This window comes from Phodopus roborovskii, unplaced genomic scaffold (genome assembly GCF_943737965.1).
Source record: "Phodopus roborovskii unplaced genomic scaffold, PHOROB, whole genome shotgun sequence".
Lineage (NCBI taxonomy): Eukaryota > Metazoa > Chordata > Mammalia > Rodentia > Cricetidae > Phodopus > Phodopus roborovskii.
Genome location: NW_026126418.1, coordinates 20,464,664 through 20,603,129, shown reverse-complemented (window position 1 = coordinate 20,603,129; position 138,466 = coordinate 20,464,664). Strand labels below are relative to the sequence as shown.

The 138,466-nt window shown below is 45.4% G+C and overlaps 5 protein-coding genes across 5 annotated transcripts; 4 read left to right on the top strand and 1 right to left on the bottom strand.

Moving 5' to 3' along the window:
• The first annotated feature begins 24,888 nt into the window (after positions 1–24,888).
• Prg2 (proteoglycan 2, pro eosinophil major basic protein) lies at positions 24,889–27,972 on the top strand. The gene is made up of 6 exons (XM_051183985.1): positions 24,889–24,923; positions 25,668–25,737; positions 26,296–26,600; positions 26,960–27,091; positions 27,506–27,617; positions 27,804–27,972. Exons 2-6 carry the CDS (start codon positions 25,680–25,682, stop codon positions 27,860–27,862), a joined length of 666 nt encoding a protein of 221 aa, XP_051039942.1. The 5' UTR covers positions 24,889–24,923; positions 25,668–25,679; the 3' UTR covers positions 27,863–27,972.
• Positions 27,973–33,675: 5,703 nt separating this feature from the next.
• On the top strand, positions 33,676–39,359 carry Prg3 (proteoglycan 3, pro eosinophil major basic protein 2). The gene is made up of 5 exons (XM_051183984.1): positions 33,676–33,876; positions 34,349–34,653; positions 36,835–36,966; positions 38,480–38,591; positions 39,160–39,359. Exons 1-5 carry the CDS (start codon positions 33,816–33,818, stop codon positions 39,216–39,218), a joined length of 669 nt encoding a protein of 222 aa, XP_051039941.1. The 5' UTR covers positions 33,676–33,815; the 3' UTR covers positions 39,219–39,359.
• Positions 39,360–43,886: 4,527 nt separating this feature from the next.
• On the bottom strand, positions 43,887–75,596 carry P2rx3 (purinergic receptor P2X 3). The gene is made up of 12 exons (XM_051184309.1): positions 74,951–75,596; positions 67,734–67,869; positions 67,285–67,356; positions 67,003–67,066; positions 66,353–66,446; positions 66,037–66,114; positions 65,216–65,357; positions 64,562–64,698; positions 45,615–45,708; positions 45,271–45,336; positions 44,552–44,629; positions 43,887–44,033 (listed from the first exon to the last, which is right to left on the bottom strand). The coding sequence occupies exons 1-12, from the start codon at positions 75,067–75,069 to the stop codon at positions 43,920–43,922; spliced, it is 1,194 nt and encodes a 397-aa protein (XP_051040266.1). The 5' UTR covers positions 75,070–75,596; the 3' UTR covers positions 43,887–43,919.
• A 1,432-nt stretch (positions 75,597–77,028) lies between these two features.
• Ssrp1 (structure specific recognition protein 1) lies at positions 77,029–87,546 on the top strand. The gene is made up of 17 exons (XM_051184305.1): positions 77,029–77,160; positions 77,644–77,818; positions 78,222–78,407; positions 80,050–80,155; positions 80,417–80,607; positions 80,713–80,943; positions 81,070–81,173; positions 81,259–81,387; positions 81,588–81,809; positions 82,480–82,552; positions 82,944–83,082; positions 83,209–83,254; positions 84,780–84,909; positions 85,846–86,016; positions 86,135–86,223; positions 86,719–86,905; positions 87,074–87,546. The coding sequence occupies exons 2-17, from the start codon at positions 77,765–77,767 to the stop codon at positions 87,143–87,145; spliced, it is 2,130 nt and encodes a 709-aa protein (XP_051040262.1). The 5' UTR covers positions 77,029–77,160; positions 77,644–77,764; the 3' UTR covers positions 87,146–87,546.
• A 1,063-nt stretch (positions 87,547–88,609) lies between these two features.
• Positions 88,610–113,492, top strand: Tnks1bp1 (tankyrase 1 binding protein 1). Its single transcript, XM_051184332.1, has 12 exons — positions 88,610–88,792; positions 91,324–91,410; positions 92,420–93,047; positions 94,439–94,508; positions 98,295–99,611; positions 101,682–103,783; positions 108,308–108,313; positions 110,308–110,668; positions 110,918–111,068; positions 111,178–111,314; positions 112,157–112,314; positions 112,553–113,492. Exons 1-12 carry the CDS (start codon positions 88,615–88,617, stop codon positions 112,611–112,613), a joined length of 5,256 nt encoding a protein of 1,751 aa, XP_051040289.1. The 5' UTR covers positions 88,610–88,614; the 3' UTR covers positions 112,614–113,492.
• Positions 113,493–138,466: the final 24,974 nt, after the last annotated feature.

Here is a 138,466-nt window from a genome sequence, read left to right as displayed (position 1 = left end):
TAGCTTAAAACTGTAAGCCCAAATAAATCTTTCTTCCTTAAGTTGCCTCTTGTGTATTTGGTCACAGAAATAAGAAAATACGGAAAATTGGTGCTGAGAATTCAGGCTATTGATATGATAAACATGACCACTTGGTTCTTGGGCCTTTGGAACTCTTATAGAAGGAATGTGGGAAAGTATGGAGCTCTGGGCTAGAGCTCCCTAGAATGCTAGGTAAACTAAGTGTATTTGTCCATTCTAATGGGAATATAGAGGGCTAGAATGCTGAGAGAGAAACATGTGCTGAGGGGAGTAAGACTCTATTAGGGAACTATGTTAGAGACCATTTAACCTTGTACTGTGGCAAAGAATCTGAGTTTTAACCATGACTTGAAAACGTGAGTGAGGCTGAATTAGAAAGTAATGAGCTAAGCAGTGGGGTGTGATTCAATTAGTGGAGTACTTGCTTACTGTGCATAAAGATTTGGGTTGGGTCCCTAGCACTGCATAAACTATGCATGGTTGCACATGCCTTTAATCCCAGCACTCAGGAGGCTGAGGTAGGGGGAATCTCTGTGAGTTTCAGGCCAGCCTGGTCTACAGAGTGAGTTCCAGGATAGCCAAGGTAACTGACCCCTTGCCAATTTGATACAAACACATCACTGTTAAGCCACAACTTTTCCTTTCTTGTTCATCCCAAGATCACACATTAATAAAGACATCACAATGTAAAACATTTTTACAAACTCCAGTAATGAGTGGTGGAAGGTTATGACTTAAAGTGATGTGTTTTGGTACCAGGTTGATAAACAGTAATTTGTAAGTAATTTCATTGTCACCGTGATTGGACTCAGAATTACCTTGGTAATCTACCCATGATCACATCTGTGAGGATATTTCTACAAAGACTTAACTGAGAAGGAAAGCCCACTCTGAATGTGGGTGGTGTTATCCCTAGGCCTGGAGCCTTAGGCTGAATAAAAAGGAAAAAGTGATAAGCATAAGAATTCATCTCGTAGAAGACTACAGATAGACCCATGTCTATCGCCATGCACAAAACTCAAGTCCAAATGGTTCAAAGACCTCAACATAAATCCAGCCACACTGAACCTCTTAGAAGAGAAAGTGGGAGGTACCCTTGAACAAATTGGTAAAGGAGACCTCTTCCTGAGCATAACTCCAGTAGCACAGACACTGAGATCGACAATTAATAAATGGGACCTCCTTTAACTGAGAAGCTTCTGTAAGGCAAAAGACACAGTTGACAAGACCAAACAGCAGTCCACAGACTGGGATAAGATTTTCACCAATCTTACATCTGAGAGAGGACTGATCTTCAAAATATACAAAGAACGCAGGAAACTAGACACCAAAATACCAAATAACCCTATTAAAATATGGGGTACAGAACTGAAGAAAGAATTCTCAATAGAGGAAATCAAAAAGGCTGAATGACACTTAAGAAAGTACTCAACATCCTTAGCTATCAGGGAAATGCAAATCAAAACAACTTACTCCTGCCAGAATGGCTAAAATTAGGAACACCAATGACAACTTATGCTGGAGAGGATGTGGAGAAAGGGGAACACTCCTCCACTGCTGGTGGGAGTGCAAACTTGTACAGCCATTTTGGAGATCAGTATGGTGATTCCTCTGGAAAATGGGAATCAGTCTACCACAGGACCCGGCAACCCTACTCTTAGGCATATACCCAAACAATCCACATCCATGCAACAAAGACATCTATTCAACTATGTTTGTAGCAGCATTATTTGTAATAGCAAGAACCTGGAAGCAACCTAGATGCCCCTCAACTGAAGAATGGATAAAGAAGATGTGGCACATTTACATAATAGAATACTACTCTGTGGAAAAAAAATGGAATCTTGAAATTTGCAGGCAAATGGATAAAACTTGAATAAACCATCCTAAATGAGGTAACCCAGTCACAAAAAGAGGAACATGGTATGTACTCACTCAAATATGGATTTTAGACATAGAGCAAGGGATCTCCAGCCTATAATTCACACTGTCAGAGAAACTAGGATACAAGGAGGATTCTAAGAGATTCATACAATGTCCCTCACAGAAGGGGAGAGGAACAAGATCTCCTGAGCATATTGGGAGTGGGGAGGCAGTGAGTGGAGAGGGAGCTAGGGGAAAGAGAAGGGGGAGGAGAGGAAATCATGTAGGACTAGGAAGATTGAGTCAGGGGGCAGAGAAAGAGAGAGAGAGAGACAGAGAGAGAGAGACACAGAGAGAGAGAGACAGAGAGAGAACATAAAAACAGAGCCATTATAGGTTTGAAGAGGAAACTGACTCTAGAGAAATGTCCAGAGACCTACAAGACTGACCCCGACTAACAATTAGAACAACAGTGGAAAGGCTGCCATAAATGCCCTTCCCTGATAATGAGATTGATGACTAACTTAACTTATCCACCATCATAGAGCCCTCATCTAGTAGCTGATGGAAACAGAAGCAGACACCCACAGCTAAACACTGAGCCAAACTCCTGGAATCCAGATGCAGAGAGGGAGGACAAGACCAGGCTACAGAAACCCAAAGAGGCAGCTGACCTGAACAAGGAGGAGCTAAAGGGCCCCCAGACTGATAGCTGGGAATCCAGCATTGGACCAACTCAGACCCCTTGAACATGGGTCTCAGTTAGAACCCTTAGGCAATCTAAGGGACCTCTGACAGTGGAACCAGGATGTATCCCTGGTGCACAAAAGGACTTTGGGAGCATGTTCTCCATGAAGGGATACTCCCTTAGCCTAGAGGCAGGAGGGAGGGCCTAGTACCTACTCCAAATTACTTGACAGATTTAGATGACCCCTCCAGGAATGGGATGCGAGGGTGGTCTGGGGGCATGGGATGTTCAATATGATTGGAATGCTTTCTCCCCCTTGCCCTCTCCTCCCCCATGTGTGTGGTGTATATGTGAAGGCATCAAGATTGCAGAACAGTGACTCACAATCAGGCATGATGTTGGCCCCCAAAGAACATTTGGTGATGTCTGATCACATTTCTGATTGCCATACTTGGGAGGAGAAGTTAGTGTGTAAGGAGTACAGTTTTTCCTCCCGCCGCCTAGTCCTGTCCTGCCGCCACGCCAGCCCCAAATAATACACAGCGACTCTGTATTTGATACAATGCTGTTGGCCTGGTTACTTGCTTCTTATCCGCTAGCTCTGTCTTAATTATTAGCCCATTTCTATGTATTTCCACGTGGTCTCCTTACCGGGGAGTGGGGCAGGCATCTGGTCTCCCCAGTCTCTCCATCTTGACCCCCATTACTACTTCCTATTTCCTCCTTGTCTCCTAGTCCCTCCTGTCTTCCTTTCCTATTGGCCAACAGTCCTTTATTCATTAACCAGTATGAGAAACATATATACATAATGGCATCTCCCATCATTAGTGCTAGCATTGTTTTTGATAGAGGATAAGGATGCTGTTGAACACCCAATGGTGCACCGAGCACCCCACAGTAAAGTAGTATTTAGTCCAAATGTCACCTGACCAAAAGCTGTCATGAGGAAGGACCCAAATGAGCATTAAGGAGGCTATTTTCTTCTCACTAACTGAGAAGAGCTGTTGTGACTAGCTCCGGGTTTTAGAAGATTAAGGAGGTAGAATTAAGGAGGGGGAAATGTGAGACTGGAGCCTAAAAAGTAGTTAGGGAGTCATTGAGATGATACAAGTAGAAAACAGGAGTGTAGCAGAGGGAGAGGGGATGGATGGGTGGTGGGATGATAAAGAAAGTGTTGTGACTTATTGGACAATAGAAAAAACTACTGAACTGAATCAGCCTGTGTATTTTAAAGATGTGTTGACCTCTAAATGGAAACCCAGGATATATGTTACATTAAAGAAGGGGTTTCACAGGAGAACAAAATCTATGGATTCTATCAAAATTAATAAAGATTTGATTTGAACTGACAGACCTTTTAATAAGGAGAAGTGATAGTTCATCAGCTGATATGACAATTCAACATGTCAAAAAGAAAACTCTTTCTGTAAGGGTCAGGTCAGGGTTCTGTTTTTGTTTTTATAGAAAAATAGGAAAACACTTCTTCAATGAAGTCTAAAGACCTTGGATATCTAGATGTCTAAAGAAGAAGAGAAAACAATCTGGAAACAATCTGGAAAAATTACTAAGCAAAGAAAAAGATCTGGACTAATGGTACAAATATTCTCTATAGGATAAGATCTTACTACCTAAAAGGAAAATCTCTCTACTTCTCTAAATATATGTAGTCCTGACTCAATAAAAAATTAAAGATGGCTTTGTAGTTAGAGTGTGGCTCTCTCCTTCTCTAAATCCAAACATGTTGTTAGAAGAAAAATTCAGAGTCTCTGTCACATCTCAGAAGAGTCACCTGGCATGGGACAGAAGAAAACTAAAGCCTAGGAACTATTGTTGACACAAATCTGTTTTAGTTCATACTTAATTCTGACTCTTTAGAACCTCTCTTTTGATATAATACTATCTTAAGACTTAAACTTTTCATTTTGGTATTAATAATGTTTTTTCCCACAGTGAACAATAAATTTTTCCTAACAGTTATCTCTGAAGAAGGATGATGGGGTCCCATAACAATGATTTTACCTGGTCCATAATAATGCCATTGAGGTGATAAAGACCACTGAAAGATTGGCTTGAACTACAAACTGTTCTGGACAATTCCAAGGTGGCTAGCTGAGATGGTCCACCTTCTTATACCACTCTAGCCAGAACTTTTACAGGATCCCAAAGAGATACTACAGGATCCCATAGAGATACCATCAACACCACCCCCTCCCAAGACAGGAAGAAGTAATTCTAAGAAAATAATAAAACGATGCCGCCTTCTTCCAGTAGGTAGGGAGGATGGTCTTCAGTTTTCTCAGGGTTGGATAACTGTAAGGGGTTGGTAATAAGTTGTTATAAGTTTGGGGCAGAAAATAGAGATTAGACTTAGGATCATGTATGGAATAGAAACAAAAGGATGGATATGATAGGATAATAAGGTAGATTATTATATTTACTTGTAAACTAAAAAAGCAACTATCAGTTTTAAATAATTTGCATTGGCATGGATTCTTGTATATTGATACAAATTAAAAATTATTTTTGTTACATTGTATGTATGTTCCTACTTCTGCTTAAAATTTTTTGTATGTTGAAATAAATGTAAAATTATTTTTGTTATATGTATATATGTTTTAATTTCTGTTTAAAATTATTTTGCATATTAAAACAAATGTAAAATTATTTTGCTATATTGCATTTATGTTCCTATTTCTGTTTAAAATTTTTTATATATTGAAACAAATGAAAAATTATTTTTGTCATACTGTATATATGTTTTGTATATGTTTAAAATATCTTTATATATTAATACAAATTAAGGTTATTTTTGTTATATTGCATTATACATTTCTACCTCTGGTTAAGATAGTTTTACATGTTGTCATAATTTCAAAGTCATTGTCCTGATACTATACATCTCTTTACAGATTGTTTTATAATGAGAAGCTTTAGTCTTTAAGGTGTACATGTTATTAAGAAGTACAGGTCAATAGTCACCCATAGCTGTCAAACTTATAGTCAGTTAGGTTTTCTAGGTGTGCAGAGATATATTCCATAAAGGTAATCTTCAGACACTTCAAAGACCTACAGAATATGGCATTAAAATAACTTAGAGTTCTGTTGACATGAGACACAACTGCTCCTGGCAGCAGTGATCTACTCCTGAGAGAATTATGGACACTGAAGACATTCTATATGGAGCTCGTTTTCTTTTTGGCAAAACAGGCCTATTGGGTAAAGAACTGCCCTTGCCTTGGCTGCTGACAATAAACATGTTGTCCAATCTGAACAAGCAGGATACCAGGAAAAGTGACTTCCAAACCTTGCCGAGACAGGGTAGGACAGTTCTTCAAGTTTTCCTGCTTCTGAAATTGGTCTGTCAGATATTCTAGGTCTATAGCCAAATTTGAATGCCCCAACATTGCCAGGCTGCTGGGTGTTTCTGTCATTTCTTGAATTTTTTGGAAGTCACTTTCTTTCACTTCCTGCTTAGTCAGGTAATATTTTCCCTTTTAGGTCTTTGATGGGACTGAAAACTAGATAGTTACAGCTACAATTCTCTCAAATCTTAGCTAAGAGCATATTAGGTAGAAGGCAAACTTTTCAGGAAAGGACAACTATTGGAGTAATCTCTGTAATTTGCTAGTTACCTATGGTCTGTACATCTAGAATGTGTTTCTTGCTTAATGTTGTTGTTGGTTGTAGTTTGATTTTCATTTATGTTATTATCTTTTCTTTCTTCTGAACAATTTTTGATAATTTCTCTTATTGTACATAGTTTTATGTTAGGATTAGAACGTTCTTAATTAGACAAAAAAGGGGAAATGTGGAAATTTGGCCATTTGATCTAATGAAAATGGAATGAAGTAGGTTGGCCTGATGGGAGTGGTTTTCTCTGAGGATATGTGACCCCTTAAGAAACAAGGGAGGATGGTCATATGCCCATTTTGTATGTGGAAGATTTCCTGACACCATGGCTTGGTGACCTGGTCTGGAGCTTCCCCATCCTTCCCTGGTGGACAAAGCGATTCCCTTAAAGTGTTGACCCAAAAAGTGACTGTCCTGCTCATTTGGTGGTCTCTCAATTGCTGTCAATCTTTCTCTGACTCCTAAAAAGAAATCAGCTTTATTACAACAGACACCTTGTCTGTTATATTCACTACCTACATCTCTGTCCTAAATCATGCATATTTTTTCAATGATATGCTGACTTCCAAAGTGTACAAGTTTGTACTCCTACCAACAATGGAGGAGTGTCCCCCTTGCTCCAAATCCTCACTTGCATGAGCTGTTGTTTGTGCTTTGATTTTAGCCATTCTGACAGGTATAAGATGGAATCTCAGAGTCATTTTGATTGCTTAGGATGTTGGCTTAGGATGTTGAACATCTCCTTAAGTGTTTCTTGGCCATTTGTGATTCTTCTGTTGAGAATTCTCTGCTTAGGGCTGTACCCCACTTTTTAAAAAAGATTTGTTTATTAATTATGCATACAGTGTTCTGCTTGCATGCCTGAAGGCCAGAAGAGGGCACCAGATCTTATTATGGATGGTTGCAAGCCAACATGTGGTTTCTGGGAATTGAGCTCAGGACCTCTGGAAGAGCAGCCAGTGTTAACTGCTGAGCCATCTCTCCAGCCACCTGTGTGTCATTTTTTAATTGGATTATTTGATTTGTTGAAGTATAGTTTCTTGAGTTATTTATATATTTTGGAAATCAGCCCTTTGTTGGATGTGGGGTTGGTGAAGATCTTTCCTCATTCTGTAGACTGCTGTTTTGTTCTATTGACACTGAATTGAAGACCCAGACTTAAATCTGGACACCTAAGAACACCTGATTTTTGACAAAGAAGCCAAAATTATACAATGGCAATAAGAAAGCATCTTCAAGCATTTCATTATTTATTTATCTGCTCCAACTTTTATTCTGTCTCTCTGTCTTTTTTAAATCATTTATGGCTAGCCTTTCCCTCATCCACCCCCCCCACACACACACATACATACACTCAGGTACAAACTTGGGGCTGCTCTGCTGGTTCTGATTCCAATCCCACAAAGACAGCTTCTGACATATGGCACCCGAACAGGGGCTGAGTATGGAGGACATAAGTGATGGACATATGGCACAACAACATGAGGCCATACAGACAGTGCGGACATATGGTGCCAAATGCAGAACTGAGTACGGGGGACAGAAGTGATGGACACCGCAGAGGAATAGACACTGTGGGTGTTCAAGTGTGAAGAGAAAACTTGGATAAAAGAAGTAAAGTGCGGTGAGTGAACGTCAGGAGTAAAACTGTATATAATTGCCAATATGAAACAGGAAAATATTAGTCAGATGATAAAGAAATGCAGTATGGTTAGTTAACCTTGAGAATGAAAACGTGTATAATAGTAGATATGAAACAGAAAAGTATTAGTCAGATGGTAAAGAAGTGAAATGTGGTGAATTAGCCTCCGGAGTAAAAAATGCATATAATTGTAGATGTGAAACAGAAATATCAGTCAGATGATAAAGACGTGAGTTAGTTAACCTCGAGGGTAAAAATGTATATAATTGGAGATATGAGACAGAGAAATATTAGTCAGATGATTGTATATTTAATTGTATATTTTAATAGCCAAGAGAGCTGGAGTAAAGCAGGAACAAGTATAGAAAGGTTTAGAATTTCTAAGTTTTGTAAGGATCCTTCCCCCTTGCAGAAGTCACTGCTACTGTAGCTGTCTGCAACCATCTCAAAGCAGTGCCTGGACTTGGAGAAGCAAAGGTGCAGCCCTGCATAAACACAAGGTCAGCAAGACTTGCGGGTGCTAAGAGCTCAGAGTTGCTACAATAGTGGTTGTTGACTTGTCAAGAAGCTGCAGTCACAGATGAGCTGCAGTGGGCCAGCCCAGGCCCAGAAAGCAAAGGCAAGATAAGGCCAGGCCTAGTCTAGAAGCCCACAGCTTTGGGAGCTGCTTGCCTTGACCAGCCAAGTGTATGCAAAAATTAATGCAGCCTTAATGTTTTAAGACCTTATAGAAAAAAAAAAAAAGGTGACATAGATGAATTTATTGGGATTTGTTCAGATTTTGGATAATTCAAGGGTTAGCTATAGCAGCTTCATTACAAGAGATTTCAATTAAGGATGTTTCATTTCAACAAACTAATCATGGCCTAGGGAAAAGGAAGACTTAAAGATATATGCATGTATGTATATTCTATATGTATGGTGTAGACACACGTGTGTGAAGTGTGATTGTGAATGTGTGAATCCTAACAAAAGGTACTAGTTGAATTGCTTGGGATATAGTAAAACAAACAAACAAAAAAGACATCAGGTCAGTGTTAAGGGTTGGTGATCTGTGTGTGTAGGCAGGAACTGGCCAAATTCAGCATGACCTGAGAGCCAAAGGAGCCTCTATGGATGGTTCAATAGAGTTTAGCAGAGGAGAGGATACAGAAATGCTCTTATTTTTGTGGTTAAATAAATTGAGAGAATGGAGGTTAATATAAGATTTGAGAAAAGCTATTGAGAAAAAGCCTCAGGGAACTGCAGCCTTGTTAGGCCCCACCTAGGAAGGTGTCAGTGAAGATGCAAATGAGGCCATGCCAGCTAATGAAGACTTTACAGCTTGGATTAGAAAAGACTACTTACAAACTATAAATAATTCAAAAATTATTGGGAATTATGACCCTATTGAAAAGTGTTTACAGGGGATCTTGACCCCCCTGAGTGAGATTCTTAAGGGCAGTTGTGACTCTAGTTCATCTAGACAGCTCACAGAAGCTGCTAGACAAACCCTAACTCAAATAGAGCATGCAATTGATGTGCCATGGAGTTCTGAAAACATAAATTCAAAAAATAAGGAGAGGGGAGTCGCCCCCAGTCTCCACATGATGCTTTAAATCATACACTCTTCCTTTTACATTTTTTGAATGTGGATGCAGGTAAGCAAGCAATCTGCCATGGACAGATTCTGGAGACTTTTGCTCAAGTCAAATGGAAAGATCCATCCATGTACCAGGTAATGGAAAGGACCCGATCCTGTCCTAATATGGGGTCAAGGGGAAGCATGTGCTTTCTTGCAGGAAGAAAGTGAGGCCTGGTGGCTGCCAGACTGTTTGGTGAGATGTTTGGAACAGAGAAAAACCAGACTTGAGACCGAGAGAACCTGTCCAAGTTAGCTCAAGTAAGACCCGCTGAACCTGTGTTCCTGATCCCCTGACGTAATTGACTCTACAGTCCAAAAAAGAAAGAAAACAATTGGTTCAAGATTTTCAGAAGGAAAGAAGATTGGAGATTTGCTGTTTGGTTTGAGATTTCCAGTTTCTCAATAAGCCTGCTGCATTGATTTCCCAGACCCATGAGTTTTCATCTTGGGATCCAGCCAAGGACTGAAGCTTTAACAGTTAGATACACCACATCTTGGGACAATTGAAAGCTATTATGCCACACGTGATGTGTGGCAAAAGCCCCTCTTCAGTATTTGTGCAGGCAATGGACAAAAGTTTTTCAGTTAATATTTAGTACTCAAGGACTGTGGTATCTCAAGCTTATCTTTGGAATTTATAAGCAGCAGTGCATTGGACTTCAGAGACAGAAAAAGAAAAAGTTCAGAATTGTGGAGTTATTCATACTTCATTCACCATGAGAACATTTCATTGTCCTTTGATTGAATTGGAATTATGAAATTTGTTATTTAGTCAATTATATGTCAGTTGTTAATAATCATACTGGAATCATTAATGTTTACAACCTTTGCTATACTAGGTTAACTGTTTATGGATGAAAAAGTCAGAGCTCATTCTGTTAAGAATTAGACATGACACTTATGAATTGTTAGATACAATGTAATTGAATAGGCAGATAGAATTTTTGATATAGCTAAAGCCTGACCAATTTTTAAAGAGGCCATTTTAGGTCATTTTATCTTGATTCATCTTCTCCTTTTGCAGGTGATGCTGTAGCCACAAAAGCATATGCATTATTGAGCTTGCTTGTGAACTCTCAATGAAAAGTTGGCTCAGAGGTGTGTGGCATCAATCTATGCACTATCCCCTAATGTTCTTTATTATAGAGGCTGGTAGTCAGGGGCCTGGTAAAGTCTTTTTACCTCCAGGCAACCTAAGACAGGACACAAATGATGGAATGTGTGTTTCCCATGATGGGTAATGCTGGAAAGGGGAAGAAGACAACCTAAGACAGACACAGCCATCTGTCCTGTAGCACAGGTATTATTTAATTATATTAAAAAGGAGGAATTTGTCAGTGGCCATAAAGATGGCTGCACTCCATCTTGGCACAAGAACAGAGAGTTCAAAACTGTCCTCAGCAAGTCATAAGACCTAAAGGTCAAAGGTGTGGCTACAGTAGGGTGTTTAGTTTAGTATTCTAAATAACAACAGACCTGAATCTGAGGTGTGGCTACTCCTGAACCTCAAGGCTAAGGGACAAGACGTTGAAGCTAAGGAGTGGTTATTAAACCCTTAGAATAAGTGAGGAAGAAAAGTCTGTTTGTTCTGTATACATGATACCATGCTTCCTTTTTTGGTTAAGGTATATAGGAGTGGTGAAAAATAAACTCATGGCATTTCAGTAACTGACTGATCTGCCCTCCTGACTTAAAAAAGAAAGGAAGGAAGGAAGGAAGGAAGGAAGGAAGGAAGGAAGGAAGGAAGGAGGAAGCATCTTCAACTAATGGTGCTGGTCTAACTGGAAGTTACCATATAGAAAAATGCAAATAGATTCCATAGATATCACTCTGCACAAAACTGAATCCAAGTGGATAAAATACCTCAACATAAATTCAGTTACACTGAACATGATAGAAGAGAAAGTACGGAATAGCCTCGAATGGGCACAGGAGACAACTTCCTGAACAGGACACCAATAGTGAAGACCTTAAGATCAATAATTAATAAATGTGACCTCGTAAAACTGAAAAGTTTCTGTAGGCAAACAAGGTCACCCATGTTTGTAAAAGAAACTTTAATAAAGCTTAGCTCACATGTCCACCTTCCAACATTGATAGTGGAAGACTTCAACACCCAGTTCTTACCAATGGACAGGTCATCCAAATAAAAATTAAACAGAAATAATGGAGCTACTAGATGTTATGAACCAAATGGACCTAACATATCTACAGAACATTTCACCTAAACACAAAGAAATACACCTTCTTCTTAGCACCTCACAGAACTTTCTCCAAAATTGACCACATACTCTGTCACAAAGCAACTCTCAACAGATACGAGAATATTTAAATAATCCCCTGTATACTATCAGACTACCACAGAATAAAGCTGTGTTTCACCAACAACAGAAATAAAAATAAGCCTACAAACTCATGGAAACTGAACAACTCTCTACTGAATGACTTCTGGGACAAGGCAGAAATAAAGAAAAAAATTAAAGACATCCTAGAATTCAATTAAAATGAGTGCACAAACTTCTGGAACACAGTGAAAGTATTGCTAAGAGGAAAGTTCACAGCACTAAGTGCCTTCATAAAGAATTTGGAGAGATCTCATACTAGCAACTTAATAGCACATCCAAAAGCTCTAGAAAAATAAGAAGCAAGCACACTCAGGAGGAGTGGATGTCAAGAAATAATCAAACAGACCTGAAATCAGTAAAAATAGAATAAAAGGGAACAATACAAAAAATAAATAGACAAACCCTTATCCAAGCTAACTAAAAAATGGAGAAAGACTATCCAAATAAACAAAATCAGAAATTAAAAAGAAGATATAATCAAGGAAATCAAAAGAATCATTAGGTCATACTTTAAAAATCTGTACTCAACAAAATTTTAAAAATCTAAAAGAAATGGATAATTTTCTCAATAGATACTACTTATGAAAGTCAAATCAAGATCAGATAAACAATTTAAATAGACATATAACCTCCAAGTAAATAGAAGCAGTTACTAAAAGTCTCCTAACCATACACAAAAAAAGCAAAAACCAACCAACCAACCAGCCAAACAAACAAACAAACAAACAAAACAAAACAAAAAACCAAACCAAATCAAACCAAACAAAACCCAGGGACAGACAGTTTGAGTGCAGAATTTTACTAATGCAAAATTTTTACCAGACTTCCAAAGAAGAGCTAATATCAATACTCCTCAAATTATTCCACACAATAGAAATAAAAGGAGCACTGCCAAATTTATTTTATGAGTTCACAATCACTCTGACTCCAAAACCATACGAAGGTTCAACAAAGAAATTGCAGACCAATTTCCCTCATGAACACAGATGCAAAAAAGTCAATGAAATACACAATAACACATCAAAAAGATAATCCACCATGATCATCCCAGAGATGTAGGGATTGTACAACATATGAAAACTAGACAATGTAATCCACCATATAAATAAACAGAGAAACAAAACAAAGCACATGATCATTTCATTAGATGTTGAAAAGAATCCAACATCCCTTCATGATAAAAGTCTTGGAGACAATAGGGATACACAGGACATATTTAAACCCAATAAAGGCAATTTACAGCAAGCCTATAGCCAACACCAAATTAAATGGAGAGAAACTCAAAGCAATTCCACTAAAATCAGAACAAGACAGGGCTGTATAGATAGTGCTTGAAGTTCTAGCTCAAGCAATAAGACAATTGAAGGATAGGAAACAACACCCTTCACAGTAGCAACAAATAATATAAAATATCTTGGGGGTAACTCCAATCAAGTAAGTGAAAGACTTATTTGACAAAAACGTCAAGTCTGAAAAAAGAAATTGAAGAAAATATCAAAAGTTGGAACCATCTCTCATGCTTGTGAATCAGTAGAATTAACATAGTAAAAGTGGCCACATTACCCAAAGCAATCTATGGATTTAATAAAATCCTCATTAAAATCCCAACACATTTTTTTTTCTATATGACAGGGTTTGACACATTTTATTTTATATTTTTTTCATTTCTTTTTAAATTTTTTTATTTTACATATCGATTCCAGTTCCCTCTCCTTTCCTCCTTCCTTCCCCCCTCCCTCCATTTCTCCCACCCTCCCATATCACCCACCACTTTTCCATCGTATCCCTCCCCCACTCCACATGTAGGGTGATGCCTTCCTTCCAGGAGGGGTCATCTAAATCTGTCAAGTCATTTGGAGTAGGTACTAGGCCCTCCCTCCTGCCTCTAGGTTAAGGGAGTATCCCTCCATGGGGAACATGCTTCCAAAGTCCTTTTGTGCACCCAAGGATACATCCTGGTTCCACTGTCAGAGGTCCCTTAGACTGCCCAGGTCTTCTAACTGAGACCCATGTCCAGGGAGTCTTGAGTCGGTCCAACGCTGGATTCCCAGCTATCAGTATGGGGGTCCATTAGCTCCTCCTTGTTCAAGTCAGCTGTCTCTGTAGCCTGGTCTTGTCCTCTCTGCCTGCATTTGGATTTCAGGAGTTTGGCTCAGTGTTTAGCTGTGGATGTCTGCCTCTGCTTCCATCAGCTTAGAAGAGAACTCTATGATGGTGAATAAGTTAGTCATCAATGTTATTATCAGGGAAGGGCATTTATGGTAGCCTTTCCACTGTTGCTCAAATTGTTAGTTGGGGTCAGTCTTGTAGGTCTCTGGACATCTCTCTAGAGTCAGTTTTCTCTTCAAATCTATAATGACTCCCTCTTTTATGGTATCTCTCTCTCTCTCCCTCTCTCTCTTTCATCTATTCCTCCCCTGACTCAATCTTCCTAGTACCACATGCTTTCCTCTCCTCCCCTTTTCTTTCCCCTAGCTCCCTGTCAACTCAACTGGCTCCCCACTCCCAATATGTTCAGGAGATTTTGTACCTTTTTCCTTCTGTGAGGGACCTTGTATGAATCTCTTAGATTCCTCCTTGTATCCTAGTTTCTCTGGCAGTGTGAATTATAGGCTGGTGATCCTTTGCTCTATGTCTAAAATCCATATATGAGTGAGAACATACCATGTTCCTCTTTTTGTGACTGGGTTACCTCATTTAGGATGGTTTATTCAAGTTTTATCCATTTGCCTGCGGATTTCAAGATTCCATTGTGTAAATGCTCAACACAATTCTTTACAGACCTTGAAAGAACAATACTCAATTTTATATGGAAAAACAAAAACAATAACTGAAACAATCCTGTACAATAAAAGAACTTCTGGAAGTATCACTATCCCTGATTTCAAGCTGTACTACAGAGCTATAGTAATAAAAACCACATGGTATTGGAATAAAGACAGACAGGTTGAGCAACAGAATCAAATCAAATCCACACACATAATGGAAAAAAAAGAAAGAATCTTCAATAAATGATTCTAGTCTAACTGGGTGTCTACATGCAGAAGAATGCAAACAGACCCACAATGCATACCACTCAAGTCCAAGTGGATCATAGACCTCAACATAAATCCAGATACACTGAACTTGATAGAAGGGAAAATGGGGAATAGCCTTAAACATATTGTCACAGGAGACAACTTCCTGAACAAACACCAATAGCTCAGGTTCTAAGATCAATAATTAATAAATAGGATGTCATGAAACTGAAAAGCTTCTGTAAGGCAATGCACTGTCAATAGGACAAAATGATAGCCTACAGAATGGGAAAAGATTTCCACTAACCTCACATCTGACAGTTGAGGATTTTATTGCTGTGAAGATACACCATTGTCACATCAACTCTTATAAAGAAAAACATTTAATTGAGAGTGGCTCTCTTACAGTTTCTGAGGTTCCGTCCATTATCATCATGGTGGGGAGCACGGTGGCCTGCAGGCAGACATGGTGCTGAAGCTAAGCTTCCTATATATTCCAGGCAAAGGAAGTTGAACTGAGACACTAGACACTATTCTGAGTATAGGAAACCTAAAAGCCTGCACCCACAGTGACACACTTCCTCCATCAATGGCATACCTGCTAATAGTGTCACCCCTTGAGATTATGCAGGTCAATTATATTCCAACTACCAAAGAGGGCTAATAATCAAAATGCAAAAAGAACTCAAGAAACTATATATCAGTAAAACAAATAATCCAATTAAAAATGGGTTACAGCTCTGAACAGAATGAAAATTAAAGGAATCTCAGATGGCTGAGAAACACTCAAAGAATTGTTCAACATCTTTTGCCATCAGGGAAGGAAATGCAAATCAAAACTACTTTGAGATTCCCATCTTACCTGTCAGAATGGCTAAGACCAAAAATACAAGTGACAGCTCCTGCTGGAGACAATGTGGAACAAGGACTACACTCCTCCACTGCTGGTGGGAAATTGGTATGGTAGATTCTCAGGAAATTGGGAATGATCTAATTCAAGACCCTGCTATACTACTTACTCTTGGGCATATACCCAAAGGATGCTCTAGCCTACCACATGGACACTTGCTTAACTATGCTCATATCAGCTTTAGTAATAATAGCCAGGACCTGGAAACAGCCTAAGTGTCCCTCAACCAAATGAATGGATAAAGAAAATGTGGTATATTTACACAATGGCGTATTACTCAGTTGTTAAAAAATGGCATCATGATCTGGGTGGTGTTGGTGCCCATCTTTAACCCCAGCACTTTGGAGGCAGAGACATGCTGATCTTTCAGTTGGATGCCAGCCTGGTCTACAAGGTAGAGTTCCAGGACAGCTAAGTCTATATAGAGAAACCCTGTCTTGAAAACCAAAAACCAAAACCAAAACCAACCAACCAAACAAACAAACAAAAATCATGAAATTTGCAGGCAAATGGATGGAACTAGAAAAAATCATCCCAAGTAACCCAGACCCATAAAGACAAACATGGTATGTACTCACTTATAAGTTGATATTAGCTGTTAAGTAAATGACAACTATGCTATAATTTACAGACCCAGAGAGTCTAAGTAACAAGGAAGAACCCAAGAGGAGTTCGTGGATCTCATTGGGATGGGGAATCAGAATAGAATAGACGGAAGAAAAGAGTATTAGGAGAAATGACTGGAACTAGGGGGCATTTGGGGGTGGTGGGGAAACCTAGTGCAGTGGAATCTATGAGGGTGACCATAGAAAAGATTTCTAGTAATGGGGAATGTGTAATCTGAGCTGGCCACCTTCTGTAGCTAGGTAAGTCTTCAATGGTGGGACTGGGACTAGTTACAAAACCCACAATCTGCAATTTGTCCTGCCTGGAATATGTGCTGGGATAATGGTATCACAGAACTTGTGGGAGTGGTTAACTAATGACTGGTCTAACTTGAGGCACTCACTGTGAGAGGGAGCCTACATTTGACTCTGTCTGGATGGCCAGGAACCAGAATCTGAATAGTCCAGAGACCTAGGATAGACCCAAACAAAACTGGCCAAAACAGAAAAAGTCAATGAAATGATTCTTAATGATATTCTGCTATACTCATCGATTGAAGCCTCAACCAATTACCATCAGAAATGCTTCATCTAGCAACTGATGGCAGCAGATGCAGAGAGCCACAGCCAACATTAGGTGGATCTCAGGGAACCCCATAGAAGAGAGAGAGGAAAGATTGTAGGAACCAGAGGGGTTGAGGATATCAGGAGAACATAGCCCACAGATCCAACTAAGCAGGGCTCATAGGGACTCACAGAGACTGAAGTGACAGTCACAGAGCCTTTATGGTTCTGAGATAGGTCCTCTGCAAATAACCAAAAAGACATTAGCTACAATCCTAAAAATAATACATACATACATACATACATACATACATACATATATATGTATATGTATGTATGTATGTATATATATATAAATTCTGAGCCACCCAATTTCATTAAAAATGATTACTGGATTTAAACATAGATTCACAACAATCCATTACAAATAAGTGATTTCAATATCCCACTTTTTCCAGTAGACAGGTCATTTGGACAAAAACAACAACAACAAAAACAAACAAAACCAGGGAAATATCAAGATGAATTGCCATCATACAAAATATACTTAATAGATAAGAACAGAATAGTCTATACAAACTCCAAAGAACACACATTCCACTCAGCAGCACATGGAAGTTTTCTAAAATAAACCACATCCTGGGGCACAAAATAATTCTTTCCAAATTAAAAAAGATTGAAGTCATTCCTTGTATCCTATCAGACCACAATGCACTACAACTTAAAAATGACAGCAAATAAACCTCCAATAAACATGCAAACTCATGGAAATTAAATAAATTACTATTGAATGATGAATGGGTCAAAGAAGAAATCAAGAAAGAAATAAAACAAAAAACTTTCTGGAGCTAAATGAAACACAACACAACAAAACCTCTGGGACACATTGAAAGTGATCTTACAAGGGGAATTTATAGCTTTAAGTGCCTACATTAAAACCAGAAAGAGCACAATAATGGCTTAGTGATGCAACTCAAATAGTTGGAAAAAGAAGAACAAACCAAATCTAAACCAGTAGATGGCAAGAAATAATAAGAATCAGAGCAGAAACCAATGAAACAGAAAAAGAATAATACAAATAGTCAACAAATCTAAGACCCTTGTTTATCTTTAAGAAGATAGACAAGATTAAGAGACTCTTGACCCAATTAACTCTAAGAAAGGAAAAGGGGACCCAAATTAACAGAATCAGAAACGAACGTGAAAATATTATGACAGACACCAAAGAAATATGGAATATTATAAGGGAATGCCTGAACTCCATTAAGACGGACCCTAAAAAAAGTGGATAGATTTCTAGAGTCAACCAAATCACCAAAATGAAACCCAGAAGTCAACAATCTAAACAGATCCATAACAAATGACAAAATTGAAATAATAATAAAAAGACTTTTAGCAAGAAAAAAAAAGTTCAGGACTGGATGGATTCACTGTAGAATTCTACCAGATATTCATATATCTAGTCCTTTAAAAAGGAGGGAGGGAAGGGAAGGGCAGGAGAAGCAACTCACACAAATCAATAGCTTTTCTATATACCACCAATAAACATGCAGAGAAGGAGATCATGGAGGCGTTCTCATTCATAATAGCCTCAAAGAAAATAAAACATCTAGAAATAAACTGAACCAAGGCTGTGAAGGACCTCTATGATGGAACGTCAGATTTCTGAAGAAAGAGATAGAGAAAAACACTAGACAATGGAAATGACATCCCATGCTTGTGGAGAATTAATATTGTGAAATGGCTATTCTACCAAAATCCATTTACATATTCAATGAAATCTCACCTCATTCTTCACAGAATTAGGAAACAATAGCAAAAAAAAAAAAAAAAAAAAAAAAAACCTAAACCAGAAAACTATCCTAAAATTCAAGTGAAATAACAAAAGATCCTGACAGCTGGAAAAATGTTGGAGGAACTACAATACCAGTTCTTAAGACATATTACAGAGTCATGGTAATAAAACCAATATTGTACTTGCATGAAAACAGACTTGGAGACTAATGGAACAAAATTAAAGAGCCAAAGATGAATACATTTAACTTCAGCACTTAATATTTGACAAAGGAGAAAGGAAGGTTCTTCAACAAATGGTGCTGGGAAAACTGGACGGCCACATGCAGAAGAATAAAATTAGACCTGTATCTAACACCTTACACAAACACTACCTCCAAATTGATCAAAACCTGCACATTAAATGTGAAACACTGAAACAGATAGAAGAAAACATAGGTGGTACCCTACATGATATAGATATAGGTTAGGACTTTCTGAATAGGACTCAATTTGCCCAAGAATTAAGGTAAAAAATTAGCAAGTGGGACTTCGTGAAATTAAAATAAAAGAAATAATCAATTAGGTGAAGAGGAAATCCAAAGAATGAAAGATAATCATTTCCAGTTGTACATCTGACAGAGAATTATTATACAGAATATACAGAGAGCTCAAAATACTAATAGTAAATAAATAAATGTCCCATTAAAAATGGGTCTGAAATATGAGCAGAGAGTAATGAAAAATAAAAAGAATAGCTAAGAAATATCTTAAAAATTTTCACCATCCCTAGTAATTAGGAAAATACAAATCAAAACAACTTTGAGATTTCATCTTGCCTGGTTGGAATGGCAAAGATCAACAGAACCAAAAACAAATGCTGGGGGATGTAGGGAAAATGAAAACCTCATTCATTCACTTTGGTAGGATTGCAAACTGATGCAGCCACTGTGGAAATCAGTATGGAGAATCCTCAAAAAGCTAAAAATAAACCTACTGTATGCCCAGCTATACCACTCCTCTGCATATGCCCAAAGAACTCAACAGTCTACTCCAGACACTTGCTCAGCCATGTTCACTGATGCTCTGTTCACAATAGCTAGGAAATGGAAATAACCTAAGTGTCCTACAACTGATAAACTGAATGGAAATGTGGTACATGTATATAGTATGGAACTCTTACTATGCTGTTGTAAAGAAAAATGAAATCACAAACTTTGCAAGTAAATGGATGGAACCAGAAAAGATCCTTTCAAGTAAGGTAAGCCAGACTCAGAAACACAAATGCAACACATTCTCTCTCACTGAAGGCTCCTAACTTCAAATCTTCAGAACTGAGTCTTTAGGAACTGCAAAACCCAGGAAAACAAAACATTATCATTGCCAGGATGGGGGTTTAGGAACAACAGAAAGGGGAATAGCAGGGTACAAGTGATCTGAACAGAGAAATGGGAAATGGGAAGATCTTCAGGGAGGGAGGAGAGTTAATACAGAAGAAGGAGAGAGGATGGTAAAATAACAACAAGGATGGATGGAAAGCCACAAGGAATGATACTACTATTTACCTAAAAGAACCCTATAATACACACACACACACACACACACACACACACACGCATGCATGCACACACACACATGCAATAAGTTCTTTTTTGAAGCCCATGAATTTGAAGGAGAGCAGGGAGAGGATTTGGAGAGAGGAAATGGCAAGGAAAAATGTAATTATATTATCTCAAAAGTGAAGCTGAAATACAAAAAGAAATAGAATAGTATGGAGCAAAGTAACTGGCTATGATGGTGGGGTGTGTTTGCTTGTCTGGATGCTTCTTAGAGAAGGCTTGTACGTGGATGACCATTAGCTGGGGTCTATCAGGTGAGACAGAGTAGGCACAGAGGCTTTAGCTTAGTCAGAAAAGCTGGGATCAATATGATGAGAGTCTATCACTCTAGTGAAGTTGGATCTGTAACTAGGACCCTGTTAGTGCACAGCTTTGCAACAGCAGCAATGACATCAAGTTACTTGCTTGTGAGCAGAGAGACTTTTAAGGGAAAGTGTGGGGATGATGGGTTTTGTATATCAGCAGTCGTGGTGGCTTGGGCCTGTGAGGCTGCAGCTGAGAAGGAGAGGGAACAGGAAAGGATCGGTATACATGTCTTTCCACATCGGACACTTGCAGGCTGGACTGGCTCATCTCTCATGGATCTTCTAGCTCTGGAATGTGGGGCATCTTAATCTATAACAACTGTTGGGACATATAATGAGGAAGTGCCAGGGAAGCTGTTGTCAAGATTGGTTTCACAGAGAAACGGCTTCATCCCTATCTCTTGCCCCTGGGATTGCCCCTGGGCCTTTCACCACCTTTTATCTGACCCACAAGAATGTTGACCAAGCCCAGCCAGCAGGTGGTTGGTCAAATTCAGACTCCATCTTTTTTTTTTTTTTTTTTTTTTTTTTTTTTTTTTTTTTTATGAGACTGGGGTGTTCAGATGAGCAGAACTTGAGTCTATAAGAGGTTACCTATGGTCTTTTTATGGTCTGAAGGGACTCTCCCTCTGCCTGTTGCCTGCCCCTCTGTCCTTGCATTTTTTTCTAGCAGGTCCTCAGGCCCATTTCTTGGGACAATTGTCTATGCCACTCTCTCCACTAAGTGCACCAACTGACAGGGAGATGGGCCAGAGGCTGTTAGTCATCCATGACACAGGACATATTGCTACACATTTAGCAATGTCAGGCCACAGCATTTATCAGCACAGTCCAGTAGATCAGAGATATGAGCATGGTATAGCTGGGGTTTCTCTTTGGAGACTCTTAAGGCTGAAATCAAAATGTTGCTTGACCACATTTCTGAGCTAATGAGGTTGTAGCAGAATTCTGTTTCTTGAGGTTGTAACAGAATTCTGTTTCTTGTGGGTATGGCACTGAGGTTCCTGATTCTACTGGCTGCAAAAAGGAGCCTCTGTTTGGTTCTCAATACTGCTCACATTCTTTGTCATGGTGTCCTCCATTCTAAAAGCCAGCAATAGGTCTTCTGGGTTGAATATCCTAACCCTTGGGTTCTGTGACTTCAGGAAGAACCCAGTTGCTTTTAAGGCTTCATTTGATTAGGCAGATTCCCTCCCCACCCCCATATAACTATCTCCATCTTCCTGCTCTTCCTTACCTATCTCCTTTCCTTTTTCCTCTGTTTTCTCTCTCCTCCCATCTGGTTTTTCTCCTTTCATCTTCATGTCTCCTCTCCTCTCCAAGTCCCTTTCCTGCTCTTCCCTCCCTTCCTCCCTCTTATCCTTTCTTCCATGTGGGGCATTGAACCCAGGGCCTCATAAATGCTTGGCACCATTGAACCACAATCCCATTCCCTATCCCAATCTTAAAATTAATTGTGCTGTGCAATTTATAACAGGATCACAGGAAGAAAGTACACATCAATATTCCTGAGGATTACATAGAATATACACATTAGGAGGTAGGAATGATGAAGATTTTTAGAGAGAATCATAGGATTCCTTCCATCATGGGAGCCTGGAAAGTCATTTCTTGTTCTTGAAGAACAAATCATTCAATGAAGTTAGTTGTTTTTTTTTGTTTTGTTTTGTTTTGTTTGTTTTTTTTGTTTTTTAGACTTCTGATAGGTCATAAAAGAACCTCACTAGTGATTTGGATCCTTGCTCTAGGAACATCACACACAAATTATCTACAACTGTACACTTCATGGCTCCTTGGACATTTATTCAGTTTCCAGGTTAAAAAACAAACAAACGAAAAACAAAACAACAACAGAAAACTCTGGTGCTGGGACTGCAGAGGCATGCTGTTGATGCTGATTAAGACACAATATGAGCTAGACTCTGGAGCTGCAGTTTCTACTTTTAAGCTGCTATGTGGCCGGGGGATGAGTGTGAAAAGGAGATAGACCAATTGCTTGCTGTTGACCACAGTGGCTAAGGTGACTTATATTCAGTGTCTGGTACTCATATGTACACCTAGGGCAATGGCCCACAATATATCAGATCAGAGCCTTCACTACCAGGTCTGCTTTGTGACACTGGGGGTGCTAATGCTAAGCCTGAAGGAATGCTGTTCTCTAGAGGACATTATGAGGCTAAATGCAAGGGTTATTTTTAAAGGTTCTACATGGGAGTACTGACGTCCATATGGGGACTGGGTATGCTTTGGGACATTTAGTTCTTCCCAGTGTCTTCTAAGTTCTAAGGTAACTTTGAGGCCTGAAATGGCATCTCCCTAGTCTCAGGTCTCTAGAAGTATCTACCACTTCTTGGGGAAGGAGGCAAGTCTAAGTTTTATGATGGTCATCAAGCCCTGCTGCTGGAAGACACTGGCCTCCAAGCTTTCATGTTCTGTGTGTGCTCTTACAAATCACAAGGCAGCTGATTATATTGTAACTTGTGATTCAGGAAGAGAATGTCCTCCTCAAGGGGGGTGGGTATCAGCCAGTCTAATTTATGCCCACGGCACTAATGTAGACGTTGTTTTCTTCCACACCCATTTTGGTATGTCTGAGTGCATATATGTGTGTATGTGTACATGTATGGATATGTGAATGTATAGATGAAGGGATAATCATTAGCTCTTTTCCTCTTTATTAATGGGTTAGGGCTGGGATGATGACTCCATGGGTAGGGTGCACATCTATGAGAACCTATGTTTGAACTGAGTTTAGAAAAAAAGCAAAACAACACACATATATAACCCCAATGCGGTGCTGGAGAGAGGAATGTGGAATCAGTTCCTGAGAGCTTGCTGGCCTACCAGTCTAGTGTACAGTGAGTGCCAGGCTTAGTTAGTAACCTTGACTCAAAAAATAAGTTGGAGCACACATGAACATACATGTAAACACACATGAACAATATACATGCATATACTGCACACAAAAATTAAATGAAGCCATATTTTCACACACAGTATTGAAGTATGTACAGTCAACTTTATGTTTATGAAGGTGGCAGATTGGCCAAGTGCTCCATTCTGAGGGTGCATGAGGATACTTTCTGTTCATAGAGCTCCTCAGCTCAGGGATTTCCAGGCCCATTTTCATCCGCAGAACCTGGACACAGTAAACACAGGTATCTGCTTTATACTCTAGAAAAACTGGCCAATCAGAATTTCCCAGAGAAGGTCTTACATGTTTTAAAAACATCTTTAATAAAGTGTCTCTTCAAATTATAGATTTTTGCACACATAGATTGCAATCCCTGAAGACATGTAGAATAAGAAAAGAAGAAACAGCTACTTCCCTTCTCACTCATGGAGGCCACCAAGGTCATCAGGCTGGTGTGAACTCTTTACACATCTAAATATGGTCTCCACGAAAACTCACAGGAAGAAGCTGCCCAAGGTTTCTTCTTGTAAAATTGTGCTTTCACACTGAATATTTTCTTTTTTTGCTAGGTGTGGTGGTAGCACATGCCTGCAGTTTCAGCACTAGAGAAGCTGAGACAGGAGGATTGCCACAAGTTTGAGGACATATAGTGAGAGCCATATAGTGAGTATCAGGCAAGCCAGGACCACATGGCAAGACCCTGTCTTTAAAAAAAAAAAAAAAAAAAAAGTAAAAAAGTAAAGAGGCAAACAGAGCCAATGAAGAGACAGACAAACACAACCAAAACCTCTCCAATATTTTCCTGCCTGTCTTGCTTTGTTCCCTTCCTGGTGTGGTACACACACAGTTCCTCAGGATCAGAGACACAGGTGTAGCTACAGGACATTCTCTAGAAGAGATGCGACACATTTTAACCACTGTCCTATGGGTAGTAGCCCAGTTGTTTTGATGGTACAATCAATCAACAAATAAGCAATTTTGTAAAAAGTTTTTCTACATATGGGTGCTTTTCTGTCCGAAACAACAATCTACAACAATCTAAGAGGGAAACTGGTCAGAAGTGAATAACAGATAATGAATATGCTTCCTCCAATGCCTTAGGTAAAGTAGGAAAACTCTGAATTGGGGGAAGCTCCCATGGAGAGTCAGAAATGGAACCCAGATTGAGAACTTTTAGCTCAGACCAAGAACTCAAGGTTCCCCTCCCCCACATGTGGTGGCTAAGGTGTAGATTCCTCAGAGAAGTGAAGAAAGGGCTCTTTATCAGCCCACCCTCCCCCTCTGACTGAGACAAACCCGTCTTTGCCCAGGGGACTTCCTCCAAGGTGTCCCTATAAATGTCACTGGGAGATGGGGTGAAGAAGGATCCAGCTTTGCAAAGCGGACACCACCCAGGAAGGTCTGTAAGTGTTTTCTCTACTGGGGATATCGAGTCTCTGGGGAGGCCCCCGACATAGGCTGAGGGCCTAGAAGGCTGGCAGGGCTTCCTGTGGCTTTCAGCCTGTGCTGGTGCTGGTGCAATGAGCATCACTTCTGAGCAAAAGGCAAACATTTCTTGTCAGGGTGAGGAAAGGAGAATCCTGTCTGGCTTTGGGGAAGGAACGCACAATTTAAGTGCTGTGCATTCCTAGGAAGGTCAACAACCACTGCTCCTCCATTTGCTCACATTGCAGACACTGACAAGCTCATTATTGTAAATAAATAGATAAATAAATAATTCATTCATTTTCCTTACAGGTGTACAGGAAAGCTAGTCTGAGCTGCTCCTTATGGTCCACTGCATTTTGCTCAGAAAGGACTCATGGAGCTGGGGCTGGGGCTCAGTTAGTAGGGTCCTGTCCAGGTGCACCAAGCAGAGGCAGGATAGTCAGGAATTCTACAACATCCTCAGCTACATATTGAGTTCCAGGCTTCCTAGGCTGTATGCTTGTCATAAGCAAAGCAAAGCAAAACAAATGAGTTCCTTGAAATAGCATGGACTAGCCCTCCACCTTAGCTCTTCTGGACAATCCTGAATTCTTGCTTTCTTTTTCTACATTCCTCTCCAATGGGTCCAAAATAGTCTGGCTGTGGTGTGTGTGTGTGTGTGTGTGTGTGTGTGTGTGTGTGTGTGTGTGTGTGTAAAACATCTGTGTTCTCTATTCCAGGACAAAGCCAAGATGAAATTGCCTCTACTTCTGGCTCTTCTAGTTGGGGGAGCATCTGCTCTTCATCTGAGTGAGTCATCATTTCCTTCAGCCTTGCTCTCCCTCTTTTGTTCCTGTGTATAATAGATGAGCTCTGAATCACATAACCAGTACCGACACTGATCTTTCCCAAATTCAGAATTCCTGCACACAGGGTGTGGGGACTCTGCAGGACTCCCGAGAATATCTGTTATGTCTGTAGCCCTGATTCTCTTGTAGTGTTTCCAATTTTGTCCTTTCTACATAATTCTAATGATGGTCGCAGTAATAAGGGCTTCTTTTTACTTTGATTTTACTGAGCATTTTCTCTACATGTTATGTCCTTTGAATCCCAAAGCACCCTCATGAAGTACCTGGGATTGTATACCAATTTCACACACAAAGAAATAAAGCTGGTAGTTGCTGAGTCCAGGACGCAGACCCACAAAAGACTGGGCTCTAAGCTACTGTGGTTAGCCGGCTTGACCTCCTTTCTTTTCAGGCAGGGTTTTCATACTGGTGTTCAGGGTGTGGGGCAAGAGATGCCCACAGTATTAGGGAGAGTAGGGGAAGGCATGAAAGAAGGACACTTGAATTTTCTACTTACCAGGGTCTGAAACTTCTGACTTTAAAAGCTCATTGAGAGATGAGAACTTACCTGGAGATGTGGGGATATCAAGACCAGAAGTAGAAGAGTGTCCTCCTGGGGAGGAGCTAATACCGATGGAGGAAGAGGAAGGTTCTGGAAGTAAAGATACTTCTGGGGATGAGGGAGCTGTCTCGGGCCAGGATATGACAGATGAAGATATTCAGTGTCCCAAAGAAGAGGATACAATGAGTCTGACAGGCAGCCCTGGATGTAAGACCTGTCGCTTCCTGCTGGTGAGGAACCCTCGACCATTTAACAATGCTCAGGTAAGTGGCCTGTGGCTGAGGCTGAGGCTGAGAGCAGGGACAGGAGACATGTCTTCATTTCTGGCAGCATTAATGCTTGCTCTCTCTGTGGGCTGTGGGCAAGCATCAGCAGAGGGTGAAGCTTCAGAGATGCTGGGTGAGGAGAGGGGCATGTGAGAACATGCTGTACTTTGTTCTCCTGTTTTCTCATGGATACAGCTATGGAGGGAAAGGGAAAGGGGTAGGAAGAAAGGACAGAGGGTGGGAGGGAGGAGAGGAAGGGAATGGATTTTGGCGACTTGGGGACTATGACTGTGACCATGGGAACTCTTGCCAAGAGAGCGAGGGACATTCCCTTCTTCTTTTGTTTTGTTCTGCAGTCAGTTTGCCAGAGCTGTTATCGGGGCACCCTTGCCTCCATCCACAGTTTCAGCTTTAACTTCCAAATCCATTCCACTGTCAGGGGACTCAACCAGGGTCAAGTCTGGATTGGAGGCAGGATCGTAGGCTGGGTAAGAGAGATAACAGAACTAAATGGGAGCACCTCTTGACTCCCTCCAGGATCAACCTGTATTTTGCCTTTACTATCCCCCGAAGAGCTGGGGACAGAAGGCCACTCAGACAAGGCACTGAGGTGCCACCAAGGATTTAGAACTGGGGTCGAGTTCAAGTTCCTCCCAACTTCTCTATCTTTGTGTTCTGGGGTTGTTTCCTTAATCTAGGTTGCACATAGAATGGGATGATCACATCATAGAGATGCAGAGCTGTGGAGAATGGGGTGGCATGATCACTGTGGATCAATAGTTCAACTGGTTGGTATCCATTATGACCCCATGGTCAAGGACCTTAGGGATTAATAGGGATAGTGCTGGCTCCACCCCTCTCTCTTCCTCCCACTCTATTCCTTTGCTTCCTACCTTCTCTAGGGTCGCTGCAAACGCTTTCAATGGATTGATGGAAGCTCTTGGAACTTTGCATATTGGGCAGCTGGACAGCCCCGCTGTGGAGGTGGCAGATGTGTGACCCTGTGTACTCAAGGTGAGGGTGGCTGGAGAGGAATGAGGGTAAGGCTGGGGAGACTCAGGAAGAGCACAAGGAAGTGAGCGTGGTCATTCAGGGAGAAGTTTTTTAGATGAGGTGTAGAACTGGTAGGAACTATGAGCTTCCTGGTGTCATGTGAACATAGACAAAGGACTGAAGTCCTGTTCTTTTCTCCCTTCACAGGAGGTCACTGGCGACGATCTCACTGTGCCCAGAGACGTCCCTTCATCTGTTCGTACTGAGCTAGTCCCAGCCAGGAGTTCAAATTTGTCCTCTCCTGGGTAACTGCCTCTCCTTTCCTGCCAGATGTCTCCGTCTTTCACCTCCCTACAATAAAGTTGCTTTACTGAAATAGATTCTTTTTCTTCTGTGATCGCTGGTAGCTCAGACTCATTCTGAGCTTTCTGCTTTGTCAGGTCACCCCACTCCATGCCTTTCATGAAGGACCCATAAAGTTAGTACTCTTCAAGAAATGATGGTGCAGGGGGATTATGAAGCATCTTGGCAATAAGAAAATGTGTGCAGGTGGTGCTAAAGTGCCCATGGAAGACCCAATTACATAGCATGTGTGTATCAGGTATTGTCAGGACCCTGCCAACAGCTTCCAGACATGGGCATGTTTGGGTGGACTTTCACCTACATGGGCTCCTTCCCACTGCATTAGCTGCAGTGGCTGCCACTGACTGTTGCTGTGACAAAATATCTGACTTAGGGAGACAGAGCCTATTTGAGTTCACAGGTCAAGGGTACTATCTGTTACGGTAGGGAAATCCTGGCAGAGGGATGAACATTCACATGCTGCTAACTTCTTTCAACAACCTAGGATCCAACCCCAGGTCATGGTGGGTCTTCATACTTCAATTACCTAACTAAGATAACCCCTCCCAGGCATGGCCAGAGACTCATCTCCTAGGTAACTGTAGAGCCTATCAAGTTAACAATCAATATTCACCATCACACCTTTCAAGTGGAACAGACACACAGCATGTACGAGGCACCATTTCTCTGTTATCTATTAAGGTGGCTGGCATTGCATCGTGTATTTTATTGGCTGCTTCTCTCTCCCCAAATGAATCCTCTTTTCCTTTAGCAATGTTTCTGCCCTTCCCCAAATTAACTATAGGATGTGTACTCAAATCCTTGTCTCAGGCTCTGCTTTGGAGAAAGCCCAATATTAAACTCTTTATTATGAATCAGACTGTCAATGAGGTCTGGGAATCTAAGACACAGGTGTCACAGGTGTGTGTGTGTGTGTGTGTGTGAGAGAGAGAGAGAGAGAGAGAGAGAGAGAGAGCACATGCTAGTTGTTACCAATTATTGAGCACCCACCTGCTGTGGCAAATGCCTTGCACAGATCACACTCACCATCCATCATCATTATCTCCGCTATGCAGAAACAGGCTTGAAGAAGTTATACTTGGATGAGGAAAGACTTGCCTAAGATAGAACATCTGGATGCTGCCAGTGCTGAGAATTGACTTTCTTAACTCCAAAGCCTGCTTTTTTATCCATTGTTTCCATGTTTGGAAGTCTTGACTGATTTCCTTCACTCTTGACCTTGGGACATAAAACTCAACCCATCTGGAGGCAAAAAAGCCCAGTTAAAGAGGGGGATTGTTTCATTATTACCAGGCAGATAAGCAGGACTAAAGGGCTCAGTGGCCTGAACCCTTTTCTTTCAGGGATTTTCCAGTTCTATATGGGTTCAGGATCCTGGGAAGCAAAAGAAGATCTGTGAGTCTTTGAGTGACTCAGAGAAGAGGAGGCTGTTTGTTCAGGGTTAGTTACTCTGTAGGCTGAGAAAGAGACAGAGCCACCACTGTGCCATGCCAGCTGTTGATTTTATATATGGTGAGCTTCAGAAATTCCATGCGTGTGGCTGTGGTGGATGCTATGAGGATATAGCTGAGGCAGAACTGTCACCATGAGCCCTCATGGATGCTATCCTTCTGCTGTGGGAAAGCACTGCTCTTTTGTTTTAATATTAATAATAAAGATGATGAGGGATGGGGCCATAACTCCATGGTAGGGTAGCTGCCTAGCACATGTGAAGCCCTGAATAAATGCACGGATAAGACAAGATACTCCCCACCATTATCTAGGCAGTTACTATATTCTGGACTCCAGCCTGAGAGTTAGGTAGGTTTTTTTGTTGTTTTGTTTGTTGTTGTTGTTGTTGTTTTGCCTTGCTTCTCAGAAATTGTTCTCTCATCATGTTTTGTGACCCCTGCTGCATAGAAGTCTCTTTAAAGAATGCCAAGGAGATAGCAGGAGGAAGCTTCAGGATACTTTACCATGTTCTGTGTGTAGCTTTGGCTGTGGTTGTATAGGTGCCATGACTGCAGTTTTCCTGCCCTGTCCACTCACAAATGCTTCAGGTGTTCTTGTCAGTGAATAAGCAATGCACTGTGTTTGCTCAGGAGACTGAGCCCCTACACACTGCTTTGACCTTGTGATTTCATTCCTTGTCACCCAGACAATGAGGATCACCCTTTGGGTGATACGGGGTTGGACTGGGTTTTAGGACAAGATGAATATCTAGAAACCCACATGCAAGATGAATATGTTATTAATACATAAAAACTGTTTTTTAAAGTATAGTCTAGGGATGAGGCATGGCTGGTAGAGTGCTTGCCTAGCATGCATAGGCCTGGGTTCTATCCCCAAACGAACAGGAGTGGAGGTACACATTTGAAATCCTACTACTTGGGAGGTGGAGGCAGGAGGATGAGAAATCCAAGATCATCATCAGCTACATGGTGAATTTGAGATCAGCCTGGGCTACAGGAGACCCTGTTATCCACCACCAAAATAGTAAAGTTCATGAAATAAATAAATAGACTGGCCTTGTATCCCAAGAGATAGCTTGTGTGAGCATTCTTTCTTTCCAGATGAGCAAGCTCTATGCAGCAGAAATCATCCCTTTAGATGGGATGTCCAAAGGGGCTGCAGCATCCAAAGCACAGGGTAGACACTCAGCCTCATGAGCAAGTACTCGTTCACTGACATGGGCCAGTTTCCTACAAGGACCATCGAAAACTAGAAGTGCCTCATCTCACAAGGACAATTGGGCTCTGAACACCAGGCAATTCTCTGACATTTCTGCCCTGACTGGTTTCTTTAGAGGAAGACCTTGTCCCTGTCCTCAGTTTGGAGTGGTTGCCTCTTGACCTTGTGATTTTATAACACATCATGCTGCTGGTTTCTCATCATGATGAAACTTATTCCTGGTTAATATGGGGTATGGCTGAGACTTGGAAGAAGAGGCCAATTTGAACATAAATGACCCTGAGATTTGGAAGTATTGGTACCATTGGCTAGATTGTCAGGGTAATTCATTTGGATTGAAACAAGGACTTGTGATGTGTGACAACTGGAACATTTACCTCTATTAATTTTTTCAGTAAATTTGTAAAGCTAAGGTGGCAATACCCATTTTATAGGATAATTTTTTAGGATAGTTGTAAAATGGTAGTAACAACAACAACAACAATAAAAAACCTTATGGAAACATAATGCCTGGTCTTGGGAAAATCTTCAAGTGTTCCTCAAGTGGTTTTCAATTAGAGAGGAGTTACTGTGACTATTGGCATGGTTACTGAAGCCATTGGAATGGAATGACCCTTTTACCCCATGGATTTGTGTGCAAGGAAAACAGAACTTATGTGAATGAGTGAATGGGGTTGGAGAAGACAGATGTCCAAGAAAGGAAGGCCAAGATGGGGTATATTAGGGACATAAAACGCTGGGTTTAGGCTGGCCTCTGATTTTCTATGGGAACTTGGGCAGCTCCTTTAAGCACATGGAGATTTGTAAAGAGAGATTATACATGCAAGGCTTATGGTGGTCCTGGCTCATGAGAACAACAACCCCTGGGACTCCTCCCAGCCATACAGTGAAATATCACCTCTGCCATGGACCCCAGTGTGAGGAGAGTAATAGGGAAGGGTATCTATTATTTTCACTGGGGCAACCTCAAACTTGAAACTTATAGACTAAGTTTTGGGTACCAGAATTGACCAACCTTCCCACTGTTAGGTAGATAAGTGGACAGTCTGGTCTGACGAGTGGAGAGATAAGGGCCAAGACCGTTACTCTGAAATCAGGCCAGGAAATGGCCTCTCAGCTTCTTCTCCAATTTTAGGTCCATCGGGAGAGAAGAGAAAGTGAAAATATTCAGGTCATAGTGTCCTATAGATGACCCATATCTGCTTCTTTGGAAATGTGGGCCAGTATATAAATAACAAGTATGCGCTTCCCAACAGAACACCTCCAAATTGCATCAACCTCACTTCCAACAATTCATAAGTTCTTGGTAGAAAGATGTGGCAAAGCCAAGGTTATACTCACTATTTTCTCTTTGGGCAGCAGTCTTTTTGGACTAGAGCTTGGTTTTTTTATATCAAATTAGTCATTGTGAATATATTTGCATTCAATTTGATTTTGAGAAAGTCTGCATTAAAATATTACTTATATTTTATATTGAAAATTTTTAAGTGTCTTCTTAAATGTGTGGTCTGAGATGAGCATTTCATTGCTTGGTCCTAGTCCTAACCTTGGTAGTGTCAGAAGGCTGGTGGGAGGTAGGCAGTGAGAGTGGGAAGGGCAAAATGGGCTGCAGATTGACTGGGATACTTAATGTGAGGTTGGATGAAATGACACAGTCTAGGCCAGTAGTCTCTAAATGATCCAGAGGACATTAAGAAATGAAATATGTGGAAATGGTTTTGACTGTTGCCTATGGGGTGTATGTGTATGTATTTTCTAGAGCTGGCCAAGAAGCAGGAACTGGGATGAGAACCAGGAAGGGCCTGGTTTTGGGAAGAGGGAAGAAAGGAGGGAGAGAGAGAGAGGGAGGAAGGGAGAGAAAGAGAAAAGGAGAGCAAGGGAGAATGTGTAAGAATTCAGACCCAGAAACCCAAGTCTTAGGGTTTCTATTGCTGTGATGAAACACCATAACTAAAAGCATCTTGTAGAGGAAAGTGCAAGTTAGGACAGGCTTACTGGCTTGCTCATCATGGCTTGCTCAGCCTGCTTTCTTATAGAACCCAAGACCACCAGCCCAGTGATGGCAGCACCCACAAGAAAATGCTCTAAGGCTTGTCTTCAGCCTGATCTCAGGGAGGCATTTTTCAAATGACATTCCCTCCTCTCAGATGACTCTAGCTTTTGTCAAGTAGACATAAAAACTAACCAGGACACTACACGTGAATGCTATTGTTTACATCTGTGAAGCAGGGACATCTGTAGCCGCAGTGGAGATGGGTGAAGGTGGGTCAAGGGTGTGCAGTTTGTTAGTCACCTCATGTGGATGCTGAGCTTCCCCTCCCCTCATCCTCCTTTTCTTTGTGGTTCCTAACTGCTTCCTAGGATTTTCACATCACTTCCCAGAACAGTGACTTCAGAAGGCTGCTCCTGAATTAAGGGATATCATTCATGCTGGGCACTTTAGGGGCATTAATACTAATTACATCATGGTGTTACTCATGCTTCTCAAATAAATTGGTGGCAATGGGCTTATACTTAGGGCAGCAGGCCGCAGAGGGCAGGGCTCTGCCCTGTTAACAGAGAGCAGGTCTGGGGTTGAAAAAAAAAAAAAAAAAAAAAAAACGAGCAAAATTTTATTAGTTTCATTATCCCCAAGGCTGACCTGGAGCAATCACCCTGGTCCCTTCCCACTTCCCCAAAAACCCAGTATAAGGGCTTATAGTGTGTACTAGGCACAACCACTGAGAGTGGAGACCACAGAACCTCATAAGGTGAGTGCTGTGCTGGGCCAGGGTCAGGGAGGGACTACAAGGACACTAGCAAGCAAACAGCTGGGGAGCCTGTTCTTGGGATCACCACAACTACTGTCTTTGCCTCTTCTTTCCTACTTAAGTGAAGTCAGTTCTGGCCCAGGGCTGACCTGTCCCTGCAGGTCTGGAATCTGAGCAGAGTGCGGTCCTAGAGGACAGCCATGGAGATCTTAGGCATAGACCTTTGCAGCTCAGCTACCCATCCTGTTTCAGACTTTCCAGTTCAGGGTATGTCCATCAGAGGGGGAGGAAAAGAAGGAAGAGGAGGCTCTCTGGCCCTCCCTTTAGTCAGGTAATTAAACAAGTATCATGCCATGTGCCAGAAGCTGTGCTGGACACAAAAAGGACAGTTGTGAGGACGAAGGCAGAATTGTGTCCACTACAAGATCAAGTAGATATGAAACAGCCTCTGATCCTGTTCCTTCTCCTGCTGGGGACAGCTTCTGCTTTTCATCTGGGTAAGTCCTTCCCTTTTATTCTCATCTATCTTCCTCATTTCCCCTCTCTCACACCCTTTTGGTCATTGTTGCTGTTATCTTGGGGGCAGGGTCACAGGGTGTTCTTTTTGGGTTGCTCACACAACTCTAGTTAGGTATCTCCCAGACCCAGAACTGGCTCCTTCGGAAGGAAATTAACAAAAACAGAAAAAACAAAAGCAAACCTATGTAATGATTAACCAGTGATCTTTCCAGGCTTCTCACACAAGGTCTTCCCATCCATATACATGCCTGTGTTGTCAGCCAGTGTTCAGGCTGTTGTCCATTCTGAGTCTGGTGTAAAGCATCTCTTTTTACCCAACCTAGGGGAGTTTCTTCCTAGTGTGTGGCTCCAGGTTAGGATCCAGGAAAGCTCTGGTAGACTGTGGGAGTTGTCCGAGGTTCTGGAGGAAGAGAGCCTTTTGTGTGATGGCAGGTTACCTTTTCTTCCTAGATACTACTCATGGCCATCTGGAGGGCCCAAAGAAAGAGCCAGACCTGTGGCAGGATGAAGGTGGTTCGAAGGACCAGGGAGGAGATTTGGCTATGACCCAAGAGACAATGCAGACAGAGGGAGAGGAGGCTGAGGGTGCTGAACATCAAGACACCTTTGAGGATGAGGAGTCTAACCCAGATGCCTTAGACAAGGACTCTACATGCCCCAGCGAAGAGGACATAACTCATTTGCAGGGAACTCCTGGGTGCAAGAGCTGCCACTACGTGCTGGTGAGGACTCCCAAGACTTTTTATAAAGCTCAGGTAAGTGATAGGAAGACAATGTGAAAAGGTCAAGGGTTGAAACTTCTGTTCTCTATTCATGTAGGCTAGTGTTTCTCAAAACTGCAGAGCTACCTGGAGGTCTTCTTAAGATATAGGATTGCAGCTCCACCTTCATAGTTTTTGGATCAAGAGGCTTGGGGTGGGTATATGTTCTGAGGATTGAAACAAAGCCTCCAAGGAATGGATATTCTTGGTCTGAGGACTGTACTCTTAGAACCACTGATCTGAGTAAAAATACTCTGGTGACAGAGAGACTTACGCTTCATGGAAGAGGAGGTGGAAAAAGTGTAAGAGTCAGAGGTTGGGGGTAGGGATTGGGGTGAAGTGAAACAGTGTTCTCTGGACATGACAGAACTGTTGCACCCATGAACTTACAACAGCTGTGGTAGCCTGCACAAGACCTGCAGAAGATCAAACAAGTCAACAATCCATAGTGGGTGTGCCCATAGGCACCATCCCTAGATGAGGAGTTACTGGCAATTGATGATGCTAACCGAAAGTCAATTTTCTTTAGGGATGTGGCCATTGGTAGATTGACTATGGTCATGAATGTATGAGCAGCATTAATTAGTCTCACTGGGTCATACATTACTAAAAAGAGGATATGAGTTTGGAAAAAGGATGTATGTGTGATTCAGGAGGAGCTAGAGGAAGGAATGGGGAGATGAATATAGTGAAAACACATTGTATGCATGTATGAGAATCTCAGAGTAAATAAATAAAATATCATATTAAAACCATATGGAGATATGGAACATTAAAAAAAAAAAAACCTCTCACAAGAGGGAAGATTTAAAATGACAGTCCCACCCTTCTGTACCTCACTCAGTTCTTCTGGGTGGCTACTCTGGGACTTGCCTGTGTGTGTGTGTGTGTGTGTATGTGTGTATGCACACGTGTGCATGCACGTTTGCATGCACATGCTAGCTAGGAAATCTCAAGATTTGACAACCATACTGAAATGAATTTTAAAAGAGTAATCTTACCTCAACAAAGAAAAGAAACCCGTGTTAAGTACTGCCTTCTTTAGCTGACTATTAGTTGTTTTTTCGGGTGACTCTCTACATCTTTCAGAGATCAGGCTCTTCCAAATGAAGACATATAGTTGCCCTTAGTCCCCATGGGACATTGGTCCCAGGACCCTCCCAGGACACCAATATGCTTATATATAAATGGCATAGCATTTGCATATAATTGTTGCACATTCTCCTGTATTTTAAATTTTTATGCTTATTTATTGTGTAATTGTGTGGGGGTGCATACATTGTGACATATACATATAGGCCAGAAGACAACTTTCAGGAGATTTCTTTCTCCTTCCTCCATGTATGACCTGGGATCAAACTCATTTACCTACTCACTGCGTTATCTCATTACCCATCTTCTAGATTATTTATAATATTGCAATGTAAGTGTCATGAGAACAGTTTTTATTCTTTATTATTTGGGGACTAATGTCAAAGGAAAGAGTATTGTTCAGGGTAAACATGACTAAAAATATACATTTTTCAGGGGCCGAGGAAATGGCTCTGTGGATAAATGAGCTTGTTCTGTAAGCATGAGGACTTGAGTTTGTATCTCCAGCACCCATGGAAAAAATCTGGGTATGGCAGTGGATGCCTGTAACCTTAGCACTAGGGGCTACAGACAGGCAGATCCTGAGAGTTCACTGACCAGGCAGCCCCTCTCAAGCAGCAAGCTCCTGGCTCAATGAGAGAGCCTGTCTCAAGGCAGTAAGACAGAGGACACCTACCCGATGTCCTACTATGATGTCATGTGTGTGTCCACACCCTCATATGCATGTATTCCGCCCAGAGCCCCACAAACATAGAGCAGATACTTTCAATGGATGGTTGGTGGAATATGTGGGCAAGAAAGCCACAGCTACGGAGGGTTGGCTGTATGGTACCACTGTTTTTTAATTGTAGTGAAAGTCGGAGGAGATTATGCCTTTGAATTACCATGTGAAACAGTCTGTAAATGGTGGCTATACTTATAATTAGAACAGCCATTTCTGACCACTGATAAAGAAGCAAAATATAGGCTTGAGGGAAGCAAAGTGGATTCCTTATATTGAATCGTTGTAGAGATCTTTCTTGGAGATTCAGGATCTTGAGGCAAAAGAGAGTAAAATCTCTATCCCATCTCTCCCCTTTGCAGAGTATCTGCAGGAGATGCTACCATGGTAACCTTGCTTCCATCCACAGCTACAGTTTCAACTTCCAAATTCAGTCCTTGGCCAGGAAGATCAACCAGTTCCACATCTGGATTGGCAGCATCCTCAAGGGCTGGGTAAGTTAGGACCCAACTCAGTATAGAAAGTTTTGATTGTCTTGAGGGATCATTTACTGGCTCCACAGTTAAATGATAGGCAATAGGATGCTGGATTTGCCTTGTACTGTCTTGGGAGAATTGATTACCTATACCACTCATTAATTGCATATTCAATGACTTTAAGCATGTGGCTCAAAATTAGCTATGGTAAGTTTACACCAAGAAAACTGGCAATTGTTATCAGATAACAGTCACTGTGACAAAATGCTTGAGAGAATCAACTTATAAGGAAGAAAGGCTGAGCTTGACATACAGTTTCAGAGGGTTCTTTAGTTTACATTCACTAGAAGATGCTGGTTTGGACTTGACACACTGTGGGCGTGTGTAGCAGAAGAGGGCAATTTACTTATGGTGACAGGAAAGCAAAAATGAATGAAAAGGCTCAGGGTCCTAGTATTCTCTTCAAGAGACCTAACTTTCTCTAAGTAAACTTTACCTCCTAAGAGTTCTGACATCCTCCCAGTTGTGTCATGAGTTGGGGACACAGTCTTTAACACATGGCACCTGGGGGGCACTTCAGATCAAAATTAGAACATGTTACAGTAAGGGTTCCTTCCTCCTTCTCTCTCACCATTCCCGTGTGTGTGTGTGTGTGTGTGTGTGTGTGTGTGTGTGTGTGTGTGTGTGTGGTGTGTGTGTGTGTGTGTGTGTGTGTGTGTGTGTGTGGTGTGTGTGTGTGTGTGTGTTTTCTGTGTATACCTGAATGTGGAGACCATAGGCCAACCTCAGGTGTCATTCCTTAGGAGCTATCTAGTTTATTTTTTAAGAAAGAGTCTTTCACTGGGACCTGGTGCTCTCTGAGCAGCTAGGCTGGCTGACCACACACTCTAAAGGAATCTTTTTATCTTTGGTACTTAGCACTGATATTACAAGTGATATTGCAGCATGCCTGGATTTTTAATGTAATGTTAGAGATTGGACTCAGGCAAGCCCTTTACTAGCTGAGTCATCTCTCCAGTCCTCAGAGCTGGATTTTAGAAACATATGATTGCACAAAACTGAATTGAGGAGACAGATTCCAGGAGATTGACTCAGGGCTCATCTCAGTTGTTTACTAGCTGAGGAGCATTCTCATATCCTCGGTTTTTCTTCAGCTATAAAACAGGGATCTCCATCTGTAGTGGTAATCCCAAAATCATAGATGAATGAATTATACTTAGTACTAGAGGAGTGGTCCATGGGCCATCACCATCAGCATCACCTGCTAGCTTGCTTAGAGATGCAGAATAATGGGCCCCATGCCTGAATTCCTGAATCTGAACCTGCATGTTAATAAGATCAGTGCAGTTGGGGAAATCCACCCTGTATGGTGTCTGGGAGCAATAGCTATTTTCCATCACATCCCCAGCAAACACCACGAGATGGTGGTGAGAGCATTCAGCTTCTTTCCAGGCTGGCAGTGAAAGGAGTAGCAGTGGTGTGAATCTTCCTTCCTTGTCTGGTTCTCTGATCCACTTTCTTTCTTCCCTAGTTTTTCTGGAAGAAGTTTCGGTGGACTGATGGGAGCTGCTGGGATTTTGGATACTGGGCCCCAGGGCAGCCTGGGAATGGTGGAGGACACTGTGTGACTCTGTGTACCACAGGTAAGAGAATAGGCTCAAGACAAGGGGATGTGTTGCTAAGGTAGAATTTTAGCTACCGTTTCTTTGAGATGCCTGGACACACCTCTTCAAACCTACTCACTCCACATGGAGAACTCAAACTTGGTCTATGGGGGAGGGCTGAGGTGTAGACTTCTTAGGACAAGGCCAAATGATAGGATACCTTGTAGAGGGAGTAGCCCCCTTCAATACTTGAATGACTTAAGTGATCAGCAAGACCAGCAGATGTGAATGGAAGCCGTGGATGTAGTAACTGGTGATGTCTGAGACAAGATGCTAGCTTCCAGCTGCAGATGTGGGGAGCAGCTTGTGTAGCAGATGTGAGGCACTTCAGTGTAGTTAGTGGCTGAGTGCATACTAGATCAAGAGGGCTGTGATTCACGTGCCACCCCTGCTACCTAACAGCCATGGTATAGCAAATTAATGTCACAAATCTCCTTCTCCGAAGATGATGGCAGCCATGGAAGGGGATACAGAGGTACATGACGATGGTGGGGTGGAACTCAGTGCAGACCCAAGCCAGTTTATATCACTGTGTTCTCTGCTGCAGGGGGCCATTGGAAAAGAGCTTCATGTAAAAGCCGCCTGCCTTTCATCTGCTCATTCTAAGCTGGAGGGAGACCTGCCTTGGAACCTCCTGCCCTGGCTGCAGGCATCCCATCCTTTGGCATTCAATTCTGTCCCCTGTTTCTCCTGGTCATAAAGTCAGGCTTCCCACTGCATCTCCTAAATCTTGTTTCTTTCTTTCTTTCCTTCCTGGAACTTGCTTTATAGCCCAGGCTGGCCTTGAACTCACAGAGAACTGGCTGTCTCTGCCTCCGTGTGCTAGGATAAAGGTATGCCCACCATGCCCAACAAGTCTTGTTTCATCACTGTCCCTTCTTGGAGATTCTTGCTTTTTGGGAAAACCCTGGGAGTTAAAGATGGAGGGACTAGGCAGCCTGATGCGGGTGGGGAGCAGTGTCAGAGCTTGGGGCAATATGTGGTGGGCAGTACTGAGTCACCAGAAAGCTGAGCAATGCTCTCTGCAGTTTCTTCTTCATGGGCTCTGAATCCACCTTTTTATCCAGTGAGAGGGGAGCAAAGAAGATTTGTCTGCTGGGGAACCCATCCTGCCTTGGCTGGGTCTCATTATGAGGAGTTGAGTGGCTTTCAAAATGGAGCAGGAGGGGCTTACTCAAGAGCTGATGTGCAATACTGAGATTGAATGTGGGGGTCCCCTGAGGGCATGGGATGAAAACCCTCTTTTTAAAATTTGTACTTTATTTGCATCGGTGTTTTGCCTACATGTATGTCTGTGTGAGGGTGTCAGATCCTGGAGTTACAGACAGTTGTGAGCTACCATGAGGGTGCTGGGAATTGGACCTGGATCGTCTAGGATCGTCTAGTGATCCCAATAGCTGTGCCATCTCTCCAGCCCTGGGAAACCCTCTTTTCAAGAAGTCTGTTCCTCTAGTGAAATGCTTTTGGGCATCTAGCAATGACTCTCATTTCCCATTCTCCCAGGCCCCTCTTGAGAGAGAAGTCCCTAGAGAGGAGGCTGTCTCCTTTATCACCCACCCTTTCTGAAAAAGAGGCCACTATTTTGAAGGGATTTGTCCTCTACTCAGAAGCCAAAGGCAAGAGATTAGCAACAGCACAGATCCTACCCTTAGTTCTATTATCTTGGGCCTTTGCATTCCTTCATTCACTTTCTCAGACCTGGAGAGACTGAGGGGGGAATATCATTGTTACTTTTAACTTTATGCTAGCTAGGACATGGGGCTAGAAGGATTTTGCAAAAAAAAAAAAAAAAAAAAAAAAAAAAAAAGGATTTAGAGTAGACAGAACAGTAAGTTCAGAGTTGAGACTAGGTATTAAAGATTATAGAGAGAACCTCAAATTGTATGTGTGTATGCTTATGGTGAGAGAATTTCTGTACATGTACTCATAAATGTGCACATCTATATTTTGTGTATGCAGGGATGCGCATATCTGTGTGTGAACCTACATAGGTGTGTGTGAATGTATGTGATTGCACTGGCATGTTGTGTGTACACTTTTGCACCTCTCTGTATATTTGTGGAAACTTGGCTATAGATGTGTTTGTGTAACTTTACACCTTTATATACCCGAGTCTCTGCACATATACATGTATATTTACCTGTGTCTTTAGTCATAGGTATGTAGGTGTATCAATAAGCAACTATGTATAGTTTATGTTTGTATATGCATCTGATGCAATATGGCTTCAGGAGCAAAAATGCTAGTACCCCACATATTCTATCTCTAAGGCTACTGGATTTGAGCAGAAATGGGGCACAGTCTTAGTGGTTAGGGAGAAACAGCATATATAATCCCTTTGAATATGGAGGTCTTTGGTCATGAATAATCAGGCACTGGCACCAATTCACCTCACTGATGGTGGATGCCCAGGTCTGTCTTGGTGGAAGGATTGTTGCCTCTGCTCCTAATCATGGCATAGCATCCTGTCAAGGAGGTGGAGCGGCCTAGGAGTGGGTGCCACGTAGGTCCCTGTGTCAAACACTGTAGTAAGTGGACTCTTATCTCAATGCTTCTAAAGAGAAAGTGGGATTGTTGCTGGGGTGGGAGGGTGAGCAGTAAGGAAGACATTTCAGCTTAGATTTTACAACTTACCACAGCAAGATATTGCTTAGCCCAGGTAACATATATAGATAAAAGACCAGTCAACAAGTTTCCTGACTTTTCCCCCAATAGATGTACCACAGAAGTCAACATCTTATACTCAAGCATCACAAATCTCTTGGTTCAAGTCAGTTTGACTTCCATCCCTTCATTTTACTCAGCCTCAGTTTCCTTTGTAAAATGAAGATTGAATTAGGCAATGCCTGCCATACATTTGGCAAACAGCTTGCCAATGGTGAGCCACTCCACCACCGACTGACAGCTTGTAGGCCAAGCAATGTAGCTTTGAGAGTGAACACAACTTCCAGCTCTAGTTCCAAGAACTGTCTATTTGTTTTTCTACCAAATAAAATTAATAACAAACCACAGAAACCTCCCCAGGTGTGGTCAGGGCCCGTGTGACTATGTTGGTGATGGCGCTGAGTAAACCACAGTTTATCAGATATAAGCTGGCTGTTGTAATTTCTACTATTAGCCTACATCTAGGACTTGATTCAGACAAAGAGAGCAGAGAATGGGGTTTACACACTTACTGGAAGTTCCAGAAGAGGCTCAGGCCCTCAGGGGAGGATTATCTTAGTCTGGGGTATCATTGCCTTCCAGGACAGGGCCTCCATCTCTTACTAGGAAGCATCTCCGTGAGCTCAGCCTTAGTTTAAAGGGGGCTGTGTGCATTCTTACTGGAGGATGTGCTGTTTCCCTTACTGATATCTCTGCTGAAGAGATGAAGCCTGGCCAGGTCTCCTGATACTACCCAGGACCTGATGCTGGTGCTGGGGAGATAGTATCCCATTGCCCATAATGATGGGGGCTGGGAACAAGCACAGGGAGGGAAGGGCTGATGACCCTGGTGGGAGGACTTTTACCCCTTCTCCCCCTGGGGTGGGGATCATCAGGGCTGTGTCTGTTCAAGCACTCCTGTAGAAGCCTCCCCAAAGCACTCCTGGACTACCCCTTCCCCTCATCTCTCTGTACCTTCGGATGAGGGACCAGCCCTCTGTCTACATGTATGTTCAGCTCTGCTAAGACCATGTTCCCAGAGCAAATTGGCCCTGACACTAAGGAAATTTATACCTCAGTCCCAATTCACTTGCATGAACCTGATACCTAATTCTGTATTCATTTTAAACAGACACCCATAGCTGGATGATGGCATTTGTCTGTAAATCCCAGTACTGGGGAAAGGTTGAGGCCAGCCAAGGATACATAGCAAACAAAGTCTTTTCATCAAAAACCAACCAACCAAAACAGAAAAAAAAAAAAAAACCCAAAACAAAAAAGCCTCTCAAGCTGCTTCTTTCTCAAACCTTGATCTGTCCCTGTGCGATTTAGGGCTTCCTCTCCCTCTCCCCTTTTCTTTAACAGTCTAGAAAGGAGACAGGACATCTGAGTCAATGGAGACAAAGTGGACTTGACTTCTGTTCTGAGCACAGGACACAAGGCAAGCCATTTTCCATCTCTGGCCTCAGTGCTGATGATCTGTAAGCAAGAGGGTTGGACATGATGGTTTCTGAGGCCCTCTTTGCTCTTAACTGACCATATGTTAGGATCACATGGTACAGGCCTGGCTTCTTTTTTTGAGACGTTTTTATGGGTCTCAGGCTGGACCCTATCTCCACTTCCTGAATGCTGGGATTAAAGGTGTATGCCACCATACCTAGTGTATATAGTGCTAGAGGTTGGCCCTAGGGCTTTCTTTATACATGCTAAACAAGCACTATACCTACTCAGCTACAGCCCTAGCCCCTAACTGAGGTTTTTCCAATAATATTTAAACAAGGACAGCTGATGTCCTGGGGTGTGCTAGGTTTAGAAATCACTTCTCACCTGTCGTGGTGTGTGTGTGTGTGTGTGTGTGTGTGTGTGTGTGTGTGTGTGTGTGTGTTCTATCTGAATTCTGGAATGAGGGTCTATGTGTGTGAGGGCCTACCTGGAGAATAAAGGTCTATTCCTCAATTTGGGCTTGAGATACGGGGATATGCAAGGAAAAATTCACTGACAGGCATACCTCATATTTTCTTCTGAAGCTAGATTTGGCCAAGTTAGAAATGAGAGTTTATACTCCATCTCACTGGGCTTCCCTAAAGTAGGGCCTACACTCCTGAGGAAGCTCATGGTGCTAGTCATGGGAAAGGCAGAGAAAGGCAACTGACACAAAGGGTATACACTGAGGAAGTTCATTCTTCCCTCATAGATGTGGGCAAAGGAGTTAGATCTGGGTATAAATCTCATTCTCTGGCCATGACTCGGTCTCCCTGAGCCTTTGCTTCTCTTCAAAAACAAAAATCAGAAACATACCTTATAGGATTATTTTAAGGGCTCAATGAGATAATGCATATGGAAGTACCTGATACTTGGTAGCCCCCTATGGGTGTTACCCTAGCAACTATTTTCTCTATCCTTTGCAAAAGGATGGATCCTGCTGCCTCAGGACCCTGGGAAGCAGATAGGAGGCATGCAAGGGGAAAAGGTAAGATTCTGATCTTAGTGGGAAATTACCTGTCTGCTGAACAGTGAGGGTCTAGATACCTGGCTGTGGTCTTTTGGGTGAGCAGCAGAAATGAGAGCCTCTCTCTTCCCTATCCCACCCTCATCTGCCCAGATAGAGTGGTCCATTGGGAGTCCTGCAGCCTAAGGTTGAGCATGGGACCCTGGGAAGAGGCCCTAGTGGCCAATGGAGTAGGCGCCTGAGTCTGTGGACTGTTTCTCCACAGTGGCCTGGTCACTGGGGAACACTGGGTTGGTAGAGGTGGTGCCCTTCAGTGTTGTCTCATTCACCTGCAAGCATAAAAGTTGGCATTGTCATGTTTGATGTGGGATGGGATCTTCCAAAGTGACCCCTTTGACAGAACCAGCAGTGGAGTGGGGTGGGGCTGCCTGGTCATTAGGGAGGTAGAGTAAGTCTCTGAGAGCCCAGGATCGTGCATGCATTCCAAGGGAAAACTATAACCTGGGCCATTTCCAGGCAGGATCTGTCCTGCCTGAGGCATGGACAAGTGACAGTGAGTGGTGCATAGGTTGACAATGACCCAAAGAACTACCCCCTCCCAGTTTTTTTCTTGTAAGGGAAGGACTGGTGTCATTGTGCATGCTAGGTAAACACAGGACCCTGAACTACACCCAGCCTGAAATCTCCAGAGTCCATTCTTGGCCTAGCTCTCTCTTGGACCCCACATACCAACGGAGGCCCACTGAAATTGGTTCAGAGCACTGGGGACAGTAAGCCATTGAGTGTCCCCAGGGCCCAGCAGCCCTCCTTGCCCTGCTTCCTTTGCTTTCCAGTCTCCCCAGCTCACCTCCTCAAACTTCCTGGCTTTGTAGTGATCAGCCCCTTTGAGGAAATTGAGCAGGATGATGTCACAGAGAACAGTCCCCTGGAGGAGGAAGAGGGGCAGTGCAGGCTCAAACAGCTGTTTGCTCTGACAAGGGCAGGGCTCAAATGCACCCCCCCCCCCCATGCTGCCCAGCTCTTGGCTAGGACTATCTTCAACAGACAGGTTGGTTGGGGAAGAGGGGCATGAAGGGGTTGAATCTTCTGTTGAGACCTGACTGTACATACAGCTCTTCTCAGAATAGTCCCACAGGCTCTTCAGGGTCCTCTATGGCCCTCCTTCTAGCTACTGAGAAATACCCTGTGTCACAAGCACAGAGGTTGTGAAGGCAGAAGCAGAGGGAGCTGGGGAGCAGTCCCTGGCAGTGGGCCTTTGTCCCCACCTTCCCTCGTGGCTCTGTTCCTCACCATGACATCTTGGTGAGGACTGTGGAAACAGAGTCCCTCCCTCCCTTCATGGTGGGAGGTAGGGAGTTTTGATAAGACAGAACCACTTGAAAATAGGAAGGCAGTCTCTGGAGCACATGAGCCTTGGGAGGCAATGACGGCAGATGCCCAAACCAGGGCTACTTAGCAGCAGTGTTGGAAGCCAGAGGGAGGGCTTAACTGAGCTGTTTGACAGCATCATGCCTGGCTGGGCCCCACCCCAACTGCCCTGTAAGAGCCTGGAAAGGCTGGACTTACCACTCCCACAGAAGTGAAGGCGGCCACGGAGCTGATGATGGTAGGGATGATGTTGAACTTGCCAGCCTGGATGTATAAGGAGCAAGACATGTAGACAGAAGGTCCAATAGAGAGGGGGTAAGGGAAGGGCTGAGGTTAGACTTGGGCTCCTGTTAGAGAGGTAGTGGAGCCTGAAGGGTTTATGGAGGGTCAGACAATTCCACTCTACATAGTATAGGGAGCTGATGGGGGAAGTGGTCAGTTGGCCAGTGAAAGACCCCAGCCCCTGAGAGCCTCTTCAAGGCCCAAGTGTAAGCATGGGAAACCTCCCTGGCTCCCCTCATATGCTAGACCCCAGGACTCACGTTCCCATACACCAGCACATCAAAGCGGATGCCAAAAGCCTTCAGGAGTGTGCGGTATTCACTGCCATTCTCCATCTTGTAGTATTTGGCAAACCTGGAGGCAAGATGTGAAAACGGGTCTCCTGTGTGAACTCTTAGGGTTCTTTAGTACTCAATAGTCATTAATCAAGCAGTTGATGGTTGGTAAGATGCCTGCCATAGTTCTTCCTGCACTGATATGGAGACTTCAACAACAGATTCTGGGGCCATACCTAGAACCTACAGAATCAGCATCTTTGTTGGTGAGTGGTGTGTGTGTGTGAGTGAGCCCATGACTGCTGGGTGCTTTTTGATAAGCTGGGGGCTTAGAGAAATGATCACATTTCACTCCTCCCACACTCAGGTGTTATCCACACAGAAGGGTAGTGTTCACACCCCAATTTGCAGATGCCTATGGCAGGGAGGAGACCAGCCTGTGGCTTTGGGTTGGAATTGCATTGACCATTTGGACTCTAAATCAAATATACTTCTCCCTGTATGGCTCTGCCTATCACAGACCAGGCTCTAACCTCAGCACTGTGTAATCTCTCTGAGAAAAATCCCACTGCTGTGAAGTGGGTTCCTAATGTCAGGAATAAGTGTCATGATGGAAATAAAAGAGTCCAGATAGTTGTAAGTGTAAAGCCAAAGCTGCTTTTGTTCGGTGCTAACTTTGTTCTCTGAATGCAATGGTTGAGGTGGTGTCTCTCCTAGGGACATTCACATTTGAACCTGTACAGCTGGGAGATGAAGTGTGCATCCTAAGAGGATCTGAGCTGGAGGATCACAGCTGTGGCAGGAAGACAGGGTGAAAATGCTGGCCATTGCTCTGGCTGCCTTTGGGGAACTCTAGAGCCAGATAGAAATGGGTCTAGATCCTACAGTCATCATCTGAAAATAGTGTAGCCTTTAATATTTGTTAGCCCCCAGGGTATCAGCTCCCATGTCTATAAAATAGGGGTGTGCCTGTCCTATTAAAACAGCTGGTGAATACTCACCAAAACCAACTCAGTACTACTAAAATCCCACAACAGATATCCTGTCTACTGAACGCCATCTTTCTCTGCCCAGCTCTGGCCCAGGGAGCCTGTCTCTTGCTGCTTCTGCCAAGCAGTCTGCTTGGTTTTTAGGTGGGTTTGTCTAAAGGGTTTGTCCAACAGGAGAGCGGAAAGGATGGGTGTTCAGTCTGCTTAGCCTTCAACAGTGGCTTACTTCCCACATAGGCCAAGGGCTTGCAGAGCAGCTTCAGCTTGATCTAGAGTCCACATTTTCTCCAGTTGCTTGCCTATGCCAGCCCTGGGATGATAGCTTCCACAGGCTACCAGCCTTGGGGTCCTTCAGCACCAAGGTTTGCTGAGAAACATTCCTTTTGTTCACTGTGTGCATATACGTCACTGGGATTGATTCAATAAACAAGCTTACTGGACAATAGCTGAACAGGATACAGTTAGGTGGGAAAGCCAAACTGAGGATGATGGGACGAGGAAAGGCAGAGTTTGAAATGCCACCCAGCCACTGAGGGGAACAAGACATGCTAGAGGACAGGTAAAGCCATGAGCCACTTGGCGAAACATACATTAATAGAAATGGTTTAATTTAAATGTAAAATCTAGTTAGTAATAAGCCTGAGCTATAGGCTGACATTTACAATCAATATAAGCCTCTGCCTAGTAATTTGGAAGTGGTTCCCAAGATGGGAAAACTCCACCTACATAGGCTGCCACCTCTTGTCCCATGTTTCTTCATGTAATCGAATCTTTTGAGGCCACCTACCCTTTTGAATACCTACCCTAAATGCCCCCATTTTCCAGATGAGGGAGCTCAGGCCCAGATGTTTCTGCTATCTGGAAGCAGTACATACAGTAAAGTTCAGGTAGCAGATTTCTGTTCCTACCCATACCTGGACAAGGCCTGAGTCTGAGTGCTGAATCTGCCACCAAGTAAAGCTGAGAACCATTCAGTGGAAGCATTCTCAGGGGTGTCAGACACAAGGTGTTTCCTGTGGGCCCTGCAGTTGAAGGGACAGAGTGGGGGAAGGCCCGAGAGTCTTCTCCAGAGAGCAAGACCCAGGATAAAAAATGGCAATGACCCGAGAGGGATGCTGAATGAAGAACAGCCACTGAGCAGGAAGAAAGGAAGGCTTGGAAGTCAAGAAAAATGTGTGAGGAATGAGACAATGTTTAAATCTGGTAAAGTAATGCCTGGGTAACAGTGGGAGAGCACTATACAGGTCAAAGCAAAGCAGACTGAATTCAAATGCAGCAGCAGGAGGATGGAATGGACTGCAGGAAGGGTACCAGTTCTATACCCATGGTGAAACCCAAGAGCCTGGATCTTCAAGGCAACCTCCAGGGATATCTCCAAGAAGTGTTTGAAAAGGACAGAAGATTTCAGAAATGGCTTTCAAACTGCCTTGAGGGTATGTAAACCAGCAGACCACGACCATCTCAGCACCCACTATTTATAAAGCCCCAGAAATATATTCAGAATACCTCAGTTAACCTCATGAATAATGCACTGTTGCTGACCCATTTTATAGATGAGAGAGAAGAGCAGGTAACTTGCTTGAGTCAGTATTCTGATGACTTCTGGTTCTATGACTCCACAGCCCAAACTTGGAATCTCTGAACCATCTGTCTTTAGCTAGCTGTTAAGGATGCAGGCACCCCTTAGGTCTTAGAGACCTTCTAAATTCTGCTTTCTCACACCACTGGAGAACTGAAGATGCCTGTCACAGTGATGTACTCATAGTAACTGGGCAAGGAGAGTGGGGAGAAATCACAGATGTTTGAGGCGGGGCAGGGGCTGGGCTTGTGGTCCTGTAGCCTTCACATACAGCCTGAGGCTGCATCCATGATGAGCGCTCTGACATGGACTCAGAGAACAAGAAGTTGGCATCCTAGGCTCCACTGGTTAAATTTATCCTGGGAAGGAATGTGAAGGGAACAGGGAGAAAAATCAGAGGGACTTGGTTTTCTTCCAGCACCTGCCTTCCAAGAGGCAATAAGCGTGGTAAGATCACTATCTCACCAGCCACCCACCCTCAAGGAGGCTTGGCAGGGAAAGCTTCTCTTCCTGCTGGGAGGGAGGAACTGCAAAGCTTGGGGAGGAGGGTCTAGGCTGCAGACAGGGCCAGACTCCGCAGAGTCCAGACTGCTCCAGTGGAGCCAGAGGTCACAGAAACTGTCTGATTTGTGAGGTAGGCGATGGCTCAGGTCACAGGGGCTTGTGGTATCTTCTCTCTTGAGGCACAGTTGGACCTTACTTCCCAGTCTCTCATACTTAGCTAGTGCTCCTTCTCTGGCTATTATATGGAATGTGAATGGAAACGAGGCTTGTTACCTTGGGCTGAGATGGTTCAGTGCAGAGTACCTTCTGTGTTCTCCTTTCTTCCCCATCTAATGACTCATTGTTTAGGAACCAGAAGAGATTGATGAGGCAATCCTGGAGGAGACTGAGTCAAGATGGTAGCAGGCTAGAGCCCAGAATGGCTGCACAAAGCCCTCCAACATCACTGACCCATGATGCTAAGCCACTGTGAGAGGACTCTTTGTTACAGCAGCTATCAATACCTATCCTGACTGTTACAGCCTTCCCCCACCAGTTTATCACTGAGAAGAATGAGGCACAGTGAGAAGTGTTTTTCCAAAGGACAAAGAATGAGTTAGAGTCAAGGAGGACTAGCTCAAATGGATCAGTCCTAGGTGTAAGCTCCTAAGAAGTTCGAGATCCAAGGATGCTACTTGATTCTTCTTACCTCTCTGAGACTTTTACCTTTACTGAAGGGGAGGGGGGTGAGGTAGAGATAATGAATTTAGAGATCTAAGCTTCTTATCCTGAGGCCAAGATAAAGAAAAATATCTTTATTTGCCTTAACTCTTCTTGCTCCTGGAGATAATAATATCAGTAACAATTGTTGCCAACATCTACTAAATTTTTACTATGTAATGCAAAGTACATAATGCTCACAGAAGTCTCTATACTACTGTAGCTGCCGACATATCCTAAGTACTAGGTGTCAGCACCATATCAAGTGTTTTACACTTACTATTTTATTTTATGCTTACAACCATCCCATGTCATTGAGTACCTCTTACTTAACAGAAGAGAAGGCAGGATCAGAGGGGTTAAGAAGTCTAAGCCATGAAAGTCAATAGTCAGGAGAGTGAAAGCTGGACTCCAGGGCCAGTCCATACAGCTGCAGAGTCCATACTCTTAGCCAGTGCTGTGGTTTGAGCGTGGTTTGTCTCCTCTGAAGAGCATGTTGAAACTGCATCTCCATGGTGAGATGTTAAGAGTGGGATGGACAGGACTGAAACTGACGTGGGATGGACAGGATCTTTATGAGGTGAATAGGCCCTCTCCTAATGAGTCTCTGTTCCTGTGATTAATGGATAAATGTGTTAAAGAGGTATAGCAAGAGTGGATGTACTCAGCTAAGGAGATGGCTCAGCAGTTGAGAGTACTTGCTGCTTCTGCAGAGAACCTAGGTTCTCTGCAGCACCCACATGGTGGCTCACAACTCTCTAACTCCAGTTTTGGGGGATCTGACTCCTTCTTCTGACCTCTACAGACACCAGGCACACATATGGTGCACATACATACATGTAGGGAAAACACTCACACACATGAAAAAACAATTGTTTTTTTAAAGTGTGACTGGGGGTGGTGGCGGATGCCTTTAATCCCAGCAGAGGTAGGTGGATCTCTGTGAGTCCTAGGCTAGCCTAGTCTACATAGTGAGTTCCAGGACAGCTAGAGCTATATAGAGAGACCCTGTCTCAAAACAAAAACCAATCAAAAAGTGGGCATGCTGCAATAGTGGGTTCAGGGGTCTCTTGAATGTTACCTGTCTGTCACTATGTGATGTCTTATGCTGCCTCAGGACTCTAACAGCAAGAAGACCATCTCCAGATGGTCTCTACCCTCTACCTTGACTCAGAATCATGAGTCAAAACAAACCCCTTTTCTTTGTCTTTACCCAGCTATGGTATTGTTACTAGTATCAGAAAATGGAATAAGACAGCCAGCATTCTAGATTGTTCTCCTCCTTGGCCTGAATTACAGGCCCTCCTAATGTGAGCCACTCTGTCTCCCTCCCACAGCACATGCCTGCCTTCCTGCTCTAGACACAGGCTTTGGAGCTTTGACTTGTGCTATTCCCCTTTGCTCTGTGAATGCCTATTTATCATTAGGGCCCAGGCTCAGACAGTCTCTCATTTTTTTCAGTAGTCAACAAATGCTTAGAGCACCTACTGTGGCTGGGCACTGGGTTGGACACCACTGACACACTGATGAGAGACACATCAATCCATCACATCATCCAAAATGGGACACAGAGAAGGGCTTGGAAGCTGAGGAACACCAGGCTAAGCACAGGGCCGGTGAAGACTTTTGGCCTAGACTGAACTTCAGGCAAAGTTCTGGGTAGCAACAACATACTGAAACTGGAGAGGTAGGTGAGAGGTGGAGGCAGCACCCTTGGCTAAGAGGACAGCAGGTTCTTCCACAGGAAAGAACATGGTGCTCTAGAAGACACTGAGAGTATGGCTTGACTGGAGAGTAGATATGGACTAAAAGTCACTGTGGCCAGGTCTACTGGCTCAAGAGAGGACAGCCAACTGTGTACATCTCTTTCCAATCCCATGTTCAGTGACTTTACCCTTATAGCTTGACCACAGCAGGATAGTCACTATGGACAATGGCATCCTATAACCCCTAGAACAGACTTGCCAGTGCAGAGAGCTATAGTTGTGAAATGCTCCTACCCTACTTGTCCCATCTCCATCAGGACCCAAGCCTACTCCTGTAGAACCTGGATTCTGGTACTTGGTCTGTGGGCTATGAAGCCTACATCACCACCTGTGCTTGTCTAATGGTCTGGTGATCACAGTAAGGGACTGAGGAAATATTGGAAAAGCACATGGATTTCTCAGATTCTTAACCCCTCAAAGACTGAGTTTCTCAGTGCCAGCCTCTGGGCATCCTTCTGCTGGCTGGGCTTCTCCAGATTCTCCCAACTTGGCAGATGGAACTAGGATGGTGGTGACAACATGCTGTTTTCTCTCTCAAACAGAAAACATTTAGATCCAGCAGCTGGCTAGGTGGGAAGGTAGGTGCCACTGGTGGGGGATGAGTTGGGAAGAGAGAGGACATAAAGTATGTGGAGCACTTATACAAGCTCAGACTGGCCTGGAGGCTTCACACTCACTACCTTTAGTCTCATATCAGCTCAGCAGGGTGCCAATGGCCCTAGGAGGTGTAGGGACACCCTAGGGTCTGAACCCTTGCTTTGCTACTTGAAGTACTTTATAGACTCTTGGGACACCCCTATCTGTTTCCCTATCTGTAAGGTGGAGACAAAAGCATCATATGGTTAAGAGGATTAACTAGGGATAGAGGAGGGAGGGGAATACTTGAGATTCAGGAGAGGGAGAAAGGAGACATAAATAACATTAAGGATGTTTTTTAAAAAGCTATAGGTTAACACACTGTTTTATAAACTTACTTAAAAATACATATTTAACATATTAATATATCTGTTAAATGGAGTGGCAATGCTTCTCACAAGAGCTAGGCTAATAACCCTAGTGCCAGTTGAGAAAACTCCCTTTGAGTTGCTGGTCCGGGGAGCCCAAGAGGCTACTGTCATTGTCCTTGGTATACTCGAGAACATGAGAGTAAGACCCTAGTGCACTTTAGACACAGAACTTGGAAGAATTAAGCTAGAAATGACCTAAAACCTACTTCCTGAGAACTGGCTCTCATAGTATCTGAAGAGCTATACAAGGATTGCCAAAGGAGAAAGGCAATCAACAGTTCAACCAAGCTGTAATGCCTATGATCACAACAATGACCAACACGGCAAGATATCCCTAAGGTGTAATAGTGGTGCTTACATCTTGGTGGTAACCAACAACTGTCTAATTGGACTTAAGGCTTGATGAACAGGAAGGAAATCATGCCTCATATTGTAAACTTTCCCAATCACCCAGAGCTAATGAGGTGATTTCTGAGGAGAACCTACTATACTTTCCTAAGCCAGTATATTTCCTAACTATATTCTAAATACTAATCCTTATGCCTACAGATAGAAACCATTACAGAGAGCCACAACTAGTCAAAATATAAAGAACAACCAATTGTCCCTATCTCCAACACAATCCACACACACACACACACACACACACACACACACACACATATATGTATATGTGTGTGTGTGTGTGTGTGTGTGTGTGGCATTCATATATATATATATATATATATATATGAATGCACTCACAACAATATAGTTGTCTAAACAAGACCTGTACAAGGACAAAACTAGTTGACATGCCAATGTCAGTGGGGGAAACTTCACCCCTAGATGAAGATTGTCAATGGCTGGTGAGAGAGGACAAATCAATTTTCTTCGGGAATTAGTTCCCTGATGTTGTTCAATTCTAAGTGGTCATCCCTAACCACATATATGTATGAGTGACACTAAGTTGATCCGGTAGGTTTTGTGTGTGTGTGTGTGTGTGTGTGTGTGTGTGTGTGTGTGTGTGTGTGTGTGTGTAGCCTGTTTATTTTTGCTTCTTTTCTCAGAAAGTTTCTGAGATGGAGACTCATTATGTAGCCTGGCTGGCCTATGTAGACTAGGATGGCTGTGATAGTCTTCCCATTCCTGTCTCCTGAGATTACAGGGTATATACCACCACACCTGGACTCTCTTTGACTTTACAAGCCACAGAAAAGCACAAATACTATCAGGTAAGGGGCATGGTTGAGATAGGAACTCAGCCTGCTCAAATCCAACATTTACTACTCCTCTAAGATAGATACCAAAAGAGAGTTGATTGTAACCTCAGAGAAGGCAGGAGCTTGTTAACTAGGTGCCTCCAACAGCACCTCAGTTGTTGAGGAAAGCAACCCATGCCTGTGACTTGATGATGTGGAAGTATTAGGGAAACAGCTTGAGCAGCTGCCGGTGCTGAGCTGAGAAGAGGAAGAAAGAAAAAGGACTGGAGTTGCCAGGGATGAGAAGCATCACTACCAGGCCAACCTAGAAAGGCTACTGATAGCAGACACAGGCAGGAAGCTGCTGTGTGATACTCTTCTCTTGCCTCTAGAGTAGTGGAAATAAGGCTGGAAAGGACTGAATATTAAACCATTATGATCCCTAAAGCTGTTCAAATAAAGCAATTCATTTATTTTCTTTTCTCATGTTAGTGGTTCTCAACCTGTGGGTTGTGACCTGTGGAGGGTGGGGTGGGGTGTTGACTGACCCTTTCACAGAAGTAGCATATCAGATATTTACGTTATGATTCAAAACAATAGCAAAATTATAGTTATGAAGTAGCAATACAATACTTTTATGAGTGGGAGGTCACCACAACATGAGGAACTGTATTAAAGGGTTGCAGCATTAGGAAGGTTGAGGACCACTGACTAGAGCAAGAGTCCACTCTTTGGGGTCTGCTGCTTTCTCTCTGGTTTCTGGAGGTGTGGCTGATGGGAGGTACTGGCTAGGGAAGAAGGCAAGCAGGAGGAAAAGGCGGGTATTTATTCTGCCTATTGCTTCCCAGCCCATCTTGGTTTTGCTAGTGGCTGTCTGTTTGTGACTGCTGCTTCTGCCAGGGATACTGGTTTAAATCTAGGCACCTGTACCTCCCACAGTGACTGCAAATGTAGGGTGGCAATGGTCCTCTGTGGTCCTCCAGTGTTGGTTCCTTAGGTGTGCGTTTCTTCCCAAGACCTGGCTTAATGTGCACTCTTACCAAGACCTTCACAGAGATACTTGTTCTGTGACCAGACAGAACATCCCCAACCTTGGACCAAACTAGCCATTTTGAGGCCTGACAGTACTGTGATGCTCCACACATGTTCCCTTGTGCCATTAGCAAGAACAGATAAAGGATGAGTAAGTATAAACGTCAATTGCTATAATAAATCATTTGTCAGATGTGCTTCTGTGGGGCAGGGTTGAAGCTCCATCCCAGTGTGACAAGGCTATAAATAACAGTGCACACTTCAGCAGCTCAGCTTCCAAAGCCCTTCCCTGGCCTCCAACCCTAGACACCTATGTGTGTTAATTTAGGCTGTCACAAAGAATTTAAAAAGACTTTACAGCCCATTTTACAGGAAAGGAAACAGGCCCACAGAAAGGATGAGACTTTCTCTCAATCACACTAAGTGTCTTTGACTTGAATTCATACCCCGAGCTCTAACTACTTCACATTTATTTCATGATGATGATGACTATTACTGAGACAGGGTCTCACTGTGTAGCGTAACCTGGCTGGCCTGGTGCTCACTATGTAAAACAAGATGACTTCTAGCTAATAGAGTTCTGCATGCCTCTGTATCCTAAGTGCTAGGTTTAAAGGCAGATTGTACTTTTTGTTTATCTGTTTATCTTCTGTACAGCAGCCTGGCCTCAAACTCAGTTCAAGAAGGACCTTGAACTTAGGATCCTCCTGCCTCTACCTCTCAAATGATTACATGTGTGTGCCACCATTTCTGGTTTTATTCTGGGTTGGGCACCAGAAACCAGGGCTTTTTGTATACTAAGCAAACAGTCTACAACTGAGTTACATTCCCAGCTTCATCTTAATTATTATTAGCTTAATTATTCTTAGTCATTACTCAGTAGTCCCAAGAAGTTAATTCTAGGAGCCTTGTAGACACCAAGACCTGTTTTATATAAGGCTCAAGCACCTTATATAAAATGTCATGGTTATTAGTCTATACACTATGCACATTGCCCTGCATGTGTCAGACCCTCGCTGGATAACTTATAATGCCTAACAAAATGTATATTCTGTGCAAATAGTAGTCATTCTGTATTGTTGAGGGAAAAAGGAAGGAAACAAAACCCACTTCTCTTTGGGGTAGGTATAATTGCTTCCTCAAATACCTTTGAGCTATGTTGGTAGTGTCCATAGATGTAAAATACACAGCTAAGGAGAGGTGTCTGCATTTTTATGTATAAACAGTTTTGCTATTTGGGCTGAGGTTTATCCTTTTCTTGATCACAGGACCTGGCCTCATCCCACTCTCTGTCAGTCACGAAGCTCAGCATGTGATAGAACCAGAAGCTGAAAGAGACCTTCAAAGCCATCCCCTCATTATCCACAAGAGTTTCCACTTGAGGCTTGAATACTCCTGTGCAAGGAAGCATGTGGCCAAATTTAGCTTTGAGTAGCGCCAGCCATTACAAGGGCTTCCCCATGCTGAGCTGACATTCAATAATGTTTGCTGAATGGAGACGGGTTTTTTTTTTTTATCACGGTGCACAAATCCCTTGGAAACACTCATCATATCTGTTTAGAAATGATTTGTCCTCCCATAGAGTAGTGGAAACTCCTTCCTAAACCAGGACCCAAAACTGTTAAACCAGCAGGAAAAACAGCAACAAACATGCAGGATCCGGGTGGACTTGGGAGGGAAAATTTGGGCCTGGGATTTGGATTTCTCTGTGAAGGAGGTGCTGTTCTCAGCAAAGCTTTGCCTGCTGGGAAGCAATTTTGCCAGCTGAAATACACTTTTACAGTTGATTCTGTACCGATAGGAAAATATCGCCTGGCAGTCTCTTTGCATCTGGGATGGGGGCCACATCCTTAGAGCCTGCTGGGACTCCTCCCCGTGAGAGAGGCTCAAAGCCAAGTTTATTTATTTAGAGTCTAGGGATCTGGTAAGCTGCAAGAACAGCCATTTAAAAAGTTGTCTGTTGTTGATTTTTAAAAGCATATCACTAGCTGGCTGCGGTGGTATACACCAGTCATGCCAGCATCAGAACAGTAGGAGGGTTACTGGGACTTAGCAGCTAGCCTGGCTTGCTTAATGAGCTGCAGGCCAGTCTGGGCCAAATGGGGATGCAGGGGCTGGCAGGGACAACTTTACTGGTCCTACTAGCTTACTTGTAGCTGTAAGTGCAGGCTGGGACTAGGCTGCCAGCCTTTGAATGCCTTCTCTGCCACTGTATAAGGTATGTGTCCTTATCCAGGTAAGTGAGAAACCTTGGAGCCCAGAGTTTCTCACAGGTGAAGAGATAACCAACCCCCTTGGCTACCCAGTTCATCAAGTTTCAGATCATATTTTCTATTAATAACATTGGTTTCTGTGCTGACGGGATGAACAAGGATGTTCAAAAGGGCTATCTATATGCACCTGGGACCAGTGGTCTTCCCACTGACACGGCAAGAAGATGAGGGAGAAAAAGGACCATGGAAGCATGCAAACATATCCCGTGGAAGAGGCCTTAGCAAACCATGGTTCTCTGTGAAGATGACGGAAGTGGCTGCCTGTAAAACATACTTGGTGGCTTTTGAAAGGAGGAGGGAATCCAGACTGTAGAGAGTGATGAAAGCCTGGGCCTATTGCAGCTCTGTCTCTGTCAGCTGGGCCTAGGAGCTTGGTGATCTGCACACTGTGAAATGGGAGGGGGGCCAAGCCAAATTCTGAGAGCTTCATGAAAGCTGCTGTGGGTGCATTTCCAACATGGACTGCCTGCTGGAAACACCTAACACACAAGGAATATCTAGCAGATGAACAAGGTTTTTTTTTTTTTTTGGTCCCAGACACCAAGAGAGGAAATCCGAAACCACATTGCCTTTTAGTAGCAATGCTATCTTAGGAATTCTCAGAGGGGAACCAAGAAATCAGACATCTTTTATAGTGTTTCTGTCCCCACAACCCTCACCCCTCCCCACCACCGGCAGTCAGCACTGGGTATATCTCTTAGGCCTTAGGCTACTATATTTATGTGTTGTTAGGCAAGTCACATAATGGTTGAAGGTATGCTAGAAGAAAGAAATACAGACCAGACCAGACCTCTGGCTTTGAGCTTTGATGAAGTTGGGTCATTTCTGGCAAGTTTCAAGACCTTTCTGATTGGGAGGGTGTGGAGGTTTGTGAATGAGGTCAAAGCATAGGTATGAATGGGCTTCACAGATTTAATATTAAGGGCACTTTTAAGGATTTATTATTTTTATGTACATTGTGGTTTTGCCTGCATTGATGTCTGTGTTAGGATGCCAGATCCCCTGGAACTGGAGTTACAGACAGTTGTGAACGGCCATGTAGGTAATGGGAATTGAACCTGGGTCCTTCGGAAGAGTAGCCAGTTCTCTTAACCATAAAACCATCTCTCTAGATGAGGACCAGAGGTGTTTTTGAGGTCTTCAAAAGCATGGAGTTTTATGTTAAGTATGTATAAATGCATAGCTGACAAGAAAGACATCCCCCATCCTGCCATGATCGGGGATGCTAACTTCCAGTGAGGGGAACAGGACTATATGAGAGCCCACATCACTCACTACTCTGTGTAGGTTTCATATTTGTAGACAAGTATCTTTTGGAGGCATGCTAGGGTCTGGACCCAGGGCCTTGCACATGCTAGGAAAGTGCTCTACCACTGAGCTACATCCCTAGCCTAAAAAAGCACCTTTTAAGAAAACTTATGTTTGTAGATAAAATAGCCTCTAAGACAAAAAAAAAAAAAAAAAAAAAAAAAAAAAAAAAAAAGGAACAACCTGCAAAATTGCTCAGTTCTGTGAGTACACACCCTTTCACTGAGTAATGGTTCACACTTTCATCAGGGGCACGAAGGGTTTAGAGACCTCCACAAGGTGGCAGAAGGACTTGGGCTGGATCTTACATGTGCCCCTTGTTCCCAGCTTCTCCCTGGCTGGTGGTCTGCTTTGCCTCTGTTCTGGCTGCTGGTAGGGCTTCCCTTTCCTCACATGCCCATGTCTCTATAGCTCCAGCCCCTTCCTGCAGGCCATGTGATTTCCCTGCATCCTGCCCACACTTTCAAAGCAGCCTCTTTATTAATAAAAAACTCTCCTTGAATTACCTAATTTGAGTCTGTCATTTGCTTCCTGCTGAGGCCCTGATAGATATGGTGTTATAAATCTGTCATTAACTCATCAATGCCTACACACACACACACACACACACACACACACACACACAGAGAGAGAGAGAGAGAGAGAGAGAGAGACTTGCCTTCACTTGGCCTAAAATATTTAATCACTAACAAACATATGTATGCTCCCACAGACTCACCATGCTCACATATTCACATACAACAATTGGCCCAATTTTAAATCCTGTATTTAACTGAGGTGAACTGAGGGTATACCTAGGTTAACAGATCCTACCCCAGTCCTGTGTCTAAGCTATAAGATGCCACCTCCTGCCTCTTTGGGGGGTGTCTTTTATCTACATACTGTTGAGCTACTAGTTCTTATTTTTAGAAACGGCTACTCTTCGTCCACCACAAATCCAGACAACCCTAGCAACTGCACTCTCAATATGCTCAGAAAAAAAGCTTCAAAAAAACATTACGTTAAAAGATCTTTAGACTATCTAACTATGCAGAATAGACAGAACTAGGTGTAAAAACAAAATATTCTCTCAACTAAATTGCAGGTAGAGAAAGAACAAAAGCCTTTAGAGATCACACAAAAATTTAATTTAGATGGTGAGAACCAAGTCCATTAGGTAGGAATTGAAGGGAGATGCACCCTGATGCTACTTTTCCAGTAACTGGGTCTGACTCATGCAAACAGGCCACCTTACAAAGTATCCTTTTGTTTGGGGTTGTGTCTTAGGAAAACAGATGCTAGGAGGAGTTTGAACAGAATGACCTCTTAGGCTACACTAAGATGCTCTCATGATCTTAGACAAATCACTTCCCCTTCAGAGCTTCTGTTTCCTCTCTGTAAAGGGACAGCTTTGCCTAGATGTGCCCACGGGATCTTTAACACCTAGACAATCTCAAAATCGATGATTCTGCAGGCTAGAGAGCTGCAGAAAGTGGGGAGGTGGAGGCATGGAAATGAGCCGCAGAAGTAATTAGTGATGGAAGTGCAGGTCTCTAGCTGCCCCTGGGTATCAGATGCTCAGCTTAAAGCAAGGCCAATCTTGTCTGAATAATTCCACTCTCCAGAGCAAGTGATAACAATAGAGCGGTGAGAAATCTGGCTTCCGTTGGAAGGAGAGACAGATGAACTTGTTTGGGAGGCAAAAGGCCAGGCTGTGGATTGTGCCCCTGGCATCTGCTAGTATTTTCACCCCCAAGGAACTCAGGTTCTTTGTTTTACAGCAGGGTGGAAAGTAACCACCTATGCATACTTTACTGAGGACTAACATGTGACTATCCCCAGCTTTCCTGGTTGTGGTAGATATCATTCAGAATATTTATACACATCCAGGTCCCCGCATGCACTAGATGTGTGACACTGGCAGTGAGTGAGTAAGCTCAAGGAGCCTGCCTTTTTTCATTAGGACAGTGGAGGGGTTGTAGCATCTGCATCCCAGGATGAGTGAGGAGCAATTAGACAAAAGATACAGAATGTTATGCACATGGGGTAATGAGTGTCAGTCCTACTGCTAAGTAGTTTAGTGAGATTTAAACAACAGCATAAAATCACCATGTCATGGAAACCACAGTGAATGCCCTCATCTCTTATCTCAGCATTCAGAAAGCTGATTGTGGGCCTCCCGGACACAGCACCAGTTTGGCCCCGAGTTTCTGTATATATAACAATGTGTGAGAGTGGTGGTGGAGACCCGGCTGAAGGGATGTGATAGAACTTAGGCAGAGAGCCCTACTTGGCATGGATGCCACATATCTTCCAGTGGCAGTTTCCTTTGGGCTTTCTGAGAAATTTTACCCAGGGTCCAACTAGGCAGTTATTCCTGCCTTGTACTTCTGGGTCTGTATTTAGGTTCCTCAGAGGAGCCCATACCTCTCAGGTGGCTTCCCTAGATCCTGACTATTATACTGGCAGAGTTCATGGAGGTACTCTTTCCAGTCTTTTCCAAATAAACAATATAAGCTAATTTATGTATTTTGAGACAGTGGCTCATATAGCACAGGCTGACCTTGAACTCCCTATGTAGCCAAGAATGGCCTTGAACTGATCCTCCTGCTTCTACCTCCTGAGTGCTGAGGTTACAAGCAAGTGTCACCATTCCTGGTTTTAGATTTTGTGTGGTTTCTGAAGCTGGGCCTCGAACAGGAGGCTTTTTGCATGTTAGGCACACACTCTACCAACTATGCTACATCCATACCCTCAGCCAAAGCTTATATTTTGAATTAAGTGTATTCTCCTGTGCCTAGATAGGACACGGTCATTGTATAATCAACGGAAGATATAAAAGTCCAAAGAAGTTCTTCCTCAAATGAAGGGTACTGTTCTAAACTGCAAGACACCAATAGTTGGGGTGTTCATAGCAGACATGTTCTTCACGGTAGTATGGTCTTTCATAAGCATTTCTGTCAAATGAGTCATTTGGAGGACTCAAGTCTTTCTAATGGCCAAAGGGGAGTTTCAGTATAAAAACTTGTATTTCAGAATGAGAATTTTATTAAAATATATTACTATCTTTAAGCTACCATACAAATACCCTTTGTATTGATCTCAGTGTGATGAACTGACTGAATAAATATGCCAATTTCTTCCAGTGAGCCAAACAGTATTTTTAACCTACTTTAAAATATGTGTTGTTTCCTATGGTTTTTTAAACTCTGGAGTTGATTATGAAAGTAATTTCAATTTTTAAAAATTCTTCTTTCCAGAGAACATACATATATATTTTAAACTATCAAATGTAAAGCTTAATGGGATGGGCCATTATTTTTTAAAGTTGCAAAGTAAGGTGAAAGAGAAAGTGGATTATTGTGATGGGATAATCGTGATTGTCTACTTGATTTGATTTAAAACATCTAGGACACCAACTTAAGGGTATATCTTTGAGGATGCTTCCAAAGAGATCTAGCTGAGGAGTGAAGACCAGCCCTGAATGTAGACAGTACCCAAGGCTGGAGTACCCATCAAGTTAAAAGGAGAAAGTAGATGGAACCAGCATTCACTTCTCTCTGCTTCCAGACTGAAGATGCCACGTGACCTGTCACCTCACTCTCCTGCTGCCATGCTTTCTTGTCATTATGGATTATGCTCTCAAACCTGAGCCAAAGTAAATCCCTCCTTCCTCAATTGCTTTTGTTAGGTATTTTGTCACAGAAGTTAGAAAAGTAATTAATGTAAAAAACTGGTACCAGGAGCAGGGTCACTGCTGTGATAAATAAAATCACATGGGTTTGCAGGCCTTTGGAACTAGTTTGCTAGAGGAATGTAAAGAGCTTGGAGCTCCAGACTAGAGAAAGACTAGAATGACATAAGAAGAGAGTAGTGGGTCGTTCTTGCAACAGGTCTACAGTGAAAGACAGCAGCAAGTACAATAGAAAAGCATGAAGTGTGCAGTATGATGAGAAAGGAGTGTAGCAAGTTTAAAGCTGAAGACAAAGCAGACATAGAGGAAGCAGCAGCCATAGTTGTTGAAGAAATCAATGCCATTAAAGAGAAACTGTCACTCTAGGAGAATAGGAAAGGTACCCTGAGGGCAAGACCTCACTCACAGAAAACTCCAACTTGTGAAAATGTAAATTCATTTGAAAAATAGAAAGTCTATAGTAAGAATGCCATGACCAGAGTCAGAGGACAGGTATTCCTCAAGCCAAATGGCCACAGAGAAAAGTGTTTTTCCAGGGTCTTCTTCAAAGGCACACAAAGGTTGCTATAACTGTTGTCTGAGAGGCTTATGCTACACCTTGGTCTGACAGCATAACTTGGCAGCATTTTCCACATGGCACTTGTTTCACAGGCATGGAGGACACAGGCATAAAGGGGTCACAGAGGTTGGCACCAGGGTTCTGGAGATTATTGAAGCCATGCAGTATGTAGGTGGGTCAGGTCAGACTCCCTGCAAGGAGGCATTAAGAGACCATTGCATAAGACTGAGAAGGTGAAGCCCAAATTGCATTGGAGACCCTAGAATATTAGAGATGCTAGTACTGGGGAGTGTTGTCCAAGAAGAACTGTGGGCATGAAGCAGAGCTGGCTCAAGAGAGAGTCTATGTGCACAGTAGGCACCAGAACCAGGTGACTGCACAAACCCAAGGGAGTTGCAGCCCACACAATGCCACCAAGAGTTCCAGATCCCAGACATGGAACTACAGGATTTGGTGTTTGCCCTGCTGTGATCCAGTCATGCCTTGGCTGAGTCTTTGCTTTATTCCCATTCCTCCTTTTTTGTAATGAAAATGTTTTCTTTGTGATATTGTATATGAGAAGTATATGACTGGTAGGCTTGATTTTTATAGGGCTCATGGATAAGAGATTTCCTAAATCTCATAAAGAGACTGTATTTACACTTCTGAATTTTTAGACTCAGATAGTGGAGACTTGTAGAGATGAACTAAATGTATTTTGCATTATAAAATGAACATGAGATTTAAGGGATCAGGGATGGAATGCTATGATTTAAAAATGATATGCTTGGGTGTCAAGCTGATAAAATGAAGATGTGTGATAGTTAATCTTGATTATCAACTTGGCAGGGCTTGGATTCACCTAGGAGACAAACTTCTATCCCTGTGTGAGGGGGTGTTTAATTTAAGCAGGAAGACCCACCCCGGATGTGATGGTATCATCCAAAAGGCTGGAGTCTTAAATGAGTGAGGAGCAGAAAGTGTGTGGAGCATCTCTCTGCTTCTTGACTTAGGATGCCTGTGACTAGCCACCTTATGCTCATGCTGACATGACCCCCCATCAAACTGTACCAAAACAAACCTTCCTACTTTAAATGGCTTTCTGGTGGAATTTTTCATAGGAACAAAAAGAAATAACTAATAAATATATAATGTGACATTGGAGACTACTACAACAAAGGGAAGCTTTAGTGACAATTCTTCTAATATGTAACAAATATACTCTTCTATGTATTTTTCCCCATCATTTCCTATTTAGTCTTCTTGGCCTTTTTAGCATATAACATTGTGTACTTAACCAGGGTCCTTCCAAGAGTTCTGGGACTTTAAGAAGTTCAGGGAAGGACTGGGGATATAGCTCATTTGCCACAAGGGCTCAGTGTGTAGGTCTGGAAACCGGCAGAACACATGTTAAAGCCAGATGCAGTGGCACAGGGATGTGTAATCCTGGAAGCAGAGTCAGGAAAATCACCACAAGTGCATAGGCGAGCTATCCTGCTGAACAAGCAGGACCCTGCCTCAAACAAGACAAAGAACAAAGTTTGTTCTCTGACCTCTGTACACGTGTGTACATGAACACACGCACACAAGATAGAGATAGATATGTAGATAGATAGATAGATAGATAGATAGATAGATAGAGTGAGTGAGTGAGTCAACAAAACTGAAAGCCAAAGCAATCCATGTACTGGCCAGTGAGGCCCCTCAGGTAAGTGAGCATACTAGCATTTCACAGACTGGGACATAACAGGGAAGAGGTTAAGGACTTGGTCCTTAACCCCTTTTGCCTAGTGGGAAAACTCCCCAAAATAAAAACACTTTAGGCCTCAAAACTATTTGGAATACCAATTAGATGATATTTAAAAACCATTTCCCCCAGAAAAGCATGAAAGAACTAATGATCATTAGTTGCTGTCTGCGAATCGCGGGATTTCTGGGCTTTGGAAAGAAATGCCAATATACCATTTTGGAAAAAGAAACAGTGACAGAAATTGTGCTTGCTTGCTTTGTAGGAGTAAGAGCCTTAGGAAATTAGGCACAGGGCAGGGAATGGAGCTAGCTGGACATGAATGAAGCACATTCTAGCTTCAGGGACAGAGCTAAAAAAGTTAAAAAAAAAAATAAACCTACAGAATCGAGTACTTCAGGAGACCTGGGCCATCTGGTGTAACTACTGTCCTCAGTAGACTCAAGGTGGATGGATCCCTTTTACTGACAGGAATCCACACCTCACAGCACAATTCACCAGTCAGGGATGGCCAACTCTTAGAAGTCCTCCCCAAGCTTGAACTGAAACCTGATGGGGACCAGAATAAGGAACCCTTCCAAATGTGCATTTCTGCTTGCAATGTGGCTGTGCCTCTGCTCAGACAGAGATGTTTACCTGAAGTTGTAGCCAGGGGAAACGCTGCTTTTCTCAGAAACTCCATCCAGCCGAGTGAAGGAATATTTGGGGATACACTGGTCCCAGGCCTTGTCCAGATCACACACCCAGCCGATCTTAATGCCCAGAACTCCACCCTGAGGAAAGGGCCAGATATAAGCTCTCCTCTGTGCTCGGTCAGGCTGAGGATTCGCGATGAGTGATTTCCTTCCCTTCTCTACGTGGGAGGTGGCAGCAGGGAGGAAAGAAAGTCACTGGTAGGGAGGGGGTGTCCTTAGGGGAGGAACCTGTATCCCAAGAGTCGCTGAGCTACAACACAGAAGAGAGGGTGCGGCTGCAGATGGCTTTCCTGTGATGTGGCGCTTTAAGAGACCAAAGGCCTCTTCTGAGGTGAGATGGGATGGTAGGAATGGTAAACTGAGGCTTGGGGAAGTAGAGGCAAGATCTCTGGAGGATGGGGGTGGACGGAGGCGGATAAGATTCAGGAGAGGAATGGATTCAGGGATCTGCAGGGCTGGGATGCTCCCACCAGGTGGCACTGTCTTCCTGTGGCTCCTGCCCAGCAACCCAGGGTCTATCCTTGGAGTCTATGGGTGAGTTGAGCTTTCCAGGTTGGGGAGGGGGAGGGGTCAAGGAGAAGAGACAGGTTCTCACCGTGCGGGCCAGCTTGGCAAAATCTTGCCCAGCAAACTTAACCACATCCCCTACCCTCAAGATGGGGCAAAATGGGGCCTTTTCAGGGTGGAAGCGGCATGTCTTTATGTCCTTGGCTGTCAAGTTGGGCAGGAGGTTTCCCCTGGGGAGGAAAGAGGAGAGAGATGAGGCCCAGAATGAAAGTAAAGATAGTCATGCCTCAGTTTTCTCCAGTCATCTGGATGCTTCCAGGCCTCCACACCCAAGTGGGGACATCTTCATGGACCACTTCTCAGTCACTCCCCACCTACCTCCCTTCTTTCCCTGCATGCTTTTGTAACCCTCATCAAGTTCCATCTCATGGTAGGGCTATCAATGTCTATGGCCAGTGTCTCCAAACTACCAGGCTGGGCTCCTGGGGACAGAGTCTCTCCTAAGTGCTCTGTGCATCTCTGTAGTGCCTGGCAGGTTGCTTTGCACATGCTATTAGGTAGCTGTTAAATGTATGAGTCAATGTAGAGAGGACAAACTAAGACCAAAACAAACAACAACAACAATAAAACCTTCCACTCGAGGGCTGTAGCTGGGGAGAAATGAAAGTGACAGACACCTCAGACTCCAATTGCAGGAGGCCTCAGTGTCCACTGCCAGGTTACATTGTCTTCCCCCCCCCCCCCAGCTCCAAGCAGAACTCCTATTTGGGTTCAGAGCTCCAAGGCAGGGAAACTGGCAGAGAAAGTGGCTACATGACATTCAGGATAGGCGCTCCAGACAGATGAGTGGATAGAGAGAATGTGGGGACCTTTATGGCAGGCTGAATGAGGGCAGAACAGAGGACTCACTTCTCGAAGTTGAAGAGAGGGAAACGGATGCTGTTCTTGATGAAAATAGTGAAGTTCTCAGCTTCCATCATGATGGGCCTGTGGGTGAGATTGCCATTCAGCTCTCCAGAAGAGGGGAGTTTTTCTCAGGAATATTTCTTTGTGCATGCCTTTTGAAAAGAGACATCTTATAGCCAAGGGCCTGTGAGAGTGAGGGTGAGAGGCAGAGGCAGGGCAAGGGAGATGACACCCTGAGGTAACATCCCTACTCCAAGGAAGAGCATGAGTTGGGGACACACAAAACCCTCTATATGCTTGGGGATGCTCAGAGCCTTACATCTCCACGGTATCCACTTCGGTGGGGCACCAGCCCTGAATCTCACAGGTCCGGAGGACAGAGCTGTAGTTCACACAGCGGCCAGTGAGGATCCCTGGAGAGTGGAGCTGCATGACCAGGTGGCATCCTGCCCCTTGCCACTCCCATCCATCCCCCTCCTCACCAGGACCCCTGGAAGGTAAGCAAGGCAAGCCAATCCCCTGTATGTATCCTGAACACTCCAGGACTCTTCTTCCTTCCCTTTTAGGCTGAGATATCCCTTCTGCCTAGAATGTGCTTCATGAAGTTCCCTCCACCTTGCTGAATCTTTCTCATTTCCAGGTCACCTCCAGGAAGGCTTTGGAGCCACCTCTCAGGTCCATTTTTGTTCTCTCCCCTGGGGCTGTCCTTTGTGTTTCTTCAATACCACTTGCTACTCTCTACTCTACCACTGCAATACCTAGACTGAACTCCTGGGGGCAGGAACCATGTACCTCCAGAGCCCTGGCTGCTTCTGGCACCCAGCAAACTTGTAACACTGGCAGAATTCCATAGAATAGACTGACCCCCTTTCCTGAAATAGACTATCCCAATGGAGAATTCTCTGCCTTTCAGAGTCCCATGAAAGCTTGGAGTTGTGGGGGTGGGGTGGAGGAAAGGGCAGCACTCACCCCCACCAGGGAAGCGTTCAGGCCCACACTGGCTGTCAGACACACAGCGGTACTTCTCCTCATTCTGGGGGGTGGGAGAGAGAGACAGGGTCACAGGTATATGAAGGGCCCTCCCTTGGCCCTGGTCAACCCATTAGATCCCATTGCCTCCCAGAAGTTCCCATGGCTGTGACTTCTGGTGGGTGTCAGGTCCAGTCACAGCTCCAAGGCTAGACTATGGGCCTCTATTCACTCCACCTGCCCTGCTCCTGCCAATATGCTTCCATGACCTGTTCCACTCACCTCTGGACAGAATCCTTGCATTTGATTTTCAGTAACGATCATCTTGGTGATGATGACAAAGACAGAGGTGCCCTTGGGAGAAGGGAGATGACAAAATTTCTGTTCCAATCTGCAGGGCAGGAAGGAATTTCCCCTCTACAGAAGAGGAAGCACCAGTCTGCCTGTGATTTGGCCAAGGTGGCAGGGTTAACCAGGTGCACAGATGGCATTCAAATCAACTTTTGCTAACCACCTGGTGGGCCCTCTTGCTCTGTCCGTATTGCTCTCCACAAAAACACAGGCATGACAGAGTTGGGGAGTCCAGCTTTTTTTATGTCCAGTTTGGCTTTTGGAGGGCAGGTTCTTGTTCCCCCAAAAATACTGTAGCTGCTGGCTCAGGGTGCCTGTCCCTTGGTCCTCACTCTCCCCAGATGCAGGCATGCACATGTCCCTAGGGCAGGGCTCCATACCTGAGGTGGGGTCACATAATCTGACACGTCCATGACTCTGTTGGCATAGCGTCCGAAGCCTTTCACCTTTGTCACTACTGAGGACTCAATGGCCGTGTCCCGCACTTGATAGGCCTTCTCATGCAAGAAAACCCACCTGCAGCAGAAGACCAGGGAGACAGAGACAAGGGCTGGGAAAATTCTCCCTCCTGCCAACATTAGTCACACGGGTGTGCTTAGTAGAGACATGTGTGTAGAAACCAGGATGAGTCCTTGGTTAGTCCAGTGAGACTTTGTAACCACCTCTGGGGAGCACTTTGGGGCTTCTTTTTTCTAATTGTCTTCCTATGAAAACTCTTAATATTCAAGCATGTGCCATGAGATATATAGATGTTTGGAGGCCAGAAATTGATATATATTTCTTTTTTAATCAGAGTCTCACTGTGTAGCCCTGGCTGGACTAGAATTCATTTTGTAGACTTTGAACTCACAGAGATGCACCTGTCTCTGCCTCTGAAGTGCTAGGATTAAAGGTGTGTGCCACCATGATATCATTAGTTGATACTGAGATAGACATTCCAACAACATCACATCTATCACCGTCCACCACCTCATCTTTTTTGAAACAAGGTCTTCTTGAACCTGGTACTCAGTGGCTGGCTAGACTGGCTGGCCAGGGAGCCATCTACCCGCTTGTCTACACCTACCAGCACTGGGTTACCAGTACACACTGCCATGCCTGGCATTATTTATTAAAAGTTTGCACTGGGAACTCTAGAATGCTAGGAAAGTACTCTATCAGTATTGAGCTACAGTCCCAGCCTACTTGTGATCTATACATACAAAACATTGAGTTATTTTTTACTCTTAAGAAGGAAAGGCCCTCTGTGGGCTGTATGCATTGCTGATAACAAGGTCCTCCACTCTACCAGGCACCATGGAGAGAGGAGACAGAAGGTCCCAGGCTACAGACACTGTGCCCCAAGCTTTACTCACAGGCTGTGTCCTGTGTGCCAGGCAGACAGCAGGCATTCAAGAAAGAAACTGATGAAGAGTCCTTGGAGCAGACTACTTGGCAGTCTTCATCCGGCCAAGGTCAGTGGAGAAATTAGGAGGCATGGGCAATGGTTGTGCCTCTGCCTGGGAGACGGATACTGTTGGGAAGGCGGAATGCTAATCTTATTCCTTGCATGGTGCTTCCACCTAGTGGTCATTACCTGTCTCCCCATTGTGTGAGTAAGTAGCTAAGTAAGGCAAGAATCCCTTTCTTCCATTCCCACCTGCTTTTACAGACCCTTCCAGACATCCCGGACAGCAGGGAGAGCATCAGACTGCTGACCCTGCTCATCTGTAAAGGACTGCTTCCCATGTGAAACAAACCACCACAGCCCTCAGGGTTCAAGACACTCGGTTCCTATACCTGTCACAGCCTGGTGGCACACTGGAAGGCCAATGCAGTTACTGTCATTATTCTGTAGGTGAGAAAATCTATCAGATATGTTTGGGAAAAGATACCCACTCTATACAACAAACTAGCAATGTATTAAATTTTGTTAAGCTTATCATTAGTATGGTCATTATTATTACCACTACTATGGCTATTGTATTGCGGTGCTGACTGAATTCTTTTTCCTTTACTTTTACAGCTTTCTCTGCCCCCCCCTTTGTGTGTGTGTGTGTGTGTGTGTGTGTGTGTGTGTGTGTGTGTGTGATGTATATAATTCCTCAGAAGCTAGCTACTTTTTAATTAATTTTGTGGGAGTTGGTATGTGTATGCTATGGTATACATGGAGAGATCAGAGGGCAACTAGTGCGAGCCAGTTTCTCCTATTCTGTGAGTGTTGGGGATCGAACACAGGTTTCAAGGCTTGCAGGAAGACTCCTTACTGGTCTATTATCTATCTTTCTATCTATCTATCTCCATCCATCTATCATGTATTTGTAACAGGGTCTCTCATCTATCTATCTGTCTATCCATCTATCATCTATCTGTGACAGGGTCTCCCATCCATCCATCCATCCATCCATCCATCCATCCATCCATCCATCCATCCATCTTAGACAAGATCTCTTACTTTTACCTGGCACTCTCCAGTTAAGCTAGATTGACTGGCCAACAAACCCCAGTCTCATTTTCTTCAACACTGGGATTAGAGGCATGTGCCACAATGCCAGGTCTTTTTCACACAAGTTCTGGGGATTGAACTTAAGTCTTTATGCTTGCACTGTACCCATTCAGCCATCCCCGCCCGCACCCCCTGCACCCCCCCCCGTCACTGTTTCAACTTTTAATTGGCAAACAACCATTGTCTGTATCTATGGGGCACAATGTGAGTGTTTTGGTGCATATACACACTATAGAATGAGTCTATTACACAAATTAGCATAACCATCTCTTATATTTATCTGCTTCTTTTTGTAGCATCATCCACTTGGATTCTGAATGCTTTCTTGTATGAGAGAAAGAGGGTGGAGTTGCAGCTCTGCCAAATGGCTCTGAAACTGTTACCTGCTTTACTGTGGCTGACTTGTAGCAGCCGGCAAGTTGATTAATGCACCATTAAGCATTATCCACATGCTTGTAAAATGGTCTTCTGAGCACCACGCCTTTATAGAAATCTGCAGTGCTGTTTGCTTTACCACTCTTGCAATAGTTTTTCTTTTCTTTTTTTGAAGGGGAGGAATTTCATTAAGGTCTCATTCACCATGTTATGTTCCAACAGAGATGAAGGCAGCGTCTTGTTACAGAATCCAAGGAAGTGATCCAAAAGAGCACCATTAGCTCATGGCCTTATGCCCTCTGGAATGATGAGGAGTGAGGTCTGGGGGCCTGACTCTCTAGTTCAGCTAAGATGGTAGCTGCTGTGAATACTCATCAGAGAGTAAGCCACAGTCCAGACAGACTTCTGAATCTCCAGCGTGCTTCTTACTGTTGAGCTAAGGAAATGGTTCTTTGAGGCCAGTATCCCATCCTTAAAAGTGAAGTCACATTTGTAGATGCAAAGAACATTCAGAGTGACTTCTCATACATTAAGACTATGACACTCCGTTGACCCAGTCCATAAGCCTTTGTGAGACAGCTGTATCGTGACCATTGTGCCACAATCAAGGAAACAAACAAAAGGGTATGATGACTTGCCCAAGGTAATGTAACTGGGAAGCGGGTTCCACACAGCAGTCTGCTCTGGACCACTCCCAGCCACACCACTGTAGTAGGGTCTCTAGCTATTCTCAGGTCAGATTCACTGAGAGAAAAGCATCCCCTAACTCAGGAAGGTCTCAGGGGGAAGGGGCTTGGGTGGAGAAACAATTAACCAGCCTCCTCCTCCTCTTTCTTTAAGACTCCTGTATGCCCAGTGGGGAGAAGAGGCCACTTTAGAATTCTCTCTGAGTTAACAAATGGAAGAATTTCAGTGGCCCCATGGGGCTGAGAACATCATCAGGGTAGCTAGCAATGGGAGGTGAGGGGTTGCTTCATTTCCAGAACAGAGGGGCTGAGGCTGTCTCTAGAGGCCAGGGCTTAGGAGATGCAGCAGGACTAAGCCTCTGCTTCTTGGCATTTACTGTGCTGCTCTGACTTCTTTTTTTCTCCCCCTTGCATTTCTGGTTTATTATTTATAGAGCGGAAGGCGGTGGCAGCTCCTTGGCAGGTGGGATGTGCAGGAAAGAGGCCCAAGCAGCATCCCAACACCCTCCAGTCTACCCCCAGGAGTCAAGCAGGAGGAGACTAGGGAGTGGGAGTGAAATGTGTGCGTTGTGTGTGTCAGAGGAGAGGGGTCTTTTTAGGAAGGTGTGAGCTGGGCAGAGGGAAAGAGGGAGGCACAACAGAAGTCTAGGAACAATAGTTACCACATATAACTTAATACTACTGAGTCACCATCTTGGGAGAGGCACTTAGCATGTGTCATCTCTCATCCCAGAACACCCTGACAGGAGGTAGGTACTCTTACACTCTTGAAACTGATACTAACAGGTCTGTGTCAAGGTGGTGTCAAAGCATGATAGTCCCTTCATCCTGAGGCTGTGGTGTAGGAAGAAAGCAGGCAACAATGGGTATATCTAGAGGATGAGGGATTCCAACTAATCCTCCCAGCATGCCACTTAGTGTGCTGACAAGGAACTGTGGGTGCTACCTGGGGGTCAAAAGCATGATATCCTCAGCTTTTGGTACACTTAGGGTGGGTGAAGAAATATCGTGGCGTGGTGTCAACCACAGCAGGTAGCTGAGGCTGGAGACTAGTTGATTTGGTAGTGTGTTGCTGTGAGTGTGTAAGATAAACACTTGGTTCACATCACACACTTCCTAGGTGAAGTTGCATGTCGTGTCCTGTCTCCCTGGCAGAAAATATCAGGGAAAAGATTCAGGTACCAGGTAAGTGCCAACATCACAGCATCCTTTCAAGGGACAGAGGCAAGTTGGTTCAGTGGGTAAAGGTACTTGTTGTCAAGCCCGAGGACCTGAGTTTTATCTTTGGAGCTTAGTGGTGGAAGGAGAGAACTGATTACCCCATCCCCAACTCCATCATTCTCTCACCTCTACACATATCCATGCTCCACTAACCTACAAAACAAGTAACGTAAAATGTAAAACAATAAATAAAACCCTTTCTGTTGAGTCTAGGTAGTGTTATCTCTTTCCTTTAGGCAACCCCACATACACTCCTACTCCTTTTAATCCTTGGACACATCAGGCTGCTCAGCTCTCATCACAGCACTCTTCCTCAGTCTCAGTCACACATATAGGTTGAGCAGTGTCAGTACCTTCGTCTCTTTCTTTGCTCTCCCATGAAAACAAAGGCTCTTGCGGGACTCTGCTTCCAGGGATCTTTCCACACTCTAGCCTCCACTCCCATAAACTTCTCTTCATTCCTCAGTCCAGGCTCTTTCCCTCCACAGAGGTGGGTTCTCTGCCTTGGAACTTCGTCCTTCCTTTTGCTCATCTAGTTGCTTCGACCCATCCTTCAGAACCTGTGTTGGGTATGGCATTTCCAGAAAACTCCCCTCGGTTTCCACATGAGTCAAGTGCCTCTACAGTGGTAGCACTTTTGGTGTTGTGCATATTTTAGACACTGTCAAAACTTAGCATTTGTCTGTGGGGATCCCTGGGTTAATATCCACTTCTTGCCACATTCTCAGGTGTGATATTAACAGGATAAAGACCCTGTCTGCTCTTGTCCATGGCTCAACCCTCAGTGCACAATGCCTGGCATGAAGGATGCACTTTTGCTAAATTAATCACAATGGATTCATGAAGTCACATGGTGTTTAGGCTCCTATAAACAGCCTGAGCCAGGAGGCTGGGCTGCTGTGTATGCTGATGTAACTGCAAAGCACTGTTCCACTGGGAGCTGTCAGGCTTGTAGATGGATGGGGTTGCATATCAAGATGCCAAAGAGCCTCTCTCATGCTCCCTTGAGCAGGCTGGACTCAAGCCCCCAGCACTGGAGGATTCAATCTTATTTTGATGAAGGGCGGCCAAGGGCAGTGTAGGACTAAGGGGTCTAGTCCAGGAGACAGCTGTCTCTGTCTTCCATCAATGTCCTGCCTGGAGCCAGGAAACTCAAGCCAGGTTAGGAATGTGCTGAAACAGCTTTTGTACTCATTTGGACCAATATACCATCCTTTGATGTTTGATGACCAACGATTCAGGCACTGAATATGTATATATATATATGAACACAGAAGGGTTAAGGACTAACTCTGAAGCTGGGGATGTAGTTTCAATTGGTAGAGCCTTGGGTTCAACGTGTCAGCATCATATAAACTGGATGTGGTGGCCCACACCTGTAATTCCAGCACTAGGAAGATTGAGAATTCAAGGTTATCTTCACCTAAGTATCAAGTTCAAGGACAGTCTGAGATATATAAGACTCTGTCTTAAAAAACCAAAACCAAGTAAAATAGCCAACCAAAAAGGAACCAATTTTGAGCCAAACTTTGGAGACAGGGATATGGAACATTTCTAAACATCTCTCACAAAACAACATAGGAAAGTAGTTTCAAGGCCATTTCATTCTATTCCATAGCTTGAATTCCTTCTGGTGTCTTCACAAGTCTATTATATAGCCTTGTTATACACTGGAATACCAAAAGTCTACTGGCTTTCATCAAATCCATGAAGCAAAAATCACTTTAAAAAAAAAAAAAACCACATCTGCCCATCTCTCTACACATCAACCTCTCCACATTACTGCAACCTTTCAGCTCCAGCCCACAGGCACACAGGATATATTCTTTGATTTGCCTGAATTAACTTATGACCTAGTCAGTGGCTTGCTGTCTTTCATAAACAGACTCATTGTCTCAAGGAACAGCAAGCGACCACAGACCTGAAAGCCAGGAAAGAAAACCCTTGAGGTTTCTGCCTACATTTCTTGGTGCCAACCAGTGTGTAGAAATGACCACAAGAGGGACAGACCTCCTAGGCATTGTTGACTCAAGTCCCTTTGTGTGTGTGTGTGTGTGTGTGTGTGTGTGTGTGTGTGTGTCTGTTTGGATCTTGATAGCCTTTGTACAACCCCTAGCATGAGTCTTATGGCACAGAGTCAGGTAGAGGGAAGAATTAATTTATGCTCTTTAACAATGGGTATCATTTCTGCATTCTTGGGGGAAGAGCCCTACATTAAATCTTTGGCAACTCTTTCCTTGAATGTATCTGTGTCTATGCCTCTCTCTACCTTGAGGGGCACTTCCTTCCTTTGTCCTACTCTCCAGGAACAATGGTGTCTTGGTTTTTTAACCTTTCCTCATCTAGCCCATGGAAGGAAGGAATTCCTAACTCTAAATGAAACCCAGTACTCTCCTTTCTTCCCCAGCCAGTTCTTCTCCCACACAACACTAACCCACATCTCTGGTTTCTGTGCCTCTTCCCTGTGCTCCTATATCTCTCACACTCCAAAGATTGAGGGGAATGGAAAAGTGTGGAGAGGGACCTGCCCTTCTTTTTTTTTTTTTTTTTAGTTTGGGATGGACCATATGAGTCCAGGGAATGCATCTATTCTTGGAGCATGTGTCTAGAATAATTTTCCAGCCCTGAAAGAGTTACTGGGTAAAATAATCCACCTGAAGTCAGGACTGGATGGGAGTGGCTGAGGCCAATCCCGAGGACATGGCTCTCACAGATCAAAGTGTTTCTCAGAGGAGAAGCTCTGGAAGCTGCAGAACAGTCTTGGGAGAGGGAGGGAAGGACATCAGGCAGCCCTTCTGTCCCAGGACTGAAGGAGCATGGACTCACTCACCCCACAAAGTAGGAGATGATCAGCAGCTGGACAGCTCGGTTGATGATCCCAATGGTCCAGCTCTTCACAACCACCGACTTGGTAGTCTCGTAGGTGAAGAAGTCTGATATACAGTTCATACTGAGAAAGTACTCCCAGACACTCAGAAGGGCCACAGATGGCAGCCCAAAGAGATGGCCGCAGGACAGGGAGAAAGAGATCAAGGCCCGGACTGGCCACTTAGTGGGACTTGAGGAACAGAGCCAGATGCTGTAAGCCAGGCAACTGTAGTCAGTGCCTAGTCTCTCTCCTCTTGACACTCTGGCTGCTAACAGTCTAGGGCCAGGGCGGCGGACCACCTTTTTATTCGTCTTCACTCCACTCCCCTGTGATGTCACAGCAGGGGTGGGGTCTCCAACCCCGGGCTCCAGATTGCCTGGGATGCAGCTGGCTAGGGCCCTCTGGGACTCATGCTTTATATGCACTCTGTCTACTGTTTCTATTCTGTTCTCTTACGCAGTGTCTCTACCGCAGCTCACCAGCTGCTTCGTATTCACCAAAGCCCCTTGTGAGGGCCCATTCCTGAGTTAGCTGATCTGCCTGAGCCAAGAACTCCACTTCTGTGTCTGCCGATTAATACATAATAGCACAAGAAAGGGTTCTTGCCTCTCCTGGGAGGAAGAGTCACATATTTCCTACCATCCCCTCCTCTCTGCCCTCCAGGATCTCATGTTCCCTAGCTGGTCTCAAACTTGCTATGCTGTTACATTCCGAACTCACAGTCCTCCTGTCTCAGTCTCCCAGTGTTGTGATTAAAGGTTTGTACCACTGCAAAGTGGAAATCCACTTACTCCTAACAACAGTTGGCAGCAGTGACTGAAACCCTTCTTGTTGTACACAAATTATGGGATTTTCTTTCTTTCTTTCTTTCTTTTTTTTTTTTTTTTTCCTTTTTTTCTTTTTTTTTACTCCCAGGTTATTTAAATCCTTGGTTAGGGCATGTGCTCCTGAAAGGTTGGGGCTGTTTTAACCATCTTCAATGGTTTCCTCAAATCCTAGAAATGTGCTGCATTAACAATAGGCTCTCATTATGTGTCCTAATCCCAGTTTGATTTAGCTAAATAGTGCTAGCAATAGCAGTGTTTAACCCAGTGGTTAAAGCCACTAGATGGCAAGAAAGCATCTCATATTCCAGGACTAAGTTAGCAGACCAGTGCAGTGATTGTCAGGAAGACCGTGAGTTTAAATATCTTGTCTTTACGAAGGAGACATGCTAGCAATTACTCTAAAGGTTGGATCCTCATGATTATGATAAAAGACTGATGTTAAGGAATCCGGCTCTAGGTTTGATGCCAATGCACTGACACCCTGGGTAAATCTTTTGTGGGTCTCACTTTTGTCATCTGTAAAATGAGGAAAGGTAAGATTAACTCAAGCGTCTCTTTCAGACCCAGCTTCAGATTTTGCAAGATGTACCCTGGCGCTATGTGAGGCCATCCGGGTTCTGCCAACTCAGGCTGATGTGGTTTCAAGTAAGTTCTAGCTCAAAGGTAAATCTGACACCAGCACTTGAAGTTAATGCGGCCATCTGCCAGGCTCTTCCTGAGAACCCACAAATTAGGGATATGGATGGGATGATGTTGGGGGTGGAAGGTAAACTCATTTCAGAAAGGATCCGATCCATTTGCCAGGATGCAGCTGGAAAGCAAGCACAGTCACCGACACCCGCATTCCCTTTGCAGCTAGTTGGGGCGTCATTTTGCCCACAGCTCTTTATTTTCCTTGTTTCAAAAGGCTCCTTCCCAGACTATTTTACAGAAGAGAGGGACATGAATGATTTCAACACACACACACAAACCTGAAAGCCTGATAAAACTGCATAGTTTCTCTTCAGAATCTACGCTTAGAAGAGCAGCTTGTAACTTTCTAAGGGGAGTTCCCATTTCCCGGTTAAGAATTCAGCCGCGTGGGATTCCACAGCAAAACCCTCGCTTCGCTAGCCCAGGGTATTGCCGCTCTAGGCGAAGGTCCCGTTGGTCTGCACGGCTGGTGTCTTTCTAGCCGGGTCTTCCTCTCTATGGTCTGTGCACGACTTCCGGTGGCGGGACGCGGGATCGCGCACGCGGGAAAAGCTTCCCCGGCGTCCCCTCCCCCGCATCCCTACCTCCTCCCCCGCGTCCCCCTGCGCCCACCGCCCGCGCTGTGCCGTCGCGAGGCTGCAGCTCAAAGAGGTGGGTGGTCGCGATCCCGGTTCCGGGGTGTGCATGGGCCCCGCTCCCCCGCGGGACGCTCGAGATGGATCGTTCCGCGTTCAAATCCGCCGGCAGTGGGCGAATCCATATTAAAATGGGGGGGGGTGGAGAAACGTGGGTCCAGGGGACCTCGGGGTGGTGGGATCGGTGGGATCGGGACACTACCCTCTGAGCGGAGTTGAGGTGCGCTCTCCGAGCAGGTCCCGGGGTTCCGCCGATTGTTGCCGTGGCCTGTCGATGGAACGTCCCGAGAGGGTGTCGGGTTGGGGTTTAAGTGCCACTACAGGCCTGGTTCTGCACCTAGGGTCCTGGGCCTTGGCCTCAGGAACGCTGCAGAGCCGGTCTGTAAGGTCCTCAAGCAGTGGAGAACTTGAGACAATCCAATCCAGGCACAGCTACCCATGGGTGAGCCGAGTAAGGTGGCATCTTTACTTGTTTATCAAATCTCCTTCCCGAATTCAGATCCCCACCCTGCTGAACATCTCTACACATCTCACCAGGAATTGGGGCCCAGCTCCCAGGAAAGTTTGTTTTCTCTGGTGCAGCCTAGTGCTCTGTGCTCAGGCCACCAGGACAGGTGAATATGGCAGAGACACTGGAGTTCAACGACATCTTCCAGGAAGTGAAAGGGTCCATGGTGAGAATGGCTTGGTCTTTTAATAAAGGCAGAGATGGGGAAGATTTCGAGCCCATTAAAAGCTTAACTGTGTCTGCTGTTTTGGAAGTAGGGTATCTGGTGTTTCCCCAAGCAAATGCAGAGTCTCAAGAGTTGTGAAGAGATTGCACGTGCAGATCTATCCTAAACCCCCTATGTTAAAAACCAGGAAACCTGGGCCCTTACAGGGGCTCTGGATACCAGAGTCAAGTTTGCAGTCTCGATTTGAGGTCTCTTGTATCTTTTGATTTGATCTCCCCACTTGACCTGTTGCTTTCCCATTGACAATCTGGCCACACTGCAGCAGCACCACATAGATGAGGGGTAAAGTGGACCTAAGAACACACTTTATCCTGTTCTGAATCTGGCTTTATATTTTGGGCAGAATGATGGGAGGCTACGGTTGAGCCGCCAAGGAATCATCTTTAAGAACAGCAAGACCGGCAAAGTGGACAATATCCAGGCTGGGGAGTTGACAGAAGGCATCTGGCGCCGGGTAGCACTGGGCCATGGGCTTAAACTACTCACAAAGAATGGCCATGTCTACAAATATGATGGCTTCCGAGAGTCGGTGAGAGATATTGTTGCTGTGGCCCTTTCCTTTTGTAACTGCCCTGTCTTGTTTATTTTTAATCTTTTAGAGACAGTTGGTGTTCTGATAATCATGTCATTGCTCATTTGGGCTCCTCAGAGCAGGGCTACTGGAGACTGTTGAACAACAACAACAACAACAACAACAAAAAACTACTGTTTTCAGTGGACATGTCTTGTGAATTTCTTTGTGCTTAGACTACAGTTTTCTTACATCTTATTTTAGATAGTGGTTTCCACTTGCTCCTTCTGTCCTGGTTAAGAATCTTAGCTCAGCTGGGTGTTGGTGGCACATGCCTTTAGTAGCAGCACTGGAGAGGCAGGCTGATCTCTGGGAGTTGGAGGCCTGCCTGGTCTACAGAGCTAGTTTCAGGACAGGCTCCAAAACAATACAGAGAATCCCTGTCTCGAAAAACAAAAACAAACAAACAAAAACAAAAAAACCAAAACAAGAATCTTAGCTCTAGGATTTTGTTTTTCCATTTTGAGCTGTTTGAGTTATTTGGTTTTAATATCCAGTTTCATCAAAAGAGCACCTACATAGAGTTTAAAAACTCAGCAGGGTGATTCATACACCTGGTAATGGAAGTTCCTTTACTCTCTTAGCCTGGGGCTTTTTTTTTTTTTTTTTTTTTTTGTGGTGGAGGATATGAAAAGGTATTTTTATCTTTTCAAAAAGTATTTGTTTTGCTGTGTGGTGTTGGTACATGCCTTTTGGAGGCAGAGCTAGGTGGTTCAAGGCCAGCCTGGTCTAAGAGTGACTTCCAGGACAGCCAGGGCTAAACAGATAAACCCTTGAAAAAAAACCAAACAAAACACCAAAACTTATCTCTCTTTTTTTTTTTTTTTTTTTTTTGGTTTTTTGAGACAGGATTTCTCTGTATTGCTTTGGAGCCTATCCTGGAACTAGCTCTATAGATCAGGCTGGCCTCAAAAAATCACATGATTCACCTCACCTGCCTCTGCCTCCTGAGTGCTGGGACTAAAGGCATTCGCCACCACCGCCCTGCTAGCCCAAAACTTATGTATGTGAGCTCTGCTAACATGAGTGGCTGTGCACAGTGTGTATGCCTAGTGCCCTCAAAGCTCGAAAGGAGGAATTGGGTCACCTGGGATTGGAGTTACAGACAGTTGTGAGCCACCACCATATGGGTGCTGGGAATGGAGCCAAAGTCTTTTGGGAGAACAAGTACTCTTAACCATGGAATCATCATGTCTAGTCTCTACCACCTCTTTAAGCAGCCAGGCGGTGGTGGTGCACCTTTAATCCCAGCACTCAGGAGGCAGAGGCAGGCAGATCTCTGAATTCAAGGCCTGCCTGGTCTCTAGAACGAGTTCCAGGACAGCCAGGGCTGTTACACAGAGAAACCCTGTCTCCAAAAACAAACAAAAAAGGTTAAGGAAAACGTGACTGAGGGCATCTGTGTTCCAGAAACAGCCTCCAATAACAAAGTAAAACTTGTTTTTATAAACAGTTTTTGAATTGACATGCTCTGTTAACTATGGTTTCTGATAAAGGATACATTGCTGAACTTTTTTCTGAACTAGAGAACAGGACTTTTAAGTTGTGTTAAGGCCCAAGAGGGTTTACTGGCGTTGTGCTTTCCCCTTACAATTTACAGGAGTTTGAGAAACTCTCTGATTTCTTCAAAACTCACTATCGCCTGGAGCTAATGGAGAAGGACCTGTGTGTGAAGGGCTGGAACTGGGGGACAGTGAAGTTTGGTGGTGAGTGAGGAAGATTGAGGTTGGTGAGAATGTGGGATGAAGGACTTCAAATGGTACCTTGCTTAACTCTTTGCTCTAATTTGTAATTCCCATTTAGTGTGTTGAGCATGTATTTATCATGTATCAGGCACTGTGCCTGGTTGTTGTACAGTGTGAACAAAGTTCCTTTGGTCCTGTCTTTATGGAACTTGGGGCTGGTGGGAATGTTTCTGTAGACTCCCAGGGAGGAATTTCTGGTTTGAATAACCCCTTTTCTCACAGGACAGCTGCTTTCTTTTGACATTGGTGATCAGCCAGTCTTTGAGATACCCCTAAGCAATGTGTCCCAGTGTACAACAGGCAAGAATGAGGTGACCTTGGAATTCCACCAGAATGATGATGCTGAAGTGTCTCTCATGGAGGTGCGCTTCTATGTCCCTCCCACCCAGGAAGATGGTGTGGACCCTGTAGAGGTGAGGCTTCTATTTGCTGGGCTGTTGGATATTGCTGAGTAAGCTTTGGCTGGCTGGATGGCCTGGGAGCAGAGGTTCACTGTGATTACCCATGTGTGTTTGTAGGCCTTTGCCCAGAATGTTCTATCAAAGGCAGATGTGATCCAGGCCACTGGAGATGCCATCTGCATCTTCCGGGAGCTGCAGTGTTTGACTCCTCGTGGTCGTTATGATATCCGGATCTACCCTACCTTTCTACACCTGCATGGCAAGACCTTTGACTACAAGATTCCCTATACTACAGTTCTCCGTCTCTTCCTGCTGCCCCACAAGGATCAAAGGCAGATGTTCTTTGTGGTAAGCAAAACTCCTGAGGTGCCCGGTTTTTGCCTAAGTCTTCAGTAGATAGAAGTTACTGATGCCTAGAGTTCTGCATTGTTTAGTTCCCTGGGTCTCTACAACGTTGTCTACTGTCCTTACCAGATCAGCCTGGATCCCCCCATCAAGCAGGGCCAAACCCGTTACCACTTCCTGATCCTCCTCTTCTCCAAGGATGAGGATATCTCCTTGACTCTCAACATGAATGAGTAAGTATCTCCCTGGACTTGTTTATTGCTAGTGTCCAGGCAGGGAGCAGGCCTGCCACTGGACCTTGTCTTGCTTTGTTTATAGGGAAGAAGTAGAGAAGCGTTTTGAGGGGCGTCTTACCAAGAACATGTCGGGATCCCTCTATGAGATGGTCAGCCGGGTCATGAAAGCACTTGTAAACCGTAAAATCACAGTCCCAGGCAACTTCCAAGGGTAAGAATGTGGGTTGAAGTCCTGCTGCTGAGGATGGGGGTGACGTGGGTGGGAAGTGTCATGTCACCTTAGTAATGAATGTCAAAGCCACTTGGTGGGAGTGACTTTTTAGGGCCTGGACATTCGTATTGATACTGCCACATGTGCCCTTTGGCTCTGCTGTGGTTGGTGCTGACCAGACTCCCTGCATCCTCCATCAGGCACTCGGGGGCCCAGTGTATCACCTGCTCCTATAAGGCCAGCTCAGGACTCCTATACCCATTGGAGAGGGGCTTCATCTATGTGCACAAGCCCCCTGTGCACATTCGCTTTGATGAGATCTCTTTTGTCAACTTTGCCCGTGGCACCACAACCACTCGTTCCTTCGACTTTGAAATTGAGACCAAGCAGGGCACTCAGTATACCTTCAGCAGCATTGAAAGGTAAGAACTTTCTCTGGTTACCTCCTGCTTGTCCTGATCTTGATTCCTCCACTACTAGGAAGCTCAGCATGGCCTCTGGTCCTTTCTGGGCCCATGGTTGGACTTTTCTAGCTGAGTAGAATTTTCTTTCATTTTTTTCTGAGATCTTGAGATCTGGTCTTACAGTTACTCAGACTCTGGAAATATATCTTTTTCTTTTTTTCTTTTTTTTTTTTTTTTTTTTTTCTGTCCTTAGGTTATTTTTCATGTTGTGAAAGCTGTGTGTATTGGTTCTAGCTCATTCTTCACTTCCCCCGTGGTGGAAATATTATCTCTTTCTTTCCTGTAATGAGCTTTGTGCCCAGGAACACAGCAGCTAATGTTTATTGAATACACTCAGCTGTGAGCTAAACATTTTACAAATATCTTTGTGTTTAATCCTCATAACAGCCCAGTAAAAAGATGAGAATTTCCCTTCCCATAATGCCTTGCTCTGGGCCTATTTGGTGAACAGCTATACCCTGTTAGCCTTTTTTACCCCATAACTCTTTAGTGCTGTGTCTAACCTACTGATGTCAGGGTAGTGTAGCCATGAGCTCCAGCTCCACCTAGCTGGTTGATATTGGAACGTCATTTAGTCTACCTGAGTTGGTTCTAACTATATGGTAATGATGCTTGTCTCCCCTCACAGAGAAGAGTATGGAAAGCTGTTCGATTTTGTCAATGCAAAAAAACTCAACATCAAAAACAGAGGATTGAAAGAGGTATCTGTGGGAAGGGTGTGTCCCTGTCCTGTTCTTTCTGTAGAGGGGAGAGGAGCAGAGACTTGGCGTCTTCTTTTTCACTCTTTCTCTTCTCTTCTTACCCTTATAGAAAAAAGAGGTGCGTGTGGCTCCTTCCCCTTCCTGAGCAGGTTCTCTCTGCATGGCCTTAGATCAGTCTATGCAGCATCTTAGGAGCCCTTGTAGGGCCAGAAAAGGGAGGGGCTTGTATTAACTCAGTCTAGTAGACCCTGCATGTTGGCTGTGTGGACATTCCTGCTCAGGGGCTCCTGGGAACCGCTGCTCTGATTTCACAGGTGTGGGGAAATGCTTTTGAGTGCTGAAGGGTTCTGGCTTGAACATGATGGCTGACACCCATCTCTTCCCTGGCTAGGGCATGAACCCAAGCTATGACGATTATGCTGACTCCGATGAAGACCAGCATGATGCCTATTTGGAGAGGATGAAGGAGGAGGGCAAGATCCGGGAGGAGAATGCCAATGACAGCAGTGATGACTCAGGAGAGGAAACTGGTGGGCTAGCCTCTGTGCTGGGGCCTAGGGCAGTTGGGCTATGCCCTGTGATCTAGGCTGGGTGTCTGGGTAAGGGATGGGACTTCCACTGGAGTAGAAGTTGATGCCATCTGTGTTCTTTCTTAGATGAGTCCTTCAACCCTGGTGAAGAGGAAGACGATGTGGCAGAGGAGTGAGTTTTGATTGGACCTCACAGGAATAAGATTATGGCCTATAAGTTTAAGGGTTTCTGAATGTTTATCATGCCCCAGTCTTAGCTAGTGGTTCAAGATGGAAAAGTGACATCCAGTGAAGTGAGACATGGGAGTATTTGTCAAGGTGTCAAGGAATATATTAGTGAATAGCATGCTTTAAAACCAGAGAAATGGGCCAGCGGGCGGTGGTGGTACACGCCTTTAATCCCAGCACTCAGGAGGCAGACGCAGGCAGATCTCTGTGAGTTCAAGGCCAGTCTACAAAGCAAGTTCCAGGACAGGCTCCAAGCTACACAGAGAAACACTGGTCTCAAAAGAACAAAAACCCAGAGAAATGAAAAGAGAATGGGAATGAGAGCTAGTGCTCTTACTTGCCAGTGACAGTGTAATAGTAGTACCCCTGTGCTGCTTCAGTCAAGGCTAACTGGAGAGTGCAGGAATGTAGTTAACCTTCGGCATACTGGATCTTGGTGCTCAGAAGTAGTGAGGAATCTATATTCTTAGAAAGCTTTCTTCTATGTCCCTCAGAAGGTCTAGGCAGCCTTAATGTGGATAGCTTAACACCCAGAAGTACCTCTTGGTGTACAGCATAGTGGATAGTATTGTCAACTGCCTTCCTGAGCTTGAGATAGTATGTTCAGGGATCTAATGGAACAGAGCCGTCTTAGATCCTGCAGCTGGAATGAGCAGCCTTCCTACAGAAAATTGGGACTTTTGATGCAGAAAGATGGGGCACCAAAATCAAAACCAAACTGTGACTGTCCTTCAGAAGTCCACTAGTTGTACTCACAAAGGTTAAGGCACAGATGCTTATGACGTACTTTGCGAGCCTTATAGCAGTAGGCAGGTGTCAGCAGCTGTGTGTTCATAGGCGATGTGCTTTATTGAACAGGAGAGTCAGGCCCAGGAACTAGCATCAGTTGAAGCTTGTTTCCTCCCTTTCAGGCCCTCTTTATCAGAAAAGACTGTAGTATAAACTAAGGTGATTTAACCCAAGGGAGTGATGAAGTAGACTTGGTGTGCTACAGCCTAGCAGGAGACAATGTTATGTGCTAAAGGGCAGGAGTGGAGTAGAACCTACCTGGCTTAGAGCAGAAGAGCCCATTGAAACATTTGTTTTTTATTGATTTAATCAACAAATAACCCTTTGGTAGCTGGGTCTGGAGAAGGGATATGAAGCCTTTTTAGTGAAAGTCAGGAAGCTGGGGTGGCAGTTAGTGGTGGAGCCTGTCCTTGGGACTTACTTCTTTGGCCCTTTTTGGGCAGATGACTAGATTCCTTTTACTTCTTTCTCAAGACTTTTGGCCAGGTAGTGGTGACACACACCTTTAATCCCAGCACTTGGTGGAAGAGGCAGGCAGATCTCTGTGAGTTCAAGGCCTACCTGGTCTACAGAGCGAGTTCTAGGGCAGCTAGAGCTACACAGAGAAACCCTGTCTCAAAAACAGAAGAAAAGATCTGTATCCTGCCTTCCTCTCCTGAGTCTAAGCCTTCCTCCTGCAGGTATGACAGCAACGCTTCTGCCAGCTCGTCCAGTAATGAGGGGGACAGTGACCGAGAAGAGAAGAAGCGGAAACAGCTTAAAAGGGCCAAAATGGCCAAGGACCGCAAGAGCCGCAAGAAGTCTTCAGAGGTACAGACTCACCTCTAGATAGGGAGAGTGAGTGTGTGTCTCCATTTTCTATTTCCTTTCTCCTGTCCACTCCCAGTAGGTCCTGTTAGTTGTGTTGCCTTTGTAGGCAAGTGTGGCTTTAGTAGATAATCTTCCAGTTTTTCTTTTTGGTCCTGTTTCTAGAAGATCTGGGTTTTTTGTTTGTCTGATTTTAATATTTTTTGACAATTTTATACATACATTCGATGTGCTGTGATTTTATTTATAGCCCTTTCTCCTCTGTTCCCCTCCTTCAACTCCTGAACTATTCCATCTTTTACTTTCACGTCTCGTCTTTTTGCTTTGTATCTGGTGAGTTTAGTTAATGTTGCTTGTGTACCATGGGTAAGACCTTACCAGTGACAGCACTACTGAAGAAAATGACTCATCTTCTAGCAACTGCATGTTCATTGCATGTACTCCTTAGGAAGGGTGAGCCCTCGTGGATGCCTTTCCCATCTGTGATAGAATATCAGGACCCAATCTTGGGTTCACCTTGGGCAAGTATCCATAGCTGCTGACAGTCACAATGGCCATGTTGAATTTGGTTGGCAATGTTTCATAGTACTCCCCTTTTCCCTGGCTTTTGTTTTCTTCCTGCCTACTTCTTTAGCTATATTCCCTGGGCCTTGGTCATAGAGATGTTACATTTAGGACTGAGCACTCAGCTGTCACTTGTTCTCAGTACCATGACAGATGTGAATCTCTGCATCTGAATTAGGAGCCATCCTGCCTCTGCCTAGGGCATCTTTTGGAGAAGGAAGAAGTGGCCTCTCCTGCCCTTAGAGCTGTTCCTGAGTACCCAGTACTATTTATTTCTCCCTGCATCTTCTCCCTCCCCAAATGGTCTCCTTGGGGAAACTTGGGAGAGTTAAGAGATGTGGATGACTAATGGCATTTGGTTTCTTTCTTATGTAGGCGAAGAAGGGTAAAGATCCAAATGCTCCTAAGCGGCCCATGTCTGCATACATGTTGTGGCTTAATGCCAGCCGAGAGAAGATCAAGTCAGACCATCCTGGCATCAGCATCACAGATCTTTCCAAGAAGGCAGGCGAGATCTGGAAGGGAATGTCGAAAGAGAAGAAAGAGGTGAGTAACAGTGGAAAGGGGGGATGGTGAGAAGGGCGTTGTGGGGTGCAGGGTATGCCGCTCATCCATCTGTAGATACAGATTTGCTTGCATCAGTCTAAAGGACTGTTTGTGACAGGAGTGGGACCGAAAGGCTGAGGACGCCAGGAGGGAATATGAAAAAGCCATGAAAGAGTATGAAGGAGGAAGAGGTGAATCTTCGAAAAGGTGAGTGTTAGGAACAAAATGGTTCCAGTAACTGCTTTCTTAGCAGATTTTTTTTTCCAGGTTAGAATTGAGAATTGTGGTACATGTTTTTGACAGCAGTAGAGTAGTGCTTATGCCGTTGCTGAGTACAGGTGTTGTGTGGAGTTGGAATATAGCCCATTTTCTTGATCAGTTTTATATTAAATAATGGGAGGGCTTAGAAAAAAGTATTTTTGTGAAGCTTAATTCAAAATCCCTATGAACTTCTTAAATAAAACAAAGTTTCAGGTCAGTTTTGCATGGGTTGCTTCAGGCTGTGACCCTTGTTCTTCTGGGTACTCATGTGTGATCCTCTCCTTTGGTGCACTTTGGGCTGACAGAGCTAACATTACATTTGCCAGGATGAGAATAATGTGGCCAGTACTACAGGGAGAGTCCTCATTAAAGCTAGGAGAAATGTGGCCTGTCTGATAATATGACAAGTCTAGTGGCTGCTCTTCCGTTTTCTTAATCTAGGGACAAGTCTAAGAAGAAAAAGAAAGTAAAAGCAAAGATGGAAAAAAAATCCACTCCCTCTAGGGGCTCGTCATCCAAGTCTTCATCAAGGCAGCTAAGTGAGAGCTTCAAGAGCAAAGAATTTGTGTCCAGTGATGAGAGCTCTTCAGGGGAGAACAAGAGCAAAAAGAAGAGGAGGCGGAGCGAGGTGGGGCAGGGATATCAGGGTTGAGGGGCATGAGTCTGGGGTTTGTAGTTGGTTTCTAAGAGTAATGAGTTAGAGTGCAGTTGTAGGAGGAGCTGGGCATTAGGGACCCTTCACCAAAAAGTGTCTAAGACATTATACCTTTACCCTAAGAGACCTCTGGTTTTTCAGGACTCTGAAGAAGAGGAACTAGCCAGCACTCCTCCAAGCTCAGAGGACTCTGCCTCAGGATCTGATGAATAGAGGAAGAAATTCTTGTCCTTGCCCTGTCACATCTCCAGGCTCTCTGCATAGTGCCTGGACTCTGTGCCATCTGAGTAACTGCTCCTGGTGGCTTCCACTTCTCTGAGGCAGGCATCAAGGAAAACATCTAACCTCAGCTGCTTTGCAAGGATGGCTCCTTGCAATCTGGGGAAAAGACTGGGTAAAAGTTCGTTCTGTCTGCTCACTGTGCATCGAAGGAGCCAAGTCCTCAGCTCACTTGCCCGATTGTAGGGATACAGCTGCTTCCTGTCTTGTTCAAGTGGCTGCATCAGGGGTCGTGTGAAGTCAGGCCTGTAGCTCCTAATAGGGGCCTATTTCTACTTTTATTTTGTATTTCTGGTCTGTGAAGTCAATTTAATAAATGGAACTGACTTTGGAAACGATGTCCTCAATGTCTCCTTTCCCACTGATAACATGTGGTGTTTACCCTTCTATCCTGACTGGGCAGGGCCCTCCTGCCCAGCTGGGAAGCAAGTCTCTAGGTCCATACTGCCCTTCCTGACTAGACAAGCATTGGTTTTCACCCTTGTCTGTGGAACAATGCCACCTGAGAGTCAAGAAATGAGTGCTGATCTGATTAGGAAGCCTCTCATAGTTCCACTCCATTAGCCAGGACAGGGTGGGAGTAGGAGGGATCGGGGTTCTCAGCGCCATCCTTAATCACCTTAGGAGACAAAGGTCTCATAAGGCTTGATATAATAGAATGAGGATCGACTTTCTAGTGTAGGGAGTGGAAACCTGAGTCAGGAGGATGAGTTTGTGTATGTGTGTGTGTAAGTTAGGAAGTGTGAAGGGAGGGCTACAAAATTTTGTTTGGGAAGTGTATTTAAAAGAGGTCGTAAACAAATAACATGAGGGAAAAAGCTATTCCACTTTCCATTGTGGCTCTCAATGTGAGTTTATACATGAGGGGTGTCCACGTCGCTTGTGCTCCCAGGAAGATTCAGGTGTAACAGGAAGCCTGATCAGTCCGCCAACGATTCCCTTCGTGCTGCCCGCGCTCTATGGTGCTGTAATCAGTGTAGGCTTAGGGAAAGTAGTCCAGAGCGGTTTCCTCTCTAGGCAGTCCTCTCGGTGGCTCTGGGGTAAAATTGCGTCAGTTTCGCCTAAGTCTGAATCAGGACCGGCCCCTCATTTACAAGGTCATGAATAATTATGTACGAGCTGTGCTTGTTTGCATACGGTGGGCCGGACTTCGCTTCGGCTTCCCTCTCACTGATTCCTATATGAATATTCATGAGAGGTATGGAGGCGTGTAAGTGGGCGGGGCTAGGGGAGGGCCCCCGGGGCTTGCACTGGCTCGGTCCCGCGGTGACGGTGGCGGCAGCGGCAGCAGCGGTCACTGGCGTCGGGGTGCCTAGCTGAGCGGAACCCGTCCGGGGGGAGCGCGTGAGTGCGCGGCAGCGGCCGGAGGGGGCGGGGTCCGGGGGATGGGGGCGGGGAAGGGCATGGAAAGAACCCGGCGCTTAGCAGCCCCGACCTCAGATTGGGGCGGCGGCGATGGTGGGGGTCACCAGGAAAGTTTGCGAGGGCCTGGGGACACGGGGGCGCTGCGGAGCTGGCGCGTGTGCGCGGGGGTGGAGAGCACTCGTGCCGGGAGCCAGAAGAAAGCGGGGAGAGGCGAGGGTGGGGCGGGGCCGGGGGCGGGCGGAGCTACTCGAGGGACCCCCCTACTGCCCTCACCAGCCCCCTTCCCCGACTCCCATGGCACGCCCCCAGCCATCCCAGGCCGCCTCCACAGTCCTCCTCGCCAGTCCTCGGTCTGTTCCTTCGCGGGCTGCTTGGCACCTCGCGCTGCCCTCGGCTACTGCCGCCCCCTCCTCCTCCACCCTCTTCTGCTCCTCCTCTTCGCCTGGCCGCTCGATGTCCGTAAGCTCCCCACGGAGGCCCTCCAAACAGCCCCTTACCCTAGGCTGTTCTGTCTTCTTGTTGGCCCTCCCTCTTCCAACACTTAACCCTCCTGGTCGCACTAGTCGCACATCCAGCGGGAGACCTTAAGGGACGACCCTGCCTGTCCTTAGAGTGCTTGCCCAGGGCTGATGTTACCTACCTTATCCCATCCTTTGGGGGCAGCCTTTACTCCCAAGGCTGACTGGCTCCCCTAGACCTTTAAGGGTGCCGAGTTCTTGAGGCAGTGCGATTCTGCAGCTTGAGGCCATGGCCTTGGTTTCCTGGTGCTCCTGGTTGGGGCCTCTCTACTGTAGCCACATCCCCTGTTGGGGACTCGGAGCCTGTCTTCATCTCTGCAGCCCCTTATAACAGCAGAGGTGTCTATCAAGACCACAGGTGAGAGGGTTTTTCTGTTCTGGACTAGTTTTTCTCCATTTCTAACCACCCACACCATATCCCTTGTAATAATGTTCAAGGACAAGGAAAAAAAAGTATTGTGTATTTTTAATTTTATTTTTTCCTGTCATTCTCTCCCCCCCCCACACGTTATTCTCCCACGCACCAGGGACATAGCCATGGTAATTGGCTGATCAGAGATTGACATTGTCAGAGTTTCTCTCCATACCCTCTTAGAAATAAGCTGGGACAGGGTCAAGGGGATGGGGATTCCTTTTGCAAAGACTGGGCACCTCAGGTCGTTTTTAGAATTGAGAGCTAACTTCTCAGACCAGTTGGAGTGGGAGGGGGACTTTGAGGTTGCAACATGGTGAGGGTTGCAGAGGGTTGGGTTACCCCTCTAGGTCTGTGTGCATTTCATGTGTTAGGCAGCTTTTCCCTTGCTTTTGAATCTGAGGGGATCTGAGGGGCAGTGCTCGCTATTCACCAGGCTTCAGGGGGCCCTGATGGTGGGAGGGTGCTTCAGCAGCTAGGTTGGGAACTGAGGAGGTGGAGTGCCTAAAGAACCGATGACTTGGGGGCATGAAGGAATGGTCTAGGAATGCAGCCTAGGGTACTGGGAGAGGTATAGGTGGTTACCAAGGATGTTAGTTAGCTCATTAGTGACACTGAATGTAGTCACATTAATAGTGGCCAGCTGTTACTTATCACTTCCATGCTTGGTATTTTGCATGCATTGTTTGGCTTGAAACTCCAGTCTTAATACCTTAATACATTTTTCAGATAGGGAAAAGTCACACAGCTTTAAAGTGGTAGACCCACTCACTTAGCTGTTAAGTCTTATAATATCAGATCCAGAAGCCCCTGTGACAGCCTACTACTATGTGGCTGTCATCTGGGTTAATTTCTTCTGGTCCCTCAAAACTCCTTCAGGCTGTCTCCAGGCTAGTGATCCGCACATATTCCCATTTCACAGGCAATGCAGGTCCCTCTCTGACTGTCCTGGAAGGCTGAATCCTGGGGAGTTTCCCTCCAAGTCTGTCCCCCCCCCCCAATGTAATCAAGTCCAGTCTGTTCTCTCCCTGCCCATCCTGGGCCGGCTCCTCCTTCCCCTTGGCTAGGCCCTGGAAATCCAGTGGGAGGCCATTGCTATGGTAACAGGACTAGGCCTTGGCTTTACCTCATCAAATTCCAAGCTGAAGCCAAAACGATTGAGAAATTAAAGGAAAAAAATGTATTCCAGATGTTTACTTTTTATTTCTTATTTCGCTGTGTTTGGATGAGACAGCCCTGAGAGGAGGAGGAGGGGACAGGGATGTTAAAGGAGAGTGGGGAAAGGGGGGTAGGGAGCCACTCCCAGCCCATAGAAGGAGGGAGGAGACTGGGAAGAGGGGGGCCGGCAGTGGGGCGGAGCCCCAGGTCGGGGAGGAGCGGGTTTTTCCCGTCTCCCATGAGGTGATTCCCGAGACTTGAGACTTTCCGGCCCTCTTGCCCCCTGCCTGGAGTGGATACCTCTACTGGGGCTGCCTGACAAAGAGGGGTGTCTTGGGAAGTGTAAGTAGAGTGTCACAGGAAGGTGCTTGGGGGTGGTGTGAGTGAGGTGGCTGTCAGGCTCCAGATCTTTGAGGTTCAGAGCCAAGAGTTGGAGAGTTGTAGCAAGGATGTGGCTGTGGGGACCTTCCCCATCCCGTCTGTGGGGACCTCCCTGACCTTCTCCTGGAGTTCTCTCTTCCTGTCCCACACAGCCTGGGTTAGAAATAGACTTCCTTGGCTAAGCCTGTTGCCTCGCCCAGCTCTTTTTCCTTCTCCACCACCCTCTTTCCTGGGTCGTCAACCATCCCAACTTACACTGCTTCAACTTTCTCAAACAGGGTCTGCCGCATGTGAAAGCATTGCCATGGCTTCCCCACTGCCCCCGGAGATGGGGGAGGAGCAGGCGCCTGTTGGCTCTGAGCCAGGTACCAATGGGTGATGGGTGCAGGGTGGGGCCGGTGACTGGGAGGGTGGAGAGGGTAGAGGCTGCACCCCTATTCTGTCCTGCCAGGTAGTTGAGTGACAGTTGTGTTAGGGTGAGAGGCAGCAAGTGTGAGATGAGTGCTGAAGGGCCTTGGGACCTGGTGAGAGTGAGATCAATCTCCAGCCATTATGGAAGCAGAATCCTTGAGTTGAGTCCAGTAACTCTTTGAGAAGGAGACACCGAGGCACAGGAGAGATGGGTACATTTCTTTCTCCCTGTCTAGACTATTTTTTTTTTTTTTAATGCTTAGCTGAATGAGTGGGCGATACAGGATTCTATTATAGAAGGGTTGTGGCCATGAGTAATCCCTAGGTCTTTTATTTGGCATTAGAATGCCTTATATAGAAGGTAGATTTATGACCTTTTTTTTTTTTTTTTTTTTTTTTTTTTTTGATTTCTTCCTGTGGTAGATTTACTTCTGTTTGACATAGGTCAATAGTAAGTTTGCATTCCTGATCATGAACCAGATGACATTGGGGAGGTGGCCTGGGAGTGTTTAGGGAGACATGGGGAGCTCAGCTAGGATCAACAGTTCACTATGGAAATACTGTACATAAGGCTCTACCTATAAAGAAATAGGACTAAATTGGGTACCCAGGCTGACTGTCTAGTGGGGTCAGGCAGATGAATTTACTCATTTGCTCATTCATTTGATGGGAACCTGTGCTAGGTACAAAATAGGATGCTAGAGAAAGAAGGTGTCATAGCTCCTATACATAGTTGTTGAGAAGGGGAAATGGTAAATATTGAGTACTTTGGAGAAGATAAACTACATCTGGGATGTAAAAAAATGAAGGAAGGCTTCATGGAACAAGCAATGCTTGCCACTACCTAGAAGGCTGGGAACACCCTGTGAGGTTGCAGGGTAGGAGATTTGGTGCAATAGGAGTCGCAGAAATTTGTGTTTCATGATTCTCCTGACAGTTCCAATGAATCCTTCCTTTTGATAGGTGACCCTCGGGCCAAGCCCCCTGTCAAGCCCAAGCCCCGGACCTTACCCAGCAAGCCAGCTCTGCCTGCCAAGCCCAGCCTCCTGGTTCCTGTTGGGCCTCGGCCTCCTCGGGGTCCCCTGGCTGAGCTGCCTTCTGCCCGGAAGATGAACATGCTGGCAGGACCCCAGCCCTATGGTGTCAGCAAGCGTCCCCTCCCATTTGCACCAAGGCCTACAGCTGAGGCACCTGCTGGTGGAGAAGTTACCCAAGAGTCTGGGAAAGAGGATGCTGGGAAAGAAGACTTACCCCCTTTAACACCCCCAGCTCGGTGTGCTGCCCTGGGAGGTGTACGCAAGGCCCCTGCCCCCTTCCGTCCCTCCTCTGAGCGGTTTGCAGCCAGTACAGTAGAAGAAATCTTGGCCAAGATGGAACAGCCTCGGAAGGAGATCCCTGCTAGCCCTGATCGCCTCTGGGGCTCCCGCCTCACTTTTAACCATGATGGAAGCTCTCGATATGGCCCCAGGACCTATGGTTCCCCTGGACCCAAAGAGGATGATAAGATCCCTGCCAAAGGGCCGTCCCAGGAAGGGACAGTAGAGTCTCCAGCAGAATGCCAGGAAGAACATAGCAAGACTCCCGTGGAGAGGTAAGGGCTAAGGAGAGGTAAGAAGTCTTGAAGGGGCTAGGGAGCAAGTGAGCTCCTCTTTGGGCAGTCACCTTCACTGTTAGATTAATTATGTGAACACAGGTCAACCTAGTCTGTGTCCCAGAGCATCTCTGAAGATAATGGTGGTGTTTTTGCTCTCTCTCTCTGTGTGTGTCTGTGTGTGCATGACCCAGCCCACCATAGCTCTCTTCATAAACAGTTGATGCACATTGTGCCAGAGAGTCATGGGATTCAGTAGACCACTTTGTAGTCACAGAACACATACCCATGTTCTTTGGAAGAAGGGACTGTTAGGACCATTTTAGAGACTGGAAAACCAAGGCTCCAAAGTGACTTCCTACAGCCTCTTGAGTTTGAATTTTCAGATGTGTGTAATTCTAAAACCTGTGATCTTAACTGCTGGCTCTCACAATCAATAGGGCACAGCCTTAGCCTTTGAGGAGTGGGGTGGGAGAAATGAGACAGCAACAGGTCTTAAAGCAGCTTCAGCTAATTTCTGCATAGAGATTTCTTCTATTTGGAGACATTTCCCCATCATTTATTTCTTGCCCATAGCTGGCCTGCGTGTAAAGGAAGGCTATCTGGGAGGTGCTTCTTGTGTTATTGGACACAAGGCATGGGAGGGAGGTGAGGAATTTGGTCACCCAAGGCTTCAGGGCAAGAAAACTTCAGCCTGAAGCATACATAGTTAGGCCCAGTGGTTGCTTTCTTTCTCTCCTGACTGTAGAGGCTAGTAGACCTGTTGTGGTCTGGGCTGAGCCAGTAGCTGAAGGCCCTGCCCTGCCCTGCCCTGCCCTGCCCTACCCTCCAGCTTTCCCTTCTCTCACCTGAAAACACCTGGTGGTTGGGCTGGGAAATTAACCTTTGAGTATCCAGGACCAGGGCTACTGGGAGGCCATGTTGCTTCCCAGACTGGATTCCTCCCTCCATCTGTGAAGGGTTCAGTCTTGGAAAATCACCACCATCCCCTCCTCCCTGCTATCATTCAAGAAGTATCAGTAGGGCTGCCAGGACTAGCTACATTCTGGTCAGAGAAGAATTTTCACCCCTTAGGAACTAGGAGAGGGAGTCATTGTCTTCTTGGGAACCTCTGAGTGATCTGGACACACATGATGCTGTTCCCAAAAGGAGAATGGGGGGGGGGGCGCGTCTTGAACTTGTGTGTTCAGGAGGGGAGTGGGAGCTATGTCCTGGCTGTTTGCTCTCTGGGCAACACTTAGCTTCCTTATCCCTTGTGGTTCCAGGCCAACCTCAGGATAATTCCTGGGGTGTTTAACCTGCTAAAAGTGCTTGGGTGATACCTTCTCCCCTTTTCTGTTTTGTGTCAGACTTCAACATTCTTAACCTTTCCCTCTGTCTCTTCCTCCCAGGAGCCTCACTTCTAGCCTGGCAATGAACGGGGACCTGGCTAAGCTGACTAGCCCTGAGCCACCAACTGATGTGAGTAATGTAGATCTGGGGAGTCATCTGAGATCACCTCTTATGCTCTCAGATGGGGAAACTGAGGCCCAGGCCAGTGTTCCTTGTCATCAAGGTGGCTAATATGGTAGATCATGATGATTAGGAGCAGTGCTTATGACACTAACAGCACTGACTAAGCCCCTGCTGTGTGCTGGGCATGGCCTAGGAATATTAGCCAAGTTAGTCCTTTTGGTAGGTAACTCTAGCTAGTAGGCCTTTAAGCCCCCTTTGAGAGTCCAGGACTCAGGCTAAGTAACTCATTCGGCCTGAAGCAGGACCTGAAGTGTCTGACTCTAGACTCCTCACTGGCTATGCTGCTACTTCTGGGTTTAGAAAGGAAAGTCCGGGCTTCCTGTTCATTCCTCCTTCTCCCTGAAGAAGCCTAATTTCCTGAGCAAACCATGTCAAAAATGGCCCTAGCATAGAGAGCCATTGTCAGCTAGAGGCTGTCCCACATGCTCCAGAATAGAGAGCTGACTCTGTGTAATTGTATGCTATGTATTGGGACATTAGAGAACAAAATACGCATTGTGCCTGCTGTAAGGACCTCACCTTCCAAAGGGATCCTTTAAACTGGCAGATACACAAGGTGTTGCACATATGCTAGGAGAACTGGGAAGGTCACATGCTGGGTGAGGGAAGTGGGAAGTCCTCATACATAGCTCAGGTAGTGAGTGGTGTGATGTGTGAGAAACAGCATTCTTGGCAGAGGACTGAGCATGTGCAGAAGCAAAGAAGCCAAGAGGTCTGGGGGCACATCGAGAGGAGAACTGGGTAACAGTGAGATAGTACTAGATGGTAGAGGTCTGGAGGCCACCAAGGACTTTGGTTTGAGCAAAGAGAAGATACCACTGAGCAGTTTGAAGTTAGAGAAAGTTATATCTGATGACTTAATTGTAAAGAAACATCTCACTTCATAGGTTAAGGGTCTGCAGGGGTGGGACAGTGGTGGTACATGCCTTTAGGTGGTGGCACATGCCTTTAATCTCCGCACTCGGGAGGCAGAGGCGGGTAGATCTTTTTGAGTTTAAGGCCAGCCTGGCCTAAAAATCAAGTTCTAGGACAGGCTTTAAAGTTACAGAGAAACCCTGTCTCGAAAAGCAAAAACAAAAAACAAAAAGGAGTGGGGGTGCTGCAGGGAAGTTCAGGTAGCAGCAGGGATCAGCGAGATGACCCTTCTCCGGATCCAGGGACAGATGGTAATGGCTTGGACCCTAGAGGCAGCTGCTGGAGCTGGTAAGAAGTGGTCGGATCTGAATTGAAAGCTGTAGGTGATAGAGGTGACCATCAGAGTCTCTTTTGAGGAGAAAGGGAAAGAATATGCAGCATGTAGGAATAACCCAAGGCATGTGGCCTTAGCAACTGGAAGGATGAGGTTTCCACTTGATAAGATGGGGGCTTTTCAAGGCAAAGCATAGCTGGGTGACATATGAGGAGTTTGCTTTTGAGTTTGTTGAGTTCATGGAGATGTCAGTTGGGTGATTGAATAGAGTGTGAAGATATTTAGGAGAAGGGAGTGTGTTTGCAGGGAAGTCTTAGAAGTTATCAGGGTGGAGATGGTGGCTGAGACTGGCTTGGGTCACCAAGGAAGTAGGTGGTATACTGGAAGGAAGAGGCCCAAAGCACAGCAATGGAGACAGGGAGCCAGGGAGGCCAAGCAAAGAAGCCTCCAGGACTGCAGGGGTGTGCCAGCAGCTACCAGTTCCTCTCCTGGGCTGCCTCTGGTTAGCATCAATTGTATTTAGTTACAAGGGAGGTCCTCAGTGACCCTGACAAGTAGGTGCGAGGTGTGAAGGAGAAGGCCTGCCTAGAATGAATCTCAAAGAGGTGGGGCAAGAGAGGCTGTATATAGTGAAGGTAAGCTTCCAGAAAACAGATGGTAGCTAGAGAGAGAGGTGGGGCCAAAAGTGATCTCTCTTTTTCTGTCTCTCTCTTGTTTTCTGTTAAGGCAGAAGAAAGCAGTTGGTGTGCTGTGGGAGTAATTGAGTGGGGAGGGGAAAATCAGTGATGCAGGCTAGAGAAGAGGGGTTGGCCTTAGCCTGGAGCAAGGACACTGCCTGGTCATGGAAGAGGAACCAGGTCCTTAGGCTTCCCTGCTCCTGCTGGTAGATAGGAAAGAGTGCAGTATGTGGGTGTTCTTTCCTGTTCTGAGGGAACAGGAAGCAAGGCTATCAGCTGGGAGCCGACTGGGTATGTTGGAGGTTTGAGGAGAGACTTGTAAATATGTTGTTTGTGGGGTGAATGGAAAGAAAGTACAGTAAAGTTGGTGGGCACTCCGGAAGCAGTTGGAGGTCAGCTGCTCTGAGGTGAGGCCGCTGTGTCATTGCTGTGTTTTTCTCCAGCCTAGGGCTGGCAGTATGATGTGGAGAGTGGCGGTGCTGAGGGTTGTGTTGTGTAAAAGACAACTGTTGTTGATGGTGATACAAGAGAATTGAGGGCCAGGAGGAGGGATGGAGCTGCGAGAAGGAAGTAGGGTTACTGACCCTTGCTTCCCAAAGGAGTTGAAGAATGAGAGTTGGGAACATGAAAAGAAGGAACAGGAAAATAGGAAATGGGGTGGGCTGGTAGCAGACTTAAAGTTGAGACTGGAGGCAGGGCTGATAGTTATTGGGAAGGACTATAGCTAAACATACAGCCTCAGAAGAATGCAGGGCGCTGAATCAAAGCATCCAGGGAATCAGGATGCTAGAAGACTTGGCTTGACTCTTGAAACCACTGTGATCTGTAAAAGTGGTGCTGGGGGCTACTATCTCCAGGGATAGTCAGTGGCTTTCAGACAAAGGAGTGGGGCATTAATGGTACAGTTTAAAGGCACTGGTTTGGGAAGTAGATTATTTCAGAGAAGGAGAATGGGGGTGGGAAGGGCTAGAGAAGAAGTAGAATTCTTTCTATCACCCAGATCCCGCAGGCAGTGGCTAGGGGTCATGATCACTAGTGGTGGGGGCACAGAAACCAGGGCAAGTGTCAGTGTATCTGTATTCACTTAATTTGTCTGGGGACAGGCTGAGCGGCACAGTGCTGGAGAACAAGGGGCTTGGTACCACCTCTGTCCCCTTCCTTTCCTTGGTGTCCTCTCTCTCTGCTCTCAGGAACCACACCTGGCTTTTTCTTTTCTTTTCTTTTTAAATACCCAGGACCCAAATGCACAAATCTTTTTTAATCCTTATCTAACTCTGAGGTGGACATTGGCATCAGCCCAAGAGTACAGGTGGGAACCTGAGGCTCCACGAGACCCTGTAGGAAGAAGACATTCAGCCTACAGGAGGCAGTACTGGGACTCCTAGAAGCCATGTACCTTTGATGACTTCCATCATTCTTTGCTTGAATCCATGGCCTCCTTGGGTAGTGCTGAGGCCCGTGGGTACATAGAGCAGAGGATGGAACTTTCTTCCTCTACTTGATGATGCTCCCAAGAGATACTCTGAGTTTGGAATGGAATTGTAGTGGTCCTTTGAGGCAAGCCCTTCCCCTTTTATTCATGCATATCTAGGTGGCCAGATTTCCCCCTTTCTTCTTCCATTTACAAAGCATGTGTTGTTTGCTCCCAAACTGTAGTCTCTTGGAGAAGATCCTTAGGTGAGCCTTGGGTTGGGTTTGAACCACTGAAATAATTAAGAATGATGCCAAGTGACTAGAGCTGGGGAGATGACCTGGTGGAGGAGCTCTGCCTGAATTCACCTCCTGGGACTTTCCCAGCCGACCCGAGGTCTGTATGAGCTTGGACCCAGCTGAGAAGTGTGACGACTCTCGTCCTTCCTCTTGCAGGTTTCCAAGACCTGGATCACCGCAAGTCCAGACCCCATATCAGAGCATGGAGGCTGTACCAGCACAGACCTCCCAGCCTCCGAGTCTCCCCAGCTTTCAAGCCACCAGGGTTCTCCCTACCATTCTCAGTTTTCAGAAACCCAGAGTCCTGCAGCTTCTGAGGCTTCAGTTTGCCTCCCTGTGACTCCAGCAGCCTTGCCTGATGAGGACCCCTGTCATCCCCCTAGCTCAGACCTACCTGCTGAGGCAGCCCCAGAAACCCTCAGATCCAATAGCTCTCCTGTGGAGACAGTCTCAGGGCCCCACAGCCCAGAGCGGCCCCCAGCTGTCTTGCCTCAACCCCTGATTGAGGGGGCTGAGCCTCCAGACCTTACTGGAACATTCCCAGGTGGAGAGGAGGCAGCTGCCAGCAGTTGCACAGAACCCCGTCCCAGCAGCCTGGCTCAGCGCCGATTCTCAGAAGGGGTGCTTCGGCCACCTAGCCAAGACCAAGGAAAGCTGGGAGGCTCACTGGCTGCTCTGCCCCAAGACCAGGGGAGCCAGTCAGCCTTAGATCGTCCTTTTGGAAGTGGGACAGAGTCTAATTGGAGCTTATCACAGTCATTTGAGTGGACCTTCCCCACAAGGCCCTCAGGTCTGGGTGTGTGGCGGCTGGATTCCCCACCTCCATCTCCCATTACAGAAGCCAGTGAGGCTGCAGAGGCTGCTGAGGCTGGCAATTGGGCTGTACCTGTCAGGGAAGAAGGAGTGTTCCAGCAGGGACCAGGAGCCCCATCACCTCCAGAGAGCCCAGGAAGGCCCATTTCTGGGGTTCAGAGAAATGATCCAGGTGTTTTCCTACCCCAGAGAGGTGATGTAGAGAGTCAGCCTGTTCTTCCTTCTACAGTTGAGGGCCCATTGGGAACACCCTTACTGCAGGCAGAGGAGAGCTGTGAGGACCAGGACCCTTTGGAGGGACAAGAGTCTCCTATCACTTTGGCCACCAGGGAAGCAGTCCTGCCTGTGCTAGAGCCAGCACTGGGACAGCAGCAGCCTACACCCCCTGACCAACCCTGCATCCTCTTTGTTGATGTACCTGATCCTGGGCAGGCATTGCCTTCTGAGGAGGAGGTGGTGACCCTAGGCTGGGCAGAGACCACGCAGCCCAGAACAGAGGCTCAGGAGCCATGTAGGGTGTCCCCAGAGCCTGCAGGTCCTGAAAGCAGTTCTCGATGGCTGGATGATCTCTTGGCATCACCACCACCCAACTCAGGCAGTGCAAGGCGGGCAGCTGGATCCGAGCTAAAGGATATACAGTCACCAGGCACCTGCTCTGAGGTAAGGTGGACATAGGGAGGAATGAGGCAGCAGGGGTAGAGATTGGGTTGCCCTCATTCTTTAAACAGCTGTGAAACCTACACCTCCTATTTCTGCAGTTGCCATCAGAGCTGCCTAGGGGTGTGCTTATAGTTTAGCTATTTGAGTTCTGGTCCTGATTCCCAGCATGCACTAGCTGAGCAGTCTTAGGAGTGAACCTTAATTGTAAGCTTTGGCTTTTCTTAGAGGTGTGCGTGTGTGCGTGCATAGCCAGCTCAACCTCAGTCATCTCTGTCCACCTTATTTTTTAAGATGAGTCTCACTGTGCCCTATAGTTCACCCATTTGTCTAGGCTGGCCAGTGAGCTCTGAGAGGGTCCTCCTGTCTTTGCCTTCCCATTGCCTGGATCACAGACACTTGTCCCTGCGCCCAACTCTTGGGATCTAAGCTTGAGTGCTTGATGCTTGTGCTGTCAGCACTTTCCTGATGTAGCTGTCTCCTGTATAATGAAATGGGGAAACTGTTTCAGGCAATGTGTAGCCTATGCCAAGTAGTCGACCTGTCATTCCTGGGAATATTATGCAAGGGAAAGTTGGGCAGGCTTTGAGGGCCTGGGTTCATCTGATAGCATAGGTATGTTACCTGTGCTCAGCTGGCGCTACTAATTTGCCCAGGTGTAACCTTGAATCAGATACACTTCTACCCTCTGCCTCAGTTTCTGTGTATGTAAAATGGTGAGGACTGTCATAGGCTGTGCCTCAGAGAGTGAAACAATTTAAATGAGTTAAGACATGTAAAAGTACTGAGGATAGTGTTGTGCTCATTATAAAGAGTTTATAAGTGTTGGCTTTTGCAACTGGAATTACTGTTGTTCAAGATCTGTTTTGTCGACCAGCAGCCAAAATGCAGAGGAAGTGGTGTCCTGTGTGTGGAGTTACCCAGCAAGTTGGTAGCTGGGCCTAAGCCAGGACCAGCCCAGTTGTCGGCTCTGTGCCTTTTCTCATACCAGGCTGCCTCTGCATTTAAGGGCTAGAATCCAGGTGGCTTTTGAGACACATTTTTTTTTAATCCTGGACTGGACTGGACTTGGGGTGGAGCTGGAGGCAAGGAGGAGTCAGTCCCCAGGCCTCTGGAGTTTGGAGGAGGAGGAGGAGGAGGAGGGAGGAGGAAGGGGTTAACACAACACTGACTCCTGCAGTAGGTGTGTCTGTCCCAGGATGTGAGTGACTCAATTGGCTTCTGGGCGGGGCTGCCAGAACTGCAGCTGCTCCCGAGTGGAGCCGGGGAGCCGGGCCAGGACAGGCGGGAGCCAGAGCGGTCGGACAGGTCCTGGCTAGGGAGCAGCCCAGCCCTGTCCTGGTACCTGGCTCACCCAGCAGCCCCAGGGTGGTCAATAGGGAGGTAGGGGCATGGCTTGGCCTGGGGAGAGGGAAGCCAGTATGTCTGTCCTGGAACGGCTACTGGCCAACGCGGCACTGCGGGACGAGGCTGGCAGGCTCCGAAGCCCAGAGCCCCAAGCCCGCCCGCCCTCTGGGGTGAGTCAGGGAAAGTTGGGTGGGGGTGCAGGGAGCCTTGTGCCCTGAGTTTTCTGGGCGGAGTCTTCCTGGTTGGAAGGCTGTGCAGAGGGGAAGAAGGGCTTGGGTGCCATGGGTGCTAGAAGAGTTCTGGGTGGTCTAAGTGGCAAATCAGTTGCCCTTCATTGACAGTGTGCCCATTCCTCCCAGTCTTGCATTTAGGCCTCTCCTTCAGGCAGGGTTTCTCCTGGCAGCTAGCCAGGTCTTGCCCAAGGGCTGTAAACATGGTCACAGGACTGTCCACAGGACTGTTCATGTGAGCAGGCTGTTTAAATGCTCTTGATTGATCCTCTCACGAAGTCACATATAATAGAAATTATCTGTTTAAGGTTGAGGATCTTTAGGCCCAGAGTAGTTAAGTGATTTGCTCAAGGTCACACAGCTGAAATGTAGACAGCATTCTTCTGCCCAAGTGGGGCTCTGAGGCACTCACTAGGTAGCCATCATCCTCAATTTGGATTGACTCCCACCTCAATTAACTCTAAACATTTTTTTCTTCCCCTCCCCACTTCCCCAGGGACTCCTTGGCTGGGCCCAGAAAGATCTGCAGAGTGAATTTGGGGTTGCAGCAGACTCACATCCCAGCAGTTTTGGTCCTTCTAGCTGGTGTCAAGATGCTTCTCAGAACTACAGCCTAGGAGGCAGGAGTCCTGCTGGAGACCCAGGCCTTGGGAGTACAGACTGGAGTAGCAACTGTGGGCAAGGATCTGGGGAGGGGAGTAGTAGGGAGTGGGCCAGCAGATGCAGCCTGGGCCAAGAGGTGATAGCAGCCAGTGGCAGCCAGGATGAGAATGAAGTGTCTGTCCATGAGTGGGCAGTGGGCAAGCCAGCTCAGCTTGGCACTCAGGGTGTGGAGGCCGATCCACGGGAATGGGGATTCGGGAAGAGAGACTCCCAGGGCACATACTCCAGCCATGACAAAGCGCTCCAGGACCAGGAGTTCGGGAAGAGAGACTCCTTGGGTTCTTTCAGCGCCCGAGATGCCAGCCTTCAAGACTGGGAGTTTGAGAAGAGAGATGCAGATGAGAAGGGCCAAGAATTAGGGTTGCAGGACCTTTCCAGTGGCTACAGCAGCCAAGATGCTGAGAAGCAGGACCGGGAGTTTGAGAAGCGAGATTCTCTACTTGACACCCGTGGCAGCCAGGCTGCAGCCCAGCAAGAACAGGAGTTCGGGACAAGTTCTTGGTTACAGGATTATAGTGGCGGTGGCTCAAGGGCCCTCAGCTCACAGGACAGAGAATTTGGGGCACGGACCATGAGCTCTGGGTTCAGCCCTGAGGAAGCTCTGCAGCAGGATGAGGAGTTTGAGAAGAAGACACCAAGTGGTGAAGACCGGTTTCATGAGGCCAGCAGGGACTCAGACCAACCGGAGGAAGGAGAGTCCAGGGGCCTGCTGAGCCCTAGTACGCCTAAGTTGCAAGATGGCACCATGAGGCAGAAAGACCTGGGCAACTGGCAAGATGGTGATTCCAGCCCTGAGATCACAGGGCTGCAGGGGAGAATGCAGGCAGGAAGTCAGAGCCCGAGCAACATTGACTTGGAGGACAAAGAGATAGGACAGCGAGGCTGGACTGGGGAATTCAGCCTTGGTGTTGTGGCCCAGTCGGAGGCAGCATTTAGTTCAGGGCATCAGGATTGGAGCAGGGACTCACATATGGAGGCTCCAGAGAGTAGCTATCAGTTTGGCATCATCGGCAATGACAGAGTAAGTGGTGCTGGCCTCAGCCCTTCTGAGAAGATGGGAGGTGGTCACTTTGTGCCTCCTGGAGAGACAAAGGCTGGGCCTGTGGACTGGACTGACCAGCTAGGTCTCAGGAACTTGGAAGTGTCTAGCTGTGTGAGTTCTGGGCACTCAAGTGAGGCTAGAGAGAACGTTGTGGGACAAATGGGCTGGTCAAACAGCCTGGCTTTGAACAGTGGGGATCTGGTTAGTCATTTGGGAACTGGAGGTTCTGAAGAGCCCAGGGGGATGGGAGTTGGGGAGAAAAACTGGACTTCTGATGTTGAGGTGAGGAGCAGAGATTTGCCAGGGCGCGGAGAGGTAGGAGGGCATAGCCAGGACAGAGAGAGTGGTGTGGGGCAGCCCGACTGGTCGGGTGTGCAGGCTGGAGAGTTCCTCAAGTCAAGAGAGCGAGGAGTTGGACAGGCGGATTGGACACCTGATCTTGGATTGAGAAACATGGCCCCAGGGGCAGGCTGCAGCCCTGGACAGCCCAGGGAACTTGGGGTGGGCCAGGTAGACTGGGGTGACAATCTGGGTCTGAGGAATTTGGAGGTGTCCTGTGACCTAGAGTCGGGAGGTTCTCGGGGCTGTGGAGTTGGGCAGATGGACTGGACCCAGGACTTGGGACTCCGGAACCTCAATCTCTGTGGAGCCCCAAGTGAAGTTAGGGAGTGTGGGGTGGGGAGAGTGGGCCCTGGCCTAGAGTCAGATCTTAAGAGTAGTGGCAGTTTGTCCCCTGGTCTGGAGACTGAAGACCACTTGGAGGCCAGGGAGTTGGGGGTTGGGGAAACAAGTGGGCCAGAGACACAGGGTGAAGACAGTGCATCACCTTCCTTTGAGACCCACCCTGAAGACACTGGAATGGATACAGGAGAATCCCCGGGCTTGGGAGCCAGGTAAGGTACTCCATCTGGGGACTGGGAGGGAATATGTGAGAGGGACCCCTCTGAGGAAGGAATACCAGCTTTCCTTATGCACTGTATTGTTTGGAAAACAGACTCCTTTAGGGCTGTGAATGTTCAGTTTCACATTTTACATTTCATGTTAAACATTGAAATGCAAAACTTAGATGCATCGTTTTTTGGAGGATGAATATAAAATTTGAGGTACCATTTTGTAACTAATGTTTTGGGCTTTCTCCACTACTGAGTTGTGGCTGTCTAGGGGAAGTGGAATCTGCCACATCTTTGGTGGTGTCTGGTGAGTTCTTTGTGTGTGCATGTATAAGTGCACTTGTGTGTATAAGCACATATATACAGACTTATCTGTCTATGGGAGTGCTCTTGTGTGTAAAAGCACATATATACAGACTTATCTGTCTGTAGCATGACTACCTCTGCTATCATTCCTGTCTCTGTTTATAGGGACAAGTTCTCTCACTGCTCTGAAACTTGCCAAGTAGGCTAGGTTGGCAGGCCAGTGAGCCCCAGGGGATCACCCTGGTCTGCCTCTTCATTACTGGGATGACAAGCACACAACACTATGGCCTTAAAGCAAGCAAGCAAACAACAACAACAAAACATGGGATCTGGGGATTGCACTCAGTGTTCATGCTTGCAAGGGGAACACTTTACCAAATGAGCTATCCTCCTAGTAGTTTCTGGTGAGCTCTGTAGGCCTCAAGCTCTGATGCCAAATGAGCTCTTAGGGTGCTTACATAGGTAGTGAAAGGTGACCTGTGGGTGGTGACAGGTTGTCTGGCCTAGGTGATCTAACCTGCTCTGTCATAGCACCCAGAAAAGCAGTGGTTAAGGAATCTGAAATTGTTGAGAACCAAGTCTCAGCCCTATGACCTTAACCACCAACCCCAAGTTAATGAAAGCAAACCAAGTAATGAACCAACCTTCCTTCCTTCCTTCCTTCCTTCCTTCCTTCCTTCCTTCTTTCCTTCCTTCCTAACTTCCTAACTTCCTTTCCTTTCTTCCTCTGTTTTGTTTTTTTGAGACAGGGTCTCTCTATGTAGCCTTGGCTGACCTCAAACTCACTATGGAGGCCAGGCTGGCCTCTAAATCAGAGAGATCAACTTGCTTCTGTTTCCTGAGTGCTGGGATTAAATGGGTGCTGCCTGGGAAAGAGTTTTTCATGGGGGGGGCAGGTTGGGGAGAACCAACTAGTTTGTCTTCATGGGTGTTCTAAAACCAGCTGAGGTGATTTCACACCTTGTGGGAAAGGCATGGAAAAGGCATTTCATGTCTCTTGCTAACATTTCCATCCATTGAGGTTTGGTTTTCTTCTCTTTAGTGTGTAGAACTCTTTACCCTTTTCAGTTCCAGAGTGGGAGGTTCCTACTTGGCATGTGGGGAGGGAAGGAGACGGAGGTGTTGGGTGGGGGCTGTTCTAAGTGGAAGGGCAGATGGCTGTGGGAGGAGAGCAGGAGGGACCAGGAAGGGGCTAGGGAGGCTCTGGGTGGGGGTTGAGAGAGACATTTGGCATGGAGGTGGAAGAGGGAGAAAGCATAGGGTTAGGAAGGGAAGTTGAGGAAGGGTGTTCTCAGGTGACTTGGTGAGGGGGGGGGTGGGGACAGAGAAAAGATTGAGGTTGCAGTGGAGTCTGCATGGGGTATGATTGTGCAGAATTAAATGTTGGGGGTGGGTTCCTGTGAGCCTGGACTGGTGGTTGGGCTCTGTTTGTACCAGTTAACCATGGAGGCCCGGGGTTCTAGCAGCAGCCCCGGCCTGTGGGAACATGGGTACTGTATGCCTGTCCTCATTTCTCTTGCTGGGACTCAGCCTCTCTGCTGGAGTGTTGAGCTGTGCATTGATCTTCACAACTGCTTTATGCAGCAGGAGAGGGTTGAGAGATGGTGTGACCTGCTTAAGGTCACAGAGGCTGCAGTATGCACTTCTGACTTCCTTCTATCAACTGCTTTTAGGTGTGGCCACTATATTCAAAACAGATTACTAGGGAGTAGGGCTCTGCCCTCTGCCCCACTGGGGTTGGTTCTTGAGGAGGGGGATTCTCTTCCGTTATTTAGGATGGAGGGAGTGTGCTCCCTGCAGCCTGACAGGACAGTGGCAGCATGGGGGGTGGCTTTGATGAGGGAGGCTGCTTGAATCTCCACACTCCAAAGCACCCATGTTTTTTTGGACATGCTACCATTTTCCATCTGGTGTTGTCTGTCACCTGAGCTTAGAGTTTAACCAGAATGCAGGCAGCAGAGCCTCATTGTGTAGAAGAAAACATGTCTCTTCCACAGCTTGAAGGAACTCATTGTTTGGGAGGGCCTTTTCTGACACATGTTCTGAAGTAAGCCAGTCCTGTGTTTGGAAAGAGCTATGTGCTCTGTGGCCATGCATGGAACTGAGTGTGTCTGATAGCATATCTAGGACTTGAACCAAGTTGTCCAGACTTCCCTGACTAATGCTTGGCGACCTGGTGCTGTGAGCATCTGACATAGGGAAATTAATACACTGTGGAATGCTTATCTTCCAAGAAAAAATTGGAGGTTTCCTTTGTATCAGGAAGTCCTTAAGAATGGGTGAGAGTAATCTGGCTTGGGGCCCATCTGCTGGTCCTGATTCTCTGCCCACCTCTGTGACCCCAGGCAATGACCTGAAGTGATGTCCTTTTCTCCTTAGGTGTCTTTGGCCTTTTCTCAGGACCCATATCCTCATATGTAAATTCTCAATTTACATATGAGGCTCTCTTGGGGTTTTCATGAAGAAGGTTAGCACATGTAAAGTGATTAATACAAACCCGCCTTGCCTGTGGTAATTGCTTTTAAAAAATGTAGTCACCTGCATTTGCATCTGTTTTGCAAGTTTGGAAGTGAAGTGTCCATAAAGGTAGACCCCTTGGGGACATTTGTGTTGTGGACCTCATGTTGAACAAACACATCCTTGATGGTGATCATTTGATGGACTGCTGGCAGGAATAACTATGACAAGCTAGCATGGAGGTGGGTGGCTGAGGGGAGCCTGAGCTGTTCTGGATCTAGGGACATCTTACCCCGGTGAGAGGATGACAGTGGTACTTCTGAGTCTGATAGAGCTGGCACAGGGTCCTCTGTTTTCCTTGCTCCTGTCCTTTGGACTCTACAGTGCAAAACCATCCCAGCCAGACTGAAATCTTTGTAAGCTCCAAGAAGACTCAAAGATCACTGAGCCCAGGCACTTCATTTCAGGGATGGAGAAACTGGGGCCCAGAGGGTGGGTATGATTGTGAGGTTCCATCTGTTCCTGTGGGTCCCAACTTAGTTGTCCTCTTTGAGTTTCTTCCCTATTTCTCTCTGGTTATCAAAGCCACTTCGTCCTTCAAATGCATCATCCCAGCTCTGATGTTAGAGCGGCTTCATTTTAGGTCTTAGAGCCTTAAACACAGATGTGTCCCCGGAATTTGCATGTGAAGCATCAGTAGAGGGTAGTGTTGGGTAGATTGGGTGGTGCTTAGACTGGGTGATATATGTGGAAGGTTTAGGTGAGGCAGTACCAGGACCATCTTAGCAACTTCTGTTTATCAAGTATGAGCCAAATTGTAGGCACATGTTTTCTGCCAGTAAGCCCAGTAAAGTTCAGGGACTTCTTTGATTCCCATTTAACAGATAAAGAAACTGAGGTTTGGATTTGGTGTGCAACTTGAGACCAAGGCTGGCATGGGTTCAGGATAGAATCTAAGTCTCTGAAGGCCTAGTAGGCTCAGCACCCAGGTTCCTGTCCTGCCAGAAAGCCCTTAGGTTGTGGATACTTTGGACTGTCAGTATGAAAGCTTCTCAGATGTAGAAGGCAGAGACCATTTGGTAGATGTACACTACATTTCCTAGGGCTCTTGCCATGTTCTGTGCCACCTCTAAAGCCCACTCAGCAGCCCGTTACTACCTTCTGCCTTCAGTGGGCTGAGAGCAGTCTTTCTATCCCTTCTCAGTTGGTTCACATCTCCTCACCTGCCTTCTTGTCCAGGCTGGGTGGGGTACCATTGTTGCCACCTCCCTGACTCTAAGCTGGCTTCAGGGTGAGCTGGTTTTGGCTGCCATCCAGACTCTTGAACCCTCTGTCTTGTTGTACTGTAGCCTCTGCCACCCATTCCCTCCCTCTCTCCCTCCTATGCTGCTTTAATTTCCATCTGTCAGCAGCTTATGGAAGGACAGACTGACACATCTCTCCCTGTCCCTGTCTCATCTTCCTGCTCAGGACTGACTCACCTGCATGGTTCTTTACCTTCTATAGTATCTCCAGTTACCCAGTAGTCTGGCTTCCAGGCATTCATTGCCCGCTAGTCTTCACTACCCCTGCGTGTGTCTGGGTGTGGCTTTGGGCTGTGTGTAGGTGTGGTGGGTACCAGCACACACCCAGTCTGCCCTAGGTGTGTGATGAGTGAGCATGTTTTAGGGAGTGGCAGCTGGACATGGTGTGGGTGGTGACGTCCTGGTATTTGTGCTCTGTTCTGAGGGAGCATTGAACAGAAGTCACACTGCTGTGCTGTAGTCCAAGGTTTTGTGTGGTCTCATCTCTGGGCCAGAGATGCTGGGGGGCACAAAGACAAAAGGAGCCTGGCTTTGCCCTTGAGGAGCTCCCAGACAGGCAGTGGAGGCAGACACATAGGGTGGAAGGTGGTTGGAGCTGTAGGTTAGAACTGGTGGAGGTTGGAGCCCATGGCAATAGCTCTCAGAACTGAAGAGCTTTGTAAATTTGGGAATGCAGCAAGATGGCTTTGGAGGATGATGTGATCTCTGCAGAGGCTATCAAAGTACAGATGTTGAGAAACTTCCCAGGTCAGGGGAAGGAGCTACTTGTTCCAAGATGGCCATGTGTTCTACCCAGGTGTGCTCTAGAGAGGGGGCAGAGGGCAGAGCCCCACTCCCTAGTAATCTGTTTTGAATATAGTGGCCACACCTAAAAGCAGTTGATAGAAGGAAGTCAGAAGCGCATACTGCAGCCTCTGTGACCTTAAGCAGGTCACACCATCTCTAGAGAGCCCAGGATCTATGAGGCTAGGGATAGAGTTAAGGTGTGAAGATGAGATGAGGGTGAAGGCAGATGGGCCAACTCTTGGCTTATTCCAGGAAGTGCAACCATTGAAGCACATGCTCCTGAATGGGGTTTGAACCGCAGTAACTTAGGGCAGCAGTAACACGTGTGATGTCTGGGATATCCTGAGTGCTGGATGCCATGCTGACAGGCATCGGCCTTTATTTTTTCCCTCCCTAGTGACTCTGTAGTAAATACAGGGTATTTACAGTCAAGAGACTCATGCAAGGTACAGGCACCTATCCTAACACAAAGATCTAAAACCCAAAATGTGAAACTCTAAAACAATTTTCTTTGGATTTACTTACAAGGTTGCTCTGTGTAGTCCTGGCTGTCCCAGAACTCACAGAGATCTGCCTGCCTCTGCCTCCTGAGTATTGGGATTAAAGGCATCTGCTACCACTGCCTAGCAGATTTACTTACCTTTTTGTTTTATGTGCATGGGTGGTTTGTTTTTATGTTTAGCTGGGTACCATGTGCATGCAATGTCTGTAGAACCAGAAAGGATATTGGATCCCCTGGAACTAGAATGAACTGTCTTATGGGTTCTGGGAATTGAACCTGGGTTCTCTGGAAAGCATTTAGTCCTCTTAGCCACTGAGTCACCTCTCCAACTCCATAAAATCTGAAAGTTTTTGAGAATAGCATGATCTCACACAGAAATCCTAATCTGGCCCAAATGGCAGGTCACGAGGTCCAGGTAAACCAAAATTACCATAAAATTACCTTAAGTCTACATGTGCAAGGTAAATATGAAACACAGAGGGATTTTTTGTTTAGGTTTTGTTATCCACATAGCTCCTTACAGGGCTGGAGAAAGCTCTGTCAGTAAAGTGTTTACAGATCTGAGTTTGGTCCCTGGAACCCTACAGGAAAGCTTGATGTGGTAGTGTGCACACTTGTAATCATAGTGCCGGGGAGGCAAAGAAGGCAGAAAGGTTTCTGGGACTTCCTGGCTTGCCATCCTAGCCTGCTTGATGAAAGTTCCAGGCCAGTGAAGGATCCTATTAATAGAAAAAGGGAGCTAGGCAGGTAAAAGTGTTTAATGTCAATGCTTGACTATTCAAGTCTGATCTTTTGTAGAAGAGAGATGACTCCCATAAGTTGTCCTTGGACACACACACACACACTCTCTCTCGAGTGCACTGTGAGTGGTGTCTGAGGTTCATCTCACCACTCACCACACATGCTTCCATGCATTTACACACACACAGATCTCATTTTATGCATGTGCAAGTATTTCAAAACTTGGAAAAGTCTAAACTTTGAAACTGGACCCAAGCGTTTTGATAAAGGATGCTCAGTCTGTAGTATGTGAGAAAGCCTAGTTTGGGACCTTCCAAGCAGCCAAGCAGGCTCAGCCTTTGCTTTGTGTGCTGTGTGCTTCAGGGAAGAGAAATGTTCTCACTGGTTGGTGAATGACTTTGGTTTCTGGCTTGTCCCCTTTGCAACCCCAGCAGGTACCTGGCTCGCTCCCCACCTTCTGGCTCTCAGAGCCTTCTAGAAGGGATAATAACAGCCAGCAGCTCAAAGGCAGCTCCAAGGGAATCAGCAGCTTCAGGCCTCAGGGTTCTGTTGGAGGAGGAAGGAACCACTGCAGGTGCTGGCCAAAGGGAGCCCGAAGAGTCAAGCAGAGACCCTTTGCCTTCCTCAAGGCCTCAGCCTGATGGTGAAGCCAGCCAGGTAGAAGAGGTGGATGGCACCTGGAGTCTTACAGGGGGGGCTAGGAGAGATGAGCAGGGGTCAGCCCTGCCCCCCCAACGACCTCCCAGAGGACCTCTGCCCAGCTGCCCTAGTGAGGACTTCTCCTTCATAGAGGTCAGTGGACGGTGAACTTGCATCGGTGGATGGGCTGTTGGAGGGGTCAGGATATGTGGGTGATGGGGTCAAAGCTCCATTCCCAGTGTTTTTCTGAGCAGTCCTGGGAGGCAGACACAGGTTGTGGGTGCCTCATGGCAATGAGAAACTAGTAATCATCAGCTCCTCAGGTAGTGTTGAGGTGCACCCATGGGGTGAAGCAGGGCATGGCTCAGCAATAGCGATGGTCTTGGGTGTTTTTTTGAGCAGGACACTGAGATCCTTGATAGTGCCATGTATCGGAGTCGTGCCAACCTAGGGCGTAAGAGGGGACACCGGGCCCCAGCCATACGGCCTGGGGGTACCCTGGGCCTGTCAGAGACAGCAGACTCGGATACTCGGCTGTTCCAAGATTCAACAGGTATGATCAGTGTATTAATTGAATGGAGTCTATCAATGTCTGGGTTGTGGGTAAGGGTGGTTTCTGGCATGTTGCTCAGGTTGTGATACCCTTCCCCTGACATTTGCAGAGCCCAGGGCTTCCCGGGTGCCATCTTCAGATGAGGAGGTAGTAGAGGAGCCTCAGAGCCGCCGGACACGGATGTCCTTGGGCACCAAAGGGCTGAAAGTCAACCTCTTTCCTGGCCTGAGCCCATCAGCCTTGAAGGTACCATCTGATCATTCAGTACGCATACCTAACCATCTGGCCTGCCATCCTTGCACATCCAGCATTTCTTTCCATCTGTCTGTCCATCCATCCGTCTGTCCATCCACCCATCCATCCAGCCTACCTGCCCTCCTTCCTTCCTTTTTCTTCCTTTCCATCCATCTATCCACCCACCCACCCATCATCCATCCATCCATCCATCCATCCATCCCTTCATCTGTCCCTTCTTCCATCTCTTGTCCCATGGTACTAAGGAGGATTCTGGAAGGTTCCATGTGTTCCCATCTCAACTTTGTTCAGTGTGTCACTTTTTTGGAGAAAAAACAGAATGTTCTTTCATCTCAGAGCCTCTACCATATTAGTTAGGGGTTGGAGGGGTGGGCATGGTCCATGCCCATGAGTATCTCTGGTGAAGGGAGATGTGTAGGTATAAATGGGAAGTTCAGCCATAGGCTGGGCTATTTAGTAGAAGGAGTTATTTCCTGCCTGTAGCTGGGAATGGGAGGTGGCTTGGGCAGGGTTTCTTGTAAGCAGTTTCTCTTAGCCTTGAGGTTGGCACAGGAGTTGGCTCTAGGGTGAGAAGGACATTGCCTGCAGAAAGGATAGACAAACAAAAATATAGGTTCAGGAAGTTACCACTCTTTCTTCAGCCTAGTTTACTGAATTTTATTCCTCCAATATCTTTCTGGTGTTCAAAGTGTGAAGATCAGCTCTGAGGGAGTCAGACCTTTGACTTTCTATTGATAGAGGGGTTCAAGACTGATTCTGGGGGCTGCACCTTCTTGGTAAAGGCCTGGCTTGTAAATCTTTCTGCCAGTTCATCTTTCATCTGTGTCTCCCAGGCTAAGCTGCGCTCCCGGAACCGCTCAGCTGAGGAGGGGGAGGTGACAGAGAGCAAATCAAGCCAGAAGGAGTCCTCTGTCCAGCGTTCTAAGTCCTGCAAGGTCCCAGGGCTAGGGAAGCCTCTCACATTACCCCCCAAGCCAGAAAAATCCTCAGGGTAAGTCACTGAATTCCAGGTATCTCCTGAGCTTTATGTACTATCCTGAAAAGACAAAACCCACTTTGTAGAAGTGGAAAACTGAGTCTGAGAGGAAGCTGAGCTGCCTCACATTAAGTAGGGGTTCCAGGTCTGCAACTAAACCCCAGGCTGCCTCTTCTGATTAGAAGGTAGATGTTCTCACTGTGTTCAGTTTCTTTAAACTTAGCTTTTGTAACCTTCACACTATGTCTTCCAGGTCAGAAGGATCATCGCCCAACTGGCTACAAGCCCTGAAGCTAAAGAAGAAAAAGATCTGATCAGGGGTCAAGGTAAGGATGGATTCCTGGGCTTGGATGAGAATAGGGCCTGGTGTGGAGAACTTGTCCTGTACCCTCTTGTAGTCCTTAGCTGTCCTCTTTCTGTGATGCTGGAAGGAGACAGGTGAAGCCAAACTGAGACCTGGTTAGGTCCCCTGGCTCCTCTAAGTTTGTTCATGGGGCTGGAGCATACCCTAGGATTGAAGAGGTTAAGGGACTTCATACTAGCCTGTATCACAGTGTTCTGGGACAGTCCTCCAGCTGCTGCGGTTGACCTAGTATGGTCAGCTAGCCTACACAGTGTAGAGATCCTAACTGGAGGTCCTAGTAGGGACCTCCTCTGCACTGGGCTCCCATGAGGGAATCAGCATGGCCACAGGGCGGAAGAAGCTGGAGCCTTGTCTCTTCTCTGACCTTTGTCCTCTCTCCCAGTGTAGGTCCTTCCGTGTGGCAGTCTCAGGCAGTGCCATTCCTGTGGGGTCCCCCAAGTGAGGAGACAGCTGGAGCCCCACTAGGGCTCACACTGCAGCCTCCTACGCCCTCCGCTTCTGAGGAGTGTCTGGGAGGCGCATTTATGCACTTTGTATCACCGTCCCAACTTCTCCCACACCTTCCTTTGCAGCCCGGCTACCCTTACCTAGCAGTGGGAGGTTTTGATCCCTTCTTTTACTCCCTTCCTCTTACCCTCTTTGCTTCCTTCTTCAGCTTCCCTTGGGTTTTCTTTTGATACCAATTTATAGCATTTTTTATAAAATCCTTTGATTTTTGTAATGGGTGGGCCCCATCCCAACCCCCACCCCAGATCTCCCTCCCGCCAGGTACCCCACAGAGACCAATGACATTTTACCACTTGAAACAATGAATAAAGTTTTTTGGGAATTGGTGTTGTCCTGGACTGTGGTGTGTGGTGGGATCCATATTCCCTGTTCTGGGAGCGCATTTGGAAAATACTGCTTCTCCCTGTGTTAGTTTCGCTTGCCATTTCTGTGACAAAATACTTGAACAAGCACCTCAAGGGAGGAAAGATTTACTTTGTCTCGTGGTTTTATTCCATCATGGTGGGGTGGGCACGATAGAACACAACAGAGACATGGCGTTTGGGAAGCAGAGAGAAGCCCCTTTGTTTTTTGTACCAGTGGGTAACACCTGGTTCCCAACCTGATGGGTACTACTGTGGTCATTTCGGGGTTAAATCTTCCCCTTTCTGGAAATGCCTCCCCAGACACACACACACACACACACACACACACACACACACACACACACACACACACACACAGGTATATGCCGCTAATCTAGGCTGTTCTCTCTCCAATGGGATTAACCATCATACTCTGACTACCAGGAGCTCACTGAGACATTAAACATGTCACTTCCCTTCCACACTTTGGGCTTAGTGTCTCTGCAGGAGGGTATAGTGGGTTGACTGCTGAGCCAAACACCTACCACCCACTTGACACAAAAATGTTTATTTCTTATGGTACGGTCCAGTGTGGGTTGGTAGTGCAGTAATTTGTGTTTCAGTCATTGGAATTCAAAGTCCTTCCTCTTGTAAGCTAGCCATTCTTAGGGTCTTGGAATCCTGCCAGGCTTCCAGAGGAGTGAGTCAGTCTTAGTCACGTTGAGCTGCTATAACTAAATACAGTAGGTTGTGTAGCCTATAAATGAATTTATTACTGATGGATTTGTAGGCTGGGAAGTCAAATCAAGGTGCTTTCAGATTCCATTACTGGTGAAAAATTAACTCATGGTATATAAATGGTACCTTTCCACTGTGTGTGGACACGGTGGGCATGACCCAGCAGCCCCAGGGCTCTTTTATAATATACTGATCTCACTTATGATGCCTCTAATCTCAGCCATTTCCCAGAAGGTCCCTTATTCCTCACATCATCAATTTGGAGGTTAGGATTGCAACATTTGGTTACAGACATTCCAGCCACCCAAGGTCTTTTCTCAATATCACTTAATCAGGTATGGATGACAGTTCAAGATGTGGTTTATCCTGAGGCACATTGCTCTCCAGCCGTGAACCTGTGAAGTCAAACATTTTATATGCTTCCCGAATCCTCTACAGGACAGTCACGAGCTAGACATTCCCAGTCCAAAGGGAGAAATAGACAAGAAGGCAGGAATAAAACATTCCCAGCATGTCTAAAACTTTAAAGCTAGAAATTAATCTTGGTCTTGAGGTGCTGCCTTCCAGGCTCACTGGAGAGGCCATACCTTTTAGAACTTCTTGGGTGATGGTCTTGCATTCAGGGTTGGGGTTTGTGGCTCTCTTGGGATTCTGTGCCTTTAGCTTGCACACTGGCTTCATAGACTGATGACTTTTCTATTGTGAGGTCTCACGGAGCCCATGGCTACACTCACTGGGCACGGTCGTAGTGGGCCACTGTAGGGAGTAAGGTTTTTCCTCCCGCCACCAGTCTTGTCTAGCCGCCGCGCCAGCCCCAAATAACACACAGAGACTCTATATTTGATATTATGCTGTTGGCCAGTTACTAGTTTCTTATTGGCTAGCTCTGTCTTAAATATTAACCCATTTCTATGTATTTCCACATGGTCTTACCAGCGAGAGGCGGCTGGCGGTTCTGCCTTCTCCAGACTCTCCATGTTGACTCCTCCTTACTACTTCCTCTTTCCTCCTTGTCCTAGTCCTGCCTATCTAGCTTTCCTATTGGCCAACAGTACTTTATTCATTAACCAGTATGAGAAACATATTTACAGAATGACATCTCCCATCAGGCCATGGGGTTCTTATTAAGCTCATACCTGAATGTTCCCTTTTGGAGCCCTGAGACACCTTTGGACATCCTTTGGCATTCACATGATGAAGGTAGCTTTGTCCTCAAAGCTTCTTCACTGTGTACACCAACTGGGATGGCTATGCACAGATGCCATTTAAGGCGACCACCTGTGAAACCCAGCACTGGGCTCAGGCCCACTGGAGCTGAACCTGAAGAGGCAAGAACAGTGCTGAAGTGAGTAGAACTTTACAGTGGTACTGTGCAGTGAGTGTGGATACCCACCATATTCCTGAACCCTTCCGTAAACATGGGTCTGCTCCCCGGGCCCTGAAATTCTTGTATTGCAGTGGAAAGGTTGGTCCCATTCTGAAATGCCACAGGTCAATTTGTTCCCTATTATCTAGATGAGCAGAACTTAGCTGGTCTGTTCTAATGTCTGTATCAGATGATCACCTGACTACACTCTTGGTGTTCTTTCCTAAACATATCATGCTTTTGTGTACTGTGACAGAGTCAAGGGAGGAAAGGCTAAATTTTCCTGATGGTTTCAGATGGTCAGATCTATCCTGCTGGGAAAGGCAAAGCAGAGCAGCAGGCCCCATGGTGTCAGGAATGTTTGGTGGCAGATTTGTCACATAGAATAGACCTTGAAGCAAGGGCAGCTAAGCCAGAGCCAGAACCAGGTGCTGTCTCAATATTTCAAGAGCTCTAAGCCTGCAAAATAAGCCCACAAGCTGGAAACAGAGTGCTCAGAACTCTCTCTCTCTCTCTCTCTCTCTCTCTCTCTCTCTCTCTCTCTCTCTCGTGTGTGTGTGTGTGTGTGTGTGTGTGTGTGTGTGTGTGTGTGTTGGGGGGTGCATTTCAGATTAAAAACTGCCTTAAAATTTTATTCTTCAGTCCTTTCTATATTTTATTATATGTATTAAACAAAAGATAAGTGGTATCTTCAACACTTTGCTTAGGATTTCCTCATGGGAATATCCTATCTTTTACTTGTGCTCCTGACCAACCAGCTGCCAGATGGGTTTCCTACAACTCTCTCCAGGTTTGATTAATTTGCTTGAATGGCTCACAGAAGGCAGGGAAGCACTTCTGGTTTATTATGAAGGATATTATAAAAACCATCAATAAACAAGTGGGTGGTATGGGGTATGGAAAGGAAGTGTGAAACTTTGACCTCTCTGCATGCACCACTGTTTTGGCCAGCTTTTCATTGCTATGCCAAATATCTGAGATTGAAACAACAACAACAACAACAAAAAAATATTTATTTTGGTTCATAGTTCTGGAGATTTCAGCCCATTGTCACTTGGCTTGTTGCTTTAGTGCCTGAGGCCAGTTATCAAATACATCATTGTGTGGGTGGATGGCAGAGGATAGTAGCCTATCTCACAGTGGACAGGAAGGAGGATGGAAGAGGGAAGACACACACACACACACACACACACACACACACACACACACACACACACACACACACGGGGTGGGGGATGGTTTGGGTGGGGTGGAAAAAATATATACACTTGAAAGGCTTGCCCCTTAATAGACCTACTTCCTCTGACTAGGCCTTGCCTCCTAAAGTTGCCATTGTTCTCCAATAGCCCTTTGTGCCACAGATACCTCAATGAATTAGTCTATTGATGAGCTGATAGCCTTCATGATCTAACCTCCTCCATAGGTCCTACCTATGAATACTGCAGCACTAGGGACCAATCTTTCAATGTTTGAGCTTTTGGAGTTATATCAGATCCAAAACACAATTACCCTGTAGGAACCTCCATGAGTTCCAGAATCTCCAAACCCTATTTTGTTTTTTATAGAGACTTCATTGAATAGGCAGTTTTGCTAATGACTGGTTGAGGAAAGCTAGCAGCACCTTCCAAGATTCTTTAGCATTCCTTTTTTTTAAAGCACAGGACCTCTGCAGTAAAGTGGATCTTAGGACCTACAATCAGACAAGGCAGGTCAGATAATACTTTTATGGCCACTGAAAAACTAGGAAAGGTCAGAACTTCCGTCTTGGGGAGGAAGCATCAAACCAGAAACCATGATTGAAAGCCACAATATGTATGTCTTATATCACAACCTGCTGTGGAAAAGACTGTGAACTAGACAGCTTATATACAACAGCTCCCAGAATGTGGGAGACTGGAATGCCCAAGACAGAGGCACTAAGGGATTTGGTATCTGGTGAGGATCTATTTTCTGGTTCACTTCTTGCTTTGGCCCACATGGAGCAAGGCAGTTGCCCTGGGCCCCTGATAAGAGCACAGATACCCTTCAGGGGGCCCTACACTTGTGACTTAATCACCTCTCATAAAGCTCTACCTCCTACTAGCAAGACACTGGAGATCTGGATTTCAACATATGAATCTTGGGTGTGGGGGTGTAAACATTTGGAACTTAGTAGAGGCCTAGATTAGACTGAATTGGGTGAGATTCAACTCATGACTCTTAGGAACTGCAAGGCCAACTGGGAAATGTAGTTTCATTATGTAGATCATGAACTAGATATTGCTTGAAAAACCATCCTTCTTGCCAGAGAATTGGTTCCTTCTGCCCTTTCAGGTTCTTTTTAGTAGGCATTCTGGAATGGCAGGCATCGTCTGTTCTCACCTAAGCGATATCACTGTCTTCTGGGTTGCTGATTAAAAATTCACATTCCAGAACTGGGAGATGGCTTAGTGATTAAAATGCTTGAGGAGTGGAGTTCAGATCCTCAGAGCCTGCTTAAATGCCTGGTGAGTTTGGTATTCCACCTGTAATTCTAGTCTGGAGAAGTGGAGACAGAATCCATGAGCAAGCTGGCTATGTACACATGCATATGCACACACACCATATAGACACACACATGACACGGGGGGAAAAGAACAATGCACCTTCCTGGGCTCACCCCCCTCCCCAGGATTCCAACCTGGGAAGTACACTTAAGGAATGTACATTTGGGGAAGTCTCTGAAGTAGAGGAGGAAGGAGAGTGGTGGGCCTTAAAGGGACTGCACTCCTGGGTTGGTTTGTGTCAGGCAACCCCTGTGCCAGTCCTCCAAGGGCCCAACATGGCTGAGCCCACAAGAGCTCTGTCCCATTCTCTTCCACTCCCCCCACTTCCACCCCTTGTAGGAGCAGGACTGGCAGGCACCCAAGCCAAACACTTAAGACTCATTAGGGGAACAAATGGAGCCTGGGTCAATCCCAGCGTCAGAGTGGGTGCTGGGAGAAAGGCAAGGCAGGAGCCCCTGGAGCAGAGTTTCAAACTTCTTTCTGTGGCCTTGGTTAGGAGTCGGGAAAGGGAGATCAATACTCACGGGGCTGTGGTGTAAAAGCGGGTGTCTGCAGTTCTCCCAAGAAAAGAATGCTACTGTTTTCATGCAGCTCTTCGCAAACAGTGCCTGGGGTTCTGAGGGCTGGCTTCATGGGGCCTTAGGTACTCATTTTGGGGAAGACTTTAGACTGTCAAGCAAGCTGACCAATCAGAGTCAAGGGTGGCTCTGAAGACTGTTTCTGAGTTTAGAGAGTTGAATGAGCTCTGGAAGTCAACTGGATCACCAGGAAGGCAGCAGCTCAGCATGTCTCTAAAAACAATCAGCCTCTCTCTTACTAGTTAGAAAGCTGGGCTGTTTTTCCCCTGGGCTCCTGCTGAGAATGCAGAAAGAGAACCTGGTCCTAATCTCATTACAATCAGAAATGAAATGCCTCAAACCTCTCTTCCCTCTCCTCTGCTTCTGAAGCCCTTGCCAACTAGAAGGCTGCCTCTGCGAACTGGGATCCTGGATGGTGGGAGATGCTCTTGGAACCGAAAGGAGTCTGTGCTGCCCTTCCACATCCCCAACATCTAGACACTGCTGTGTGAGGAAGCTGGCCCTCGGGTCCTTTGTGGTGGTGGTGGGCGGTGTTGTGGATGCCTGAAGGATTGCTGTGCCTTGTGTACCACTTCTTCCCCCTAGCATCCTGCCTCTGAGCCATGGTCCAGCTATCTACCTTGGTCACACCTTGTTCCCTGAGAGTTAGTTAAGAAAAACATGTCCCTACCCCAGACAGTTCTGAAGGAGTCATGAACAGATCAAAGTTCACAGCCCTGGGAATTCTTGGAGCCCAGCTTTGTAATAGGTATGTGCCGGGTGTGGTGGGCAAGCCTGAACAGGAAGCACTTTGGAGGAAGAGGCTCAAAAATCAGATGTTCAAGGCCAGTCATGGTCGACTGAGAGTTTGAGGCCAGTCTGGGCTAGATGACACTCTGTCTCGAACCGCAAAATGGGTATGGGCACTGAAAAGATGACTCGGTGGTTAACAGTCTGCTGTTCAACCTTGAGGACAATTGTTCAGACCCACATGGCAGATTAAAACTGCATGTAACATTCGTGTAACAAACGGGGTTTCCTGACACCCTCTTCTAGCCTTTGCTTCTTTGTGGCACAGGTGTGTATATCTGTCCACATATTCACACATCAATAAATAAAGTAAACATTTTGGTAAAAATATATTTATTTTTATTTTATGTATATGACAGCTTTGCCTCTGTGAATGTATGTGTGCCATGTCCACGTCTATGCCCATGCTGTGGTAGTTAAAGGAGGAGCTGGAATCTTCAGAACTGGAGTTACAGATGGTTGTGAGCTGCCACATGGATGCGGAGAGCCAAACCTCAGCCCTCTGAGCTCTCAAAAGTTAAGCCACCTCTCCAGCCCAATAAAGTAAGCTTTTGTTTGCTTGCTTATTTTGTATTTTGAGACAGGGTCTCACTATGTAGCTCTAGCTGTCCTGGAACTCATGATGTGAACCAGGCTGGCTTCGAACTCACAGATTCATCTGTCTCTGCCTCCCGAGTGCTGAGATCAAAGGTGGACACCATCAACAAAGTAAATCTTTAAGGAAAAGAAAAGAAAAAGGGAGCTGTAGACATGGCTCAGCAGTTAAGAGCATTGGCTGTTCTTCCAGAGGGCCTGGGCCCAATTCCCAGCAATCACACGATGGCTCACAACCATTTATAGTGGAATCTGATGCTCACCTGGCAAAAAGGAGTACATGCAGAGAGAGTATATTCACATAAAATAAATAAATAAATCTTAAAAAATAAACACGGGGGGGGGGGAGGGAAGGAGAGAGAGAGAGAGAGGTGTTGTGAGTGTGCACACAAGACTCACACAAGATCAAGCCAGACAAAAACTGTGGCTTTGATGGGACAAGGCTACCTGAGGCATCAGTTGGCAACTGATGGCTTTTACAGGAGGAAAAGTCAATTTGTCTCGGGGATGAAGGCCCAAATAGTCTACCCATGCTCTAATAGATTGTCCAATGCCATGGACCAAATAGCAGTAATATTAGGTAGATTCAGTGGATTTTTTTAAAAAAGCACATGAAGCTGGGAGGGAAAAGTGGTGTTAGGGGAATAGGGGAGGAGCTGAAGAGGAGAGAATGGAGGTAGATTTGATTAAAACACATTGTATGCATGTATGAAATTCTCAATATAAAATAAAAATGGATAAATAAAAAAAGGCATGAAAAAGAGTTTTAGTTTGACAGGATTGCTTGAGGTCTGAAAGAGGGTGAATCCAGTCCAGGAGGCAAAGCATTGGCTGTCCTTGCCTTTTCTTTGGCTCGCATAGCCTGGGCTACGGCCTCCAAGTTCTAAGATGCTAAGCATGCTGATACTTGTTCTGGAGGTTGGGGGTGAGATTTTGTTGGGAACTGATTTAGTTTCTGGTGCCTCTGGCTCACCTGTAAAACCCTTATAGCAGCTGCTCTGTCTCCCTCCCTGTCATTCAGTGGCCATCACAGAGAGGAAAAATGCTGGTAAGTGTCATAGGCACTCCACCCTACCTTGTTGTGGGTGCCAAGCCCTGGTGGCCAGAGCTTCCTGGATGGAGAGTGAGTTTTAATCGCAGCCCAAAGAATGACTCTAATAATACTTTTATTTATACAGCACTCTGTCTCCGATGTCCTAACCTTCATTCATTAATTTTTTAAAGCAATATTTATTGAATATTTTTCTGGTGACTAGAACAATGTATATTCACTGTAGACCACTGAGGAAATGCTCAGATGCAGAAGAAAGGATACTTCGAGAGCTGCAGATGTAACTCAGCTGGTGGACAGCTTACCCAACACCTGGGCTTCCATCCCCAGCACCACGTAAACAGGTTGAAGTGTGTACACCTGTAATCCCAGAACTGGGAAGGCGGAGGCAGAAAAATCTGTGTTTCAAGGTCTTTCTTGACTACATAGCAAGTCTGAGGCCAGCCTAGGCTTTACCAGGTAGTGTCTCAAGAAAACGAAGTGAATAATTACATGTGTAAATAAAACAGCTATAATCTCTCCACAAGTTATACCGTCAGTGTTTGGTTTTCTTAGAAAGATACTTTTATTTTTAGAATAGATTTAGATTTACAGAAGAGCTGAAATGACAGGAGAGAGTTCTATCCCTAGCCCTGGTTATTAATATCTTATACTATCATGCTATATTCGTTACAATAGATAAAACAAATCAGCACATCATTGCTAATTGGAGTGTGTAACTTATTTACGTTTTCTTACTTTCTACACACTCTCCTTTAAAAAAAGACTTGTTATTTTTATTTTATGTGCATGGGTGTTTTACTTGCATGCATGTATGTGCACCACATGCATACAGTGGCCCAGGGAGTCAGAAGAAGGCATCAGATTTCCCTGGGGCTGGAATTACTGAGCCACCATGTGGGTGCTGGGAGCTGAACCCCAGTTCTTTAGAAGAGCAGTCAGTGCCTTTAACAGTTGAGACCTCTCCCCAGCCCTACCTAATGTTCTTAAAAATTGTTTAAGGATCCTATCTAAGATAGCACATTGAATTTAAATGTCATGTCTCCTAGGTTTGACTGTGGCAGGTTTGCAGACTTGCTTTGTTTTTGATGACCTGGACACATTAGCAGAATGTTCTTCTTTTTGGGTTTGTCAGAGATTTTCTTCTCCTGATTAGACTGGGGTTATGAGTGTTTGGAGTCAGTCAGAGGCAAAGTGTCATTCTTCTTGTATCTTTCCCATCAAAGTCACCTGCTATCACAGTGATTTATCAGTTGACTTTACCTTGACCAGCTGGCCTGTGGACCTGTGGAGTGCTTGTTAATATTTTCCACCGTGAAGTTATTCTTCCTGTCCGATTCATTCAAATATGTGTGAATGTGCATATGTGAGTGTATCTCATGTATCCTTGATTGGTCTCAAACTTGCTATATAACAGATGATGAACTTGAACTTCTCATCCTCCAGCTTCTACCTCCCAAGTGCTGGGATTGCAGATGTCTGCTAGCCTGTTTAGAGGATTCTGGGGATCTAACCCAGCTGTCCATGTATAGTAGGCAAGTGCTATATCAACTGAGCTTTATATCAACTGAGCTTGGCAGCAGGCACCTTTACCCACTGAGCTGTCTTGCTGGCTCCACACTGTCTGTACTCTTTAGAAACAAATTTTATGAAGGCTAATATTTCCATGCATTTACTTTCAGTCTGAACCTACTCCTCACCCACACCATTCTTCAAAGGAACAAAATTCTACCAGACATCTGTTCCTCTCCAGCATACATCTATTTTGCTGATTGCTTGGACCTGGGTTCCAGTCTTAATCCTTAATCTTCTGATTTCTGGTGGTTATTTAATGTGGACACCTACTGCCATTCTAAATGTGTCTATGCTTAGTTTCCTCATTAAAAATAAAATTATCCAGCACTTTCCAGGTGTCAGGCTATGTGTTAAGTTCTCCCTTCCTTCCTTCCCATGCCTTATTCAGGCACATCTGACCCCAGGATGGGTGTAATATTTCTATGTTCAGGTTGGGGCTGAAAAACTGTGATGTGTGTGGTGAAGTCAGTAGCATAGTCTATACTGGTTAGACTGGACTTCAACCCTTGGTCTGTAATTCCAGAGGCTAGCACCAAAACATACTTCAACAGACAGGTTCAGAGAAACGGAGAGAAGAAGAGTTCCAAGTATGGACGTAGCTTTGGGTAACCCAAGTCAAATCTCTGTACCTTGGTTTTCTGACCTGTTTCAAAGGGGACAATGGGGTTTGTTCTCTCCTCCTAGGACTGTTATAAGGACTAATGGTTCAGTGTAAGCAATGGGGAGGATTGCTATTATTATGCTATTTTTTTCTTTTGTACATCAATGCAGTAATTTACCCACCATCTGTGTCTATGTCACCCATCCAGCAGCAGTACTGCCTGTTCTCAAGCTGTAGAAGTTTTTAGCCTTTGTGTTTTTCTTGTTTCTATTTTGCACGTGTGTATGTGTGTGCCATAGGCTCTTCTGACAACCTCGCAAGAAGAGGGCTGTCTAGGAAGAGGAAGCTGATCAGTGGACATGAGAGCTGGACAAGGAGGAGTAATGGTGGTGTGAGTATGATCAAGATACATCATATACTTGTATGAAAATATCATAATGAAAGCCTATTATTATACTAAGTATATGCTAATAAAACTTTAACAAATTAATTATACTGAAGGCTTCCAAAATACTAAAAAATACGGTTGGGATATAGCAGTGAATGTAATGATACGTGTACTTATTTACCAACACATTAAACAATGAGATCTAGGGCCAATGGGAAGGCTCACAAGTGCAAGCCTGGTGACCCGAGCTTCAAACCCTGGGTCCACATAAAGGTAAACAGAGAGAACTCCACAAGTTGTTTTCTAACCTCATGTGTGCAACAACAGCACATGCACCCCCTTCCATGATGTACATGCAAGCATGTACATGTACACAGTAATAAGACTGAGCAAAAACAAAACAAAGATCTAGAATTAGAGCCTTGGGGTAATAATGATGTTTTGAGAATTGGGCAATGACTGTAATGAACTGTCAAATACCTGCCATTATCCCTTTGTTTACTTGTATGAGATTTATTTACTTTGTATGTATGAATGTTTTGCATGCACGGACACATGTACATCACTTGTATGATACCCACAGGGGTCAGAGGAGGATATTGGATCTGTGGAACTGGAATTTTGAACATTTGTCATCTGCTATGTGGGTACTAAGAACCAAATCTGAGTTCTTTGCAAGAGCAGCAAGCATTCTTAACTGCTGAGCCATCTCTCCAGCCTCCTTAATTTTAAAAAAGTTATAATGTTTTTGCTATTTCACGTTTGCATATGATTTTTTTGCTCATTTTTACCTCCATTGCCCTCTCTCATCTCTTACCACTCTTGATAAACTCCATCTTTTTGGGTTTTTTGTTTGTTTGGTTTTGGTTTTGGTTTTTCAAGACAGAGTTACTCTGGGTAGCTTTGGAGCCTGTTGTGGAACTTGCTTTGTAGACCAGGCTGGCCTTGAACTCACAGAGATCTGCCTGCCTCTGCCTCCTGAGTGCTGGGATTAAAGTCATGCCCACCACCGCCCAGTCTTATTTTTGTTCTTTGTTTGTTTTGAGACAGGGTCTGTCTGTGTAGCCCTGGCTGTCTTAGAACTTGATATGTAGGCCCGAGTGTCTTCAAACTCACAGAGATCCTCCTTCCTCTGAGGTGTTTGCCACCATACCCCCAGGGATAGGAGACTTATTTTTTGAAACAGGGTTTTACTAAATAGCCCTGTTGGCTTTAAGTTCACAAACTTCCTGTCTCAGCAGGCCATATGCTGGAGGTACAGTCCTGTCTGTGCTGTGGTGCCCAGCTTGTTGTTCTTAATGAGAAAGGGTTGGTCACTCTTAATTTTATATGTGTCTTGTTGGTTAGGTTTATGTTGAAAAGAAATGCTAAATTTCAGAAAGAGGTGAGTGAATCTTTTATAGCCCCTTCCTTCATTCTTAACATTGACTCCATCCGTATAAAGAATTGAATTGGGGGAATTTTGGGGGTCTTTTCCAGCTCTATGATTTCTGAGTCTGACCCTGAGGCATCCCAGGGGTGAGGAGAGGGACTCTGAACTCTTAGGATGGTAGCCTCAGGACATGCTTACAAAAGGCCTTTCCAGCCACTGCCTACCTTTCCTGCAGGGCAGCTGGGTTCTGGGGCTAACAGAGGCACTGGAGGCTCCTGAGCCTTTGCCCTCCTAATCAATACTTGCCTTTGTAGATCTATTGACCCAGACCTTTGTTTTCGGGAAACAGCTGCCTTTCTCTTATTAACCCCAGCCAGCCTGGCTCCGACTAAATGAGTTCTGTGACTTGGACTCAGCAGTAGAGGAAGCTCAGTGAGAGAGGAATAGCAACCCATGGAAGAAGAAGGAGCACCCACCAAAGACCAGGAGCTGTGGATGCCAGACCCTTTCATCTGAACAGCAGGCTTGTTTCATCAGTGAAAGATCTAAGCTGTGAACTAGGCCTTCCTGGACTCCAATACTGCTGCTCCTCCTGCTGTCAAGGTCCCAGAGGATTCTAGTCCTTCTGGCCACACAGGTGAGTGTAGGATTTTTCCCCACCTCAAGATTCAATATCCCCTCTTCCCAACTCTCCTCTAGAGCTCCAGTGCTTGAGGACACACACATATGCATGTGCCAGCGTGAGTGAACACCACACACACACACACACACACACACACACACACACACATTCCCATTTTCTTCTTCCTCTTCTTTCCTGCTTTTACTTCTCTTCTTCCCCCCTTTCCCTCCCTCCCTTCCCCCTTTCTATTTTTCTTCCTTCTTTTCCCTCCCTCCATCTTTTCCTTCCTCCATCACTTCCCTTTTCCTTCTTTTCCCTCCCTCCATCTTTTCCTCCCTCCATCACTCCAGCACTGGATAACCCAGGCTGGTCTCAAACTAGTGCTCCTTCTGCCCCAGCTTCACACTGACATTAATAGTGTTTAGGGAGAGCTTTACCCAGAGTGAGAGGGAGCCATTGACTCAAGCTTTAGGGGATGATGGTATGGTGATAAGGGCTTCCCCTAAGTCTGCATGTTCAGTGCCTGGATATCCTACACTGCCATCATAGACAACCCACATCTCTATGTACTGCTCTTCCTTGGGCTTCTGTTTTGTAATATACAGTCTTTAGAGCAGTGCTAATTCTTCTGACCCTAGAATGGTCTTAAAATTTGTGTGGGAAGAAGATGAATACACCAAAAGGTATGCTCTGGGGTCTAATGAGGGAAACTCTGTCAGGAGATACTCATCAAATTCCCAAGTTCAGTCCAGTCCAACATTGTTTTATTAGCGCATCAATTATTCATCCTTAGGAGATGACAAAGAGCCAAATACAGTCATGTCTCAAAAGTCAATTTCTAGTAAGGGAGGTGCCTACAGGAGATAAATTAAAATATGATGCCATAGAATTTAGAATGGCAACATATGTATTGTAGTCTCCTTGCCCATGGTTTCACTTTCCATACGTTTGTCTGCAGTTGATTTTGGTCTGAAAATAGCAAATGGGAGGTTCTAGAAATAAATAGTTCATAAGCTTTAAATTGCACACCATTCTGAGTAACAGCATGAAATCTTGTGTAGTCCTGTTCCATCTTGCCTGGGACAGGAATCATCGCTTTGTTCAATATATCCACACTATATATTCTACCTATCTGTTCACTGTGTTCAAATAATCTTTAATTTTACTTACTAGCTCAAAGTGTAAGACTAGTGATGCTAGCAGTTTAGATATGCCAAAGAGATAGGCTATGAGATGTTTCCTTTAATTTGTGATGTCATAAGTCGGTGGTCGAGTAAAGTGCAATAAAATATTTTGAGGGAGGAAAAATATACTTTTATCACTGAATGCTATCATCATCCCATTATTACTTATTGCTAAAATCTCTCACTACAAATGACCTGTAAATTTAACTGTACATATTCAAAAGATACAGAGCTCAGTAGTTTCAGGTATACACTAGGGACATTGGAATATGTCCCCATGGATAAGGGGTTGAGGGAATGGCTGTACCCTAATCAGAGCAACTGTCTGATTACTGAACAGTTAGCAAGGAAGGCTTGAAATGTAGAGTTAGTCATTAGATCAGGGTGGGTGGGGGGAGGGAGAGACTAGCTCCCTGAGGGGATTGAGTTTATACAAAGGTTGGGTATAAAATGTGTAATTCTCAGAAGGTAGGGATTGCATTAGGTTGTTAGGGATACTATAACAAAATGCTCCAGACTTAATAGAAACTACTTTCCCAGTTATTTGGGAAGTCTGAAGTCCAAGGACAAGGTGTCACTAAGTTGAACTTCTTCTGAGGCCTCTTCCCTTGGCTTCCAAAAGGTTTATTCTTATTCTATCTCATGAGGTCTCTTCCATGTGTGTGCATGCACACACAGTTTTTCTTTTTTTTCTTTTTCAAGACTGGGTCTCTCTGTGTAACAGTACTGGAGATCCGGGAATTCACTTTGTAGACCAGGCAGGTGGTGTCGAATTCACTGGTATTTGCCTGCCTCTGTCTCCTGAGGCAGAGATGTGTGTGCCACCACTGTGTGCACACACTTAGTGTCTCTTTGTGTGTCCAAATTTCCTTGTTGAATCTCATACCAGTTAGGCTGGAGGAGGGTCCATTCTAGTAGCCACATTTAATGAAGTCATGGCTTTAAAGGCATTGTCTCCAAACCTAGTCCCATGATCAAGGACTAGGGGCTGCAACACATGAATTTTAGAGAACCTAACTGAGCTTCTAGAGGATGATTGTGGAAGAGGGAGAAGTGGGCCCAGGTGATAGTGATGGGCAGAGTTAGATCCAGAGTTGGCTCTCTGGATTGGGTTTCACACTTTAGGACTTAAAGGCGTCTGCTGCTGGCTTTGGCTTGGAAAACCTCATCGGAAAGCAAACAACCTCAGCTTCCTGTCCTCTGTGCTCTGACCATTCTGGGAGGCATATGATCTTTCAAGCTTATGGCCCCTAGGGCTGATCACTGGAGCCACGCCCCAAGGAAGGGTCAGTTTTGGCCCTCTGCCTGGGCTCTATGGGATCCTTGCCCAGCTGGGTGGGCCCTGGGAGCTTATCAGAAACTTTCCAGAAACTCCCACTTAACTTACGTGACTACACAATGCCCATGCTGTGCAGAGTTTTATGAGTGTGGAGAGGAAGAGAAAAACCAGGGATCAGACTTCTGCCCTTTGTGAACTTGCCATGTCTCAGAAGGTCCAAGGCCCCACACCACTGCCCTTGGGTTCATTTGTCTCCCTCTGCTTTACTGCTCACTATTTTCTTTCTCCATAAATGAGGCTCAGGCTAACACAACTAAAGGCGGGGGGATCTTCAGGCAAATTTAGATTCTGAAAACCAGAGGAAGTGGCAGTGGGGAAAGACATTTCCACTCTGGGTAGAGGCCCCCTATTCTATATCCCAGCCAATGTGGGGGAGGCTTGGGTATTTGCTTTCCTAAGCTATGTAAGGCTGGCTGGGTGCTAGGATGGACAGGGATGTGTGTTGGCTAATTTTTTTTTTTTAAAAGTAGAAAATACTTTTCTTAGTTCTTTGAGAATTTTGTACAATGGGCTTTAGTCACATTCATTCTTTGTTTTACTTATTTATTCTTTCACAGTTTTATACATAGTAACATAATATACTTTGATCACAGCTTTCCTTCTAGTACTGCCTCTTAATCCTACCCCCCCCCCCTTTATTTTTTTCTGTAGAAAAGTGAACCCAGGGCCTTGAACATTAGGCAAGTGCTCTGTTATTGAGCTATGTCCCCCAGCACTTGTATTTAAAGTATGAAGTGCAGTGGACTCTGCATGCATTTTAGTTCAGAGCTTGGCGGATTCTTCACATACAAATACAGTAGTGTAGCTACCACTGCATGATGGCTTAGAACAGACCAGCAGCTCAGCAAGCTGCGTTCTTTGTACCTCAGGAGGCCACCATACTATGAGATAAACTCATGTCGGTCATGCATAGAAGTTTTGCAGTTATCAGTACTTGGGACTCCTAAAATATTCATGGATGAGATCCAGATGATCCAAACTCCAGATTCAAACCATTTTCTTGTTCTGTGACATGATGGAGGAAACTTGTGCTCTGCCCAGACCCATGACCCACAGCATGCAGGTACATAATACAATGGCTGTCTTAGGTAGCTAAAATTTGGGGTAGCGTATGATGTGTGTTTAATATGATAGAAAGAGGATGAATTCTAGAATGGCTATGGTCTTCTTATTGGGTAGAAAAATGGAAAAACCCCAAACCAAACAACAAAAAAAGTTGCTTTCCTGAGTCTTCTTTCTGCTTGTCCCACTGGTGCTCTGACCATTCCTAAGAGTTTCTTATCAATTTTTAAGCCTTGTGCCAACCTTCGTGCATTGATTAGTTTTTGTAAACTTGACACAAACTAGAGTTTCTTGGGAACAGGGAACCTCAGCTGAGGAATTGAATTGCCTCTATCAGATTGGGCCATTGGCATGTCTATAGGGGTATTTTCTTGGCTGATGATTGGTGTAGAAGGGCCCTGTCCACTGTGGATGGTGCCACCCCTGGGAAGGTGTCCTGAGTTGTATTCAAAATAGGCAGGACAAGCCATGGGGAACAATACAGAAGCATCATTCCTCCATAGTCTCTGCTAAGGTTTCTACCTTGACTTATGACTGGGACATATAAACCAAACAAACTCTTTCCTCTCCAAGCTGGTTTTGGTTAGTGTTTTGTCATAGCAAGAGAGAGTAACTAGAATACCTCTGACCTCATGGCCCTGGAAGCAGAAGACATCACTCGAAAGTTTTTGCCTTCTTAACAGAGCTTTTGAAGAGCACAGGGTTGCCTGGGTAAGTAGTGTGGAAAGGCTTGCCATGGGGACCACCTTTTCTCTGGCCACCAGATGTCCTTTCTGTAGCACCTATATAGGAATATCACTCAGGGAGAAGGCCCTTGGTGCCTTGTGTTAGTATTCAGGCATCTGTCGGTGCTGGCCTGTCCTTGGGGTTCAGACAGGATAAGCCCTCAACTGCAGTCATTAAGAGCACCACCTGTGCACATTTACTACATTCCCTTTTAAAAGGGCCCCCATACCTCCTCTCTCCCTCCCCCTTCTCTGTCTGTTCTTTTCTCTCTTTCTAATTCTTTGCCTGTCTCTCTGTCCCCTCATCCTGCCTCTCTTTCTTCTCCTGCTGCTCCTGTCTCCCAGAGGCCAGTCTCCTCCCTCCCCTCCCCCCTTTCCCATTCTCTTTTTCCTAATTTAAAAAAAAAAAAAAAAACCCTCCACATGAGCTCTGTTGCATGGTGTCTTTCTTTCTGGTGCTACTTTCTAAATTACAATACTTGGGCTTTCAGAATTCTTTTCTGAGGGCGCAATTTTGTGCCCACATATTTTCCTGCATTATGAGATATAGTTTCACTATATAGATATGGTATAATATGGCACTTAAATGATGGTTGGTATAGTGGCTTTTTGACTGCTGTGTGACAATGGATGCTGTCTGGCTTCCTTGAACTTTAGTTGTCTTGGTCCTGGGTGTGACTAGGGCTGCAGTGAAGATGCCCAGACAAAATCACTCATTTGCTTAAGAGCTGTGCAGCCTTTATTAACATGTTGACCAAGCAAAATGAAACCTGAGTTTCATTATTACCAACTTTTAAAAAGCCATGCATAGGTATTTGTGTGTGTGTGTGTGTGTGTGTGTGTGTGTGTGTGTGAAAGTCTCCCCTTTTCATGATCCCCATGGGTGGGGAGGGGATGGCTTCCAAGCTGCTTTTCCTTCATACAGCTGTGGGAAGAAGGATTTGATTTATGTTATCTTAAAAAAATTAGCTTTTTAAAGATAGAAATACTGTAGCACCTAAAGCACCCATTGAAAGTGTGTGTGTGTGTAGGCCAGAGGTCAGTTGCTGGTGTTCACATTGTTTTTTTAAGCTAAGGTCTCTGATTTTTACATGAAACTAGCTATTCAGCTATGTGGTTTGGAAGCTGAACCTCAGGGATCCACCCATCTTCTCCTCCCCAACACCATAATCCCAAGTGTGTGCCACCGCACCTGCTCTTTTTATGCAGGTTCTGAGGACTTGAACTTGGGCCTTTATGCTTGCATGACAAGCACTTTACCAAGACAACCATTTCCCTAGCCCACTCACCCCTCCCCCAACAGATGAAGACAAGTCCGAGGTCAGAAAGCTGGTAGAAAAAGACACGAGGTGTCAGTTTATGTCTATCTATCACCAAAATGTGTGTCGCTTTCCCTCTGTCTGTCTTTTGTACAGGTGCCCATGGTTCCAAATCCACGATGGTGAAGGCTGCCTGGACTCACAGTCATGCCTTAGGCTTGTGTAGTTGTGTCTCTCACCCTGAGACACACCTCCAGCCTCGGTGAGTCTGGGTGTGTTGGCGATGGCCAGGGAGCAGCTGCAGCCCTGAAGAACCCCTGGACACTGAGGATGCAGAACAGTGAAGGTGGCCCCCCTCCAAAGGGCACTGCTTTGGGGCTCCCCTTTTCATGATCCCCGTGGGTGGGGAGGGGATGGCTTCCAAGCTGCTTTTCCTTCATACAGCTGTGGGAAGAAGGATTTGATTTATGTTATCTTAAAAAAAAATTAGCTTTTTAAAGATAGAAATACTGTAGCACCTAAAGCACCCATTGAAAGTGTGTAATTTGGTGACATTTGGAGTATTCCCAAAGTGGTACAGCTGTCATCATAAAGCAATTTTAACACATCTTTCTCATTTCATAAAGGTATTTTATACCTCTTAGCCATAATCTTCTCCCTGCTCCCATCTTGCCCCCAGCCCTAGCACTATAGACTTGTCAATTTTAGACCTTCATGTACACAGAATCTAGTAATGTTAGTTCTTAGTGACTTGCTTGTTTTGCTTAGTGCAATGATTCTGAGGATTTTTATCTACATAAAAATTTTTAAATAACATTTATTTACTTATTCATTTGTTTTATGTGTGTTTATGTGTGGGGGTACACACTTGCCACAGTGCACATGTGGCAGTCAGAGGACAACTTTTAGGAGTTTGTTCTTTCCTTCCACCATGAAGTTCCCTGGGATTGATTTCAGGTTGCCAGGCTTGGCAGCAAGTGCCTTTACCTCCCCAGCCCTGATTCTAAGCTTTATCCACATTAACTTATGTGTTAGTGTTTCATTACTTTTCTTAGGGTGAAGGTAAAAGGATATTGAAGGACTTGCTCATGATGGGTGGTGAGGACTTAAAGCTACACTGCCAACTACTAAAATATGTTACTTTGAGATGGTCTGTATGAACTAGTGTTGGAGGGGGGGCTTCAGTAAGAACCAGCCGACTTGCCCGGTTCATACCTGAGATGGGGAGTGTGGATTGAGAAATGGTATGTAGAAAAATTACAGATACTAAAGAAAAGACAGAGACACAGAATAGAATTGGGAGGGCACTCCCATGAATGCTGGGAAGAAAAGCCCCAAGTTTATTAGTCACCTTAATCAAAAGTGGGGGAAGGCAAAGAGACTTCCTTACCAAGTTACAAAGAACAAGCAAGCATAGTTACCTTCTCAATACCTAAAACATCAAGTAACCATAACTTAAACCAAGTATCCTGTTGTCATGGTAAAATAGACAATAGCCACACCTTAGGCTAAATATCCTGTTGTTAAAGTAAGACATCTCTTAGTTACCCTAGTGGGTTTGAACTCTCTGACCTTAATTCCAGATGAAGACCGGCCTTTTCTAAGGGCTCCGACAATGGTCTTGCTAAGTGTCTCAGGCAGGCCTTAAACTTCCAATACTTTTGCTTTCAACTCGTGAGCAGTTTGTGCTGCCACACCTGATGGCTTTATTCCTTTATATTGCTAATAGCAGTGCATGGGTGATTATACTGCATTCTGTTTAGTGGGGGGTTGGGGGGTTGCTTTCACTTTTGGGCTGTAAAGGATGCTTTTCTGTTGGTGTATACTTTTAATCCCAGCACTCATGAGGCAGAGGCAGGTTCTCTGGCCAGCCTGATATACATAGCAAGTTCAGGACAGACAGGGCTACATAGAGAGACCCTGTCTCAAAAACCAACCAACCAAGCAAACAAACAAAAAAGAGGAATGTTTTTTGTAAAATTTGTGTGTATCTTTATGTGGATGTCGATGCCTTTTGGGCATATACTGAGAGTAGAATTGCTGGGCTGTATAAGAACTCTATGTTTAGTCCCTGGAGCCAGGCTGGTTTTCAACAGTTACATTACTTTTCTGTCCCCACCAGCAGCAGAGTGTTCAGGTTCCCCACAGTAGGCATGTCTATAGTTTCATCAGAGGCTAAGGATGCAAACCACTTTCAAATTTTCTTGCAGGCCTTCTATATGCCTCCTTTAAATTTCTATTAAAAGATGTATTTGTTTTTATTTTATGTTTATGAGTGTTTAGCCTGCATGTAGGTATGTGTACCATGTTCATGTAGTACCCCTGAGGGTTAGAGGAGGGGAAATTACAAGTGGTTATTAGCTGCCTTGTGGGTGCTGGGACTTGAACCCAGGTCCTCTGCAAGAGCAGCAAGTGTGTGTGTGTGTGTGTGTTTGAGATCGGTTATGTCTATGTTTTAGTTACTTTTTTAATGCTGTGATAAAACACCACAACCAAGATGACTTATAAAACAAAATATTTAATTCGGAAGCTTGTGGTTACAGAGGTTTAGAATCCATGACCATTATGGCGGGAAGCATGACAGCAGGCAGGCAGGTATAGGTAAGGGAGCAGTAGCTCAAAGCTTACATCTAGATCCATAAGCATGAAGTAAAGAGTTAACTTGGGCTTTTGAAATCTTAGAGCCACCCCACTTTCCTCCAACAAGGCCACACCTCCTAATCCTTCCCAAGCAGTTCCACCAACTTGGGACCAAGTATTAAAATATAGAAGCCTATGGGACCACTCTCACTTAAACCCCCTAGTGTACTGTGTAGTCTTAGCAGTCCTAGAACTCTCTGTGTAGGCCAGGCAGGCCTTGAATTCACAGAGGTTCCCTTGCCTGTCTCCTGATGGAGTGCTGAGATTAGAAGTATGTCACATACTTCTGGTGAGAACAGCAGGCATGCCGTCTCTCTGGCTTCCTGGTACATCACTGGAGGAATAACGATGAACACTGCTTGATGATTTTTCCTTTCATTGTGAATTGTAAATTCTTCATACCCTTCCCCCCACACATCCCTCATGTTGGATTACTTTTAAGGCTATTTAGAAAAGGCCATTTCCCAACTTCCTGGTTCCTGTGTTTACTGGCTGGAGAACTGACAGAAAATAAACATTGGCTCGAACATGGGCACAGCCTCTTTGGAGGCAACAACTCACGCTAGTCTGGTGCTCATGGAACAGACAGGGCCCTTGAGTTCCCTTCCCCCACCTCTCTTCTCTCCAGTTTTCCTATGACAGAAGAGACTGTTTCATCACCTGTGGAAATCTTTCCAACTTCCCACGCCTCACCTATCCCCAGGAGTGGGATATCTTTTCTATTTCTCCCCTTTCATTCTCCTGTTAACTCTGAAAAAACAAACTATCCTGAAAGAGACACTTCTGAGAGTGTGGCATGATAGAGCCACCCGGTGGCCAGGAAACTGAGAAGGAGGCCTGGGGGAGGGGGTTGGACTGTGTGCCCAGTGCTAATCCTCAGACAAAGGCGGGGACATTCTTTTCTCATAGGCAGTAAAGGCAGTGAGGTGGTCAGGCAGTTCTCTGACTAAGGCCAGAGTGTAACCCTGTGAGGCTGATCACACCCTGGGGAGGAAGGAAGGGACAGTGGCCTCTTTCTGTCTCCAAGAAGGATCTTGGCAACATCACTCAATGTTTATTAAGCTCTAATGTTAGCCAGGCACAGTACTAAGAATTTTGCATTCCTTATCCATTTAAATCCTAGCCATAACTTTAAAGTTTAGGTGTCTTGATGTTTCCAAAAAGGAAAGTGAGTCCAGATGAATAAAACTGGCAGCTGGAAGCAAGCAAGTAGGTGGTAGGGCGGTCTGATGGGAATATCTGCACTCTTAAACTCCTTTTTGATGTTCAGAGCACCTAAGCTCTGGAATCCAAAGCCTATACACACTCATTTCATCCTGTCAATATCCATCAAATTTGCAGAGAAGGCAGCTACCTATGGAAGAAAGAGCCCCTAGCATGGATTAGAAACTTGGCATCGAGGGCTGTGGAGACAGCTCCGTGGTTGAAGGCTTCCTGCAGGAGAATCCACAGAAAAGACAGGCACAGCAGAGTGTGTCTGTAGTCCCAGGGCTCATTTGGGGTGATAGGTGGTGGGAACAGGAAAATCTCTGAAGCCCAGGGGCCAGCTAGTGTAAGGAAATCAGCAATGAATGGCAAGAGACTGTTCCTCAAACAGGGTGGAAAGGTTAGGGACTATCATCTGAGTTTGTCTTCTGACCTCCACACATGTGCTGTGGCATGGTGAACACCTGTAATCACACACACACACACACACACACACGCACACATACACGGTAAAAATAAACAAATGACCGCCAGGGAGGAGTGCCAGATTTTGTGTGACCTTAATCAGTTACATCATCCTTCTCGAGGTTTCTGTCCCAAACGGGGACAACATGCCTAAATCAACAGGGTATTATGAGGTCAGATGAGATTGTGGCTGCGAGTATGATTTGTCAACTCCAGCATTTTGAAAAGTCGGAGGGTGTTATTCTTATTACATTGTTCACTTAATTCAGGTCACATCCTGTCATTAACAGCCCCAAATCTGGATGGAAGGAGGTGTGAGTCTTAGCCAGGGAGCTCAGTGCTGGTCCCTTCTGAGCAATACCCAAAACAACAAAAACATGTATTTAGAGTCTATTTTAAAACAACATATTTTTAAAATATATTTATTTCTTTGTGTATATGTATGTGAACATATATGTGTTATGGTGAAAGTTCCACCCAAGTCCCCCCTCCCCTATCTCTCTCCAAACCCTGTAGCACACCTGAAAGCTGAACAAATGATGGCCCCTCCCCCCGAGATGCTCAAGACCACTCCCACAGGGTATTTAAACTGCCTCCCAGAAAACAGACTGTTTTTCCAGTCTCTCTTTCCCATCTCCTCTCTGAGCGGCTGTAAGGCCATCCGGTAACATTGTATACGTTAAACTTGAGCTTTTTCTAATTCGGTTTGATTTGGTATGATTTGGATTGCTGCATCAGCGGAGAGGCTTGGTGGGGTGCAGAAACTATTCAGTATGTATGCGTATGTGAACATGTGAACATGGGTGTGAATGTCTATGTACTGGTGCATGTGGAGGCTGGATATCAGGTGTCTCTCTCATATTATTGTTATTATTATTCCAAAACAGGGTCCCTTAGTGAACCTGGAGCTCACTGCTTCCACCTGGTCAGCTGGCCTGCCATTCCCTGCCAGACTCCTGGCTCTGTCCCCTCTCTCCTACATGCTGGGGTTGCAGGTGCACACAGCCATGCCTGTCTTTTTTATGTGGGTACTGGGGATCTGAACTCAGGTCCTCAGGCTCGTGTGGCAACACTTTACTTACTGAGAGATCTCAGCTATAGGTTCTGGAGCTTTTACTCCTAGGGTCTTGTCAGTTCTTCCTGACCCCTCAACTACAAGTTTGGGTCTTGGCCTTTTCATCTCTTCTGTTGGTACCTCGGTACCTGTGGGCTGAAATGCCCAAGCCTCACCTATTCTTGATATTAATAGGTGCAGGGATGATTGCTTGAGACAAAGATAAGACATAGTCATTAATGCTCACCAATGCAGGTTGGGACAGTGAAGTGTGAGCAGCTATGACATGTGTGTCCTCTAGGAAGAGGTATCTAGGGCACAGCGCTTCTCTTCCTTTTCTCTGTGTCTCTGACGGAACCACCTGGAGGATGGAGTCGTGTTGCTTGGCTCACAACAGTCTGTGCTAGCAGAAGGTACTGAGACTCGAGAGTTGGTTTGTGTAAAGTGTAGCCTGGTTTTACCCTACAACATGTCTTTCCTGTTGGGCTCTACAGAGGGAAGGAGGGGACAGCTCCATGCACCACTCCTGTAGTGAGATGGGTGATGGAAACAGGGAGTGAGATGGGTGATGGAAATAGGAGAATCTACTGGATGCTTGGAAGTCAGCCAGCTAGCCTGGAGAGGGGCAGAAACAACTAGATAGACCTTGCTTCCACAAGCTGGAAGGAGATTCCTGACTCCTGAGAGCTGTCCTCTGACCTCCACATGCACACACACACACACACACACACACACACACACACACACACAATTTTCATAAGCTGGAAGGAGATTTCTGACTCCTGAGAGCTGTTCTCCACACACACTTTGGCAAGTGAACTTTTGTAGACTCATACATCACAATACCATTAATAATAAACAATATAAGAAGAAATGCAATGATAGGAGGCTGGAGAAGTGTCTCAGCAATGAAGAGCACTTCCTGCTCTTGCAGAGGACTGCTGTTTGCCTCCCAGAATGCGCATAGTGGCTTACAACTATTTGTAGCTCCAGGTCAGGGAATCTGGCACTCTCTTCTGACCTTCAAGGGCATTGAGCACTCATATGATGCACATACATACATGCAGGCAAAGCAGTCATACACATAAAAATAAAATAAGTAACTCTAAATTTTTTTAAAAAAAATGTAATGAGAAAATAAGAGACAAGTGTCATGAAGAATCCTACAAGAAAAGATGGCCTGGACATTAGAGGGAAAGGAATGTCAACCAAAGATACTTTGAGGAGATAATATTCATACCCGCATTGAGTATTTCATTGTTCACATGCCATATAATGGACGGGGCACCATAGAACTGCACTAGGGTTGTAGTAGTCCCCACAAACAGTGTGGTCCTTGACCTCAAGGATCCAATCGTCTAGTGGTACCAGCGGTGTCAGCCTTATCAGGATGACCTGTGGGAGGCAGGCCAGGCATGTGACAGACACTACAAATCAAATGGTGGAGGAACCAGACTTGGCTTTGGGATCAAGGGAGGCTTTTCTGAGGATGAAAGGTTTCAGCTGAAGGGAGAAGGAGCAGCAGAATAAAGTGGGACAGGTGGACTGACTGGTGGCGGGAAGCATCTTTGGTGGAGGGAACACCAGCTGCAAACGTTCCTTGCAAGGATGTGAAAAGGGCAAGGGAGGTTGAGGTAACTAAAACACAAAGGAGGGGGGCAGTGTGAGATAAAGCTGAGCAGGAAGGAGCAACCCCCGTGGGACTCTATCTAGGCTACTGCCTCCTTATATATTTTTGAGTCTTGTATTGATTGTTTTGCATCATTGCTCCCAAAATACAAGACATAGACAATTTAAAGGAGAAAGGATTTTTGTTTGT

Bases quoted from the DNA above. Each gene is read 5' to 3' on its own strand.
- Prg2 (XM_051183985.1), top strand. From the start codon at position 25,680: ATGAAATTGCCTCTACTTCTGGCTCTTCTAGTTGGGGGAGCATCTGCT. The intron at 26,601-26,959 runs GTAAGTGGCCTG...TTTGTTCTGCAG, and splicing joins GACCATTTAACAATGCTCAG to TCAGTTTGCCAGAGCTGTTA. The intron at 27,092-27,505 runs GTAAGAGAGATA...TACCTTCTCTAG, and splicing joins GAGGCAGGATCGTAGGCTGG to GGTCGCTGCAAACGCTTTCA.
- Prg3 (XM_051183984.1), top strand. From the start codon at position 33,816: ATGAAACAGCCTCTGATCCTGTTCCTTCTCCTGCTGGGGACAGCTTCT. The intron at 33,877-34,348 runs GTAAGTCCTTCC...TTTTCTTCCTAG, and splicing joins AGCTTCTGCTTTTCATCTGG to ATACTACTCATGGCCATCTG. The intron at 38,592-39,159 runs GTAAGAGAATAG...TCTCTGCTGCAG, and splicing joins TGTGACTCTGTGTACCACAG to GGGGCCATTGGAAAAGAGCT.
- P2rx3 (XM_051184309.1), bottom strand. From the start codon at position 75,069: ATGAACTGTATATCAGACTTCTTCACCTACGAGACTACCAAGTCGGTG. The intron at 67,067-67,284 runs GTGAGTGGAACA...CCCACCCCCCAG, and splicing joins TGCAAGGATTCTGTCCAGAG to AATGAGGAGAAGTACCGCTG. The intron at 45,709-64,561 runs GTAAACATCTCT...TCTTGCCTCCAG, and splicing joins TCCCCTGGCTACAACTTCAG to GTTTGCCAAATACTACAAGA.
- Ssrp1 (XM_051184305.1), top strand. From the start codon at position 77,765: ATGGCAGAGACACTGGAGTTCAACGACATCTTCCAGGAAGTGAAAGGG. The intron at 78,408-80,049 runs GTGAGAGATATT...TACAATTTACAG, and splicing joins ATGATGGCTTCCGAGAGTCG to GAGTTTGAGAAACTCTCTGA. The intron at 81,388-81,587 runs GTAAGAATGTGG...ATCCTCCATCAG, and splicing joins GTCCCAGGCAACTTCCAAGG to GCACTCGGGGGCCCAGTGTA.
- Tnks1bp1 (XM_051184332.1), top strand. From the start codon at position 88,615: ATGGAAAGAACCCGGCGCTTAGCAGCCCCGACCTCAGATTGGGGCGGC. The intron at 110,669-110,917 runs GTCAGTGGACGG...TTTTTTGAGCAG, and splicing joins AGGACTTCTCCTTCATAGAG to GACACTGAGATCCTTGATAG. The intron at 111,315-112,156 runs GTACCATCTGAT...TGTGTCTCCCAG, and splicing joins TGAGCCCATCAGCCTTGAAG to GCTAAGCTGCGCTCCCGGAA.